The following is a 140573-nucleotide window of genomic DNA, read 5'->3' as shown; positions in this document are numbered from 1 at the left end:
TCAGAGAGGCTGTTCCCCAGCATTCCTTCAGAGTGATAGTAAAGCTGAATCAGCTGTGTTTGTAGCAATCACTATTAGCTTCCTAACAGCCCTCCCATTCCTTTTACAGGCCACTCAGAACAATCTTCTCCTCCTTTTTTTTTTTTTTTTTTTTTTTTTTTTTTTTTTTTTTTAGCTGCAGTGGAAGAGTAATTAGTACCTGAAACTGTTCAGCTTGTGTGCTGAACACTATGGCTGAGAGAGCTGTGCGCCCATCAGCTCCTGTTTCGCATGACCTACCCAAAAAAATGAAATAGTTCTCACTACACGTTCATGTATCGTTCTCTGTTAGTTTGATTTCCATTGGTTATTTGCAGAGAACAGCCTGTGCTTCTTGACCGATAATGGGGCCAGAATGGAAAGATACTGATGTAGAACAACCATTGCATCCGTCTTTTGTGTTGCACTGTCCTTGTTTTCTGCAGAGGCTTTGCTTTTGGATTAAATACTGTCTTCCTTTTAATATTGCTCAGCTGGAGCTCTGTATGAAATGATTACTGCCTTAAAAATAATTTTACAAAAAGTAGCAGCAGCTAATGCTAATACTCACCATTCACCTCTATCCCCAGCCACTCCACTGCTATCAAAGCTTTCTCATCAGACCCTTGCCTTTGAATACTTCAGGCTCACAAACAATGAGCATCCTTTGTTGTTCCAACCCCAGAATACCAGGACATAAAGGACAAACCACAGCACTGACGCAAGTATTGAATTAACAACAAACAGGAGCAAAACCCTTCATATAGGAGTACACATAATAGAGATAGGAAAAATGGTGTAAAAATCTCTCATTTCTACAAAAAAAAAAAAAATTAAAAAACCCCACCTGTTAAAAGAACATTATTAGAATATTATTTGTGATAGCTTAGCATCCGTTACTTTTCAAGTAGGAGAGTTTGAAAAAGATTGTCAGTCCACAGTTACCCTTTATTAAAATCCTGCAGGTCAATATGGGAATAACTACCCTTTATTGAATAGGTAAATTATACATACCAATAGAAATTAATCATAAACGAAAAGTCGGGGGCTTTTTTCTCTCCAGCTCTCACAATATCTTTTAGCATACTGTATAATACACAGTATGTGTGGCTTCCATTATTGAAAAAATGGTTTGTTGCCTGTGACAGACTGTAATATAAAGCAGGGCCAGTGTACAGCTCTGTGTTCATACCCTGTGTGTAACAATGGGATCGCGTTCCTGGCTGCCTGTTCCTTGTGCCCGCCCTAATAACCATCCTTAACAACACGAGTGGGTAAAAGCTATTTTTCTTTGTGTATACTATACAAAGTCAACCTACAGGTTCCATAAAAAGAAAGTGATATTACTCTGACCGTACCAAACACGAATGGAGCAGAAAAATTAGTTTCTCTCCAAGGCTGAGTTTGATCAGTAAGTTCCAAAAACATCACAGATGATTCAGTCTGAATAAATACCAGACCTGTGTGCAAATCAAATTAGTTTTGAAGATGCTCCATCATGAGGCTTTTAGTTCTTTCAGCTCCCAGGTAAAACACTTTTTTTCCAGGGTTCAGAGTTAAACACAGTTCCATAAGTTAGTTCAGCTTGCAAAAACGCAAGTTCATTTTTATCTAACCCAGACTGGTTTCTACTTTAATGCTGAACTGGCTCCAACTCCCTGAAAGTGGTGAGGATACAACCACCTACCCTGTCTGAGGGAGGCCAGGGACACTTCTAGATGGTGGAGGTCACAAGAGTTTGTTACTGAAATGATCTGAAGGACAGAGTAGTATAGCAGGTACAATGGGGGAAAACAAACAAACAAGATACTGTGTATGAGTAGAAAAAGAGACGGTATTGGATCACAGGAGAGCAAAACCCAAAGATGAGTAGACTCATGAAAGATCTTGAAATCGAAAAGAAGCGTGACGTTGGACATGCAGGAATTCAAAGAGAGGAGAAATTACAAGGTCACACTGGAGAAACCTCAGCTGCATATTCTCTGGATTGAAGGGAGATTTGGGGCATATGAGGATGTTAGAGGGAAGGAGGATGCAGCAGCTGGCATAGGTGTTAAAAAAGACCTTGAGGTGGAAGGAGGGACAGCAAACATGAGTGCAATAGGTGTTATCTGAGTGGAGGAAAGGGCTCTGCTGGACTTGTGGCAATGCCAGCACTAGTCACAGAGCCACGTGTCACCAGGGTGAGAGCTCTGGAAGGTCACTTCCCATCTCTGGCTTTCTTTGCTTCCCTCCCTGAGCAGCTCCCGTTAAGATGCTGTGATAAAGCAGGTTCCTCATTTGCATTTTCCAAAACAGGCCAACAGTTTGTTTGCTTTTTTAAAAATTCCTTCCTATGACCTTGACTGTAGAAAGCCCACAAATTCCTTCTGCCGTTTGACTTGACAGCTCAACAGAAGCAGAGAGAGGAATGTTCCAGCCGTTCTCAGCCCATGCACATCAGTGGCAGCTGCCCAGTGTCTCCTCGGTTTCAGCTCTGAGAACTAAGCCTTCCAAGCAAGCCAGTTGGATATTAAAAACCACAGTATAGATAGGAATTAGAATATTGCACATGTCTAATTATTGCTCCTCTGGTGCCCTTACAATTAGGAGCAATACTAAAGGATCTATGGGCTGCCATCCTCACACCCCGACTGGGTATGTTCCGAAGGGTTCCGTTCACGCTCAGAGGGACACATGGCACACAAGAAAACAGAGACTCCTATTTTTTCCAAGGCAGTGACTGCTTGTGAAGGTCCTTGCATCAGTTTGTTACAGCCTGTGTCACTGAAAATGCTGCCAAACATTCAAAAGAGACGAGGGAAGATCTGAAAGATCTGCAGAAAGTGAAGCCAATCACCAGGGCCGGGATGTTCCGAGGGAAATTAAGTGGGACAGCCTCACTGAAGAGTGGACCCGAAATACCGTGAATATTGCTGTCTTGCTGTGACCAAATTAACTTTTACGTGACTTGGAATAGACCTGACAACTCCATATGCGATCCAAAATAGCTTCATGCAATGCAAGACACTCACTCTCTCCCATTAAAATAAGGTTTCCTGCCTTACGCAGCCTAACTGCAGGCGAGGCACAATGCTAATTAGAGAGGGTCTTAGAGAAGGGCCGAGGCTCCCAAGCAAAGATGTGAGATGAAGAAGCAAAGCTGGGTGTCACGGGTGCAGTGCACCGGAGGAGGATGTACTAGTTCTATTTTCTATTGAAAAACCTACCCCTCTTTGTTCGAGGAAACCCAAGTGGTTTCATTTCTCTGCTGCAAACAATTCACTTCCTTCTGCTTCTAGCAGAAGTGGGGATTTTAGGCAGGAGGGGAACATGAACCCCAGCGAGAGGCCACCTCTGAAACACACCTACATACACCAGTCACGGTTGCCTCAGCAATGCTGGTTTGCTGCTTGACCTATTTCTGGCTCCGACAAAGGAGAAAAACAACCCACCATTGATTTTGCAAGCAGTTGTTCTGCAGAATATAGCAGACCAAACCCTGTGTTTATTTTGCTTCCTGGGGATCTGTCAGGGAGACCACTGGAGAAGTTACAAAGATGTAGAACAGGAGATAAAGAGAACATGTTTTCAGTTCAAGAGGCTGATACTTGCTAAAGCTAACCCACCTGCCCTACATTTATTTTCCTACTAAACTCTTGTAGGAAGGGAAATCTTACAAGGGCCAAACCCTGTGAATTATGAAGCAGCCTTGATTCCCCAAGGAAGGGGTTTAGAGCAAGCTCGTAAAGGCAGATGATAGATGATCTGTGCAGGCTCCCAGTGTGAAACATGGCCAGGAGCATCCTTGCTCAACAACACTCTCTCACTCCTTCCGCAGCCCCTTCCCATGCCTTTGTGGCCACCTCGGCTCAGCAAGCCGTCATTTCTGCTGACCCTTGCAGACGAGCCTTCCCTGAGCCCATGCTAGAGCAGCTGAGGATGTCTTCTGCTGGAAAGCTGCTCTTTGCTCACTCTTTAGAGAAAAGCTGCTCCAGAGCCCCTGGATAGGTGACTGAGCTGAAATCTCCTTTGGCAGCATCGTTTTTGCCAAGCTGGAGGCTCTGCAGAGGTAGAGCCACTGGGCTGGAAGCAGGTGGGTACATCTGAGTTCTGCAGAGCTTTGGTCTGGACTAGCGCTGGCCACAGGTCTCCAGGGAAGCACTGGCAGGCAAAGGGGAGCAGACACCATTTCTGGCAGGTGTCAGTCAAAGGTTCTGACCTTAAATACTTGTTACTATGAAGGGTAAAGGCAGAAAAGCAGAGGCTGGCTGTGAAATGTGATTTCCCAGGCAGGTGCAGCACTGCTGGGGATTGCATTTGTATCAGGTGTAAGTCATTAGGCTTTGCAAATGGAAACGTTTTGGGTCTTGTGCATTAACCAAGAGTCACCAACTGCAGTCACATTTGAAAGAAGAAAACAAGTGACACCTGCCCACACAGAGCAAAAGGAAATGGGAAGCAGGAGGCATCACCACCTAGCAGCTGAGTTTTAAAGTATTTTATAATAATAATTATTTATTTCTGTTTTTCAGGATGAGATGAATGCAAGAGAAGCCAGGCTGGGTGAGAGGAGAGGTCTTGGCAGTGCTGTTCCCTGTCCCTGCCAGTAGCCACCCATACCTCCTGTTCCCACACCTAGCTCGGGAAGCCCAGCCCAGCCAGCCATTGGGATCTCTCTCTGTTTAACTCAAGAAAGCTTGAACAGAGCACATAAAGGATGATGAATTTGTGATGAAAGGCACTATAAATTGTGCATGCAAGGAAAATGATGACAGGGCAATCAGATGGTGTTAATGAAGCCCTGGATAAAAGAGAAGAAGAAGCAGAACCACAGTGCACTCTCACCTGGCTCCTGCAATTATGCACCCAGAAGCATTAAGCATAATTAGACAGAGCCACCTGGTTTTGGAGTGAGAAAAACACAGCAAGAATGCCTAAAAAACCAGATCTGCCTGAAAGAGAGGAGGGAGAAGGGCTACAGAGAGCAACTGCCCTGCCTGGAAAGCACTAGCAGTGCCTCCAACCGCAGGGAGGACACCTGGCATCTGGTGTCACAGCAACCCAGGGAGAATAAGCAGGCTTTGCCAGCAGAATAATTAGAAATTTCGTAATCCAGGGACTGTTTCCATGCCTGAGGCTAAAATTCCTGCTCAGCACCTTGCAATCAAGGCTGATGTTTGGTACTCTGAGAGGTGGGAGGTGGATAGAGAGAAGTTTCTCCATCCAAGCTGAAAACAAAGGCAGCTGGGTGAGAAATTCCCCTTCATTAAAGAGCATTTTCCTAGTAGAAAAAGGAGACACAAGAACCAAGTCCTCATCTCCTCCTAAAGAGACTTTTTAATTTTTTCAGCAATTTTGACCCAGACACTCCCTCAAACAGTCTGCCTCAGAAACTGGAGCTATAAAATCTGCACCAGGTGCCTCCCCGTTGTAAAGCTGCTCGCATAGGTGAATAAGTGCTTATTTCTTAAATAAGATATATACCTCACTGTGCACACACACAGTGTTGCTTGTATATTAAAAAAAAAAAAGAAGGAGGCAGAAAGGCATGAACCCATTTCCAGTACACACTACTCGCTGCCCTTCAGGGGCTTTCTCAGCTGATGTCAAACCAATGTCATATATATATATATATATATATATATATATATACACACACACACACATCACACGGGAAAATAATCTGTGACCTCCAGATCTGCTGGAGTCCTGGACACCTGTGCCTGGCTCAGCCCTGCACCACGGAAAAGTGTGGTGTCACAGTCACAACTAATGGACCAGAAGTATGAGATGTCCGAGATGTGGTACAATTCACTTCACACTTAGGTGGGTGAAATGAAACACAGAGTTGCCTGGGGACCCTTCATGCTGTGGGTGGAAGTCACCCCACGTACCACCCCTTTCAAATCCTGGGCCCTTCTCACCCCCCCATTCCTATGTCCTTGTGCCTCCCTACAACCTCATCAGTCAGCCAAGTCCTACACAGTGACTAAGGCGACCAGTTTCTTAAACTGTGCCAGGATTGTTGCGAACGCTCCTGTGTTGTGCACAAGGGCCCTAGAAGCTCTTTCATGTCTGCATCCAATAGCAGAAACCTATCTGGGAAGTGATAAGACGAGAAAGTTTTTATCAGTTGTTTCTGTGTCTGCAGATAGCGCCTGCCCAGTGCCGGGGTTGCTTTTCCTCTAGAGCTCAAAGGCTCTAAGGCTATTTTTTCCTTTGGGAATGAAAATAAATCACTCCAGTCAGCTGCTTTTCTTGAGGTGCTACAAAACAAACTACAGTGGAAACGTTATCACGGGTAACAGCTTTAGTCCACAGGACCATGTGTTCGTTTAAATTTTAACATTTAAAAATACTTTCCAGTGGCACCATGTAAATACAAGGTATGGCCAGCACAAGCAGCTACAAATTGAGCAAAGTTATATTGCTTGAAGTTATTTATTTCTGCATTTGACAGCTCCTGATTAAACCCTGCCTCAATACTCTTCTGTGCCCTTATGTGTTCAGGACACCAGAGTGACTCTGGGAGAAGGAAGAGCACGCAGGAGACTTTACTATCTGCATGAACACACCTACCTGCCACCCAAATATCATAGAATCACAGAATCATTTTGTTGGAAGACACCCTCAAGATCGAGTCCAACCATAACCTGACACTGTCACTAAACCACGTCCCTGAGAACTTCATCTCCACATCTTTAAAACACCTACAGGGATAGTGACTCCACCACTGCCCTGGTCAGCCTGTTCCAGCGCTTCATATCTGCAAGGAACAAAACATTTACTATCTTGACGAATTAATTGTGCCTGGTTTACACCACTGCCAGAAATTATAGCTCTCCTGAAGAGCCCAGAGATGCCATCATTGCACTTCTGCTTACCACACTACCATTTGATGGGACAACAAAATAGATTTTGAACCCATTATCTTCTCATAAATAAATGAAAATTAGTTGTTTTCTCTGGAAGCTGTGAGCTGGAAGGGGGAACCTTTATCAAATAACAGGTTTCTCTTCTTCCTCCCTTGTCCACAGAAGTGATACTTCCCTGAAATATGGATCCTTTCCTAAAACACTCAGCTTTACTCCTGTCTGGCACAAACCAGCTTGGGCCCCATGGTTAAATCTTGTCAAACTTACAACAAACTGAGAGCAGGATTCAGTAAGCAGCAATCAAACAAGTTGCCCCCTTAAAACAGAGCCACTAAATAGAAAAAAAAGAGTAGCTGATGCCTTTGTATAGGCTGAGGATGAGCGAGAACTGACGAAAGAAAGACAGCACAGGAGAGATGCTGCGTCCTACTTGCTGGGAGCTAAGAAAGCCAAGCAGGAAGTTGGAGAGGCCAAGAGTTGTCTTTGCAAAGAAAAAGGCTTCAGCACACAATGCAAGATGCGCTCAGAGATACAGGGATTTCTGCCCGCTCCCAGCTCCACAACAGGGTGCCTGATCAGTGAAAACAGATCTATCCTAGCATTTCCCAACTGCACCTCATTCCTCACATCGTGGTATTTTTGCCCATGCTCTGTCTTCCCAACTGATCGTGCTGCCTGGTATTGCTGGGTGACGTCTGAGGGCTGCTGCCTTGCAACAGTGTCATTATTGTCATTATCATTAGGAAGATAACAACCCAGGAAGAGGGAAGTGGAGAAGCAGCAACATGAAAGACTGACTGTCAGAGCCCAGAACAAGTTTTCAGGCCCTGCTTTTAAGAAAACTCTTACTTCAGATGTGAAGCAAACTAGATCTAGAAATAGCAAAAGAAAATATATAGCAGCCCTCATCATCCATCTTGGAGGGTGGCTTTTCAGAGCTTTTAGGAACATGGACTCATCTGCCACGTGGTGCATCTTTTTTAACTGTATCCTTCCCACACATGCACTTTTAGTAGATTTTGTTCAAATAAAAAAAAAAAATTAACCCCCCAAAACAAACCAATCAACAAAACCCACCAAACCCAATGCCAACCCACAAAACCTCACACAGAGGCTCACAGGTGTACATGCAAGAAAAATTGCCACAAGTCGTAAAGACATGTCACTGTGTATCTTCCTTAAAATAGAGGTTCTTTCCTAATTCCACCAGTCCCACTCCCCTCCTCTGTGCCTGCAGTTGGCCAGGAATCACTGGAGTTACTCGTGTCCTTATTTAACACTTCAGCCATTCTTCACACCCCTTTTTCAGGAGATGCCAGGGCTTTGAGACAGCTCTACCAGCAGGTGCACCGGCACTCAAGCATGCAGTGAAGGAATACAAACACCGACTAATTAAATCTATCATTAAAACAATTTGTTTCTTGCTGGGACTATGTCACCTGAAAAGGTTTAAACACAAGAGGTTTCATTTCTGAGGGCAGGCTGCCATCTTCACTTCTGATATTTTAGATTCAAAGTACGAATCAGCTGCAAAGAAAGGATTTATACTGAAATAGTAATAAAAATTGAAGGCCTAAACTCTGAACTCTCCCTTAGAGCAGCGTTTGTTGAGAAAACCCATAATTTCGCTAGCTCCTAGAATAAATGAGAGTGGGGAGCGATGAGCTCTGCGGAGCACGAATCATAAAAGTGTATTTCCAAGGAACACCTGCCCCCAAGAGGGCACTGTGATATTAGATATAATGCATGTCTCCCAAGCACCCACGGCCTGAGAAGAGGGGTGCAGGCCTGCCTGTCCCTCCGTCCCAGCCCCGCTGGGTGCCTGCCCTCCACGTCTGCAGTAAAATCAAGGGGAATGTCTGGTTTCAATAGGTTTATTTCCCTTTTAGGAAAATGCACAAACAGGAAAGCAACAAAAAGCTTAGTTTCCTGGAAAGCAAAGCAACAAATGTGATGTAAGGTCTTGGGCTACCCGTGTGAGCAGATACATGTTTGCCACCCACCCAATCTGCCCGTCCTTTTGTTTCTGCACACTAGATGAACCTTGAATGTCCCTTCCAAGCCATTCTGTGATTCTATACCCACACCAACTATCTGGTCCAAGATTATCTCTTTCTGCTACCTAGGCTTAGTCTTTGCTGATCTTCCAAGCCTCAGCCTAAGCTTTCTCAACAGTCTTGACAGCTCTGAAGCTTTCTGGTTTGCATCTCTAGCCCCTTCTCTCCTCTAACTCCAGCCCTGACAGACTCCTGTATAGAACTGGCTTAGCCAGGACTGACCAGATCTGTGGGAGAAACCATGTCCGTGCTTATCTGAGCACCTTCACGAAGTGTTTTAGCACCTGACTTCAGAGAAACTAATGAATTCAGCCCCCGACAACTTCCATTTAAAAGCATTTAAACATCTCCTCCATAGCCACAACACTTTGCCATTAACATTCCAACTTTGTGTACTGTAGGCTGTCGTATCCTAATTACAGACCAAATTCTGCAGTTCTTAATTGGCCACAAATTAATTACAATAGGTGCCAGACAACTGTATCTTTTTCTGAATGCATAATGCCCTGCAATGAGCCAGAGGAGTACATCAACATAAGGAAGAAATTTGAGTATGGTTCTATTGGGATAGTTAAACTTACCTGCATTTCTAACTCAATTATACCTGGCTTTAACTGTCATAATTTGACATGGTAAGAGAAGCTTCTAATTTCACAACTTTTTATAGAATCATAGAATACCCTGAGCTGGAAGGGACCCATAAGGATCATCATGTCCAACTCCTGTCCCTGTACAGGACAACTTCAAAATTCATATAATTCTTTTGACCCTCATCACCACCCAATTCCAATACAATTTCCTCTAACTCAGGAGGCACTTGCTGTGGCTCTTCAAGTCTCTGCCTTGCTTAAAGCTCAACCCAAAGCCCTCTCCCTCCTATTGAACAGCCAGACATTGCCAGCTCTGCCTGGGGACAGAGACAGCAAGTCAACAGCCGTGGTAGGTGTTTAATCTTTCAGCTGTGAAAAGAGATTATTGAAGATGAAGCAACAAGAAGAACAGAGAAATGTCCCCTGGTCTCAAAAGATATGCAGCACCAGCCCCACTTCCTACCTGTACATTTTTACTGGTTGCCCAGTGCCAAGGGGCTATCTCAGCAGGCTTGCTGGTCTCTTTCCCTGGCCTCAGGGAGAGGAAGGAAGCACAAGCTTGGACACTTCTTTCCACCCAGCAGCCTGTCAACACTGCACGGCCCTTCCCTTTGGCTCATGAGGAAGTTTGGAGCATCTCCCTGGTAAGTGCACAGAAATCAGCCACTTGAAGGCCAAGCCAAGTGTCTGCAGCACAGGCCAAGGGAGAAAAAGCTTCCCAGCTTTTGGAATAGAGGTGGTGGGAAGGAGCCATCATAACAAAGCGAGATCAACATCTCCAGCCAGGAAGGGGGTGTGATGAGCTCCTGAGGCCAAGTTCTCCCTCCACTCCCAGCTCTCACCCCAACTCAGCAGACATTCATTCCAGCACCAAAAATAAAAAGCTTCCCTACACTACTGGTTTTCCTTAGCTCTGATGAGCCAGGCATGACTTTCCACTTACCGCAAGGATGGGGGCACAACATCTCATTCTTCTTCCTCTTTCCAAAAGGGTTTTAATGCAAAGCCTCTACATGGCAGACCTGCCAGAGGAATCCTCCTGCTCCCTGAGCAACCAGCCTGCCAAAGCCTCCTTAGAGCATTTTGTCTCCCCCTCCGCTCTAATTTTTTGCCTTCGGGTTTGAGATTCTTGGCAGGTGCAGCCACTTGGTGCCAGCTGCAAAATCATGTTTGCAGACCAGCCCGTTGTTAGCCCTTTCTATTCTTTATCTCCTTTGGCACCGACCAAGGCACTCACAACTGCCCAAGAGGTGGTGGTATGGCCTGTTGCCATATATCCATTCCCTCTGATGGCTTACAAGCCCATTTTCTGTCCCTCACACTGTTTAAATTCTCATTTACATGAAGAGATGCTTCTGGCACACAAGGCATGCCAGGCCCAGGCTTCTCTTTGGCTAATCAAAAGGACATCCATGGAGTTTTCTGTTCGGTGTTCATCTTATCCTGACAGATTTCTAGGAGACCTCTTACTAGTCCCACAACAAGCCTCACTACTTTTTTTCTGTTTGAACTAAGGGCAAGATCTGATGGCACACAGCTGTGGGAATCACAGCTGCTCCTGGACACCAGGAATGCGAGGTCCCAGCTCTCCATATCTGCCAAAGGGATAAAAACCCCCACATCACTGGGGGGGAGGGGAAGGGAGAGGAAAATAAGAAGCATATTACCAAGCACAGTTTGCTGATTACCTGCAACTTTGGTTTTCTCCATTGCTGCCAGTACCATGAGAACATGGCCAAATTCAGGCTGCCTCCATCAAACATTCAGAGACAAGGCTTTACAATTAGTTTAGTACCTTCAACTTTCCAGGTCTGCTTAATACCAGTGCCTAAAAAAAACCCCAAAGATGGCTTGATTTTACAGGAAAGGAGCTAGGGCAACAACAGCAACTCATCTCCTGAGGCAGCTGGGATTCAATACTCTTTTCATGGGATCTGCCCTATTTTTCCAGCTGCTCAGACATCACACAGGCCAGTGATCAGTTACCTTTAAACAGCTCATTGAATAGTACTTGGTGAGTAAGGGGCAAATAACATTCCTAGAAAAATGAGAATGCATGCCAATAGCATAATTTTCTTCACTGGCTATGCCCTGTTTAATGAGCATCCAATTACAAATTAGCCACACTGTGGCTTGTTCCCTTTGGTACTAATACCCAGAGAGTGTAGTGTAGCTCTGCAGGACAACAGAAGAATTCTATGATTCTTGCCTGCAAAATTTTCACCAGCGTTCAGCACCTGCATGAACTTTCTGCAAATCCACATGGATAGAAAACAGTGCTACAAGCAGTGGGTTTCTTTTTCAGTCCACTGTTCTCTTTAAAACAAATATATATATATATATAAATCAAATACAGAGTAAACCATCAAATGTTATGATTAAAGAGCTATTTTTAGCCATTGTTCACAAGAAAACCCTTCAATATCACCTGGGAAAAATTGAAAGGTGTTTCATTGGTCAAGGGTCCTGTCTGTCGACCAAGGGGGGGGTGTGTGAGACCATGGTGGTCCATCAGTCTAGAAGCTTCTGGGGCTTTTGGTGTTGGGGTCCATCTGCCACATGGTCACTCTGAACGTATGTGGCTGCTCAGCTCATGCCCCATGCTTAATTCAACTGTCACCTTATGGCAACTAAAACTGATTGAAGGCATTTAAAATCTAGACTACAGAAGCTCTCCGAAAGATCTCTGGTCTCACTTTTTCTCCATGGCCTCCATAGAGGCGGTGGATTTCAGGGTAGTAAAATTTTCAACAAGGCTCAACTCTCCTCTTCATACTCACCTTCCAACCAGCCTGTCAGCCTCATCTCTCTCCAAAGCCACCACCTTCCTTTGGGAGAGCTCCCCAGGCCATATCCCAGGATATCCAGGCACCTTCTCATCCCCATCCCTTGCTTATCTCTCCACAACCTGGGATGCAGAAACCTGGTTCCAGACCTGGTGCTACTGTACTGCCGTCTCCTTTTGCTTTCTTTTCATTTTCTTTCGTTAGAGACAAAAGCTGCTATAAAATGAGTTGTTCTCCTATTAGTCAGCACCACATTCTCCTGAACAATTGCATCTGTTGAGGACGTGAGTTGGGACAGATGACTAATGTTTTGCGAGGATGTACCCCCTTGAGTGGTTTGGGAAAGCAGCTGGGGTTCAAGTGAAAAGTGGTTTGAATGAGCCTGAGAACATTTCCTCCTCAGTAGGGTAGAAGTGCATTTGAACCTTCCTGGGAGGTGCACAGTTGACAGAAGTGCCCTTTCCCTGACTTCTGGCAGATGAGCCCCACTATCCTGCCATCAATCATGGCACCCTGCGTTTATGGGAGAGCCCTTGAACTTTGAACAAGCACCCACGGGACACATAACTGGCTCTGCTGGGTTATCAATATCTCCATCAGTCCCGCCGGAGTCATTCTACAATGTGACTCTGTCCTCCTCGGGCTGTTTGTGACAGGCTGGTGTGGCACAATCTGGAAACAAAGGGTCCTGTCTCACATCAGCAGCAAATAAATAACTTTCTATGGGGGGAAATGATCACCGTGCAAGATGCACAATGAAGATACTTTATTTAATCCTTCTCCAAGGACAAGGAGGGACACATTCAGGGACCGTATAGCACAATCCTGCAGTATGTCACCATTTTGCTCCTGTTGGCTTACTGCATGGCCAGAGCATTGCCCCATCTGTAGCCCTGTTGTCAGCTGCTGTCACGCCCTGTTTCACCCCACATGCTCCCTCTGTCTTTCAGATTTTTAAACTCATGTCTTGAAATAAATTAGAGGGACTCTCAAAATGATATGCAGCAGAATAGAGCACTTAGTATTTTCTTGAGATATTTTCTAAGCATCTTGAAGCAATTTTACCCCATTTAATCTGAGCATTAATCATTTCAAAGACATCTCCCAGAACTTTAGTATACCTTTCCTCCCACTGCTCCTTTGTCCAAATTCAGAATCACCTTGCCTGAAATACAGTTTTTATTTCAGGCAAATGAAAGGAAGGGAGATAATTCCCTGCACGTTGACATTAAAGCTCCCTTTTCAGCTAAGCAAAATTTGCTTTCAAGATTTCAGGTCATAGCTGATGTGTCTGATAGGCTTTAGGATTCAGCTATTTAAAAGTCTCCATGTTCCAGCACTCTGGAGGATAAGTATATTAATGAATTGTGGGAAAACACTGCTGGGCAATCAAACACCTCAGGTATTTCTGCATTAACTCTGGAGCTGGCTCTCTCAGGCTGTACGTTCCTGCCTCCAGCAACGCTGGGCTGCCCAGCCTCCACCTAATGACCTGTTTAATTACCCTTGGCCGGGCCAGTGCAGGCAGGTTGGGCCAGAGACATACCTGAGTGACCCTGCCTCATTGGGGAAGCAAAGCTTTCAACAGGCAGTTTAGCAAATAAATATACCTCACTCTGCTTGAATGCATTAACCTTCCCATAATTGCAGTCTTTAGCGCTAGCAGCCTTTTATCCAGCTGCCTGGCACCCTCCTTGCTCTGTTCAAACCCCACGCTGCACCAAGCTGTGGGTCTCCATGCTCTTGTGTGCAACTTAATCCTTCTTCAGTTTAACAACTCCTCCTCTTTTCATGGTCCATTACTTTGGATATGAGGAAAAATTTCTTCCCAGAAAGGGTTGTCGGGCATTGGAACAGGCTGCACAGGGAAGTTGTGGAGTCGCCATCCTTGGAAGGGCTTAACAGGCATTTAGACGAGGTTCTTAGGGACATGGGTTAGTGCTGGAGTTAGGTTATGGTTGGACTTGATGATCTTAAAGGTCTTTTCCAACCAAAATGATTCTATGACTCTATTGCTCTGTGGATCTCTACACTTGTCTGTTGGAAGAGAGAGGGCAAACATTTTCCTCTCTTGAGCGATATAATTACGTTAAGCATAATTAAAAAACAAAACAAAACAAACTTAACAAGAGGTTCTTGCCAGAAGACAGGATCCAGAGGCTCTTTGTGCACATATTTTTCCTTGCAGACAAGAAGCTTTCTGTGAATAATATTGTCATTTTCACAGCACCTAGCAAACATTAATCCTTGCACTAGCACCAAGCGGTAAATATTATTCTCCATGTGTAATAGTTAGCAGACTGAGTGGCTTACCACAAGACAATTTCATTTTACATTACAGTTCAAAACTTCCCTGGCCTCCAGTCTTCTGGTCAGATCATAACTCTGCCTTGAAACGATAATAAATTCAACAATATTTGATAGCCTGAAAAGACATTTGAATTCCCTCTCCCTAAATTGCTTCCAAATCCATCTTATTTTATCTCCTAAATGAATGAAAGGGAATACACTACAAAAGCAGAAGGCTACAGCTTCTTTTCCGTGCTCTGAATAAGGGATCCAAATTTCCTAACTGCATTTAACACTCATTTTTGACAGCCGAGGCAGCACCCACGCCATGGGATGTCACGTGAGCCCAGCTTGCCCAGAGAAGTTGCACCATCTCCATCCTTGGGGGTTTTCAAGTCCTGAGCAGCCTGATCTGATCTCAGAGATGACACTGCCTTGAGTGGGATGTTGGGCTGGAGACCTCTAGGGTCTCCTCTTACCTGAGTGGCCCCGTGATCCCAGAATTCTGCTCTGTCAGCTGTCCTTTCTCTCACAGGTACGCAGACTTCTCCGTGATTTTTGACAGCAAAGGTAATAAATAACTCTATTTTCTAGAAAATGTGGGACAGCAAGAAACACCTGGATCTGCTGATTACATTTTGGCTATTGTTGACTTCTCTTATAGGTGTCAACATGACATAAGCATCTAAAAAGACAAAGCATAGGGGTGAGCATGGTTGTTAGATGTTTCTCTTTGAAGTTAAAGATCTGTACAAGGGTGGGCGGGGTGTCTGTTCTCCTTCCTTCTCACGTTATTATCAGCCACTGCAGCAACCAACCAATTCCTTGAAAGATGTGGTGTTATTTCTTTCTCTCAGCTGACTGATGTTCATTATATTCAGGTAGCACCTAAAATCCCAGAACAGCTGTTGGGAAGAGGTCCTGCGTACAGATTTTGTTAGTGATCATCCCTGCTTCAGAAGGTCTCACCTCTTGACCGAGAGGCACCATGGCCAAGGAAGAAAACCTTCTCCTGGACTGTGCAATCTGTAGGTGGCATCACAGACAACAGTCGGTAGGACACCATGGTCCTCTGTTTGCCTCATGCATTACAGAGCATCAGAAAAGCATTTCTGGGCAGCATGGCTCACAATGTGCTTTACGATATGAGTGATTCCTGCTAACAAGTAGGAAAACAATTAAATGCTTCTTCGCAAACCAGTTTAATGCCAATAAAGACATAAGGTAGATAGGAGCAGCATCAGAGTCAGCATGGTAGCTTACAGGTTCAGAGCTCACCTTGCAACCTCGTAGGAGCATATTTACAAAGGGGCCAGATCCCACCAGATGCCAAGAGCTCTCCAGTCCTACTAAATGGTTGTAAAGTAAATAGTAGCTGAGGGAACTGAGCACCACCAGATGAGCCCTTAAGAAATCCCTGACCACTCCTCCTCCATATGGTCACTCTGCTTATTGTCCGTGTACTGTATTGACCTACTGGAAGTGTAACTGGCAACCTATTTTTTTTCATAATACTTTGCACAGCACTGTCATATCAGTATGTTCTCCAGAGAGGAACAAAAGCGTCATTTCCATTAAAACGCTAATTAAAAATACAGCTTGAGCATTGACTGCAGCTGACTTGGCTTTAGCTTTAACACAGAAATTGGCATCTACAGCCAAACGGTTCATGCCTGAAGGCTGGTAAGATGTTGGAGTTCCACCACGAGTACAAGGTAGGGCTGGGCAAGTAGAAGCAAAAGGGAGTTTTCAAAACAGGAGAGGCAAGATTTACACAGCTCACTGGCTGCTACGTCCTCCGAGCAGCACAGCAAAGAAACAGCCTCACCCCAGGGACACCAAACCAACCAGACAAATTCTCATTAATTACAAGCAAAAAAACAAAACATGCATTATTGTCTCAAATACAGTGATAGTCCTTGGCTCCTCATTTGCATGTTCATTAGCTTGTTAATAGGATACCTGTCATGAACCACTTAAAACACACAATCATGTACAAATGCACCCAGTAATTTATTATAACAATAGCTTCCTCTCTTTCTATTTGACGTATTTCTCCCGTCCAGAAAATGGTTCAAACTGTGCCATCCAGGGCAAACTATAATTGATGAATACATCTCAGAGAAAGCAATTTTGCTTTCTGTGCATTACACAGCCAATTATCTTTTCTGATACCAAGAGCTGTGTGCATCTGCTAGCGATGGATCCAGGGAACTGCTGGAGGAAGGACCCACGGCAGGGCTGGACCTACCAGCAGCCTTCCAATAAATCCACACAGTGGAGAAAACTACTACTGGTGAAGGAAGAACCTGCTGTACAGGGCGTGGATGGGCACAGACCAGGACAGATGTTCCGAGAAGGGAGGATAAGGAACAATGTGCCGAAGGAAGCAGTGGGCAGGAGAGTGGCAGTGCCAGTGGTGGAGCTGGGGACAGGGAGGCACAGCACAGCAAGGATAAGCAGGACAGCTGCTTGTGTAACATCTTGAGCCAAACATGCAATAGTTTCTGATTCAGTGGCACGGATAACTAAGAGGATGTGAGTGAGAGACACTACTCAGGGCAGAAAAACATCCAGGACAGTCCCTGGAAGAAATTCATGGTAGCACACCACCTTACGTCTCAGAGGGATGCTTCAGTTCCTCAAGTCCTTGCATCTTTGGTCTCACTTCTCTATAGCCTCCAAAAGACAACTCTGATAAAAATAAAAGGAGAGCAATTCCCATTTCAAGAAACTGAAAAGGTGTTTCTGCTGAAAGACACATTTCAAGTTCCCCATCCACACCACACAAAGTCAGAAGGCCTACCAAGAAAAATAGGTCCCTGCACCACTGTCATAGAAAACTGAGGATTTACAGACAGCCAAGGAGATTTGTGGTTAGGGACAGTAGAAAAGACCTCTTTGTGCCACTCTACGTAGTTCTGATTTTAATAGAATACCCTGCAGAAAATGGGTCCAGGTCCCCAAATGGATTCCTCCTCCAAGAAAGCAGATGATTCACCACCAGAAGAGCCCTATTTTGAAAACCCAAGTGAAGAGGGAAAAAAAATGTAAATACTCTAAACTATCTACCCATGGGAGTCCTTGCCCTGCGTAGGCGTGGCCAGGGACACCCGTGAGCCAGGGAGATCCACAAGACACCCTTGTCATCTGTCGTGGGGGAGTAACTTAGGGTTCTGCTCACTGCAGAACAATGTTGGGATTTCTCAAAGAGAAGTGCGACTTAAAAGAGTTTGGTGGTGGGTTCACTCTAGTATTTACTGCATGGGGGCAATATCACAAGCTGAACGCTGCTTACCTTCTCTCCAGAGCCTGTACCCATTCACAAAGCAAACTTTCAGGCGTGTTCCCTTCCTGACAACTGCCACTCTGGAGTCTATATTTTAGAACTCCAGAGGCAAACTTGCAGGCAAGGCCTGATAATGGTATGCAGAGCAGACTTTCAGGGAACAAATTATCAGAAAAAAAAAAAGGGAGTAGAATAGCAGGAGGGATGGCTCAAGCTGGGTGCCTTTGTGGAGGTTCCACCTGAGCATAGCAAACCATAGACTTTTCTATCTCTATAGACCATTCATGCCATGATTCAGTCCAATAGCAATATTTCACTTTGGGGTCTTCTTACTTCTCATTTGATCCTTTTCATTGATCTCATATGTGCCTTTGTTTAGCTGTAGACATTGTTTAGAGTCCAGAAGCCTTGTAGGTGCCGTTTTGTCTGAATAAATAATTTTCTTCTCAGCAAAGTGCAAACTGGACCTTATGTTGCAAGTGTTCACTGTAGTTTGTAGTTGCTTCTGGTAAATATGAGAACTTTACAGCTTAAGATTTCAGCAAATCCAGCTTACTAAGTAACATGAAGCAGAGAGTACATTAAAAATCACACAACTTTGTACTTCTGGATGATTCATTATATTCAGTATGCGTTTACTTAAGCTAAATGATTAATGTGAAACTTAAATTGGGCTCATCCACTGTCCTGTGAGTAGTAAAACCACTGCCATACAGCCGGTTTATTTAGCAGGGAGAGCTCAAAGCAGGCTAATCAAGACTGTCATATTTATAGAATAAAGTGGTTGACTCATAGTGAAGTTGCATACAGTGGGAAATGTTTGCACAAGGGTCCCTGTGCCCACAACTTATAGGTGTTCAGTTGCCGTTCTGCTTCCTTGTGGGTCTCCTGGAAGGAGTTCTTGGCCTGGCTGCAGCTCAGGCCCTTCCCTCCTCTAGAGCCTGGACCAAACTGCTGCTGGTTTGGCTGCGGGGGGCCGAGTGCATCTGCCACATCATGTCACAAAGGCACTGCCACACAACACTCCGCCCCATCACAACACCTGGGTGAGCTCTGGAGCCCACATGGACACTCGTGGGACCATGGGGGAGAGCAAAGGCCAACAGCTGCCACACACCATCCATTAAACCTTTCAAATCCTGGAGAAAATCCCCAGCCTCACTTAAGCCTGTTGGGATCACACATCATGCCAAGAAGCAGCGCAGGAGACAAGCTCCTCCGTGAGCTGGGCTACAGGCTGGGTCACACATTAGGGGAGGGCAGCTTCTCCAAGGTGAAAGCGGCCACCTCCAACAAGTACAAGGGCCCCTTGGCCATCAAGGTGGTGGACCGGCGACGGCTCCCCTCAACCGTCATGTACAAGTTTCTACCCCGGGAGCTCTCCATCATGCGCAAGATCCGGCACCCCAACATCGTGCACATCTTCGAGGTCATCGAGCTCTGCAATGGGAAGCTCTACGTGGTGATGGAGGCAGCAGCCACAGACCTGCTGAAGCTGGTGCAGCAGCTGGGGAAGCTGCCCTGTGTTCCCAAGGCCCGGGATATCTTTGCGCAGGTGGTGGGGGCCGTGTCCTACCTGCACGACCATGACTTGGTGCACCGGGACCTCAAGTGCGAGAACGTGCTGCTCAGCGCCGATGGCTGCCGGGCCAAGATCAGTGACTTCGGGTTTAGCAAGGAGGTCAACGGCCACCCAGACCTGAGCACCACGTTCTGTGGGTCATCAGCCTACGCGTCCCCGGAGGTGCTGATGGGCATCCCCTACGATGCCAAGAAGTATGACGTGTGGAGCCTGGGGGTGATACTCTACGTGATGGTGACCGGTTGCCTGCCCTTTGATGACACCTACATCTGCAGGTTTCTCTGGTGGCAGAAGAAAGGGGTGGTGTACCCCGAGGGGCTGCCCCCGCCACCGCAGCCCTGCCAAGCCCTCATCGCCCAACTGCTGCAGTTCTGCCCGGCCTCCCGGCCCGGCGTGGTGCAGGTGGCCAAGAACCGCTGGCTGAGGGGCACATCTGAGTGAGAAGCCGCCACCAGAGATGCCAGGAGAGCAGGAACACTCTACTGCAGCCAATGCTGTGTGCTGGCAGGAACCACATTATACTCAACAACATTTGCTCGCATGAGAAATCCCTGTCCCAGAGGTGCCCGTCTGTCATCAGAACCATGACCAGCTCTCGTGGAACACCTTATGTTCAACTACATCTTTCAGATATCGATTCTTACCAACATTTGAAGTCTCTGCCAGAGACGGCTGATGAGAAAGAAATGCCACTGGCTGTGGAGAACCTGAAATGGCAATGAAATAGAGAGATAAAGGAGACTGCTTTGATAACACACGCTGTCAAGCTTCAACATAGAAAACTACCAATTACTCTGAATGCAACACCCAAAATCTACTACAGGTTCCTACTGGTAAGTCTCGTTGTCAAGGGTTAATTAAAGCGAGGAGCTGGCATCTGAAACGTGCTTTCACGAGACTTTTTGAATCCTCTTTAAACAATCTCCACTCTAGCTTCCACCAAAAACTGAAGCCAAACAGAAGATTTCCAGTGGGTGGTCTCTGGTCTTCATGTTGCTGGTGCCACATGAGGTCCCACAGCCAGGTCACGTCTTAGATGAACAAACTAGTGCACATGGTTCTGCTGGAAGAGAAGGAAACATCCTTGGTAAAGCAAACATTTCGGGTCTATTAAAAGCAGCAGTTTAAGTAGAACAAGATGTGGCAGCAGAGCCAGCCCAAGGCTTTTCAGCACATGGGCTACAGAGATTTTGCCACTCCCAGAAGGAAAATTTATGTTTTTCTCCTCCTTGCAGCTGCAAAATAAAACTCCATAGCAGCAGCAAGCCCAAATTAGACAGAGTAAGGGATAAGAAGGGTGTCTTGGGGCCATCCATGGCTGGGGAAACAGGCTTGGGAAGGATCAGGATGGGGAGGAAAAAGAAGAAGAAAAGTTGTAAGGATGTGGGAAGTGAGGAGATGGATTTGCCTCATGCCTCAGATTTTTACATGGGCAAGGAACAGCTGCAGCTCAGATGCTTCACTAGCAAAACTCCATGGTCAGGGAGGACACAGAAAGGGGCATCAGCTGGTGACCCACCCAACAGCAGGGGAGCAACAGAGGGTTTGGTACCTGTGTTGGTGGGCGTGTGGAATTTGCCATTGAGCAAAAAGTGTCAGAGGAGACTTCGGCGTGCAGGACTAAGACTTTAACTGAGTGCATACATCAAATACCTCAATCATTAACTCTGCTGAAAGTTTAAATATTGCTAGTCTCCAGAATGAATGGTCAGATAAAAGAAACTGCTAAGATTCAGTTATGGTTGAAATAATCACCCACAAAAAGACCATCGCAATGCATCGCTTAAGTCGAGCTCATGTTTCCACAGTCTTCCCCTAAATTTATTGTCAAGAAAATTCTAAATAAGTATACATGCCTGCAGAGCATGCCAGAACAGGACAGAATCTGTAGCTAATTTCAGTATCAGAGAAATACAAAAAAAAAAAAATCACACAGAAGGGGCAAGTTTTTGTAATGGTGACATTTTTTCCAGTAGCAAAGAAACTCAGGTCACTGGTACATATTTAGCCTCTGTCAAATGATAAGGGCAGTTACCAGCCAGCAGAGCACACACCATCTCACTGTACCAAACCCTTCCTTGGTGGTTGCCCCTCATTTGCTCATGCATGGAGGAAGGATGGTGAGTACCATGGCCTTGCAGTGCCACAAGAAGACAACGTTGGGAAGAAATAAACGGTGGCATAGGTTAGACATGGTCAGTAGAGGACTGCTGCTCTCAAGGATGGCCTATTGTGGTAAAGATCTCCTCGTGTTATCACTACATGTCTTTGAGCTAGCTTTCCCCACAGTTTTATATGCAGAAAACAAGGACACTGGGGACAAAGGATGTGGTTCAAGCAGTGTGGGAGCCTGTTTTTCACGTCCGTCGCCAGTGGCGAGTTCAGCTGCTGCTGGAGACACTGAAAATGGGGTTGCTCGGAACTAGTAGGAGGAGGAAGGGTCGTAAGAAAAAAACCCTAGAGACCCACAGAAGGTTGAAGAACACACACACACACACACACATACACAAAAGAGCACAATGTGTCCAAAGAAAGTTCAACAATTTTCCCAGCTCATTGGATTGTGGGAACTTTGCTTTTCCAGGGAATAACTCTGCTATTTTTAGCATTTTTATTATATGATTTGTCACGAGCTGTCTCAGGAGACTATCAACAATCAGCTTCAAGCAGCATCAGACCACAAACACTTCTCCACATGTGATTTAGAACATCTGGAGCAAAGGAGTCGGCTTTCAAAGCATGCCAGCACCACACTGCCTTCCCCACATTTCTTCTTCCTCCTTCCATCTTCACATCCATTCTCAGACTGTGCGTAGAAAACAGGCTTGAGAAGCCAAGTTCAGAGGTATGGACAATCTGCCCATGCTCTGTATTTGCTGTAAACGTGCGGAAAGAGCAGCCACCGCCTGCTTTGAAGAGGAGGACGGCTGGGGATCGTTGGTGGCACATTCCCCGCATCGCTGAGCCGCAGTGATTTATACGTCCTGTCCCCCAAGGATGGGAGATGCGATTCTCAGCCTGGAGATGGGCCAGTGTGAGGAATCATGCCAAAGTGTGTCCACTGCATATTGCATCCACAGAGCCAAAAAGGAGGCTTTGCTACAGTCCCACTGTAGGCAGAAATTCTGTATTCGGTGCACAGGTGGTGAGACCCTGGCCCAGGTTGCCCAAAGAGGTGGTGGATGCCCCATCCCTGCAGACATCCCAGGCCAGGCTGGACGGGGCTCTGAGCAACCTGAGCTGGGTGAAGATGTCCCTGCTCATGGCAGGGGTGGCACTGGTTGAGCTTGGAAGGTCCATTCAACCCAAACTATTCTGTGGTTTCTCCAGAAATTCTGGATAAACCAGAGAGCTCCAGTAGGTAAAGTGTGAATTCACAACGCATTTCTTCAGCAAATTTGAGGAGGGAACGGGAAGATATGAAAAAGGAATCTGAGTGAAAAGCAGAGGAAATGACATGATGGTCCCAGTTGGGAGCTCTGTAATGATCTGCTTGGTGTTTGCACAGAACCTGCATGAGAACAGGGAGAGGTCCGGGCCCCCGCTGAGCCGATGAGAATTTTATCATTGGCTGGGGGCGGGGCGGAGGGTGAAGGTTTCACACAGTTGTTAAATTTTGTGTTCATCTTTAATTTCTCTGACTAATCCACATGTACGTGATGCAATCATACAGGGGTCTGCACTCACACCACCACCTCTGGCTTCCCTACATGGCTTCCAAAGGCTGAGCTCATTAGGACACAGGTTGTGATGCTACCATGCAAATCCCATACAAATCCTGTTTTTTAACAATAAACTCATCCCAGGGAGAGAGAAATCTGCAATTGCGCTTTGTAAAGTGCCGGTAACATGGCAGCAGCATCTGCATCTAATTCTCCTTTATATGTTTTCAAGGAATAAGTGGCAAAATTCAGGGATGTTTGTCTCTCTTAAAGGTAGAAAACCTGGGATTTTGGCTGTTCTTGTGGGGCAACTTCTCTGTCCTTCCAGCACGTGGCCCCAGCTGCCCACAGGGTCGGGTTGGCACGGCCAGAGGCACAGGCAGGAGGGACTGGGCCACGCTGCTAGGGTGGGTGGAAACGCACTGGTTCAGCCTCAGGTTCACTTTTCCAGCCAATTTTAGGAAAGGAATGGCTATAAATACAGCTCTCTTGTAGTTGCTAGGATTTTTTTTTTTAATACTGAGAACTGTTTTCAACTCCATTAGTAGCCAGTTCACTCTCAAAAAAAAATAATATTCCTCTGTGTTGAATTACATTTTTTTTTTAATGAGGAAAAAGATGTATCTTTAAAGCCATGGCAACTGTTATGTCACATTGCAAGTGCAAGAATCAAAAAAAAAGGGAAAAAAACCCAGACAACAATGATAACAAAACATCTCCGGCACAAGGGCCTGTAGGACACACTGGGGCAACATGAGAGCAAGGACCATCTGGCAGCACAAAAACGAGCGCGGGGAAAAGCCACACCAAGGGAAGCCCTTAAATAACATCACGGGCCAGGATTAGCACAGTGGAAACCCAAAAATAGACCAAACCTATGAGAGGTTTTGCTCCACCCTGGCTGGAGGAAGATGCACGCCCCCACCCGTGACATCCCAGAGGAGATGCTCTCTGCATTGGTTTAAAATAAATGCCTTTTTACTATATCAGAAACAGCTGAATTTTTTTTTTTTTTTTTTTTTTTTTTGCATTATCCCCAGAACAGCTCATGAAAACTCATGAACCTGCCATCACAAGGCCACAGTCACCATATAACATTAAGAAGTTTGGGTTGCAATCGACATTTAGGATCCTCCGCTGCAAACTTCTTTTTGGACTTCATTATTGAAAAATTCAATGTTAATCAATAGCTTATGGTGATTGTGATCAGACAGCATTGCTTTGAACACCTGCAGTTTGAGTCTTCGTGGTTAAAGTTAAGCCAAGGTCCCTTTTCAAACACATGTAAGTGTATTTGCAGCTATTTAATGCTCCCTTGCATCTGAATATATATGAGTTCACTCCTTTTGGCACCACAGTTAGAAACCACCTGTTTCACATTCTGATGGATTCCTTTTTTCAGGCTACAAGAAGCATGTCCAGCCACCTTGAAGGCCACGTGCTGTGAATCCAGCCAGCAAGGACTCCATCACAATGTCATTTTGAGTGGATTCCTCTGATAACAGGAAGAGATAGAGCACACAGCAACAGCAGATTTTCATGTTTCAGGCTTCCGTTTTGCTTTTTGTCAGAGTTTTGGAAAGATACTGGTGGGGAATGGATTGGTAACATCCAGAACAGATACTGCCAGGGCAGCAAAAATCAGAATTCATTGTGAGAAAATGCATCATCTCCCATTTTCAGAGAACAGCCCAAAAGGCATTTGATGTTTTGGATGGTGAAGGTGAGACTGGGCAATCCCAGGGGTCTGGGCAAGGACTCCTGCAGACCTGCAGCACTTTGCCATGTTTCCAGGGAAAATGATTCCCTGGCCAGAGGAACATTTGGGTGTTTTCTTAAATAAGTAAAGACCATCAACGGTGGAAAGTTATACAGCAAAAAGATCCTTACCTTGGGTTACTTGCAGCCTTGGAAATAATTTGAACTATTGAGAAGAGATATTCAGAGTCTTCAGATTTTATTTCTATTAATGTATAAACCCTTTTGTGCTTCCTACCTCAAAATTTTGCCTAGTCAGTTCACAATCAGTTGTCAACATCTTCAAAGTTAAGGATGAAGGAGAGAGAGAATCTGTTTCTAAAAATCTTTTAGGACTCTGTTTCTCAAAATGATCATGATCAAAATTATCTGCAATGCCCTCAAACTGTCCCAACTCTCATTTTAAGTTAAATCCTGAATACCCAACTCATCCATATGGGTAAGGGAGCAGGAGCAGAACTGGTTTTAGCTGATAACCCATTGGGATTAAGTTTGGTATTCCTCTCAAAGTCCCAATACTATAAATAGCCCCAGCTTACAAATACAGCCAGACATAAAAAAGTGATGTATTTCCTTAAAAACAACAAATTTGTAGAAGCATTTCTTTGCATTGCAGTTAATTTTTTGAGACTGGCCAAATGAACTCTTCCCAAATTTATGTAAATACATTTTTAAAATAATTACTAACAACAACTGTAAATTCACCTCCATCCTCCATACACTCCAAGTCAAAAGTGCAGAACAGGGAGATTCGGTGCTGCTGAATGAGTGGGTTCTGCTGCCAGTGTTATCCTGCAAGAAAGAAATGGCTTTTCCCTGCAGTGTCTGTCTCTCTCTCTACATATATATGGTGTGTGCGCTTAAAGCAGTGACTGCTCGTCCGTGTGTTGCTTCAGTAGAAGGAAGTGCTGTTCTGCCAACAAACTCCAGCAAAGTTGGTTTTTTTCATACATTAAACCTCTCTTTACCTACATCTCTAGGAGGAAACACTCCCGTTAATCATAAAATGGAAAGTCTTGCTGTAACTGGGACTGACAGGCGAAGGTTGTTCTCCTTGAGGCAGGATGCCACTGCCTGAATTAAGTCTCCTGAAATTACTTAACAGCTCATACAGCTTCAGACAGACAGGCCTGTAGTGCGAATTCGGAAATACTGTGGTGGAACGGCTACAAGATCCCACTACATGCCAGCAACCTTGAGTGAACACTTACCTGGGAGGTCATAGAAGGGACCTTCCAAGGACTGGAAAGACCTTCCAAGCTCATCCAGTGCCACCCCTGCCATGAGCAGGGACATCTTCACCCAGACCAGGTTGCTCAGAGCCCCGTCCAGCCTGGCCTGGGATGTCTCCAGGGATGGGGCATCCGCCACATCTCTGGGCAGCCTGGGCCAGGCTCTCACCACCCTCAATGTAAAACATTTCTTCCTCTTGTGACAAAATACCCCAGTAAGGATGGAAGCTAAAGAGGAGGAAAGCCAGAACTTATCTGTTAGTGATGCTGGAGATAATTAAAATTCACACTTGCCTGTACTGCTCTACGTTTTAATTTCTTTATTCCATAATTTGTATGATGAACAACGGCAACAAAACCTTAAATTGGGATGAAATTGTTAAGGAATAAAAGAAAAAAGAGATAATAAGACAAACCACATAGAATATAATAGGCTTTGGACTCAAGTAAGTTCTTTGAAAGTCAAGTTAATCTGGTTATTAATGCTGTTCTTAGGGACTCTATCGAAATCCTAACATCAGGAAAGTTGAGTTTGCAGACTTTTCAGAGAAAATAATATCAAGGAAAGGATTTGTGCTGAAGAATTGAACTGTAAAGGGTTATTGTGAATCACTGAGAACAACAGGCTGCCTCTTAAGGAAACACATGCAAAATAAAAATTTCTTGTCTCTCCAAATCATATACCAATATTGTGTATATTTAACCTAAGAACCAGTTTTCTGCACTTTTTAGATTTGATGGCAGTAAGGAAGATACAGATATAGAGAAAGTATAGGTCTAGGAAAAGAATTTTATTTGATTCTGGAAAGCATCATGCAACAATTTTTTTTTCTTTTTATGATCCTTGCCCAGCTTTCTGATGACAAATTAGAACTTACGAGTAAAAGTATGTGTAAGGTTAGCACCACAGGAAGAATAGTCTTTTCTTTACAGCTCCATTTGATAAAAGGTTATAAAAGAAAACAGAAGAAAAGGAAAAAATAACTAGCTGACCTTGCATTTTTATTTTCAACATCCTGGAGACTTAAATCTAAACATCAAGATATCACGACTCATCCACCATCTCTAAATAATTTTAACATTCAGCAAAACTTGCTCTGTACATGAATAAATATGAGAGTGTCAAATGGCCGCTATCACAAAGTACCAGCTAATATGCAAGGTAAAAAATGTAAAGGCCCAGAAAACGAAATGAAACAAAGTCAGGAATTTGCCTCTCTCCCAGTCTTACACTACTGTAGCTATCGTGACTTGCTGTGAAGATCAAAAAAATAAGAGATGTGTACTGGGTGTGCCCAGGATGGGTCAAATATCCTAATATTAGCCTGTAATGCCCTAATTTAATGGGCCAGATATCCAGAGGCACGTAATCTAAACTCTCCCATTTCCTACCTGAAATCCTACAGGATTACATCAGACTTCAAATGTTTATTTTTCCTTTTGCATGCATTTTAAAAATTTGCCCCTTGTAGATTTTACCATAAGGTTTTCAAGATCCTGACCAGCTTTCCAAACCCTCCAGTCTTTACCAAGCAACAATTCTAATACTGGATTTAGGAGTTTTAAATACCATGTGCTGTCTTTTTAAGGCAATTATCCTAATTTTGCGTTATAAACTGATGCTACAATTTCCTTTGTAAGTATTTCTAATTACAATACATGCAAAATGATTTAAATTTTACAAAACTACTAACCTGACTCAATTATTAAAAGATCATAAGGAAGAGGCAATTTTTGGTCATAGTTGGGAAAATACACCTTGGATGACTCCCACCTTTCAAGGTCACGTGTGTGGATTTTTCATAGCAACATCAGGCAATCAGTTAAAATGACGATTATGCATCCAGATCACAGCAAAATCATTTACTTTAATCCCAAAGCAAAACGTGGGATAACCCAAACCAGCTCTTTTTTTCCAACCGATAACAATTAGCCTAGAACGACTATTGCAGTAAGTGCTGTTTTAACCCAGAGAGCCAATGTTAACATTGAACTACCCAAAGATTTCATGGCCATGAACGCTCTGTAACGTTACCACCGGGAGAGTAACGAGACTCTGAACTTTTCTTTATCTTTCCTTTATTTATGCTTGGACTTCCAGCACTGCACATCAGATACCCAGGGTCTTAATCTGTCCTATATTAGGCTGCACAAATACAATGCTTTCTCCGCTATCCTCGCATCAACGAATCAAACAGGCACATCCAACAAACCCATCACTTGAGCGGTTACTGCTATCTAAAAAAAATACATTTCTCCTCCTCAGGATTTCAACTCGTGCTTCTGGCTTATAAAAGATTAAGAGCAATCAGTTACACTGAGAGTTGATAATGCAGCTCTTGATTGTATTTTCTGCGCACGCATTTACATCGGGTGCACACACGTTATATAAAATAGTCTGGAGTACAAAAATATGGTTATAACATAGGAGTACCAAACAGCACAGAATTACAACGGTTTTATTACCGTAACACCAATGTATATACAGACCCCAAATGAAGGATTTTTTAATTCTGAGTATTCTTCTCAAATTGGCAAATGCAGTGTACACTCTAAAAAACTGCAAATTAACATCACAAATCTATTTTAACCCCTACACTTCCTATGCAGTCTGCACCAATCCTCTCTCTTGCACACAAAAATGTATTATAAATAATTTTTCACAAAATGTCATGTATATTTTATTGCACATTGTACATGCCAATATCTAAAAGAAAGGCTCAAACCCTTCACTTGATAACTAATCATTTAAATACTTAGCAGTAACTTGTGTTACGAATACTATTGCATTTTCCAGGCTCTAATCTTAACTGATAATCTAAAAGAAAGAAAAAAAAAGAACAGGAATTATGCCTTGAACTGTATAGCTTTTGTGAAATAAACAAGCTTCTTTAATTTTACTGATTTCTACTGTATAAAGTCATTAAAAACATCTGACCTAATTAAAAATCCTGCTTCAGAATTTCTGCCTTTTTTTTTTTACTACAAAATTACACATATAGCTGCTTGTATAATCATATATTCCTTCTGTTTTGTGGAATTAGATGTCTGCGTGCTGTACTGGCTAGAAAACCAAGTTACGCAGGTTCTAGTGTTAACTATGGGAATTAGTGTGTCCGTCTCCATTCTGCCGCTCTCCCCAGCACTGCCAAGCAAGGAGCCCATCAGAACACCCAATAACGTCGATATAAAATGACACTGGGCACAAGTGGCCATCAAGGCCACGTACAGTTCCGGTCAAGTGGATCTCTAGACTAAGGAATATGAGTAATTTATCATTAATATGTAGGTTTATGGTATGCTGCGCTAAAATATGGCTGCTAAACAAACAGAATGATTTCATGGATGACAGATAGATGCCAGCTGGAAAAAATGCCTCACTGGGTAAGATACTCTGCGTTTTGAGGGTTAAAACTCTGGCGTGAACAAAAAGATTAAAAAGTGGATTGATCGAAACATTTTGCCTAGGGTTTCTAAAGCTATTGGCCATCAACAGCTCCAGAAAGGGATAAAACCAGCCAAACCAAGCAACTAAAATTGCACTATTACAAAGAAACAAGTCCGTGAAAGGGGGAGTCACCAGCCGCAGTTAAGGGACGGCCACTTCAAGGAGCCGATTGTTTTTTCGCTTGCAAGTTGGGATGTTGCCGTTTTTCTGGCTGCCTTGTATGAACTTCACGCACACTTTGTCTTGCCTGAACTGGACCAGAAACCTAAGAGAGGGAATAAGATACATTTTAGTCAAAGGTGGAAAAAAAACACATGAAGAGTTGAAGTCTTTTCCCGTTTGTTCTGAGCATCGCTCCAAAAAATGTCACTTTCAGGTCTATATTAATAATAAGAGCTGCAGAATAAAAAAAAAAAGCCACAGGGCTTGAATCTCCTTCAGGTAGTATCTCTTAATTATTGCCTTTTGCCTGTAACTCTGGACCTTTTATATTAATTAGTTTGCTAATCCTTTAGAAAGAGGGCAGTTTAAAACAGAATTTCTAATGTACCACAAAGAGTATTTCCAGCTGCCTCACCATTGTCCAAAGGGATTTTTCTGTTTTCATGGAAGGAAGCTAAATGCTTCTATGGCAACACGGGGAGTGCTGGTCTTCTGGTTTATGGTTAATTTCATATATCTGGTTTCGTAGCAGCTCTCATATTTCTAATCCTTTGTCAGCTTTTACAGCCCCCTGCTCGGCAATTGGGAAAATTCACTTCCTTCCCAGCAGTCTCCAAATTTAGATATTTCCTACAGTCCAGGATAAATTAATCTGGGTTTGCCTCTTCACTTTTACTGGAAGAGAAATTTTGTTGAATGTGAAGAACTGCTTTAAAAACCAAAATAAAACAAAAACCAACCAACCAAACGACACAACACAAAAAAAAAAACAACCAACCAACCAACCAAACAAAAAGACAGGCTCCTGTGGAGCCTCAAACTTCTCGGTGATCTGGACAGTGAAATTAAAAGCAATAAACGGGACAGCGCTGCCTCTTGGCTGACACGTGGCTGGTCGCCAGCCTAAAAAGTCCTTTGCAATACGGCAGAATTTTCCCTTTTACCATCCTTAAAGAGTCCTCAGCGGGGGCCAAAAACTTCAAAGAATTTGTTCTGCAGCCGGAAAGCACAAATCAAGCTGACGGCAGAGCTCAGGGGAGGAAGTGGCCTCTCCTGCACCCTTCGGTCCCGCGTTCCTGCTGCACAGCGCTGATGCTCAAAAATTAACTTGTTTGGCGTTCCCAGCCATGCAAACATCAGAAAAACGCCAGTAGGTCCGATAGCCATCATCTCTTGTCACCAGTGCTGCGTTTTCCTGGGCACACTATTCCAATATTATACATACAAATGGTATGTCTCTTACTAGACATACCCCTGAATCGACAGCATTTTTGCCAGTATCAGCTCTCTTTCCAAAAAGCAGTGTACGGTAGTCAAAATAAAGCCACATTTTCTTCTCAGTGCCTACTTGTATCTAAACTCTGGGAGAGAGAAGATAGTACTGCTTCACCATCAACAGAGATGGAACTGCTAACAATTTAAAAGTTATTTAGTCTGGAGAAACTCAATAGCAATTCACTCTTGAATGTTTTTAATCTGAAAGACAAGAAACAAAACCACATCCCAAAAGGCAAGACTCCCCAAAATCAGAGTGTTTTCCAGACCTAAGGCAGGCAGTCCAGACTAGTGTAATTCATGCTTTAACTTGGGTTTAGTAGTTTATTCCTTTGTAGCCACCATTAAACTAGAAACTTACTGGGGACAGCCACACTCCTTTAGAGGCTAAAACCACACACATCCTTGACCAAATTAAATCACATCTGGTTACAGAACAAAGGAAAATGGTAGATGTCATCTTCAAGGAAAGAGTAAAATTAGGCTTTAAATAAACCCTCAAATGTGAACAGATAAAAACTGTACTCGCCATTGTGACTCTAGAATACAAAGAGTGCTGTGCAGCCAGGTAAAAAGTTCCGTTTTTGCCCACAGAAATTTTATTTCACTATTGTTAAAGGGTTCCAAATTTTCTTCTTTATTCACAATTAATAAGCTCACCAAATCAACACTCCTGAAATCAGGGGGCACTTCACACAACAGACTGAGCACGTAACGATGCTGGACTGAAGGGACTCTGACTCAGGAGGCGTTTTTATATCATGGCTATAAACACTGCAAGTGCAGACCTTACTTAAGGCCAAATGCAAAACTGTACCAAGCAGAAATAAATACTAATTTGAGATAGAAGCTTTTTATCAATCAAAGCTTTTTAACAACCAAAAAACCCCAAACAACATTAGGTGCCTGAAACACCATCAGCAGGAATTTTAAGAATACATTTTTCACCTTCACAAAAAAGAAGGTAGAGCTTTATAGACCTGCATCACTAGCGTCATCGTTCCATGTGTTTGGGGAAGACCTTTTCATTCTGTTTTGGTTGTTTTTGCTAGAACTTGGCACCTAGTGTCCACCCTAATCAATAAACATCTCATAAGAATATGTGAACTTTTCAATCACACACAAAAAGACTCTCTCCAATGTGATATCTTTTAATTATTTCTGCAGCAACAATTCTGCTTCACAGCCCTATTTGAAGCTACCTTAGGCACATTTTCTCTAATGACCTTCAAGGAAATAAGAGCCAAAATGAGTACTAGAAATGAGCATACATTGAAAATCGGATCCTTACTTACAGTACTCTGTCAAGAGAAAAGAATGATTAGCTACAAAAATGTGTTTTGTTTTTCTAACATTAGAAGAGAACACAGAAGGGAATGCAATTTTAAGCAAATTAGACACATACTCATCAGATATCTCAATGTTGAGCTTCTGTTTGGTTTGGCTGAGAGTCGTGCGGTAAAGTTTAGTGGCCATTTCAATCAGGTGGTCGCTGCTGAGCAAGAAATCTCCTTTACCAGCTGCTCCTGAACCCTGAAACAGAAAGCAGTTAGGACTACTAGAATATGAAAAATATTAAATGCCAGCCAAGCAGGAGGTTTGACGAGGCATCTTCTCTTCCCCCTGCAATGAAATGACAGTCTTTTGTAATGTAAATTAAATAGGGATGCAGTGCAGTGCATAGGATCAAAATGCAATGCACTTCCAAATAAACTACCTCTTGAGAAAATTAAAAAACCCAAATCTGCTGTGCTATAACGTGCATTTCTTGGCATCCCATAAAGAAGAGAGAAATATTCTGCCAGTGTGTCAGGAAGAAGTATATGAGAAGCTAAAAGGAAAATACAGCCAGAAGGTATCTGAACCAGATTGAAGGCCCATTTTACAAATGGAAAACTCAGTCCTGGAGAGGCTATAGTGAAATGTGAAACATGATTTTCACAAGGAAATGATTGTTCATAATGTCATAACTGTTCTCATTTGGCTTCAGTAGTTTTAAATTTTTGCAGATGTGGCAAAGTTCAATAAACTTCTAAACCTACAGGCTAACCACTATGATTTAATGCTGAAAAGTAACTAATAAACAATGTTCATATCGCTGCATGTAAACCAGCCATATTATTGCATTATAAAGTTGTAACCAACCTCCTTGAGGTGCACTGCAAAGAATCCGTCATTCTGGGAGCTCATAGACACTTTGGTAACATCTCCCAGTGGAACCTCTGACTTGATATTCCCAGATTTTTGATCCGCAAGAAGCACGTTGTTTTTGGTTAATAAGAAAATCCTGGATGTAGCCTTTGAAAATATCAGAAATGCAAACCATTACCTATACAAATTGGGAACTGGTCTTCATTGAGCACCTAACTAAGACTATGAGCACTTCACAGAGTTAATAGGCTTGGCCTATATTAGTAAACATGTACATCTGATGTTCAGGAAAAGCTGCAGATCAGTTAAAATCAGGTCAAATTTATTTATGTATTCTAATCATAGATTGAGAAGCTTAGCTCATTTTGGCACATATGCTTAGATATAAACAGTTCCTTTAATCACTAGCTTAGAGTTCTAAAATTCAGAAATGGAAACTCAGAAACTATGCAAATCAGGATAACCTTATTTCTCATGCTCTGTCAGTCCCCAGGAAAACCAACGTACCTTTTCAGTGACAGCTAATCAGGATTAAGCCTCACCATTTACTGTTATTCACACCAAAACTGTGTTGCAGAACACAAATCATCACATAGGTATTTTCAACATTATGTTCTCCTCCCTTTATCTATTGGAATTTCTCTTTAAGAAGATACACATTAATATTTTAAATCAACAAATATTTTTAAAGCATGAATGTGTTACTGAATTCATCTTAGAAAATAATACGAGAAACGAGAACTTAATTTACATATCGCTTTTTCTCCTGTAAAACTTTAAATAACAAAATCCTAACTTTTATAATTAAGAAGCAGCTTTCTCAAGCACATGGAACCATATATCTTTTTGCATTATTATTTTTTATTTTCTCAAAAATTTTTAGAGCTGTAGCCTATGCAAGTACAGAAAAGATATTGTCTTCATTTAATTAGTTTCTTCTGAACTATAAAATTAACTTGGCATCAGCAACAGGCAACCTAATTTCACTCCCACGAATCCATAAATGACATTGACATCTGAGAAGCTGAGATCTACTACTTCTAGTATTTAGACAGACATGGCAAAAACAATTACATTTACTACAGGAGGATAATGCTTCCTGTTTAAATAAGTACAATTTAAATGCAAAACAAGTTCTTTGTTGGCAGAATAAAGAAGTACCCAGCATATTTAACAGCTTTATTCAAATGACACAAGAAACCTGCCTCTTCATTCCAAAAAACCTTTGATATCAATCAGAAGACAGGCAAAGTTAGCAGAATATGCCACTCACAATTTGAAAACATAATAAAATGTGATAATGAGGAGCTTAAACAACAGTGTGAACCTTGAAAGTTTATGTTTTCTAAACACTCGAACAGGAACAACATTCTCTAAAACTTTGTTTTCTTCAGTTGGCAAGTAGAAGATTTAAGTTTGGTGCAGAGACTACATTTAGTTGTGAATCGGTACAACTTGTTACCAGTTGATGAGATGCCATTTTTACTTGGAAAATTCACTGAAAACTATAAACCCAAATAAGATCTTAGTAATCTTTATATAAATGTAAAATGGGTGCTTAAAATCACCGGTTTCTATAAATCCAACATTCCCAGTCTTGACCTTAAAAAAAGGCATTTATAAAAATCCTCAGACTATTACGTGACAGAAACCAAGTCTCTCTCTCTGTTTATTTAGAGCAAAAATTATCTTTGCTTCTGGATAAACCAATGCCATCCCATTACCTTCCCGTTAGCTCTATTGATCTTATTGACAACTTCCGCAATGATGATCTTTTCATCCACAGCATCTTTCAGTTTTTTGTACTTGGGGTTCTTGCTGATTTCCAAATACGCCCCTTGGAATGGCTGCCCGACGCTGCCCAGTAAAAAGATGAGAGAAACACGAATTAAATAAAAAATCACAGGGAAAAAGTAAACCTGCTGAGACTGTCACGTTCTACTCAGGCTTTGTGGAGCCAGGGAAAGGGTTACTGGTATTTTAGTGCTCACCAGAAGTCTCTCTCTGTCCTTAAATAATTATATTATACACAGAAAATTAGCCACATCCTATGAGTCATTATCATACTAACTGATCAGAAACTTTAAACAAGTAATTTCCTCCACCCTTAAGGCCAATTAAAAAAAAAAAAAGCAAGAGGAGCTGATCAGCTCTGAGTAAAGGACAAAACCAGATGGAAATGTTTCGAAATGAGAGCATGGTGGGTAATGTTCTACCATGTTGGAGCTTTGGGCTTTGTTTTTTGTTGGTGGTGGGTTTTTGGTTGGTTGGTTTGGTTTTTATGTGTTTGTTGTTGTTGTTTTTTTTTTGTTGTTATTGATTTTCCTTGTTTTGTTTTTATTAATTAGCATTATGAAACCATAGTCACTAAAACCATAGATTCCCTGTCGACTTCATCCCTAATCAAACGATAATGACTTACAAGCCAAAACTGAAAGGAGTCCACAGTTACTCTCTGTCACACATACCACTTAAAAATGTCTTGGATAAAAGTAACTCAGATATATATAGTTTGCTGTACGGTATTTCATTGTTCAGTCTTAGTGTTAAAGTACGCAACCAGGGATATAAATAAAATTCCTTCCTTCCCAAAGAGCTCTATGCTGATCAGCTGTATACTGACCCAAAGAAAATAACCTCCTTGCTCCTAGAAAAGTTCAAAAGCAGCAGCTTTCTCTTCTTCCAGAAGCACAAAAAGACATCCCAAAGCAAACAGGGAAAAAACCACAAGCTAACATATACAACCATTAAATAAGTAATCTACTAAAGGGAAGAAAAAGAAACATATACTGAGCCCATTACAGGAAATAAGGAAATGTCTCAAAAAAAAAAAAAAGAAAAAAAAAAGAAAAGAAAAAAATGAAGTAAAACACACAAACAACCAAGCAGAGCTTGAACATGTGCGGAACTGCCCTCAGCAGCTCCTGCAGATTCCTTTTCTGAACCCTGAACTTGCTCTACAGCACCTTGTTCCTGCTCCATGCAAACTATGGCCTCTAAAAGTAAACTCTCCTGAGATGGACAAGACCTTTGTTTTCAAGAAAAACACAATTTCTAAGCTCATATTCACTTCAATTCAAGTTCTTTCAAGGACATCAGATCTCTGACAGTTTTATGGCATGCGATGAAAAAAAAAAGTCCATTCCTTAAGTAAAATCAGATTCTACTGCGCTTTCTTGAGTAACGGTAGCTCCACAGATAGCAATGACAAGAATTTATCAGTTTTTAAGTACTCAATGTGAGAAACCAAAAAACATATTTGCAGAAATTTCATATTTTAAAAAATTCTGCAATTAAAAATAAATAAATAAAATGGAAGTGAGCACTTCTGGGGTTTTTTTTAAGTATTCTTCGGAAAATATATATACCGACGTATCTAACTCTTAAATTACCCAGTCTTCACATAAGAACATGAGGCTGGACGTACTAAGGTTGAACACATGAGAGCTCCCTGGCACGTGTCATCAGAGAGTGACATTGTCACTTAATTGGTTGCAGGAACCAGCATGATGGAAACTAGGGGAAAGGGTGAGAGTCATTCCCTTCTATGAGTTCTCCAAACTTTTATGATGTGAACAGGTCATTGGGGGTTAGGACAACAAAACATCACGGCTTCTGGACAGAACTGCTCAGTATCAAGGGATTCGTGCTGCACCATCTTAAATTAGAAGCAAACTGAGGTCAATTGCCAGGGTTGTAAAGAAAAATAATGGAGTGACATTGTCAAACAATGAAAACGCACTTTCCCACTTAATGTAAAAAGCAAAATCTTGCTTAGTTTCCTAAATCTACGTAAGGATGCTGAATGTATTGTATGCCAAAAGCAGTAGAATAAGTAATTACCTGGCTGGATATAAAGCCTTCTTATCCTTGAAAAGTTCACTTGCTTCCAGTTTTTCCTCATAGATAAGCTTCTGCTGATCTGTGAACTGGTCTCTGTACTTTTTACACTACAAAACATGACAAATTACACAAACAAAAAATTATCCTTCCACATCTGATATGAAGCAGCACAACTTAATGTTTGCCTATTGCTCAAGATGCACATTCTTCATATACTTCTGATGTGACTCAGCTCCATCCTACATGCCGCTGTAGCACAGTAACAAACAGCGGAGGGGTTTTTCTACTCACTCCTTCTAGATACTTCTGAATTACACCACAACCAGTATCTAAAACATCTTATTTAAGCATGTTGCATTTGAACATGAGCTTAATCTATCAATACCAGTCACTGGAAGATTGTGCTAAAACGCTTCACATATACATATACAGTTTCATGATTGTGGAAGTTTATGTAAGCAGAAAGAAAGAAAAAAACATAGCTGAGAGGATGAATTTTGCAGGCTCAGAAAGAAGAACCGTTCCTTGACGATTCACAGAAAACATAGCCCCCAAGATCAGTAAAACGTCCCATCAGCACTTATATGGATTCTTGCCGTTCTTTCCATCCAAAGATCCAAACCAAACCTCAGCTGACCACAGTTTCTAAGCAAAAAATGCCACCAGGTACTTCCAATATCAGTCCAAGCACTAGTCCCATTCCTGGCCATGGACACAAGTATTACGAGCTACCAGCTAACAGGGAACAGGCACATAAACTGCTTTACTATTAGGTGACAAGCTGACGGCAGGATGCAATCCTCTCCCTAGGCCCAGAAAGGAGTAGGCAGATAGAGATACGCCTTGCAGGCCAAGGACAGTGATCAAAAGACACACTTATTCCGAAGAAATAAAATCATCCTGGCTGGAACAGGAAGAAATACATCTTAAAAACAGGCTCCTCGTGAACAAAACTGTCAAGAATCATGGGATGAAGTTCTATAAAGACTGGGCCAGAATGTGTCCTACCCTCCACAAATGGAAAATCCTCTTTAGTTCCTTGTGAGTGGAATCCAAGAAAAGGTAAGGTCTTGCTGGCCAGTTTTTATCTATTGGTGATAAAGAAGGCATCTTTTTCTTCATTTCCAGGAAGTATTTTTGCATCTGTGATAAAATTGAAGCAAGATGTTTAATTAATGTTCAAATACCAGAGTTATTGAGATAAGCAAGGAAAAGCAGATGCTCTGTGATTAAAAGCATGGTCACTAAACAGCAACTCTCAGTTTTAATAAAACTGAATATGGCTTTAAAAAGCCAGGTATACTGAGATATGCAGATTTAGACATCATGTAAGCATGGCAAATGCTTAGTCAGTGCCATTCCCACACCTTCAAAACACTATCTTCACAACATCAGAGTACTTCAGTTGTCAATTTTCCATATGCTGACCTTGGATATTTCCTTACAAAGACTATTAAGGCCACAATACAGCTGCTACTTTTGCTAGAAAACAAAACACTGAAACACAGAAAATGTACATGTGCTTTGTATGGATATATACATACAAGTCTCTGAAGGGTAAATTCATAAATTTTTCTTCCAGCATTGGCTCTGAAGAATTTCCTGTACTCTCTACGGACCTGAAAAGTTAAACAAACCCTCCAAGTGAATATAAGAACAAATTTGTTTCCACAGGTACTCTATTTTATAAAGCTCTATGACAGAAAATACTTCAAAAGCATACAAGCATGCAAAGTGTCCCCTGAAAGAGGAACATTACCTGGGTACACTTAAAATACATGAACCAAGAGGTCAGAGAGTTACCTCAGATGACCTGAGTAATTTCCAAATTTAACAGAGAATTTGAAATACTTTTCTCTGAAAAGGCAAAATATTCAAATATTCTTGATTTCACAGCATGAATCCATTTTCATGGTTTTTTTGCATAAAACTGATCTGGAAGAAGTGAGGTATCATCAGTAATACGTATTTCATTGTGTCTGAAATCACACTGAACTAATGGTAATTATATAGTTAACTCATGAACTGTTTTTCATTTTTCTCCTTTAAGATTCTTAATACAGAGTTTACTGTAATATAAAGGGATTTTTTTTTTCCAGAGCAGACTTATGCACTGAACAATTCTTCATATAAACAGTCTTAACTCGAAAAGGAAAAGAAGTTTTTGCATTTGATAAAAGCACAGGTTGCTTAATGTCAGCAAGCTTGATTCTTGCTACTAAAACCTATTTTTTAAAAAAATTAAAAAGTGATCATTGAGAACCATTTTTCGAGGTGATACTGATTTTAGCACAGTATTTGAGTTCTTCCCTTTGGGAAACCCATCTGAGAGAGACCACAACCAGTTTGCAGTTTTATGTGAAGCCCTGGCTCACATCAAGTTAGCTGAAACATCCCCCGATTTTAATTTTTATTATTTTTAACTTTGGCACATCTTGCAACACACCTGTTAAAAATTTTGAGCAAAAACCAGAGAAAACATGGTGGCTTTGCATAATTTACCCCAGAGCAAATGTAGTGGTTTTAGCTAACTTGCTGTGTGTTGCTGCGTTCACTGTAACCAGAAAATCAACCCACAGAGGAAAAACCCACATCAATTTATAAGAAAAAGCTAATTTGCCTTATCCTGGAACACCTTCTGCCCCAACCTGAGTGTCGTGCATTTTAAGAAAAGCCAGTATTTTGAAAGCAAAAATCTGGGATTAAAAAAACCCAGATACAAACAGGCTTTGCTTAACTACACATTAAGATGCATCAACAGAATGTACAGCAGTCAGCTGTCTTCATTCTATGCAAATACAGCACATATTTTTTTTTCCTCCTCATTTTGTAAGAAAAATTATTAGAGTTCTTATTCACTGATTTTCTGTAAGGTTTAGTGCTCTGTAATTAGTGCACATCCTTTATTTATTATTCAAGGATGGAAATTAAGACACTCAAAGCCACTCCAACCACAATCATCCCAAATCTCACCATGTTCTCACAGACTCTCTTTAATGATGTTGCTTTATATTAATTCTTCGTGAGCTGCAAGGTGCAAATTAATTTGGAACAAAGGGACTAATATACACCCACACATCCTATCGGCGCTGCAGGGAAGCTGCAAAGCAAGCACTGAGAAATGCAAGCCATTCCAGAAAAGCTGAAATCTGGATAATACTAAAAATGCTATTAAAATCCACTTATACGATCAAAAAAAAAACCAAAACAAACCCCAAACCACAACCTCAAGAATTAATGGTGTAATCTTAATCATTTATATCAATTTAAATCTTCACCTCCACCTGTCATGGGTGAAAATATTTTGCCACCAAAGGAGAACTGCCCATGGTAACAGTGATATATTGGAATTACAGATTATGTTCTTATTCAGAAAAATCTGCGTGTTTCAGGTAAGACAGAAGTGCTGCTTACATTATTAAAAAAGATAAACTGAAAAACCACACCGCAGACAGGCAGAAACATATTTCTGCTGTACGGTGTCTTAAAGGTTTGGGATTAATCAGTTTTCATTTAAATGCTGCTGTTTGATATAAAACAGCCTCTGAGTTCTCAGGAGGGACATATTCTTGTTTCAAAATCATAAAAACAGACCCACGTTGGCAGTAGTACATAAAGTGTGATTCTGATCTGCAGAATGACTTCTTAAAATGGCTCCTTTGTATTTCCAGCTCTGGTTTCCAGTGAGGTATTGTAATTTTTAGATACATAATAGACATAGATATACATAATAGACATAGATTATATATAATTGTATGTTTTGTAACTATTTTTCCCATTTCATCATTGTTAGAATTAAGGATGAAAATAGGAGAGCTGAGCTTAACTCTGCATTATCAAGCAAATTGTTCCCTTTCATACTTCTGCAATACCTCTATTAGCAAAAGTGACACCCAGCCGAACAAAAACGATTCAGATTTCCACAGCTCTTCAGGACTGCAGCTGTAAAAGTGTTTGGAAACGGTGTTATGCAAATCATCTGGGCACAGACCTGAAACATCTCAAGATGCCATTTTTCACAGTCTGTTTACAGAGCAGAACTACATTTTTCCAGATTACAAATGTGTTTTCTTTTGCTGACCAGTCGTTGAAAGAAAGGGACAGAGAACAAAGGACTCCCGTATATCTCAGTTTTTCTGGGAATTCGTGGTGGCCACCAGCCATAGGTAACAATGTCATGACCTACAAAGGTTTGCTGGAAGCGACAGGATATTATAGAATCATTCTGTTTGGAAGAGACCCCAAGACCAATTATTGTTATCAAATATCATTAACTTTACCCTGTGCCCTCGATACAGGGGTCTCCACCCTACTGCCCACTCAAACAAGCACAGGTCATGATAAGAAAATACATCCTTGTAATCTTTCTGAACAGGATCTTTGCCAACGTGGGTCAGGTTTTAAAGTCAACCACCATAATACGGTCCCTTTAATTTGTCATTTGTCTTCTGGTTGAAAACTGAAATTCCTGATATGACAAAAAACCATCGATACCTAAATACTGCTGTAAACGAGGCTTAGGATTTTTTCAGTAAAGTCCATGACAAAATTAAGCAAAGTAATTCTGTGTAAAAAAAAAATCACCCCTACTAGTGAGCCCGCATAACTGCTCGTTCATTAAGTGTTAGTAAGATGCCACACTTTATTGAGTTCACGTTGAGAAAGTACCTTCAGTCCAAGCCAGTAAGCCCAAATGACTGCCACAGCATGCTTACGCCTAGCCTCCTCCTTCAAGCGTCTCAACTCCCTCCGAGCCTAAAAGGGTTAGATAGTGAACAAAAGAGACAGCCCGATGCAGACAGCACAACCACTGGGAAAAGGCTTCTCCCCAAACAGAACAGCCAACTTCAAATCGAGATACAGAGAGATGGAAGAACAGCGATTAACCTTCAAACCCCAATGTGTTGGTGCGAATTGATGTGAAGCCACGTCGGAGGTTCAAAAAGCCTCTGAAGTGGCATGTACAGATAAGAATTTTGTCAGCCCTGTGAGTTGCTATCAGTGTTTTCCATCTTCTTGTCTGTGGTATCTCGTAACTGGATTCTAATGGAGAACTTTGCTGGCAGTTGCATGATGAAAATGATGCATGTGAAAATCCAGGTTTACTAAAGATCTCACTGTCTGGTCCCTTCTTCCACTGGCAGAACAGAACCAACACTGACACTGCACACGTAACGATGAATTACCAGCACTGTATTGAGGGTTTTTATTCTGGAGCTCATTTTTTATTTTGATCTTTATGTACTTTAATTCTTCAGCCTAGTAAATTATGTCTGTATTTAAGGACTGAAGGGGTAAACCCCCCAAACCTCACGCCTTCCTCACATACAAAGAGCTAGGCACCTACTGACATTTAACCAATCCATCCCATTTTAGGAAAGCCATTTGCAAAGTAAGTATTCTAAACACAAAGGTGTGTGTGGGCAACTTAACAGAATCTCACATTTTAGGAGATAATGGGTATGTTTGTTATTCAGTAATCTGATGATAAAATCAAGCAAAATGAAGAGTTCCAGTATTACAGGATGAGTCACAGAGGCTCTAGTTGCTGAGTTACCCTGTTTCCCCAAAAATAAGACAGGGTCTTATTTAATTTTTACTCCAAAAGATGCGTTAGGTCTCACTTTCAGGGGATGTCTTATTTTTCCATGAACAGCAATCTATGTTTATTCTTGAACAAGAAAATCAACATTTATTCAAATACAGTCATGTCATCACATTCTGTTACATCTGTCCTGCTGCATTCTGTTGCCAATTAACTTTACTTTTTTATATGTATTGCTGTCTGGACACTATTTAAATTGATTTTTTTAATTAACTGTAACTGGGGCTTATATTTGGAGTATGGTTTATATTTCGAGCATCCTCAAAAACCCTGAAAAATCATGCTAGGGCTTATTTTTGGGGTAGATCTTATTTTCAGGGAAACAGGGTATATGCAGAAGCACTTCCAGCCTGTGCCACTGACATGTTTCTGATGTAACTAGAAAGGTTAATTTGTGTTAGATATCGGCTCTCATCAAGAATATTTGTCACTAATCTGCTTGGAACAAAACCTCCTACTATACAGGAAAAACAAGAGATCTGCAGAATATTTGTCTCTTGTGAAAAGGAAGGAAATAGAGTACTTGAGGTCTATAGTTATCTGAAGAGAACTTTCAGAAATTTAGTTTTAAATATTCTCCTTGGAAAAGATAAAACATCACACAAGTTAAAACAAGTTTTATCTTTTATCAGATACTGTAATTCTTTTTCTAATCTTAATTCAATGTAGATTATCTTTAAACATATATGTAATTTATATTGGCTCCTGTGAGCCAATTGATAAAAATAACTACTAAAACATGTTAAGAATTATCCAAATCTGCTAAATAATTAATCATAGAATCATTTCAGTTGGAAGAGACCCTCAGGATCATCGAGTTCAACCACAACCTTACCTAACCCTAGCAGTAAATTAAATTAAATGAGGAGCTGTAACACAGTTAATGCTCTTTGCATTGCTTTCTGGATGCGTCCTCCTTAATTCTGAAGAACGTCTTAAAACTGGGAAAGTAAATATCACTTCCACAGTACTGAGCAATTTTTTGGTGAATTGAACTCTGATTAAAAAGAAAAGAAATTATCAATATATTGCATTTAAACAAATGCAGAGGAAGCAGCGTGTTGGTCAAATTTCATAGAAACCTAAGTATCAAGCTAGAACTGAAAAGATGCAAAGTCTCTCTAGTATCAGGAAAATTCTGTATGTGTGTTTGGATTCTTCAGAAATCTAATACAAATCTAATACATCTATATCAAAATAGCAAGGGTCAAATTAAGCATTATACCACAGATGTAATTTGAGCACATTTCTCCATCTAGTTGGCCAGGTGTTCTGACAACAACCCTGCCACCCCTCCAACCTAAATAATAACTGGAAGATGTTTTATATGTAAAGTATTTACTGAATATAGTTTTCAACTACATTACAAATTTATTGATTTTAAACCAAGAAAATTTTGACCTCTAGCAAACAGCATTTCAAATGTTCACATAACCCACAACTGCAGGCTGGGGATTAACAAGAATCTTTCAGTGGGACTTTGCTTCTGAAAACAAACAGCTGATGCTGGAATTCCTGGGATTTTTCTAGGGCTGTAAGTTTAGAATTGCAAACTAACATCATTTTCTGCTCAAAGATCAGGTCATAAAATTGTGCTTGTACTTACTGAAATTTTCTTACTGGTTCAAATCACAGCCAGAGAATCAATTAAACCAATTAAAACTAAAATTTAGTAAAACTTAATAGCGTTGGTTTGAACTTGTAAGTGAAGACTGTCCAGGGTGCAGAATATACAGCCTGGTGAAAATCTCAATTAAATCGCTAATACAGTATCACTGAAAGCACTTGTTGGGGGGGAAAAAACACACTAAAAAAATCCCCAACCTTCTCTCCCCCCGCAAACCATGCTTTGCAAATTTACATGGAGTTAAATGCATTTCTGAAGTTGAGAATACCATAGTCTAGTCATTTTTAATCTAGTCTAATGGCTTGTTAGTGCAAATCACTACTTGGCTGCCATGCAAAGAATTTCCTACTCTACAAAAAACTGACAGGCAGAATGTTGTCAGGTTTATTAAGTGTGGCATGAATGGAAATGGAAGGAATCAATGATCATGCTCTATTATTCTAAAGTAAATTGTATTAGTTATTAATTATCACTATTTACTACTGATGAAATGTTGATATTGTTGGGTAATGAAGGGAGACATGTGATATGTGCATGAAGTACCTTATATCCAAGCCAGAAAGCCCAAATAACAGCAATAGCATGTTTATTTCTAGCCTCCTCCTTCAGCCGTCTCAGTTCCCTTCGCGCCTGTGATGCATTTGGAAACGGGATATAGAAAGGCTTAGGAAAGAAAAGGTTACTGCAAAGTTCCCAGTGGTGCCAGAAAGAAAGAAAGAAACCAGTCACTACAAACAGCAAATATTAAAGCGCGTCCCAGCTTCACGCATTGCACCAGCTAAAACATGTTAGCTGCAAAGAGAAACATAAAAATTGGTAGTTTAAGCTGCTGAAAATATTCCCAGGTAACTTTATCCTGAAGGGCCTTCTTCACTCTATGCACAGACAATTATGTGCACAATTTGTTGTCGCTTTCTTACCTGGGTACCATGCCAGTAAGCGGCAATTATTGTGGCAGCCTCGTTACAACGCTTCTGATGCTTAAGTTCCCGAAGAAGCTTCCGAGCCTATAAAGAATTTAACACATTATTTTATTCAAATAAATAACTATAATTTCTTAATGATTTTCAACTGAGGCACTGCAACCTGTAAAATCTAGGCGAAACCAAAATATAATGCCTCCAAATCCCCAGGAAAATAAATTAATTAATGCTCTGCAGCCTAATATTCGCTGTTCCAGGGAAGATTCTGTGCACAAGCAAGAGCTCAGGACTGGCAGTTCAGGGAGTCTTAGTTCAACATTTAGTTTTCTCCCATATTTACTGCATCATCTGAGATATTGATATGTCTGTCTGCCCAAAAGCAACAATACTCTTCCTCTACACAGTATATGTCTTACCCATTTAGACTGCAATAAAGAATAAATCACAAATAAAGTGCCTGGCTCTCAGTCACACTTTAGGCTGCTGTCAAACCAAGGTTTTATCCATGGCAGTGCTACCTCAAAAGAGCATGTTCTTCAATGACAAACAGAAAGCCATAACTCCAGATGAGATGATGCTTTTACCCAGTTTTCTTCAAATAATGCTCATGGGAAAAGACAGCACATCAACAGTAACACTGAAAGGTTATTTTTAACTCATTTACACAAAATAACAACATGTAAAAATCAAGAAAAAAAGTAAAATTAAATTACAATAGCAAATTAAAGCCTTCTGGGCAGGAGAGGGCTGTTTACATCTATAGCAAGTAACTGCATCCCCTTCCTTTCCCGACTGACAGGAGAGGAACGGACTCCAGATTTTAAGGCAGCTCCTCTTCCCTAAATAGAGGAGAAAGCCACACTTCATGGGGCGGAGAAATGTTAGTAAGAAAACAGAAGAGCCCAGGGACAATTTTTCTGAAGCTGGACAGCAGTAGTTGCTTTAAGCACCGTGGCTGCTTTCATGTGAGCTGTTAACCTCATTTTTACCTGGTTTTACAGCATCACTCCTTCAGTCTCTGCTATGACTGCAGGATTATCCCTTCACAAAGCTCAGAACTCTCAGAGAAGCAGCAAAGTTGTAGCAAATTAAGGCAGAGGGCACGCAAACAGCGATAATGTACTTGCTCAACACAAGTTGAGTACAACACACTGAGCAGCAAGAGGATTGAGAACTGGTAACCCAAATGCTTTATTTTAAGCCTGCTTTCAATTTTGTTCATTCTGTTAACTGTAAAATAACTGCCAACCATGACTTATTTCTTCCAAATCAGTCCAAAGCTAGTTTTCATAAGGCCAGTGGCAGAGCCCTGGACCATCCCTCTCTGGCCTCCCTGATTAGTGCGTATCTGGGTTTGCTCTGAACACCAGACCCACTCATTCACACTCCAGCCCATGGAAAGAGGGCACCTCTCTCCAAATACTCTGTCAGAAGATGCCCCAAGGATAACCCAGTAGTTTAGTGTGGTGCCAGTCTGCACTGTTTGCAGGGATTTTGATCCCAGGCTACCAGCAGATATCCCAAACTCACCTCTTCTATGGCAAACACAAGTGTTTAACAGCTACGGCACAGCCACAGCTCAATGGACAGAAGGTACGAAAGTCGGAAGGCTCACTGCACTTGAAGTGTTGTTTTCGGACCTGCTGCTCACCTTACATTTTTACACGGAGGGTGATGAGACCCTGTCCCAGGTTGCCCAGAGAGGTGGTGGATGCCCCATCCCTGGAGACATCCCAGGCCAGGCTGGACGGGGCTCTGAGCAACCTGGTCTGGGTGAAGATGTCCCTGCTCATGGCAGGGATTGAACTGGATGAGCTTGGAAGGTCCGTTCAACCCAAACCATTCTGTGTTTCTCACTGTGCAGACCCAGCTGCAGTAACAGGAGACTCACCTTCCATCCTCTGATGTAAGACTGCACTATAATAGCCGAACTCTTGATCTTCTGGTACTTTTTTTGTTGCTGTATTGGAAACAAATATGCACTGCTTAGAACAGAATATTGCAACTGTAAAATATTGTATAATAAAACTTTCATTACTAACATTTGGGAAAATAAGATTAAGGATACAAGCACTAAATACAAAAAGTGAATACATTTTGACCAAGCAGATCAAAGTGTAGATTCTGTGCTCAACTCTAGGGGAAACAAAGCACATCAACAATGCTGGATGGACAATGTCACTCTGTGTTTACAGAAACACTAAGTTCATGGTCAGCAGCACAAAAGTGACATGGATTAAATACAAACAGTGACAGCTTTGTCTTTCTTGCCAACAGAGTAGTACACAAACCATCACAAACACTCAGGTTTGTTGGCTAAGCTTTTTACCATCTTTTCATAGGACTTGTGCTGTTCCTATTACCCACAGTCCCTTTGTAATACTAAATGCTGATGATAACATAGCAACTGGAAAAAAACCCCAATGACATGCTGGAGTATTATCCAAGTATGCCAGTTTGAACAATTAACTTCCTGGACAGCTGAGTGTTTTCCTTCCTTTTTAGAAGTTCTCCACCAGACTAGTGGTTAATGTAAGACTAACTATAAGCCTAAGTGGACAATAGTTGAAAGACTTGGTAACAAGTTAAGAAATAAAAATCATGTGTACTTTGTCATGTATTTGTTTTCTTTATATTAACAGTTGTACCAATCTAGCTGAGGCAACTCCATTTTTTATTCATCTAGAACGTATGAGATCATAATGAAGCCATATGGGCACAATGCAACTCTGTAATGATGCTGTTCATAGAAACGGTGCGTTCAATCCTAAAAGTTCAGAGAGGAGAGGTTTTACAGTGAAAAAGCATTTATTCCTACTTTTTTGAAATTATCCAAGATAACTGAACCAAACACTACTGGCTTTCAAGATGATAAACAGAAGTGCTCAAGTGAAAAACTGCGATTGTCAATTCTGCAGCTTCTTCCTTTCCATATCATATATTTTATCAAGCTTCCTCATAAGCACACAATAGCAAAATGCAGCTAAGATGTTTAAGAATTGTTTTAAAACTTAAAAAGAATACTTTTTTTTGTCATATAAGTCAATGTTATTTACTAACTGATGAAAAGACAAGAAAGAGTCATAAAGCAGCACCACTCAGTTCATGACACAGAATAACCAGTCTACAAAGAGATTTGAAACTGTTTTAGAACTGTATCAATAACAACTAGTGAACTATGAGTCTTACGAGCTATAATTAAAATAAATCCCTGGGATCCTCCCAAGCAGCATTCTTGAGCCTCAAATGCAAAGGTTCCAAATAAGGCAAAAATACAAAAAGCCTTAGGAATGACTGAATTCCACAGAACTGCACATGTATATTACCGAACATTTTTTACCCATTAACCATATGTTTTGAGAGCACTCTAAGTGCCAGGCAGCAAAGCATTTCAGCTGAACGAAAAAGGCTCTTCCCAGCTGCGCCACAAAATCCCACTCTCCCAGACCTAACGGGCTCTGGTGAGCTTTTTAATTATTTAAGCACAAAGTAAATACTTAATAGTGGTCTCTAGAAACTCAGTTTCCTTTTATTCACATTTGGTGCTTAAATACTATCAAAAATTGAATTCTTTCAAAACTTCTTCATACATATCAAGGAAAAATATCATATGCGGGTTATATGAAATATCATATCAGGTTTTTAGGAAAAAACATATTAAACAACAAAAAGGCGCCCCCCCACCATTTAGTAAGGATGTTATCTTACTGCGTATCTCCTGTACCAAGAAGCAACCACAATCTGGCTCTTTTTCATTAACAAGAAGCGTGTGCGGCACTTCCAACCTCTATAAATCTTCGCAATTAGAGTAGCCAAGTCCTCTAGCCGCTGCTTTCTCAGATCTTCCAGTTTGAAGAGCTGGGTGTGGAGATTTTTAGGATTTTGTTTGATGTAGGAAGAAAAACAGTAGGAGAGAAAAGACCAAAGAACTCATAAGCACAATTATTTTAAGAGAAATCTGTCCTTTACTCAAGTCTCCCTCCAGACACCTTTTGCTTTATTCATCTTCAGAGCTGCAGGCATGTACATCAACAGGGTTAGTGGCAGATACGTTGCCACAAGTTAGTGCAAAAAAGCTACATTAAATTCAGGCTGACAGCTACGACAGTCTTGATTCACACCAATTTTAATGGGTCTAACATTAAAAAGTTCTTTATTTAATGCCATATTCCACAACAGTACATCAAAGCACAGTATCTAGAAAACTCTGCAGCGACCAGGCAGTAAACGATGCTGTTGATAACAAGGCGTCCTCGTGAAAAGTGGCTCGATTTTGCAGGGGAAGGTATTTTTCACTTACCGTCCTTGGGTTGCGGATGAATATCTTTGATCTACCAAACGAAAATTCTTCTTCAGGGATTTCCAATTCACTAAACAGCACCTCTACTCCAGCCCTAATAAGAAGCAAATAAGCTTAATAAACATGACCTCCAGCTCTAACTCCTTAGTTTACATATTCACAGATTAATTTATGGAAAGCATATGAAAGTGTATTTTAAATTCTTACATAGCACTTGACATAAGAAGATTGGAAACCTAACCCATTTACTCACTGGTTATTTAGCTAAAGGCAAGAATAATCACTGTAAAGGTTCAGAATAATTTGATTTTAAAAAGACCTATTTTTGTATCATCAGCAATAGCCTGCTTTCCTTTTATATGTATGATTTTACTATTAAAAAAATAAATGAAAAGAAAAAAAGGAAGGACTCTCATAATAAATCAAAACGTGAAACAAAGACTGACAAGTTTGACAAATGTGAATGTTCCACACTCCATCAACTGGATTTTATAAATGTTATCGAAAATGAGAAGAATTGCACAGAACTTTGTGTGCTATTGTTATCAATAGTGCACTTCCACCATTATCTAGGTAACCTAAAGATTTCAATTGTAGCTAAAGTTATTAATCTGTTATGAAAGGAATTTACATCATGTTATTGGTGGCCACATGTAAAAATAATTAAGAAAAGCTCATCATATCCAGGACATCATCTGTAAAATACATGCAGATACTATGCAATTTAAAATTACATCTTTAATACAACCGATGTGCAAGAGGTATTATCTCATAGATGTTGATAAATAATTATGTATTTTTTTTCTTGAAAGGACAGAAGCTATTATGACTGTCTTTGAATAAATGGGTGTTCCTACACTTTGAACGTTATTAAAGACAAGTGTCATTTTGATCATTACAGACATAGTCATTTTGACTAATCTCTCTCTCTCTTTCAGGCCCAAATCAGTAAAAGCTGCAATATATTCTAAAAACAACATGTTGTCCTTGCTCACATGCAAAATCTTTTCCATTACTAGGTTAGTTCATCACTAAAATCATCTCCTTTGCCAAGGAACTGTAATGTTGACCCTACTGAAAAGTATGGGTTTCCTGGTGAATGAACTCTAAAATCTCTTCTCCCAAGTAAAAAGTGATAGATCAAGAGGAAAGGGCATAATCTTGAGCCAGAGGAGGTTTATATTGGATATTAAGAAAAATATTTTGATTGAAAGGGTTGTCAGGCATTGGAACAGTCTGCCCAGGGCAGTGGTGGAGTCACCATCCCTGGAGGGTTTTAAAAGACATGGAGATGAGGTTCTTAGGAACATGGTTTAGAGGTGGACTTGGCTGTGTTGGATTAACAGTTGGACTCGATGATCCTAAAGGTCTTTTCCAACCTTAAATGTTCTATGACTATGAAAACCTGGAACCAGATGCTAAGGAACAACAGACAAGTAAAACACTTGAGCCAAAATGGCTTAGTTTTTAAACTTACTTTTATGATATTTGAAAGTTCATTAAATTAAAAAAAAAAAAAACAACCAAACAGGGCAGATAAGAACACTGCTGATTTCCTACCTGGCTGGCCCTCTCCAGTGGGGCCACGTCTGCTTGCACAGCATTTTGTACCGTTCCAGGCAGGGCTCGTACGCTTGCCTGAAGGCATAACCTGCCCTCCTGACCCGCACGTTCTCCAGCAGACCGAGGTAGCGGATCTGGTGACACACCAGGGCGTCATTGAAAATGTGCGCAGCCTTTTTGTCATTGGGTTTGATGCACCTGAAAAGGAAAACAAACGGAGTTTACAGCACTGTACGTGTCAACAACTGTTATTGTGAGTTTAAACCATATATTTCAACAGTTTACCCTCGGAAATCAAGATTTTGTTTTGTTTTTTTAATTTCCCTAGACATAAATTCAGCAAAGCCTTGCCACAGGGTAATTTACCTAATGTAGTTTGGATTTTTGGTCTGAAGATTTTTCATCAGGGTAGCGACCGAAGCCTTGAACTGTGAACCTGCCGTCGGTGGTCTCTTCAGGTTGATCTTCGCAGGGTTACCTTCTGGGAACAAGGCTTTGATAAGAGAGTGACTGGCCTTCCACATGGCCTGGGAGAGGTCACGATACAGAAGATCATTATTTTTGTCAACAAATCCTTCTACCTGGTACATAACCTGAAAAACACAGAAGAGTCACATCAGAGCATGTTTAGAATTATAACATAGATCTGTTCAAAACTGAACCAAGAAGTTAATTTCTTCTTCTTTCTCCCTATCCAAAACAAAGGACATTTCAGCTTTCATTTTAAATTTGACATTTGGAAGACTTTTTGGTGGATAAAATGTCTGTGAACACACTTCCCGAGAAAGATGCATTTCTCACACTGCTAACAGCTGATCAGTTCTGGTTTCTGAAATAGGAAAAAAAAATCTTCTGTGATAACTCGGATACATCACTACTTGCCAACTCTCCAAACTGATCTTTTTTTTGGCTGACAAAAGGGTTTTCCCTCTGTTTTGAATCACAACAGCAAAAATACCCTTTCTCCTTTCAAAGTACCAATGCTTACATTATTTGCCTAACTAAAATGAGATATGAAATATCACCTCTTGATGTTGCAGCAGCAAGCAGCTACCCATGCAGTTCTCAGGGGACTGATATTTTAAAGATCTTTCACCAGAAAAACAGTCCAATGACAACAAGCATGAAAGCAACGCTCTGACCTGCAGCTGGGGACCCAGGAGGCGTCTAGGGGAACTTCCTGCAGATCTCGGATTGCTACTGGCTTTTTAAATTTAATTTATTTTTATTTTAGTTTGATTAATTGCAACAAGTCACCCAGCTGGTAATACAGATCCTTCAGCTTCATGATTTCTCAGTTCTACATAGATATGTACTACGTACATAGAATACTGAATAAAATATTTCACACAACAGCAAGACACTGGAGACTCAGGCAGCATTTTTCTTTGGAGCACATGATTCTGACAGGTGTGGTCATTGCCACTACTGAAAAAAAACCACAACCTATTCATATGAACTTGCTTATACTTCATGAAAGGAGAATCAGACTTTTGTTGTCCAGTGACTGGGTCAAAACGTTCTCAGCTGAGGATGGAAAAACACAATATTCTTCCCAAAACAGGCGGAATTCACTGACTGCTTTACTGGGTAAGTGAATGCCAATAACGATCGAAGAACCCCAGTGCCTGCTAAGAACTAGCCTGTTTGATGGATTATATGCAATTATGAAATATTCTTAGCAAATACATAACATAAAGGTAATGAATGGGTATATTAAGACTGTAGTAACTGTAACTACTCGTACATTTGTACAGTCCTAAAATTACATTTGGCCCCTTGAAAGCAGGTGTGAGGCTGATGTGGCCCCCAGTGAAAATGAGTTTGACACCCCTGGACTAGATGATCTCCAAAGGTCACTTCCAATCTCAACCATCCATCCCGTGACTTCAGCTAGTTCACGGACAAAGAACATGTTTTCCAAAATATCTTGCCTTTAGACATGTGTGAATTTTTGTCATTCTAAACAACATCTTTATTTCCAGAGATCCAGCAGCACAAGCAGTTCACCACCAAAGCATATGGGACATCTTTCCCCTCTGCTGTAAGGAATACTGCCCTTGAGTTCAACCAGAGCAGCACCATCTCAGAAAAACTTTCAGCCCAAATCACAAATCTTAGGTTTAAAATGGAAAATATTAAGACAGGTCTGTTTTTTTTCATAGAACCATAGAATAGTTTGGGTTGAAGGGAGCTTCCAAGCTCATGCAGTCCAACCACTGCAATAAGCAGGGACATCTTCACCCAGATCAGGTTGCTCAGAGCCCCGTCCAGCCTGGCCTGGGATGTCACCAGGGATGGGGCATCCACCACCTCTCTGGACAACCTGGGCCAGGCTCTCACCACTCTCATTGTGATTTTTGATCAACTATTGACTCAAGCAATTTTCCTTCATTACTGTAATATCATTTAATGGGTAAAGAGCCTTCCTTTTGTACCAAACCTTGGCTTCCCACAGGTACAACACCCTAAACCACTGCATACCCTCCGTTTTACCAGGTACCTTGCCAGCATAATGCTGGATCCTGAAGCAGCTGTGAGGCAAGGAGGTGTCATTGAGGAACCGCGAGCACTTGCTCATCCTGCTCTCGAAATGCTGGTGAGTGGCACAGACTTGGTTCAGCTTTTCTAAGAAGGTGTCATCAGTAACAGTTCCTGGTCTCAGGCATTCTTCATCTAGCATGGCCAGGATTCCAGTTTGGTTCTGAAGTTTCAAGACAAGAGCTTTAGTGTTTGTCTCCATCACGTTTCCCTCAAGGCATAAAAAGGAGACTGCTCTCTCTCATTTGACTTCTGCAACCCAGAAAAATGTTCTTCAAGCCATCTCAAAGCTTCGTTTTTTTCCTTATCCCCATTTCCAAGTACCTCCATTTTTGAAAGACTGCTTTTGAGATCTAAATCTTGAACTTCATACTGGAGTTTCGTGTCATTTACTCGGACTGTAGAAACTCCAACTTAAATGAAAGTAGCCATGTTAGGAGTAAAACCAGCATACCTTCTATGTTAATTGTTAAAACCTATTCTTTTCCGATTATTGAGGAATTTTATCCTTCTTGCTGCACTAAGTCCTTGGAAGTCCTCTTATTAGATACAAGTACTTTCTGTATCTAAAACACTCAATAACAAGTCTTTGATTTTTCTAGTTTCCATGTGAAAAGAAATATAACTTATAACACATCGTGTGATATCTGCTAGTGAAAACAGCGTTCAACGGAAACATTTAAAGGTTGGTTTGTTGGTTTTTTGTGGATTTTTTGTGGTTTTTTTTGTTTGTGGATTTTTTTTTTTTTGGCATAGATGCTGCTGAACATTTCTAACAAAGTAACACGTAGTCTCATTAAAAAATAGCAAAATAACTTTTACCATACAAAATAAAATGAGTTATACAATGAGTTGCTTCTTGTATAAAATCAAAGTGTGTAAAGATGTGTACAGACTTCACAGCTAAATTCAGTTCATGCATTAAAAAATTATTCAGAGAGATTATTGAATATAACTTACATTTTCTATTAGGTCACAAATTATAGCATTGTTGAAATACTCAATATGAGTCCATTCAATCCCCTATTGGAAAAAAAAATATGTATGAATAGGAAAACAATTGAGGAATATTTCCTCTAGGCAATTTAAGTTATATTCCAGTTAATTTCAAATTTAATTCTATGTACTTACAAACCTTTTATTTATTAAAAAAAGAAATGCAATCATCTACTGCTAACATTTATCTACGCAAAAGGACTGTCCTTGAGCAGCTGCCAAACCCGCTCTCCATTCCTTTCCCCCACCCGTGTCAGCTTCCCATGCACTCCCTGGCCCCCCGCCAGCTGCTCCCACTGCCCACTGGACACAAGGAAACAAACCCGTTTCCCCGCAAGCATCCCAGATCAACATTTCTAAGCTCTTCTTTGGTTGTTTTTTTTTTTTTTTTAACAGGAGGAAGAAAGAGGGCTAAATTTAGATAAGGCTATCTGAAAAATCTAAAGTCTGGCAGATATTGCTAATATCCTATTTTTTTCAAATATCAGCAATATGATTTCTAAGATGAGATGCTAATGCATCAGGAGGTAACACTGGTAGCGCAAAAGACTGAAAAAATAAAATATGAGCTTCATTTTCAATTTGCATTCTGTGGTACATCTTACAGTTTATTTTTTCCAGAGTATTTGAAAGATCATTCAAGAAGCAAATTACAGTAATGGTGTTTCAAGAGTTTCACCACTGAATGCAAAAATAAAAAAGAAGACTCACCACAACTTCACGTTATCCTCAGGATTATAAAGCAGGATCTTTATTTAATTTTTTAAAGTGTTTACCCAGCAAAACGGTATCATCCAATTTGCATAGGGACAGCGTATGCCAGTTTCTACAGCTGCAAGCTGGTATTTTGTCTGTGTATCATGGGGAGTGCTGTTAAAACCTATTAAAACTTTAACTTGACATTCACTCACAGAATCCCATCAATCACCAGAGTACGGGCTCCAAAGCACATCTTAAATTTAAAGCTCACACAGCTCCCTTCAGTAATTAACATAAAGAAAACAAGAACCAAAATCTACTTGTAGGGTTTTTTTCAGCTCGTATGCTCTTGTTTCACCCATCCAATTCTCTTTTGAAATGGGATTAGCTGTGGCCGCTGTCAGGGTGTATCCCAGATGAGACTTCATAATCAAAAGCACAGCGTAATTAGCACTAATAGCAGAACGCAATATTAGTCTTCTAATAATTAGCCCTTGCTCGGAACTGCCAGTCAGTGTAGCTGATGAATGAGAATTGGGTTTTGTTTATACCTGGAGAACTTGTAATGTGAAACAAACCCAACTTTTTTTGCTTAATAGTCTGCCACAATAGTCTGCCACGTGGTCCAACGCAAACATGCTCCATGCCAGGCCTGTGGTCAAAAAGTGACTGTTCCCTAAAAAGAGGTTTCAGTGCACTTTCCTGAGTATCTTCATTACAGGGGCAAGGGGAAGAGGGCAAGGAAAGATCCATTAAGGGTTACCTCTCGGATGTACTCCTCCTGCTCCTCTTTGAGGGTAAGTTCAATGAAGATCTGCTGCAGCTTCTCATTGCAGTAGTTGATAATGAATTGCTCAAAGCTGTTGTCCTGTCAGATAAAACATGTTTGTGTTTGCTCTCGTGTAAACACTCTGGAACTCAGCTGGAGTCACTTGCAGCAGCTGCAAGTCAACAAGCTGCTTTATTAACTGCTCCCTCCAGCTTTTGTGATGCGATAGTTTGAGTAATACTCTATTGAGAATGGGATTAATTTGGAAATTTTAGACCAAATCCTTTCCTGAGGCTTCCTCCATCAGGAGGGACAAAAACTCTGTAGCTTTATATTCATGATGCCTCAGTGTTGATTCCTTGGCACAAGTGCTGTCAGGGAATGAGCAACAATAGTTTTACCTGCACTGATCTGTGTAAAATGTAGTCTCCTGCAGGTTCTGGTAAATAAAATTATGATGGTAGCATTAGCTCTTTTCCAACCAGGACCACTCATCAGCAAATAAATATCGTACTTCACCGCAGACCAAGCCCTAAACTGCTCTCCTGGTTGCAGCTGAGCCTGGGTTAAGAGATTATCAGCTCCAGAGGTCAACCCACCACCTCCCTGCCAACAAACTGCTCAGGGAACTGCCCCAGGAAATGCTGGGAATTAAACGAACTTTATCAGTCAAAAAAATCCTTTAAAAGGCTAATTCATATAACAGTGGGTTGGGGCAAGCACGCATGTGACCCTCTGCAGAAGGGACCGGGGCACAGAGCAGACCCTGGAAGGAGTTCTGTCTTAATTATTAGTTGTCAAAAAAAAATTTGGTTATTTAGGCGGCCTGAAAAGCAGAATAAACCACTATGCTTTTTTAATGCTATCAAGTAAATCTGCTATACAACACCTGTGAAGCTTAAGTTATGGTGATATAAGTTTTATGACTCAGGGCAACTACAATCATTTAAATGTTTTAAATTCAGGATCTGGTTGCTAACATGAGATTAAGAACACACAAGCAGATTAGAAAATATTGAGGTAGCACAGATTACTTTTATCATTTTAGTTTTAAGTAAAGCAAGATCATAGTTGATCACCAAACTTTCTCAGCCACATCAAACTCTGCCCCTCACACCAATTGCAATTATCAATCAGACACTGCAAAACTTGCACAGCTCTAAATGAGAAAGTTAAAATTTGGCATGCATCAAAAATCAGCACTGCAAACAAGTCATACTTACTGCATTCTGTTGGAAAAAGAAATTACATAAACTGCAGTCAGTACTTATACTACTTCCAGAAAAACACAGAATATAATATATCCATTAGCATTTCTTTGGCACACCAAGTAGATCAGACTTTTTAACAGACTCATATTTGTATGTCACTGAAAATGTGAAGTATTGCATAAATGTTACTATTACTGCTTTGGACATGAGTGTATCTGTGGGTTCTATCCAAAGATTATGAAGGGACTGAGGCACATCAAAGGCTATCAGAGAAGAGCATTCTCACATCCTCACATCTCTAAATCACCACCTATCTTTTGTCTCAAAAAGCCAAACATACAGCCTTTGGCAGACACATCTCAGCAGAGGGAGGGAACAACATGGGAAGGAAGAGAGAATACAAAGTTACTCCAGTTACAAGGACTGCAGGACATTTCACTCACATATTATAGACAGTCCTCATCTTCAAAAGAGCATGAAAGCTGAAATGCAAATCCAGCTAAACCATCTAACCAAAAGGCCATTAGCAATATATTAAAGTGATTGCTAGATGCTTTCCTAATTTGCTATGTACCTGTGACACTTATGGTTTGCAAAAGAAAGGCAAACCAAAACCCACAGAGTTCTTCACAAATCACTCACTTTAAGCTATGAAATTCCACTGGACATTGCCAAGCCACCGAAAATTGCTATTCCAGGAAAAAAAAGTCATTGAAGAGCAGAGGCAATTTTTTAATTTATGTATGATACAGTGCAAAAGGCCAATGGTTAATTACAGCAAAGAAAATTAGGAAAAATGTTCAGAATTACTGAAATTCTCAAAACACTTAACTCCAAACAGACCAGAAGACATTTGTTAATTAAATACACTTCAGAAAGCGGCATTTTCTTTTACAGGTTTTAAGAAATGGTATATGAAAAAAATCAGTTAGTGTGTTTATCTTTGAGTAAATCTAAGTCAGGCAACAGAGATTGTGAATTTATTCTCCCTTACTGAGTATTTTTAATTTTTAATTATGTGAGAGCTTCAGAAGGCATTGGGGAATGTTCACAAATGAACTGTCCCCCAATATTTCTAATGAAGGCTCTTAGAAGTCAATATGCAGAACTAGAAGGGATCTGAAGGACTTCTGACATTGTTTTTCAGGAGACAATAGAGAATGATTAATGTCAGCAATAGCACATCACTAAATCCATCCAGGAGGAATGGGCTGGAAGGACCCAGCCATCAGAGACTGTATTTGCTCCTTATGTTGACCAAGGGTGTTAAGCAACAGAAAAGGTTTTGACCAACACAGAAACAGCACAGTCAGACCCAAAGCAAGGAAAAGTTGGTAAATTCAAATATTCTTAGGATTAAAAAAAATTGAGACCAGCGCATCTCAAGTTGTCAGATTCTCTTCCAGGCTGTAATTCTGCTACTTTAATGTTGAGAGCACCACTTCAATCTCTGCATTTTTATAGCAGCATTTTAAACTATCCCTTTGAAATCACTGTGGAATACAAAATATAACCTTCAGGGAAGAAAAAAAATACCCAACCTCTCAAATTAAATTAAAGATGCTGGGAAACAGAATGTCAGCTGAGATAGGCTTAAAGTCATGTCAAATTTATAGATAACAGATCAACCAACCACCCTCAGCTTATCCTCCCCATCTTTTACCAGGTGCAACAATAAATTCAGACAAGTAGAAAAAGTCACTGACAAAAATCAAAGCCTACTTCACCATGTTTTTCACTTCACAAATAACAGTGTCTTGCTCATGCAGCTTTATTCTTTATCAGCCTTCAAACTACTGGGCATCAGGGTGGCATTTCACGAATAGCAAGTCTACAAAACTCTGTCCATGTATAAACATAGTGCTCATACACACAAAGAGATCACGATGTTGTACTCTCTCAGGTTGTTAGGGTCAAACATGAAAGGTTAGAAAGTTCTAGTTTTGAACCACTGCTATTGCATGAATTACATACAGGTGCTTGAAACCCCAAGGAAAATATTTTTTGTTCCTCAATATGTTACTTAATTTCTTTTTTAGACCACTCCAGCCATGTGTATCATAGAATCATGTGAAAAAACATATACTGGTGTTCCTAACCTTATGCATTGTTATACCAGTAAAATATCAATAGCAAACAGACAAAAATATTTTTGTCCTTTAAAAAAAGGCTAAAAGCCTCTTACTGGTCTCAGGCAGAAATGTCTCCATACACTGAGTCTAATTTCTTGCCTTAGATTTACAAACACAAAATATCTAAACCAGGGTATTTTCCTTTGAAAACCAGCCACATTCTAACCTCCTCTCCCCACAAAGAACTCTAATTCACTTGTGAGTACCCAGATTCCACTGATTGTCAGGACACTGAGGCAACTAAGACACCTACTTAAAGCTGAAAAGTGGGTACTTTTCCATACTAGTAGGTAGGAGTAAATTATTATCTTCCATCTGCATAATAAAGTCCTAGTTAAAGTGTTCCATTTTCTTGTGTCCTCTCCACTGTTTTCCCCAAATCAAGCATATGTTGTTGATCCAAATCTACAGACTATACCATCAGGCTATACCATCAGTATCACACCTGTACAAGGTGTTTCTCAATATTTCCTCTTCCTTCTTCATCTTCCATCACACTAGTTCTTGTTGAGAGCCAATTCAAAAATCTACATATTGCTCAGGCCAACCACACTGACAAAAAGCTGTTCAGCAACACCTTTTCTAATACCTTATTTCAACAAATACAACTAAAAAAAAATATACGTGAGAAGTAATTAAAGGAAAAGCATAATTTAAAACATAAATGTTTCAAGTCTTGGGACTGTTGAATTTGACAGAACTAATGTCAGTAAAATGAACTTTTTGATCATAGTGGGGGGAGGGAAAGACATACAGGCTGATGCTTTTGCTCTAACTCATACAGCTCCAGAAAGTAACTTCTTTTAACATCAATGCAGCTCCTAACACAGACTGGTGACCCCAGGTAGCTCCATCAGGCCCCCAAACTCCTATTGAGGCTTCTACAGAAAAAGCCAGATGGCAAAAGTAATGATGATTACAGACCAACATACTTGCTTCACTGAGATGAAGGGTGGAATGAATGGTAAAACCAACAAATTCAATTTTTATCCTCCTGTGGTGTCTGGGGATTTTTATGAATGACCACAGAAGCATAAAAGTTTATGAGATGAAACTAAGAAATATAAATGCTAGAAAATGAAAATCAGTAAAATGGGGAAAGTGCATTTGAAGAAAATAAAAAGGCACTATTGTATATAGAAAGCAATGAGCTGCGTGTGACCCAGTTATAACATTTTTTTTAATTATTTGCAAATTTAGTGAAGATATGTTATCAATATTTATCCTGTGCTTTGCTGTTTACATATACGAACATCCATGTAATCAAACTTAACTGAAAAATATCTCATGTAAACTAGAATAATCTCTGTGCTTCCCTGTAAATATCTCTATAAGCAAAGAACCAGAACTGTAAATATTCCACATATATGTAATCACACTATGTTCCAGTGTATCTGAGCAACAAGAGTTACAAATAGGCAAGAACCTACTATATAATCATATCCATTCCTTTGCTAAGGCAGAATAGCTGCTGTAGGGCAAAACGTTATTCTCACAACCTGAAGCGCAGCATTTGTGTATATTTGCTCGAAGCATTTCAAATAGTTCCTCTGTTGAAAACGGTCAGCCAATGCAATTTCATAAACCTGTGTTTTGCAAAATAAGCCTTTCTAAATACTTACATTATAATGTGATTAATTAAATGGTGATTAACTTCCCAGGATGCACCTCTGCTTCTGAAATTCAGTTTTAACTGCATTTTAAAATAATCTCCATAGCACCTAGGAGTCCAAACAAGGGTCCCTTCTGTGTAAAGCTCCCCGCTTTGATAACACTTCTTCTCTGGTCAATGAGGGCTGAATGGAACCAGTCCCTCCCTTTCTGCAGCCTTTAGTTTTGCAGCTCTATCCTCGGCACATCCCCACTTCCGATTATGTTAAAATACATGGAACAAACTGCTCCGCCAAGGGATGGAGCAGAAAGCATTCCTGCTCTCAAACTGTCCTCTCAGCGCCTGGCAAATTTCAAGAATAAGCCTTGTTTGGCAGCCTTAACTTTTGTAAAACTGCACTCCAAACCATTAGCTTCGTCATATGGACCAGCTACACAGTGGTGCCTGAAAATTCAGAATAAAGCCTTTAAGGCAACTTGCACAGACAGACATTTTTATCTTTGAAGGCTAGGGCAGGATGAAATATTCATACTTGCTCCATGACATTCATTTTTACATACCCTAAGCCCTCATCTGCACAGGAAATGTACACAACAGAAAATTGAACGTGCAAAGCAAACAGAATGAGCGTTCTGCTCATCTCTGTTGAAACCTGCCAGGCCCTCAGTCATCTGCCTTCTATAGCCTTCATTTCACAGAATCACTGCACAGAATCACCGTCAGGATCATTGAGTCCAACTGTTAATCTAACACTGGCACTAAACCATGTCAAACCATTTATTTTTCATCAACCCCACCCCTTCCATGACTCTACCCAACATTTTCCCCCAAAATACAGAATCAAATGTGGAACAAAACAGGATCAGCGCTAAACTTATCCCAAGAAGTCTTCAATCAAACTGGTTCTGAAATTACCATTGCCACCCATCCCTGCCCCATCTCAAATCACAGTCCAGACTGCAGACCGACTATGCACGCAGACACTCAAAATGTGCATAAACTTAACTGGAACAATTAGTGTCAGGCTTCAACCCACTGCTCAAGTTCCAGCAGCATTACACAGCAACCTGGTTCTCAAACCTGTGTTTTCACGCTAATCCTGGTCCCTAAATCCTTGCCCAGAGACATCGCACACAGAGGCACCCAAGTTTCAGCATTTCACTTTCAAAATACCACAAAGGGCACAGCAGCATTCAAAAATAAACACAGCTTTACAGCACCTATTTTGTGGATATTTTAGCCAAGCTTGCTGTTGACATCTGCCAAACCCACAGAGGCGGAGGATTATCGATAGATTTGAATTCCCTAATCTGTATTTTTGGACAGCCAAGTCCTTAAAGCTGCTTTCTTGGATGGATTCTGGGTTTGTCTGAAAAATGGCTTTTGTGCTTGACAAAAATACTAGCAGAAACTAAAGCCCAAAGAGTATATGCCAGCATTATCAATACTCCTGTATCTTTCCTTTGGTAAATTTCATGAAACCTCCAGTTACTTTCTAAATTAACTTCATCTTAATTACAGGAAATTGTAGAAGTTACAGTGGGCAGTAAATAAATCTTTCAAAAAGAGATGAAAAAAATATTTTTGATAAGCTTCAATTTGCATATAATAGAACAAGACTGCTATTGTCATCAGGAGGTGAAGTGTACAATCTTTCAGAATCATAAACCTGGATTTCTTTATTCTTCTTACAGGAGGAATCGTAGGATGTTTTAAGGAATCATCCTAAAAAGGAATAAGGCCCAAGAAACATTGCCTGCACAATACAGATTTACAGATACAGCAGTCTTTCAAATACATTTTTGCCAAAAAGCATTCTTTGTTAGAGACAATGTTAGTTCTAAACTTCAAGAAGAGACATGAAAATCAAAATCTGACTTAACAATTAGGTTCAAAAGGAAACTGCATATTTTTAGTCAGAGGCTTTAAGTAATTTACAATCAGATGGATATAGTTACTGCCAGTAGCTGCACCTCAGCTAATCTTAATATTTTGAATGTTTAGCCATCAAGTTTACAGGTGTACCACACAGCAAACCACTCCAAATTCCACTATACTTTTTAGGCTATACATTTTAAGACGCTATTGAATTTTCCTTGAGTTATGGTATTGTACAGTGCTAACATTTTGTTAATTTATTGTTGTTTTAACATAATTAACTTTAAACAATATCCTTTTTGTGAAGTGGTTACTCAAATTCTCAACAATAATTAGTTTTTGTAAGCATTTTCTCAAGATCTTTAAAAACTTCTATGAGATTCAACTATTTGTTGCAAAACTTAGCATAAAAATATTTCAAAGGCACCCTCTTAATTGACCTTACTATGTAACATTAATTGAAGTGACACAAGATGAGTTACACTTTGCCTACAGAGTGTTCATTACAGAATTATTTTATTCAATTTAAGGATTATGACATAACATCTTTTGTTCCAACTAGAGCTGCAGAGAAAATTAGTTTTGCTTTCCCTAGAAAGAATGTATTTGCTTTTGATTCAACTGAGAATAAGCCAGCAGTATCTGATTATAAAATTAACCTGTCTGGAAATGCAGGGATGGCTAAATGGGCGGTACTGGAAATACAGCTGGGTCAGGATTTTTTAAAGGATTGTTTTTCTATTCACCCTTCAAACTAGAGCATTGCCAGTCACAATACCAGTAACTGTATCAGTTACCTCTACAAACCTCAACCCATCACATTTCTTTTCCAAACGTCTTTAGATTAAAATATGGTACAGTATGGTCATGTATGTTTCTGGTATACTACCCGATTTTCAGAAATAATTCCATTGTTCCTGTGATGCTGAACCAAGCTGCTTGGCTGTCACCATGGGTCTTAACTCACCAGAGGAAGCATCCTGTCTTGTATGAATGTACCCACCAAGTTGATCCTCAAGTCACAAGGTAAACCTTTCCCACCTTCTCCAGTAGAACCAACGCTCGGCATTTAATGGAGCGAACAATAACCACCTATGCTACTTTAAAGCTTTTGAATTTTTATGAATTGGGAAAGCTACATTGTTATTCAGTATGAAAGAAAAGTGAAAAGAGCCTTGTATTTTTTTTTCATTTTTCTTCTGCAAAACTACGTCTCCTGTACTCAACTCCCTACTTCTGACCTTCTAAGACACTGACCTTCTAAGATGGTCTGAAGATGCCAGTGGCTTCCTGAAGGTCCACCAAGGACCACTCCGAAGAGATCTGGCCCTCAGATCTCCATCCATCCACCTGACCACTTGCAATATATTTCCACAAACATGCTTTTATGTTTAATGCAAACAACACAACCTGGCTTGGGAAACCCTAGAAGCAAGAATCAGCTTCTGTTTCCTCTTCATAGAGGTATTTTGAATTGCACTCACTTTGATGTTACGCTTCCAAAATAAAATTTACACCACCCTCCCAGGTAGAAATACTCTTTTCTGGATTATTTCCGTCTTCTATACAATTAAAATGTCCTGCCTGGACTTTCAAGAAGGATGTAGTGAAGCGGATAATGATTGCATATTTTCTACTGATTTTTCTCTCCGAGTTTCTAGTTTAAACACTATACAGATTCCAACCAAGATGTATAAATCTCTTAAAATAAACTGTCAGAATAAGATTTATGAAAACTCCCTCTCCCTGGTGTTCTCTAACACAATTAAAAACTCCTCCTTTAATGTTTTTTTTCAAAATACCATTGATCTAAAAATACTATCATACACAAACACCAATGAGCCACACATAGTTAGCTAAGAATCAGCAGAGAATATTTATCTAAGTGAATCGAGATGGAACAGAATATAACTCCTTGTTTAATTTTGACAGGAAAAAAAATGCATAGTTTTTGTTGTGGTGTTTTTTGTGTTTTTTTTTTAAAGGATACAAAGCTTGTTCAAAGACATCCACAAAACGCCTCAGGGCAGAAATGACACTGCCAGAGTTTCTCTTATGATCAGAATGTATGTCACAACAAAATATATTTAATTTACCCACCATAAATATTTATCTATGGTCTAAAAACACAAGTTTGGCTTTCATAAATTTTCATTTCAATTGCCAGACACACTAAGCCATCTCTCTTTGGCTTACTTTTCTAGTATTTTTCTGTTAGGAATAACACACTTGATTCAAATTACATGTATTCCAATTACAAATTCATCAACTACTCTATTAAGCTTTCATAACAGCTCTCGCACTAAATTTTTGACATTATAAAGGTCTTACCTCAAAAATTTCAAAGCCATAGATGTCCAGCACCCCCATTACCTTTTTTCTCACTTTTGTTTGTGCCTTAAAAAAAAATTAAATGCTGAGTCAGTTATCTGCACACTTTGCACTCGCAAATCAAAAAAATGAATGTCTCTCGTAAGCAGGCTGTGCAATTATGTAAACTAAAATGTTAAGTATGGTTTCCCAAAATACACTTAACATGAATATTTTCATAACTTTCATAATTTTTCAAAATATTTTCATAACAGAGCTGACAGCAACTTGTTCAGCTGTGATACAGTTATTTGCTTGTACCATGTGTAACGTCGTGCAATCAGGAAAAAATGAAATTGCCGAACACAGTTTTACTGTCCACTTTAATTCAAAGGATTTCTATTGATTTTTTTCTTTACAGGCACAAAACAACAATACCTTAATGCTTTCATTGATTCTGGTAACAAGCCAAGAGAACAGCCGACTGTATAAATTCTTAGCCAGAGCATCACGGGCGTAATAAGCCTAAACAGAAGAAAAAAGAAACATGTTATAAACGCTGGGTTAATCCCAAATGTTTTGTATTCTTGCCCACAATCCAGGCACTTCCACTCCCTTCCTGCCCATCTGAATTTCCTCAGAAGACTTGCAAACCCCCTCCTAATCCCAAGCAAAGGGACATGAGCAGCTGTGGCTGGGGCAGGGACATTCCTGCTGGCCGGAGCGGATGGGACACGGGTGACAGTTGTGCTGGCTCTGCAGCATTACAAAGATAAATTCACGCTGGCAGCAAAAGTTTTCCAGCAGCACGGGGTGTAGAGCTCACGTGAAACTACACCAGTTCCGCTAAATGAAAACAGTTGCCACAATACTTTTGACGTGTGTTTTGTGTGGAGCTGTTAAATTTTTTTGTTTTCTGCAACATTTTACTATCCCTCTTCTTTTTGAGGTAATTCACACTTAACATCTGCTGTGTTTGAACACTTAGAAACTGCTGAAGGAAAACCACACTTATTCTAGTGGTATGTTTTATTCACTCCAGACTAATTGTTACAGTTTTCATGTGGGCAGTTAAGGTTCGGTAATGGAGAATAAATCACCATTTAAAACAATTATTTCCTTAAAAATCAGGACCTCTTTTTTTACCTGAGCCACGTTCAGTGTTGTCGAAACTTTCTCTTGCTTGGCTTCAACTGTCCGGAAGCTGAAAGCTCTTTCCAACACAGACTGGTCTATACCCGTCAACTCGCAGATTTCCTTGAGTTCTAGCATGAAAAAGGAGAGTGTAAATCAAATTAATCCTTTCGTATCATTGCTTTTTTCCCCCCCAAACTCCCAGCTTTTAAGTAGTTCAGTATTTTCGCAAAACAGGTTTTCTTCAACAGAAGTGTCCCCATCCACACTCACTCCCCACTACCCTGCCAAGTAACTTTTTTAAAATACATGCACAGCAAGAGGAAACAAGAGTTATTGGTTTTGAAAGCACTTTCTATCTGGTTAATTTTGTGAGGAAACTTTTCTTCCATTTAGCACAGGCTACTTTTCATGATGAAAAACTTCGAAATGAAAATAAATGAACTTTCAAAATCTATCAACTACAAAAACAGAGCCAAATGAATCTGACACTACAGGCAGAGCTACCCTACTACAAAATAACAAAAACTCTCCACTGCAGAATAACCAGTAACAGAAATGCACAGCACCGTTCAGCTTTTCTGAAGAAAGTGTTAATAAAGTGGGAAAAAAAGAAAATAATCATTTTTGGATTTTCAAGAGAGTGATTGAAATTGTACAGAATTCAACTCATATTTGCCTGTGGGTGAGTTCTGGAAACAATCTGATTTAATTCACCTGTAAGGATATTTTAACCACAGAATCATAGAATTAATAATTACTTCAGGCAAATTAGTTGTTTTGCTCCCATCACTAATCTCATCTTACCGTTTTTATCTTTGATTTTACTTTCATCTAGGCCATTCACACGAGATTCGGGCTTAAATTCAATATTTCCCAATTTCAGAACGGCTGCTACCACTTCAAAAACAGACTGTGTTTCATGATCCATAAAACCAACAATCTGCATTGCATTCTGGAAAGAGGGCAGATAAAATTATGAGATAAAAGAATCTACATTTAAACAGATCAGCCTTGCAAAATTCACAATTTGTCTGTATTAGCATAAATCAGAAATGTTTTATGATCGCTTTTGCTGCAAAAAGAACATGATATGATTACTATACTTAGATAAGTTTTTTTAATATTAAAGACAGGTTAAAGAAGACCTGGTAATCGAGCTGGCATGTCAGGCCAGTCCACTTCTAGGATTCATTCAGCTTATGGGTTTCTAAAATGCGTAATATTTTTTTAGCCATGTAATTTAGTTTGTAGCCCAACCTAATTTTTCAGTCAAATGAACAGATACTGTTGTCTCCTCAGTCCAGTCTGTTGTTCTAAAATCCATTAACTTTTAGAATCTACATTTGCAAACACTGGGTAACAGGCTCCTGTATTCTTCTTGCTCCTGAGTACAACCAAGCGAAAACCCAACCCGTTAATTCTTACCCGAACTGTTCTGAAGTTTGCAGCATCATCCACCCCATTCACTTTGGCAGAATCCAGGCCCAGGTAGTTGTACCTACTGAAGTCTCGCTCCAGTTTGAGTTTGCCTAATAAATCAAATAAAAATCTCATTATTAACAGCATTCTTGTTAGCAGCTCTTTTATTGTCAAGAACTGTTAGTAGCAGGATTAAGTTTTCTTTAAGCATCTTTTAATGATAAGCCTCGTGAATAAGGACAGGCTTTCTTCTTCGTTTATAGTATCTTGCAAAGCCAGTTCTAATTCAGATATCTGGATAATACCAAACCACGTATTTACTCCAGGTATTGCTACTGCCACTACCACCAAGAACTTGAAAAACTAATCAATATCACACTTCCCACAAAACAAGATGTGCATGGAACAGCACCTTAAATATAAAGACTAACATCTGAAAAGAACAGAAGGGTAACACTTACAGAGCAAGTCTTCTGAGGCACCCGACAGTATCTGATAGAAAATGTGGAAATTTCTTTCACCTCTTGGCTGCTTAACAACACGAGACTTCTCCAGCAGATCTAGAGAAACAAAATCACACAGGTCAGGGAAAGATTGTTGGAGCAAAATCCTTTAATACGAATATAAACCCCCAATGTTTTCTACTTTGTTGCTTTATATCATTGCAAATTAGAAGATGAAAAATATTAGGCACAAACCTTATCACAATGTATCAAATTAGTACATATTTCTCAAATAAGTTATTGAGGAAGCCTAGTACACTTCTAAATGCTGCAGTGTATGAGCTGCAAAGAAAACTCAGGTTAGAGAAGCAACGTGATTAGAAGACGTCAACTGATTGACAGGATCACCACAAAATTATGATTTGGTGAAAATGATTGTATGGGTGAAGTTTTGAAAAGAAGTGTTAAAAACTAAGCACATGAAAGATGGGTAAATGAAAAGGGGAAGCCAAGTAAAGAGGTTAAACTGAAAAACCATGTGGCACTTTGTGATCCTCAGGTGCACAAGACTACGAAATAATCCCTCATGGGACTGACAGCGGCTCCATCGCAAGATGTTTAAAGTGAAATGGCAAAGCTTTGAAAAGCATCACTGCACTGACTGAGCAGTGTGATGAGAAGATCACTTCACCCACCGCTGTTAGCGACAGCCACAAGTCTAAGCTTTAACAAAAAGTGTTGGAATCAAGGCAGAGAGCAGAGCGGACAGTGGCAAGCAAGGCTTCCACGCCAGCCAGCAAACCGCCATTTCCAGGATGCTCTTAAGCTGCATTTATTCAGTTACACAGGGACATTTCAGGTGCAGAGCAAAGGAGCTCCCATGTCCATACCACTACCAGCTCGCCCTGATCGAGGTTAACCTGTGCCCATGCAAGAAGAAAGCCCCGCAGGGGAACTGACCGCAGCTTGGATGTCACGCTTTGAAGAGCCGTCATAAAGCTGAGATCAAGCTTTCAGAAAGGTAAAACACAGGGGTGGCTGCTAAACACTTCCCCTGACTGGCTGCTATAGTATCTGATGTGTATTAAACTATGTGTTTCCTCAAGTTTCCATTTCTGCTGAAACTCAGCCTGTTTAGTCGCAGTTAGAGGAGGTGCTCAACAACTGCCCCGTGGTTTGCTCCGCGAGCAGAGGAACAAGCAGGGAAGCAACAGAGTGTATTCTTATTTTCGCTAGCAACAGGCAGCATGTTGTGCCTATGCTGCCCACTGGAATTACCCAAATTTACACCCCTTCTCGTGGAACAGGAACTAAAGCCCAGACTTCAACCCACAAAGTTATATGAGCCTTAGGAGGCCCTCCTCCAAATAAAATACAGAAAGCTGGGTGCAAAAATTAATTTCTTCCCCAATAATTAGCTAGTGACAGCAACAACTACATCACAACTGTAGCCTTGTTCGAGTAGACATTTGTGGTTTTATAACTCAATAACCCTACAGTCTCTCCCCCTGTTTCAGCATCTGGACGTTTTTGCACATCCTGATGACAAAGCAATCCAAGATACACTCAGACAAGTGGCTGTCACATACCCTGTTTCCCCAAAAATAAGACCTACCTCAAAAACAAGCCCTGGCATAATTTTTCAGGATTTTTGAGGATGCTTGAAATATAAGCCCTACTCAAAAAATAAGAGCCAGTTACAATTCATTTGAAAAGTCAATTTAAGTAGTGTCCAGGCAGCTATACATGTAAAAAAGTAAGCATCTTTTGGGGCAAAAATTGTATAAGACCCTGTCTTATTTTGTGGCTTTGCCAGCAGCTCATCTTTACATTAGGATGGGGCAGGTTACAGATTTCCACTTCTGCTTTTTCCATTTTATTGGCTTTTTAAAATTTATTTTTTTATTTTTAAATTACAGGCAGTTGAGGGTCACGCTGGCTACTAGAGACGCTCACGCAAAGTGTTCGAATGGACTTGCAGCCAAATTTTAGTCTCAAAGAAATAAACAACTTCAGCTCCCGCGGTGGTTATGAACACTTCAGGAAACAGCTGCATTTGCAAAGGATGCTGAATCAACGACGTTCGTGAAGCAGTTTGCCCTTAAAAATATTATATGTATAAATTTACTCAAACGCTGCCATAAAAGCTTATCTACATATCCTGGCAAAATATTATATGTAAGACTTCTAATTACATGCATGCCTTCCGCAGATTTAACAGTTTCTTGAGTAGATGTCAAATGAGTTATGGTAGGACGACAACTGCCTTGGATTTTTCACCACCATTTATCTTATTTACATGTTTTTAGAAGCAAGGAGGTTAACTAATTAATAGTCAGCTTTCCAAAGTGCCAATATTCCATACTGTTATCTTCATAAGTGAGGAAAAAAGCTCCAGAAATCAGTTACTGACAGAAAATCAGGTATTTACCTTAACAAAGCAGCTGCTACCAATTCTCGTTAAATCTGTGTTATTAATAATTTTCTGCCTTTTTTTTTTTGTCCCTTTTCTTCATGTCCACATGCAGATTGAAATCAGACAGGTAAAAAAGATCCAGACCATTTGCCCTACCCTCAAGACGACTTCTTCCCTTTGCTTGCCCTAATTAACATTTTAATAAATCAGTCAAATCTATTTTCCTTAAATGAACTACTGCACAACCAGTAACTTCTGTGGTAACTCTCACATGATTATAAATTCTTTGGACCAAACAGATAGACACAAAGATGTTCACCAGATTTCTGCATGCACCCACTCAGTAATTCTCTTTACCAGGGCACGTGCAGACGGATGGTGCTTATCTATATGAAAATACACACAAACAAAAACCCAAAGCTATACATATTACACTTTGTTATTTATTATGTATAGCAACTATACAGAATTACCTAAAGAGAACATACAGAACAACATATGGTATATTTATGGATTAGTTTATTTTTTATTTTCTGCATTATCTAACGATGCTTCTGCTTGAAGTGAAACCTTTAACGTGTGTGAATCAAAGCAACTGTAAAAATTCAGTTGCTTTGGAAAGGTCCACCCTGGAAACACTTATTAAATCATATTTTTTGAATACCCATCAATTCAGATGACTCAAAATCCAACTACATCCCTCAGGTTCTGAAGACTCTCTGTTATTCCTGTAAAGCACTGGTTTAAATGCAAGAGATCTGTGTAAGCATCCTGCTAAACCAGACAACTGAACTCAACATAAATAAAAATAAATTATTTTTTTTTTAAATTGATGCTGAATACTTCTGCAAACTCTAACATACAAATTTACATTATTTACATTACATTACCCCACCAGGTGGGTGAGCGATTGGCTGTGTGGGGCTTGGTTGCTGGCTGAGGTAAAATCACAACAATGAACAAACAAGTTGTAAAGTAGAACAGGTTGTAGAGTTATCACTGTCACTTTGATAACTTGAAAAAAGTTGTTGCTTTAGAGAAACATTATAGGTTTCTTTCATCTTGTTTTTGAAAAAGATGGTAAAACAGGGCCCTTTTTTAATCGCTTGTTATTTGGGCTTTAAGTACACTGCGCTCGTTAAAAATAGCTTTTCAAAAGCAGGCCTTACATATACTGTACTTCACCTGCACTATCGCTGCCATGTAGTTAATCATTAAATCACTGACAGGCTTAGGCAGATTAGGAAAGATCACCTAAAGCTAAAAATCTAATATCTTTCAGCAGGAAATCCCGGGTGAAACGTGAAAATCAAATATCCTGGGAAAGATAATGTAATATTCCCTACTTTTGAAAAGGTCTAAACAACAAAAGTATGAAGCGTTTTGGACTGTAACATGCAAAACTATTTCAACCATAAAAATTTAGCATATACAAAACCAGTCACAAAACTAACGAACCAAGTGCGCGTACAAACACTGCCTGGAGAACAGCACAGACATCTGTGGACAGAGAGTCATGTTTTAGAGCTGTACAAGCTATTGCAATTAGCACCTATTAGTCTGAAAACAAACAAACCCATTTTTACAGAAAAAAGATATTATTCTGTAATTACAGAAGAAGAGTAGTTTCTTTTCTACCTTTCTGCTGCTCCCATCCCCACTACACTGTGGTAGTTATCGTAAGTGGCAAACTAAGAATAACATTGATGGTTTCTGTAAACTATTTCCACAATATCACACTCAGGTGAAAGCAAGTTAATTACCCAACACTCCAAATGTCTTACCTCACAAGTTCTCTGGGGAAAAATATACCACCCTGCATAAGCACTGACAAAAGTGTTCACTGCAACAGCAGCAACCGCAAATGCCCCGCGGGAGGACGGAAAAAGCAGAAACACCTTATACACTCCATTCAGGGAGAGAAAATATACATTTACCTGTTTGTAAATGCATTTTAAAGCAGGTGGTGGAACAGGTCAGAGGATGGGCTGGCAGTTGGCTGCACCAGGGCTATGTGCTTCACCTTGCACAGATCCCAGCATCTCTTAAACATTAGGAAAACAAGCCAGGACCTCCACAGAAAACTCACAAAGAAAGGGAGGACTAGAATGACTCAGGCTTACTCCACACCTCAGCTTACTCACCTTTCTTCACCCTCCTGCTCGCCCCCACACCACAGTGGCTGCCGACGTAGGGTCAAACAACCTGAAATCATTTTTATTTTGCAGTCTAAGGGGGGAAAAAGTCCTAACTGAAGTAATATACTTAAAGATTGCACAGAATCATGCCCATCTCTGACTTTTCACTCTCAGTTTCTTTTTTATGACTGTACATTATGATATAGCAGTACATCAAATACCTCAGAAATCAGTGTACTCTGAGTAGCCATGTAATGTAATGAGTCTACACATATTTTGTGCTGTTCAAACATAAAATGATCTTAATAGAATCATATAATCATTTTGGTTGGAAGAGACCATTAAGATCAAGTTCAACCATAATCTAACTGGAGCACTAAACCATGTCCCTAAGAACCTCGTCTAAATGCCTTTTAAACCCCTCCAGGGATGGTGATTCCACCACTGCTCCGGGCAGCCTGTGCCAATACCTGACAACTCTTTCTGGGAATAAATGTTTCCTCATATCCCATCTGAACCTTCCCTGGTGCAACTTGAGGCCGTTTCCTCTTGTCCTGTCACTTGTTACTTGGGAGAAGAGACCAACACCCTCCATGCTACAGCCTCCTTTCAGGCAGTTGCAGAGAGTGAGAAGCTTCAGTTTGGGAACATACCGGTTCTGACATCACAAACCTATTACGATTCCTTCCATTTTATTATTCCCATTCTAATTGTACTCAGAAAATTGATCCTTCCATTTACGGCACATTAAACATTTCGTGTCTATTGGCTCCTGCCCAAGCCAATGGACATTCCCATTCACTGAAAACAGCACAGACACGCACTACACATTGTCATGATAATTTTACCCTCTAGCTCCATCCCATCAAAGGTTTACTTGTAGGTGAAGCCCTCTCATTAAGAAGTCAGAGCTGATTGAAGGGCACCAGGAGAATGGCCCAAGGGAAGGTCACAAGAGCACCAGCCCCTCCATGAAGGGTCTTGAGCGATGGATTTTTCTTTTACTTGTTGACCTTCGGGGAGGGACCAGCCTTTCACCACATTTCAAAGCAGAACAGAACAGGTTATTTCAAACAAGACCTTTTAGTCTAATGGGTCTCTGCTTATCTGTACCAGGCTGATAAAACTAGTAGCTTATCTTCATTACCCCTCTTACCACCAAAATAAACCAGATGTTCCCTGTGTCTGCTTCCAGGCGCCCACAGGGTCAAATCGCCCACTAGTTTCATTGATGTTTGGAAATCAAGCTTGTCAGATAGAACTATTGAAGTTTAATCAAAATATTATGCTATCATCTTTGCATCATGTTAACACCAAGCCAATAGATGGCCAGAAAGTAAAGAATATTTATGAACAGACTAATCATACTTCCCCTTTTAAGGACAGGAAACTTCAACACTACTTGATTTCCTACTTGATTAATTGAGAAGACAAATCCTAAATTTGACTAAAATCAGAGTAAATTCTAAGCAACGTAAAAGATCTTAAGCCCCAATACATCCAGAGTAGTGATACCTCACAAGAGAAATATTTCTCTTGGAATGCAATGCTGCAGATGTGTGGGAAAGATCTAAGGTGGGACAACAAACTTGCTTTAAAACTGCACAGAATTCAAACTCTGTTTTAAAGAGAGATGGATGGACTATCATATTTTGAGAACATTAAATGAAAGATTAGATAATATATTAACACACAGCTACAGGAACTCAGTACTTATCTGTGACATACCCTGTCAAGTATGGGGTGTTTCAACTAGTAACATCTTTTCCACAAGAGGGCTTACATACAAGGTCTTTATTTTTAAATTTAAATTCATCTTCTTGTTATTAGATATTTATTAAATGTGAGAAGACAGGGAGAATGCCTAAAATAGACAACTTTTAGGAAGGTCTAAAAATATGCCTGCCCTTCATTACATATGTCATCACATCATTATAATTACATGTAATGTTACAATTACAACATGCAAAGATTTATAGGGCAGATAAACTATAGAGTAATTATTTGGATCGCCTTTTGATATGACACAATATTTTAATTAGATGGCTCAGCACAGTACTTTCAAAGACAAACTGCTGAATATTCATTCTACAAAGGATGTTTCATTTTTATGTATCTGTTTTGAATGTGAAACAAAAAGAAACAAACAACACAGCTAGCCTGCTAGAACCTTTTTGTTCCCATTTAATTATTGATGAATAGACTGAGTACGTTCAGCCTCTAATTTTGTCGATTGTCAAATGTCAAAGTTAATAGATAGCTGTAAACACTTAAATGGTGACTGCTTTGAGTTTCAAGATCTCCTCTTTCACAAAAATCATGCTCTTTTGGTCATAGTTCCAAAAGGTGACCTGGCGCAGGAAAAAATGTTTGTCCTAAGGAAAAAACAAAACAAAACAGAAAAACAAAACAAAGCAAAGCAAAGCAAAAAAACACCACGCAAAAAAACCCAACCTATATTTCTGAGTAAAAGTCTTCACAAGGATTTGAAATGTCCATACTATATACGGAGAGTTCAGTTCACCTTGGATGGTTCTCGTTATTTCACAACCAGTAAAATGCCAACGGTGTCAAAAATCAGTCTTTAGAAAGAGGAACGAATTGGGTTGAGAGGAAAGAAAGGGCAAGGCTGGGTCAGTGACACCTTGTGTAGTCACTTGCTGCCCTCCTCCATCCCTCCTTAAAAATAAGAAAAACAAACACACACAGCTTTATATAGCATAAAAGAGCAATTTCTTTTTAAAAGCTGCTTTTAAACGCTCAACAGGAAAGCTAGTCAAAGCATCCTGGGCTGGCATTCAGTTCCCAGCCTCTTCCTTCTCAACAGAGAGCTGGTTAAAATTGCTGAATTGCTACAGATTTCACAGCAGGATCCTCACGTCAAGAACCTCTGAGGCCACTTTTTCCTCCTGAATTCAACCACTGTCCATCCTCACTCATGAGAAGCCTTTTCCTGCACTGTGAGCTGTGTTAAAATTAGTATAGAACACTTTGATTCCAAATAAACATCACAGTGTTCTCCAGCAGACTTTGTATCCCTCTTTCAAATTACAACACATATCATCTACCGTAAATACCCATCAAATGACGTAATACAACTGATTCAGGGATTCAAGTATGAAATGAACCCAGCCACATACTCAGTACCTTTTAAACAATGCAATACATTCATTATTCACGTTTACTTCTTCAAGTCTGTTCTCACTTACATTAAGGCACACCAAAACAGCAATAAAATTAAAAAGCAGAATTTACCACATAACAGAGAGAGATGTGACTAAACGAACGCAGCTGATCTTTTCACTAATTCAACCATCTTCTTTTTAGAACAAAACATTTTAAGCTGTTAATGTGCTGAGACCAAGAGTAATACTCACAGTTGCTTATAACTCCTCCAAGTGGGTCCCCCTTGAAATCAAACTCAATGTCCATGTATTTTCCCTGTGAAGGCATTATGGTTTATTAGTTCTGTTTAATAAAGACTGTTCAAGACATTTTTTAAGAAGTTAGTTGATCATTTTTACAGGTTAATAGAGCAATCTGGAAACACCCTGTAAACTCCGTCAAATTCTGAAAGACAGAAGATGATTCAAAGCTTCTAAGATGATTGCATTATCACAGCCAGATGTTCATGAGAATAGCTTTAAATCAAGTTTGTAATGCAAGCCAGTAATTTGTTCAGTTTCTAAGCTTATGTGAAGAGAAAACACGTTACACAAACTTTCACCAGAGCACCAAGAACACCAAAAAATACCTGTGGCAATGTAGGTATTACCGCGCTTATGGACAGAAAAACGTCCTCAGAAATCATCTTCCACCCAGACTTATTTTCTCAGTGCACCAATCTTTTTGGAGCACCAACTGAGGCAGCTGAAAGGCAGCCACCCATTTTGGCTGGAAGGGTGGGCTGGCACCGATCCCTGTTGGTAACTGGGGGGGTGTCTGTCCCCAGGCGTGTGCCCACCTTGGAAAAGTGATGGATTTTCCCCACCAAACACTTTCCCCCATAACTCGGGAGACCAGAGGCAATAATTAACAGACTTGTCACCGCAAAAGCCATTTCATTTTCAGCTGCACCCGCACCGCATGTTTTCTTGACTTCTCTTTGACTTCTCCACATCACAGAAGACCGCTCTGGTCTTTGCTTCATTTAATTTATGTGACAAATGTTTAATGTAGTAACAGCTACAAAATGGACAGACCCAGACTGTGTAGAAAAGGCAAAAAAAAGAAAAAAGGCAGCGTAGCTCAGCTCACATTGGCAAGGAAGTGTAGAAAGATAAAAAACTGCGGGTAGTAATTCAGGCAAATTCCACAAGCCACACACAGAAATGATCTCACCACCCTCTGGTGCTTACTTAGAGGACAAAAACAACTTATTGAAATGTCTGGTGCTTGTACTTCCTTATTCACTGCATTTAGGGTTTTCTTTTTTTCTTTCTCTTTTGATTTTAATTACAGAATGTATAAAACAAGCACTTTACATCAACTCCCTTGAAGACATTTTCTAATTTACTGGGTATTTTGGCAAGATTGGCTTGACTCTACTTAAACTCTATTCTTCTCCTCCTGGCAGCTGAGGCAGGCTAGACAGGACAGTACTTGTGCTTTCTTGTTGGAAGTTAATTCTGAGCAGATTCAAATTTCTGAGATAAAGAATTAAATCAGATAATTAAATTTTAATTTCCCAAGGACTGGGCCAGCTGGACATTTCCAAAAGTATTTTTAGCTTTGTGTTTATAAACAAGGACTTGAAAGGCAAAATACTAGTTGGTTGCACTTTGTCCTGGAAAGATTTCTGTTTGCAAATGGCATCTCTTCTCCTCTGCGTTGTCTCCTCCTCCTTTTATCCATGTGCTTTTACTCACAACACACCATTTTTCCAGTGTATTAATTCTCCTGTTGTCTACTTAACATGTCTCATATTACTCTTCTGCACACAAATGAGCAAATTACAAAGTTGCATTCAGTCTTCTGATTTTGGCAGGAGAAACTATGATTTACACATTTCAGAATTTCCCAATTCTAGCTTCGACTTTTTTTTTTTTTGGCCCATGGTCAATTAGAATAATTCCACACTCAGTTTCCTGCTAAAAACCCGAGTTCAACCAGTCGATTATAAAGAATATAAGAAAAAAAAAAGTAATATTAAAAAAGTTTATGTTAAAATTAAAGCTGTAAACACAGTTTGAAACATCACAGGAAGAAAATGAGAATCCAAAATAAAAATTTTAACAAAAAAAAATGTATGTGTATGGATGGAAAATGAGATCACGCAGAAAGATCAACTTGCTAAGCAGACAGATTTCTGGGCACAGGATCACTGACATTAAAGCCACCACTACCAGAAAATTAAAGAATTCAGCAGCGCTGTAATTATGTTTTCATTTGGTCACAGACTGTCACATCCTAATTTATTTTTTTTAAGCCTCTACTCTGATTCTCAATAGAACTCAATGCCCACATCATAAACCATCAAGACTTCTGATAAGGAGGTGAAACACCTTCTAAAAATGCGTGTGACTGCTAATAATGCACTACTAACATAAAGGGGAAGAAGAACATGCCTGAATGTACAAAATGAAATATTGTTTGCTATTGATGGTGTTTGCCTTCACACCATGGCCCTCAAACAACTACAAGAATGTTCTCTCTCCAAATCGTTCCTTCCCTCCTCATAGGTGCCTGATACAAGGTGTAAAAGAAACAGCCAACAATGTCACATGTTCCCCTAAATGAAATTCAAATTTGGTCTTGAAGAAAATACTTACAAATCTAGAGGAGTTGTCATTCCTCACAGTTTTGGCATTTCCAAAAGCTGGAGAAAAACAAATCAATCAGTCAAAGAATATTTAAATGCTAAAATATCTATTACTTTATATATATTTAAAAGAATAAAGGGCTTTGGACAAAAAAATGTACAGGTATCAGTCACTGGGGATTGACAGAGTGTGACAGACTAGATTACAAATAGGAAACCACCTATGGAAGTCCAAAGAAGTTTTGTCTCAACATCTTATTTAAAAAAGTGAAAGAAAAACATATAAGAGGAAATGGTTCCAAGACAAAACTGCACGTGGACTGAGCACATATCCTTAGGGTTTGAATCACCATATTTAAAATTTTATTACACAAATAACTTTAAACATAGGAAATACTTCTTTCTCTTCAGAGAAGAAATGAACCTTATTTCCCAGAAGCAAAGATGGTAAAAGATGGGAGGTTGGAACTGAGGAAATTACAGATTGACACTTTAAAATTGTTTGCATGCAACAGTTTAATCAATGCTTTGAAACTGAACTATTTATGCTATTCCAATATATTTATGCTAGCTTAAGTTGAATATTAATCAGCTTAAATAAGTCTGTTTACAACAAGAGTTTAACACACTCTCTTCAGCGTGACCTAAACTCACTTTTTGAACAGATTTGTTTCAATTTCCTTAGCTCAAGTTTTCTGACGGCGAAAACTCTCCGAGAAAGGCCATCCCAGGACTACGTTAGATGGGCGGCCACCAGCTGAGAGCATCAGCAGGACAAGAACTCAGACTGGAGGAAAATTCAACATTCATCACACATTGTCAAAGGACACTGAGTCAAACAGGACTCTTCACTACATTATTAAGAATAGGGCTCCAATAAGAGACTTTATTTATCCCAGTATTTATTTATATAGCATATCTGTTTTCAAAGATCGAGTCAATGTTTTTTGAACAGAAATAAATACATGCTTTTAGCCTTCAACAAACTTGCATGAGTAGACTGAAGAACCGAAGCCAAAAGGAGAAGTTTGTTGCTCCTGAAGGCCAAGAAAAAGTGAAAGAATTGTTTTAAAAATCTTTATGCCCTGCAATAAATCATCTTTTCAACAACCAAATCTCTGAGCTGCCTTTTCCTAAACACAGTGCTGAACAGTAGAGTCATTTATAACCGCACAGAATCAAGCACAAACGTTCCATTATAAAGCACGAGACACATTCCTCAGTTTTCCCTTAAGTTCATTGTTTCTGAGAGTTAATTTATAGTAGCAACTATAGTTAAAAAAAAAAAAAATCCCATAAGATAAATTATATGCATGTAACATTTATATCATTTTCTTGCACTGCAGCTTGACTGAAAACAGAACTACATAACCAAAGAAAAATAAATCTAACCACAAATGCTTAATTTCTGTCTAAAATGTATATAAGCAGCCAGGCTTGCTCAGCAGCCTTGTAGAATAATCCTGTGTCCAACCTTCCAAAAAGCACCAAGTACAACAAGTAATACCTTAAAACGATAAGGCAGCTTTCCGCAAACTTGTTTTATTCTTTATGCATTAAAATAAAGATTCACAGACCAACAAGATATCCAATATATTTGGCAGTCCTTGGAGAAAAAAAATCCACCTTTGGCAAGAAAAGCCTCTACACTTCCCATATGATTTCTGTCTCCATCTGAAATCTGCCTTCCAGAAAAGTGACAAAAGCAACACCCCCCTTCTCTGAGAATCCAAAGCAATGCGAGATTGCAGTTCCACTATTCAGCTGTAAGTGGAACATATCCGATCATCAAAGAAAGGCTTATCCGGCATTTTTATCATTCTTATATTTTAACATTTCATCCTTTATATACCAGTGTTTGCTTACAGTTTTGTTTTGTGTACAGTCAATGGCTGCATTTTACCCATCCAGTTCACCACTGCTCTCAGATCACTTTTGCATTCCTTCCCTTTTTTTTTATTGCCCCTCCTGTTCTCACCTGTAAAGTGCTTGCTTCCTATAGACTCCAAATCATCAGGTATATGTACAGATAGCTAAGCAACAGGCAAAATACTGACATTCAACAGTCTTAAAAGCACGCATATCATCTGGCCACCATGCAAAATTATTGTACAGCAGTCCTGAGGATCTGTCTTAGCACCACAACAGTTCAGAAAACTGTGGGAAAGGCTGAGCCAGGGATCAACACAATAAACCTAAATAAGTCAGTGCTGACCAAGGCACATCTGAAGGCAGTTACTGGACAACAGGACAAAACTGCAAGCTTTGAGGATCGTATATCCTATCTCCAGGAAAAATGAAGATCCTGTTTCTGGCAGTCATGTCTTTAAATTAAAATGGCTAATTAAAAGATCAAAAGTCTTTCATGGGAGAGCAGGAAAGGCTGTTGTCAGGAAGACAAGCTGACAGAGCCAGCAGGCCCAGGGAACAATAAGTCTCAGGGAACAATAAGTCTCAGGGAACAACAGCTATGCATATGGATTGTCTTAGTTTTGTTCCGAGATCCATTTCTTCATCCTTTTTTTTTTCCTAAAAGAAAAATAACACTTTACAGAGCTTGTTTGTTTACTAGAGACTCTAATAATATAATGTGGAAGGAAATGAATCAGAGGGACAGAAGTTAAGCCTTTTGATACAGCCAAGCATCATCAAGGGAAGGTTCAGAAAGGGTTCACCCTCAGAGCAGCAGGAGGGAAACAGTTTTCTGCTCAAGAAAACCTCTTTGTAACAGAATAAAATCTTGTAGCTGTCTTCACAGAAAGCACCTCCTATGGTTTTGGACGCCAAATAAGAATGAAACAACAGATACAATTTTCCAAACCAGTTCAGCAAGAAAGCTGGTACACAGAGGTAATACACGCGTATCTGCTCTATGAGGTTCTTACCTTCAAGAACGGGATTTGACTGCAAAAGCTGTTCTTTTACTTGATTAACCTCTTCCCCTTTTCCACACACAGCAGCCACATATGACATGACAAGTTTGCTCGCTTCTGTGGGGTGGGAGAACAAAATAAAACAGTGAGAATATGGGCAAACAGGCCACAAAATTATTTGCAGACCTGATCTCCACCATGTTTCCACCATGCCAGGCAGGAACTGTAAGGACATTTCATTTCAGTTTTCTTCTGCATTGTTGCGCCACCTGGAAATGAGGAAGCAGCTCATCCTATGAGATCTGTGACATTGCAGCAGCAGCCCTATTAATTATGATACCTAGAGCCCCCCAAAGCTAAAGAAGCCACCTGTGGATATGGTACATTACCCGCTACTTTTTCATTTAGCCTTCATTTAGGACTGAGTCAGGGAAGAACTTTATCCCTAGTTAAAACTTTGGAAATGTTTTAATCTAGCGTGAAAAAATAGGCCCAGGCAGTTTCCAGACTCAAAATTACATCAGTTTCTATCAGCAGACACACAATAACATAAGTGTAAACATACAACACTATGCACATGCAATTACAGTTCTAAAGTCCATCAAAAGTAAATGAATAACTGCAATTCAACTTCTCATAACATAGAGCAGTCTGTTTCACGGTATAACAAACGTAAAAAGTGAAGCATTCATTTAAGTAACGACACAAATTTGAAGGTACAAACTTTTAACAAAGCCTGGAAGAATTTTTGGGCTCTCAAGGCTGGGTTCATGTGGGTGTCAATCACCCATTCACTGATAGAAATGAAAATTAAATAATCCATCCAACTCTTATGTTTTTGCTGATAAGGACAAAGAGCATCTGAGAAAGGATTTTGTTTATAAACTGAGTCTGTGATGTTTAGTGTGATGCAAGACAGTGAAACTTGAGGCAATGTCAGCTGATACACAATGTAATTACTAACAGCTGGAATCCCTATTAACACAGTAGTCACAAAAAAACCATTAGTTGTTCTTCAGAGATCTGTCACAAATTTAAGAGTGAAGCTATCCCTTGGATTCTGATTCTTTCCTATTTAATCAATTTCGTTTGCTATTATTAAATTACTATCCTGTATTGTAGAGAAAACTGAGCAAACCTGCCGCCCAGGAAGCAAGAACTATCGGTGTGTCCGTAAGGTCTCTCGTCTCCTTTCATAGCACCTTGAACACAGCTCTCATTTTTAAAAATCCGTTCCCTTCAGAGCTTAGATCTACAAAATACTTTGATTTATTTCCTAAAACAATCAATGTATTGAAGTAGAGAGCTACTTGATCACTGATAGAAGAAAGCACTAAAGCAGCAATTAAGGTTACTATAAACTAATATGCATTAAGACACAATGACTTCAAGATAGACTTTGAATATCACCGAAAGAAGATATAGACTCTTTATTAGAAACTCTGGTCCAATAAAGACACCAGGAAGGGAATCATCACCTTAACATCTAAAAACATTTAAATACACCACTTACTCTGGTAATGTACTGTGTTTTCTTGCATGGTGTTGCTATCAATTACCAATAAACACATGCAGTGCCAAAAGAACAAAATTTGAAGGAAAAAAAAGCCCAACTCATGACAGTTCAGTTTCAATTCTTGCGGTCCTAACATGACAAATGTTCTGGCTACTAGAAATCTAAAATAGAATTACACAGGATCAGTACTCACAAGTTTGTTTCCTCAACACTTCCCTCTCCATACCGTTTTTGGGTTTTTTTTTTTGGTAACAGAAACTTGACTTCTCGGCTAACAGCCCCATTTCAGCAACAGCAGTGACATCACATTTTAGAGAGCGAACAGCACAGATTCCATCATTGACTTGAATTTCAAACCCTATTTTATTCTGTACTTTCCTTTATAAAGAAGGAATAATTCATATTATATCCAGGACACTCAAAATCTCTACACAAATCTGAACCTACCAGAATATTCTCTACAAATAGAGACGTTCAGAAACTCAACCACTGTTGCACCTTTCAACTAAGTAACTAAATAAATGAATAAAAGGTGGACTTCAGTTGTATGAGGTGCTTGATAATTCACTCCTTTTTAAAGACCAAACTCCTACACCGAAACCCTGACAACCATATCAGTAAGAACTTGATTATTTTGATACACACTTTCACTGAAAACACATGCATTTTCGTGTTACTGAAACATGTATGTGTTCTTACCTGCAGTTTCTTTTGCAAGTCACCTCAGTTTTAGGTAGTTATTTCAGAAAATAACTGTCATCTTTCTTTTTCAAGGTCAACTTAAGATGTTTTGCAGTTATGAAATCCTCGCTTGATTTCTACCATTCTGGTTTAAAAATCAGCATTTTCAAGGCAATTCCAGCTTTGTCTGAGCAACACAGTATTCTGGTACCCAAGCCAATCTTAGAATTGCAGCTGAGCACAGCACACAAAAAACCTGATAAAATTTCCAAAGTAATCAGCTACTATTATTTACTTTCCTTGGATAAATGTCACGATCCAGTTTAAATGTACATATTTATTAAAAGACATGCAAAAGCATCAAAGGATTGTCTTCCATAGAAGACTAAGAACATTCCATTTTTTCGACCTTAATGTTTCCTACAGGGAGAGCCTAAAAGTCTTCTGGTCCTTACAATATTCTCTCACAGACCAGCATTATTTTACTCTCACAGACTCTAGCAGCACTTTGCAAGACTCTCAATAACTCTGTTTTTGAATATGATCAAAACTGCTTATTACCTGTTTTTCCAGCTCCACTCTCTCCTGTAATAAGGATACACTGGTCTTTGTCCTGGTCCCTTAAAGATCTATACGCTTCATCTGACAGAGCGAAGCTGCAAAGCAAGAAAGAGTCAAGTGAGAACTAGACAAACAATACTACAGTCTGGCCTTCATGTCCAGGCAGAGGGAGAAAATTTAAAAAAAATAAACGAAACAAAACAAACAAACAAACAAACAAACAAAAAACCCACACACACCACAACCAAACCCAAACCCAAACAAAGAACCCCAAGTCCTCATGTTCAGTAAGTGGTGAAGCGTTCACTTTTCACAATATAAAGACCCATAGTAATAAAATAGATACTTTTTCTCACTGGTTCATTTAGACTTCCTCCAGGAACAAGGAAGCATCATCTCTCAGGTTTTCTAAAGATTGCAAGCTCAAAGCATATTCACAAAATTTCAGGGAAATTTAGGCAGTGCTCTTCATTGAACAAAAAGTCATATTCTTCACTGGACAAAATGTCAGTGCATCAACAGGAAGCACTCTGAAGACATTTAAGAAAAAGGAAACAGGAGATTCCTGAGCACTAACAACACCATAAGATGCAATTTATACTCTGAAAAGTATGAAGAAATCTCGGAACCTGATGAAATACCGAGCATTTTAAGGATTTGGGAATTGCCAGACTTTTGCATAAATATGCAGAAGCGTTTCCCCATAAGCATGTTCTTAACTCAGTAAAGGTGACATCGTAGTGAAATTAAATAATATATTAAGAATCAACAGCTTTCCTGTACCAAAAATGTCCTTCCACGGAGCTTAGAACATCATGTCCTGAAACCACTGGGCTGCATTTTGAATCCAGATGCACTTTATTGCCATGTGGCAACATATATCTTGGAGACATGCAGATGTGTTACTTATATGTAGTTCTCTTTAGTAGTAACTTTGATGCAGACAAAGAGTAATATTGATTTTGTTTCAACTGCATTTTTTACTTCAGGGGATAAAGGACTCTGGAAAAGGAGCATTAGAACCCCTCTGGAAAAACTTAAGCAAGTAGTATCTGAAAAAGGACATAAAAGTAAAATCCAAATAAAAAGGCACACTTGCACTACACAAGTTAGAGAAACTGATAGCCAAACACAGTGTGTTTTTACACTAAATAAATATCCATTCAGCAGACCAAGAGCTTTGTCAGATTACTGCAGCTAGTAAAATATTTAATGTTAGCATGTACCTAAGAGTGGATATTATTTACAGTAAACAAACCAGGCATGAAAAAGAGAAAGAACTCTTAGCTCAACACAAAACACATAATTGTTGCAGATTCAGTGCACCTTTTAGAAACTCGATTCTTTACTCCAGGACAGTTCAGGAGCTTTGCATTCAGCTGATAATGACAAACAGTATTTATTTTGAATAATGTAGACATATAGTGCTTTCACATGCAAGCACAGCCCCTTAACAGATGAGCAAGCTTTTTGTAACCAAACTAGTTAGGGGAAGCAGGACAACACCCAGTACTGAGAGCCACACAGAGCCTTTTCCACCAGCTCTTATCGCTGCAGCTTGAAAATGTCAAATATTAAACCTACATATACACAAATCAGTCCATATTTATTTTTTGCTACTACTGTCCCTTGGTTTAGGCAGTTCTTCCTTCTGGCTTCTATCCCCAAAAAAGTTCATGGAGAGAATGTCATATTGCCCCCGATTTATCACTCCATGCATATGTGACACCATTTATACTTCTCCATCCCTCAGGAGTATAGACTCATATCTGCTTATTTGGGTTTGGGGTTTTTTTTGTTGGGATTTTTTATGGTTGTATTGTGTTATCAGATCAGCCAACCTGCAAAAGCCCACTGTAAGAAGTAAGCAGCACTTCGAAAAGGCTGGAGAACAGGTAAATGAAATACCTTACGGCTTCTTTACTAAGTAATTCCACCTTCCTCTCCCTCTCTAGTTCCTGCCCATGATGCTCATGTTGATTCCCCCATTTTTGTGTCTCTCCTGCAGCACATGGTCTATTTGCACAACCAACCCAGGGCTCCCTCTCTCATTGCTTTTCTCCCCGGTTTATACCATGTAAGGCAATAAATTACAATTTTTCCCTCTGCACAGATGGCTGGGCCATCCACTTCACCACCATAATCAAAGGTCATTAGCTCCTTTTGATACATACACCCTTGAACCCGAATGAAGCCAGATCTCTCAAAACTTCATACCACCTTGATGATCCAAGCATCTGAACTCAGTAGTTCATCTGGAGGTGAAAATGTGTTTACGAGAAAGCAGTAGGCTGTAATGTTTTTAGCATTACAACAAAGTCAGTTTGTGATGTGGCCAACATGCTGGAGATCTAGCAAAAAAATAAAAAAAGAAATCATTCTGGTGCTGCTGCTGAGAGACCATGACACAATTTCTGGCATCCACTTCACTGTCTGGAATCCAAACTACAGTAGCAATAACACTTTACCAGACTCTCTTACAGGACATATTTAGGAAATGAATAATATTTGTTGAATGCTGCTGCAGATGTACTTGTAAGCCGAAGAGTACAATGTGCGGCGCTCAGAAGAGCTTATTCCAGCACCCATTACATTCCTTTTTGCAAGGAAAAAAAAAATGAAAAGCAGTAGGATGCAGAGGAAAGAAATAAAGTTGCACGGAGCATTCACTTGAGAGAAGGTTAATATTAATGCTGTGGTGTCCATGGATTTGACTGAGCAAACTGGCTTTCAGCACGAAGGTGAGACTGCGAGATGCTTTTGAACCTACAGACCACATGGCTCACTCTGTGCCTGCTGCCCTTCAAATAATCTCAGTCGTCAACTGCTATTTCACTGTTGAAATAACTTTCTTGGCAGTGGTTTCACGCAAGAAAATTAAGTCGGCATATTGTTGATATACTGAGTTTTGAGTTAACCAGCTTAGTAACCATTCGTCTTTTCTAACACACTGAATTTTCATTTCCCAACAGGCCCTGTCAAAATATATTTTACCATGTGATGTATTTATTAATTCTGCCTGCACTGCATAGTTAAAAACACCAAATCATGCTTTTCTTCCTCACTCAGCAGAGAAACTGAGGGTCTAAGACAGCAAGGAGACCTCTCAAGTTGGAGAAGAGAGTGGGATTTCATTCAGTTCTGCTTTTATCCAATCTGGTCAGAGACGCTTGGCATACCATCATCTTTTCCTCCGATCTTCTATACAACCCATCAAAGCCTAATACTTCACCAGTCTATCAATTATTATCTACTACTGACAAAAGAAAAAATAAGCTAATTAATTTCAAATGAACTTTTGCACATGTACTTATGAAAAGTTAACTAGTAGAAGTGTTCTAAAATTTACCTCTGACATTTCAGCCACCGCTCCTACAATTCAATCGGAGGAGGCATAACCAAGAGTATATTTAAGTAACTAATATTTCTTTGTCTTTCTGGCATTAGACACATTTATGTCAGAGGCTGAACAAAGATCTTTATCTCAAAGAAAAAGATAGATCTATTCATTTATCATGTTGACTTTTATGGCACACCATTACGCCTCACAGTCCTTCCTATCTATTAGGGCCTTTTATCTTTGACATATATAAAAGAAAAAAGACACAAACTTTGAGTCTTTTGTTCAAACCATTTGTTCAAAAAAATATAATTTCATGCTATTCCCTATTTGTTACAAACATATAAAATAATTCCACTTAAGGTCAGTTTAATGATCCATAGACCACGAAAAATCCTTCTTTCCCTTTTGGCAACATTAAGAAACACGGCTCTGTAAAGTCAGCATTTGCAATGATAGGTTTAAACCACATACCCCTTTTTGAGCCACCTCACAATTACAGAGCCTAAAGAAAATTTTAGAATAGTTTGTAGTTTAAAAAGCCGTTATAAACCATGTGTTTTGAATTAACTGGTGAGTGTGTCAGCAGTGTCGTTTACCGTACCTTATAATAAGCTCTCCTTTGATTTTTAGGTTTTCATGAAAGAAGACGACATTTTCCTACCACAACAAACACAGAAATACTTATTGGAGTTCTCTTTTAGCTAAGAGTTAAGTATAGAAGCAATTTGAAATCAAAACGCCGCCCACACCTCACTCAGGAAGAAGCCTCCTCTTTTTTTATAGCACAGCTCTTTCAGCCGCGTTGCTCCAGATGGCCAGATCTGTCACCAAGTCCCAAACCCAAAAATTCCGACAAAGGGAAACAGCAAACAGGGCTCCAAGGGGGATTTCCAAAGAGCTCTGGCGATTTTCAGCAGTACGATGGCATCTTTGTGCTCGAACAAAATAGGGGGGTCGGGAAGAGACAGGAGCAAGTTTCCCGCTCGCCCCAAAACGAGCATCACCTGCTAGCTCTTCATTTGAACACTCGTGACCACACCCACGATTAAACCAGCATAAAAACCTCACTCTTCTTGTCCTAAATTCATCTCACGGGAGCAGCTTTTCTATCTTCCTTTTCATTTAAGTCAAAAATCACGAGGATCAGTCTTTGTCAGCTCTTGGTACTTCTTTCCACTATCATTTTCCATTCTTGCTCTCATTTCCCTTAGCATTCTCCACTAACAGTAATTAGTTAACACTATCTTAAACTCCTTCCAATTGCTTTTGTCAGGCACTAATAGAGTCAATTCCCTGCATCACATCTTCACCAGCTGCGGCTTTGATTCTGAGAGTTTCAGTTCCCATTTTAAAACACCTATTGCTTATTCTTGGCTTGCAACTGCCAACTCATTTACTGCTTTCAAAGGAAATCAAGAAAAATCTCTCCTTGACCGTTCCAATTCCTCAGGAAGCAGAGCCCTGGTACCACTTCATTTCTGCTCGATTGTGTCTAAATACACTGGGCGGGATACTAGAATTCAGTGCTTATCAAAGACCATGCTGGACTCAAAAGAACAGCAGTAAAATGTAAACTGTACATACATTTTTAACGCAAATTTTACACAAAATGTAACATATATTCATTCTTTTGAGTTTAATTAAGAGCATCATTGAAGTTCCTTCTGTTTCTTTCTGAATGCATAGAAGTGCTCTGTAACAGGGCAAGAGCTAACAAATTATTTCCTCCTCTCACAGCATGCAGAGGGAAAATGTCAGAACCCTAATCCAGGAACAGTGGAAGCACATTTTATAAAGTGCTTTGAGGTTTTACATTGTAAATCATCACTATTTGCTATATATGCTCTCCCCCGCCTCTACCCCCCATTGAAGCTCAGTGGAAAATTCACCATTCAGGAAAAACAACCGTAAGAGATTATTTATAGCATTAGCTCTTAGTGCAGAATCATTTCATTTAATTGCCCTAAGGATAAGAAGTGTACTCCCATTTTCCACAATTACAAACTGTCTCGTGTTCGGCATTTTGACACGTCGGAAAACAAAAGGTTGATTACCCTGCCATTAAATAAAGTAACAGCCATGCTGGTGGAGCATCGGCTGGGGTAGACCTTCACCGGCGAGCAGCTGCTCTTTGAGAAGTGCCAATCAGGAAAAAAAAAAATAAAATAAAACCAGTTTAAACACCAGGATAAAGAGGTGTGCTAAGACAGATGGAAAGCCTTTTCTCCTATTCATATTCTCCAATTTTATCTCCCTGGTGAGCACAGAAATCTGTTTTGTCAACAGTACTATGTGGTTAACATACACAGCAGAAAGGTTCCTCCTGCTTCCCCACTTTGTTATTCACATTAGCAACTGTGCCATTATTAGATGCACAATAAAGATGCCTAATAAAGCCCAAAGCTATGTAAAGTAGCCCATTTGATTTGTGAGAAGCAGCCGTAATTTATGGAAGGAGAGAAGAGAGAGGAAGGGGAAGAGGACAGACAAAGCCACTCTTGATTTTCAAGAGTGCAACACTTTAAAACACAAGCTAATAGTGAGCCAGAGAGATTTATTTTCTGTTCTAGTAGACTGAGAATATAATACACCCTCTAATACTCATATACACACTACAGGTTTAGCAGAAGAGTTGGTTCAGGCCAATATTTTGAGGTCTGGATCACAAAAGATGAAAATATTCATTGTGCTAATCTTGTCTTTCTGAGGATGAAGCAGGTTTCGGATGTGTCCGATGGACTTTGCCTCAAAACTGGTCTGTCCCCAATGCTCTTACTTACATGTTTCCCCTCCAAGCAAGCGGGAGCCTTTATCAGTTTTGACCATTTCCTTTTTGCTGATTGACAGTTTAAGAAAATGCATTTTTTTTTTCTAAACCAACAGGTTTTTTTCCTCAGCACTGTACACAAAACTCAAAAACCCAGCCTATTATATTTCCTGCCACACAACCATCACCTCCTCACCCATACTGATACTTAGCCCATGGGCCTGGCTTGAACAAATAACTCCCATTTCCAAGGCGCAGTATGACCCAGATGGGTTTGTAAACCCAAATAATCCCTCACCCCACACACCGGGCTGTGTTACCCTGGGTGGACACAGCCAGGCCCCTGACAGACCTACAGCAAATCCGTCTGCTGCAATGTGCACTGCAAAGGGTTTAAGTCTCTTGGGAGAAAAGGCATTTCTGTTTACAAAAATAATAATTTTACTGGGCTGCGATATCCTTTGAAGGGAAGTACAGGAAGTGTTTCCTATTTTTTTTATCAAAAATCCATATTTAATTAGATGTAGTTTATTTCCTAAGATAAATCAGTACTTGCATGCTTGATTTAATGATTGCCTAAAACAGCCAACCCTTTACACTTGGTGGTTTTATTGCAAAAGTATCCGCTGAACCCTTTTAGAAGCCATATTTTGTGTCACAAGCTCTGTATTTTTGCTAGAATTGCACCAAACCTGCAAGGGGAGCAGCTTCATGGCACACCAGAAATGCCAGTGGCGAGAGACTGGTTTCTCCATGGACCTTCTGGAGCTCTGCAGCTTTCTGAGGTTGGGCTTGTAAAAAATTAGGATTTATTCCATTAACAAATGCAGTCTCTCGTTCAAATGGAGTAGCGAGGGGCTGGAGAGCTGAATGGGACCATAAGGAAAGAGAAGTGCAAACTGGTTTTCCTTGCTTGGCTTCTGTGGTTTCAACTAGAGAACACAAAATTTTTTTAAAAATCCCAGTTTACTATTTCATCTCCACACTAACAGATTTGAATCACACCTCTGAGCTCTTGCGTATAGGTAGAAATGAAGGGTTTCTGCGACAGGGACCTAAAGGGGAAGTAAAGGAAAGCATTCCCTTTCTGCCCTGAAATAGCGAGACTCTCAATATTTTACAGAAAATTGAATTAGTTTCTCTACCTAATACATCATGTGTCTGAAAATTATGGAAGTTTAGTGCTCAAACACACATGTTCAAATTCATGTCAGCTTCAACCAAATTTTACATAAAATAAATCTTTTTCTGCGGAACAAGACATGCTTTGAGCGCATGCTTTGAGCTGCTGCGCTGTGTGAATGGCACACGAAAAGTGAACTCCCTCGATAAAACCATAATTCATCCTGACTTCGGTGGCGAAGCATAATCCATCAACATAGAACACTGAGAAACAATTGTTCCTCATTTTCAAAACACTGATCACGGCTAAACACAAGTCCTCACAATTCTCCAGAAAAATTATTCAGGAAAAAACAGGCCCATAGTACAGATTAAGTGAAATACTTAAAAGACCAAACCCTATAATTGTATAAAGGGAACAGTTATAATGATGGATTGGCTCTTTCTGTACAGATGGAAATATACTATTAATCATTTTTTTCCTTTTGTTTTGGGTTTTTTGTGGTTTGTTTGTTGGTTTGGTTGGGGGGGGGGGGTTGTTTGTTTTTTTGTTGTTGTTTTTGTTTTTTGTTTTGTTTTGTTTTTAATAGGATGTATCTTTGGGCCTAGCAGTTTGAACATAAGGAAGTCAAGCATTGGCTCCCACACATCCTCATGCTGAGACTTCTCTTGCTGCAAATAATTTTATCACAGATGTATCAATACTCTCAGATGAGCTTGCTCTACCCCACTAACTGGAAATAAAAAATTTATTCCTTTATTCTGAAGAATTTCAACATGTCATAGTACTCAGGGGAAGAAAAACAGTGATGTGAGGTGCACAGTTTCACATATTCACTTCATAGAACAGGACAAGCTTTCAAAGGACTCATCTCACAGGACAATACTATACATAATAGCATACAAAACTACAATAATAGCATACTATAGCACAACTACACTCCAGGATGTTGAACATACCCAAGAACTAGAGCATCTTACACTAAAAGGTGCATCTTGGAGTGACTGCACAGCTCTGCATGGTCAGACGGTGAAGAAATATCAGATGTGCAATGAAAGTCAACAGTTTGCCATCAGAAAAACTGCTGAGCACTCCACCAAATTCACATCACCATACTGGAGAATTCGGAGTGTTATCACATCCTCACAGCTATTGATAACCTAAAGTAAGTTGCTAATCATCAGATTTGAAGTCTAGGCTTTGTAACAGAAAGGCCAGCATGCAGCTGGCCACAAGTTTATCAGAGACAACAGTGACAAAACTGCAAATAAACATCATTCACTTATCTGGAAAACATATGATGGGCAAAGTCAACACTATATAATTACATAGCGGTCTTGCTACTTTACTGGTAGAGTTCCTGAATTTTTTAATTTTGCGAGTAACTCTTAAGTCCTCTCAACAAACCCAGCAGCTTGTAATGAAGTTAAGAAGCCTTATGCAACCTATTTTTTGCCTCCCAGTTCTCTTTTCCAAATAAAGTACCTCATGAACCTCTGGACAAAGGAGGCACAACAGCTTATCTCAGCTTCTAAGAGCTTGTTAGCTCAGGTACAGCATCTATTCAATCTATAAAATGGCTTTTCCTGAAGTTTGTGCTTGAGATTTGTGGATATATACCCAAAATCTTCTCTCCGTGAACAGTCAAAGAAATTAAAAGCCTTCTTCAGGTTGCTCAAACACGAGGCTTCAGTTCAACCCACGTGGATTATTTCCAGGGACAATATACTTGACCTGTGTCCTTGGTTGCTCTGCTGATGCTCCAGAAGGATGTCAACACTGATATCTTTTTTTGTCTGTAAGTAGATCCTCAGTAAGAATTGTCCTGGAGTCATTATGATCGATTTGCAGTTTGAACTCCACAAGGTTTAGAAACTAAAAATCCTTTCTGTAGCATATAAAAGGAAACTGTGCATACAAGAAAAATGCAGATTTGAACTAATTTACTGAAATAACCACAATTAAACTTTGTACTTCAGACCCTTGTTTGTAAACCCCAGTCCCAGCTCTCTTATCTATTCAAAACGTAACTCAAAGATTATGCAGTGTGTTAGACAGTAAATATTAAGACTGTGCACTTCCTGATTCATAACATGAAAAAGTTTATCTTTAATAATCCAAATTACATTCACCATGATCTACACAGAGCTGAAGAAATCAGAGCATAAAGTTGCCAATAAAAAGAGACTGAATGGAAAACATTCTGCCTCTTGAGGCGGTACAGGAACAAGAATTTACTGAAGTTTCTTTAAGGCTTTAAACGTGACCCTTGTTTACGCTGTATCTAAAATCCTGACAGAGGCTTCTAGCACAGCAGATGGGCATTTCCTGGCGTGTTATAAATTGCTAAGAAAAGAAAAAAATAGACAACCATTAAACACAAAGAGACACTTCCAATGAAAGGATGACAGCTGTTCTTAATTGCAATTTGAAATCTCAGTTCTTAAGAGAGTAAACGTGCTGCCCATTCAGGAAAGGCCTAATAAAAATTCTGGCCTGTGTACCCACAATGTGTTCAATGGGATTGCTGTCATTTCTGACAGGGTCTTTACCTGCCCTCACTTCTCAGTCTGCATTTAGGAAGGAAAACAGAGGTGCCTTCTTTTTATGTACCTTCTAGTGTGCGAAAAGTCCCAAAATTCTGATGAAAATAAAAATGAAGCTATTGGATCCTCCATTTAAAAAACTCAAGTTATATTTAAAGCCACATCAAGTGTTTAAAAACGTTTTTATTTCCAAGTCCCCTGAGAACATCAGTAAATTTTCTGATCAGAAGAACCTCATTTTCTTAAGCAGCACAAAAGAGGCTAGTCTTATTTCTAGCCCAGATGTACAAATGAAGAGCTGGAAGAACTATTTAAAATGTTGAGAAGAGAGAAAAAACAGTTATGTATCAACAAATTTGGAGAACTGCATTACAAAACCGAATAGTTACTAAAGGTCCTTTATTTAATGAAGTGCTTACTTCATTCACAAAATTCAGTCAGACATAGTGAATGGATTCCCAAGCCTTTTGTGTGAATTACAGGGTTCCTACTTCATGTGACAATGTGAATTAATAAAAAAAAAGCCTCCACATTTTATGTCCTAAAAATATCAATGGCATAATATGAACACTAGCCAGAATGTTCCAGTTCCAGGAAAATGAGAGAAATTGGATCTGGCAAAAAAGTTCCCATTAGTTTAGACTACTGGAGCATTAACACACATCTCCAACTATCCAATATATATTAAGGTTTTGGTTCCCTTTTTTATTATTTTTGCTCTAACAATCTAGCCAAACCCTGAATGTTTTTAGGCTTACAAATAAACACAGACTCTAACAAATATGCTCACATGCAAAAGAAAAAAAAGAGAGATCATCACAGATAACATTTGACTCTCAACCCTCAATACGACTGAAGTCAAATGTGCAAGTACGCTGTGCACAGAGGTTCCAGTAAATATTCAAAAGCAGTCCTGAAAACAAAGTCATTTTGTTGAGGCTCTAAGCCAGTAGTTAATTCATGAAGGACGCCCCAAGATTATTTTGCTCCGTGCACCATGACAACAATTCTAGAGTTACAGCAGCATCTGGAATAGATCTCGAGTTAAGTGTCCCTTGCAAACTCACTGTGTTTTAAAGGTCCCAAAGTCTTCCAAGTTTCTTCAAAAAGTCCACTTGACATGTGAATTTCAGGGTTTGGTTTTTGTTTTTGTTTGTTTGTTTGTTTGTTTGTTTTTATTTTGGGCAGGGGGGAGGCTGTTGTTTTTTTGGTTGGTTGGTTTTGTTTGGTTTGGGCTTTGTTGTGTTTTTTGGTTTGGTTAGTTGAGGGTGGGCTCTTTGGGTTTGGGGTTTTTTTTACTTTGGTTTTGTTTTTTTTAATTTGTGTGCGGGTTTTTTTTGTTGTTTGTGGAAGTTTTTTAGTTGGTTGGTTGGTTGTTTTGTTCTTTAAATTGGCTAGGACCACCAAAGCCAGGTGGGTCCTGCCCAGAGAAGGGACCTCCAGCAGCAGGACTTCAGGAGCCGTGACTGACAGTGCTGCCAAATGAGATGGCCGTGGAGACCAAAATAATCTGTGAGCCAGTGGACTTGGTGCTTTTGAATAATTTTTGCCACCTCAATATACACTGCTGTAGCTTTTGAGAGACAGAGGGATGCTGGAGGGCAAGACCAGAGGCAGAGTCCACTCCACTTCCTGGAGTATTTTGGGAGATGCATTTCCCTTGATGCTTTTTATATCCCCTGTAGTCTATATATGCTCCTCCCTAGCCTAGGAAGTGTTTAAATGCCAAAACAGCACAAAAATCCACCTGGTTCCACACCACTAGAGCATTTGGGTGAACCTGTGCTGCGGCTCCGCAGCTGCACAGCATCTGACATTTTCCTGTCGAAAATCCCATTTCCCAAACACTTGCAGGAGAATGACAGCACCAGTGCCAAACATAAAGAATTTAAAGGACCTTTCCATTTCTTAATTTAGGCAGTGCTACTTAGAGGACTGACAGAAAGGCTCGTTCCAGTGGACTTTGGAATCCAGTCTAAACGTCACTCCAGACCACTTTCAAAACTAAAATAAAGCACACAACTCATCTATACGCTGCTTTTCCAGGCTGTTTATATTTCTTGGGTGTTGGGTGCATTTTTTGAGCCTCCTTACAATGGCATGTCCTGCTATAAATCAGTTCCTGCATTATTATGCCTTGGTACAAAATTTCACGCAATCTAATACCGGCAGCAAACAAGCAACTACTGTTCTTGTCAATAAGACTATATTCACCTCTGAAGCACTGGGGTGAGGTGGCTGCATTATGTGTAATCCAAACCAACTCAAATAGCTCTGCTCATATTTCAGGAAAATCTTAAATTTATTGTTGTATGCGAGAGAAAACCTTGCTTTATACCCTAAGCCTTCAAAGCTCACAAAACACCCTTCAGAGAGTCCGACAGGCATTTCCATGCAGCCACATCAGAACTGCCTTCCTCAAAACTCTCTTTTCTCAGAAGGACTTCTGAGGTCTCCTACCAAGTGTAAAATTTGGGGAACCATGCACGACATCGGTGGTGCCAGCAGCCTGCAAGAGAAGAGGCTCTTCTCAGGCACCAGAGTCCTTCTGACTCTTGAAGCAAGTGATGTTTCATCCCTTTTTCATCAATAAACTTGACGGATTTACATTCATGGATGCATCACATCCAGCACTGCCTCACCTTAGGGGTTAAAAGAGTAATAAGCCTGACCCCTTCCAAAATAAGACTTCAATATTCTCTATAGTTTTTTTTTTCTCCCTCTTCTTCATTCATCTCATTCCTAGCATGGATTTAGCAATTACATACTGACAGTCCTCCCTAATTGCTATTTATGATTTCTGTCAGCCATGGATGTTCCCTCCCTGCCCGGCAGTTAATTTTGCCAACTAACCTCTGAAGAGTTCATCTTCCCTCGACTGTAAATCTCTTCTGAAAGAGGCACTTCACTGAGCCACAAGAGTAAGTCCAAAGACAGAGTCTCTGAAGAAGTCAGGAATTATTAGGAGTAGAACAAAAGGTCTGTAAAAAGGGGATAACTGGCAAGGTGAACAAAACCGTAGCGTGGAATTAAAAAAAACCCAAAACAAACAACAAAAAACATACCACACAACCCCCAAAACTAAAGCAAATGAGAATTAGGAAAGGACAAATTGAAAAGGAAATGTTAAAATAAACATATTGGGGCAATGAAGGACACTGAACTACAGCACAGGATCTCACCCCACCACCCCCTTCTTAGACAAATAAAGCAAGCTACTGTGTGCCTTAAAACTCTGCTACTGATACGGAAAAGCTTAGTTTTACATCTAGGCAAAACCCATCATTCACAGTTGGGGCTTTATCACACCATTCAGACAAAACAGAGAAAAAGAGTTACTGTAACCTTCGTGTTACTGAAGACAGGCCATCCTGGGATACGAGCAGAAAAAGCCAGAAATAAAAATATAATTTCTATATTCACTGCTGACATTGGCTAAAACTTGAAAAGGAAACTGCAAATTGTATTTATTGTCAGAGTAATTGCAGATATCTGCAGGATAAATATTTGGTCCAATTATTATGAATATGATCATTGAAATAGGGAACATTGCTCATTCTTGGATTTTAACAAGCATCAGGTTGATATATTTGTGCTTGTGTCCTATATAAAGGGAAGCTGGTTTTCAGGAGTTGCATGCACAAGTTTGTCTTCAGATTTGAAAGATTTTAAAGGCAAAACTACTGTCTCTTCAGAAATATTTGACTTAAAATAATAAAAAGTAAATAAAATGTACAGCAAAATTGCCTATGTGAAATGCAACAGATGTCTGAAAACAGCCTTCTCCAGATATTTTCCTGCTGTCCCAGTTACCTCAAATACTTCAGTACACAGCTAAAAGAAATGCATGGTGACTCTGAACTCTTATTTACTTGTCATTAGCAATACTGCTGCCATTTTCTGTTTTGTCCCTCAAAATAATCCATGATTCTTGTAAAGCGAGCAGGTGTTTCGGAACGCGAAAGGGAGCAAAATGCCACATTCCACCCCACCTCCCAGGGACGGAGAGCTGCCAGGAGCTGGTATTAAAATAGGAAGTGTAAGAAAGCACCTACTCTGCAATCCCTTACAGCTAACCTGCTATTGGTAGGAAAGCAATACGGCATGGTGGTTACAAATAAATGGTACAAAAAGCTATTTATTTCCTATCACCTTTGGTTTAAAGATGCCAGCGGCTGCCTTTGTCACTGGTAGAAGTCAAGGTAATTTAGCAGGATAGACAGCTTGGTCCTCTCTCATGTCTAGCTGAGCCACAAGGTAAGCAAAACAGTAATCACGTCAACTGAAAGAGTAATTACATCAACTGAATGAGCAGAACAGAAGCATAAGGACTGCACAAATCAAGCACTGAACGCTGAAATGTCATAGTCTGCCCTGCCAGGTCAGAGACAAGTTCGATCTTGCCTTGCAGATAAAGACAAAACTGATTAACAAAACACTGGGGAAAAAAAAAAAAATAAATAAAAAGCTTGATAAATTTCCTATTACAGCTATGCAAGAAGCCACAGACTATGAAAAACAAGCATTGCAGGAGATCTAGAGTAGTAACACTTTATTGCATGGTGCCACAACAACAGTGATGTATTAAGACAGGAACAAACCATTCAAATAAAATCTCTTTGATCAAATTTCATCAGGTATAACGCTATCCAAAAATCATCTGACCAGAAGCTCTCTGTCAGAAATTCAGTTTGGCTGCCCATTCAAAATGTGTCCATGGCTTTACTCCAGTTTCCAAAGATCATATAAGAAAAAAAAAGAAAAAAAAAGTGCCCCTGCCCAAACCCTACAATTAAGTATTAACTAGCGTCACCGCAAGCATCAGTCACCCTGGCAAACGCTCCCAAGGACACGCAGGTGACTGGGCGTTCACTCCCCTCCTCTGTCCGACCAGGGCTAAGAAAACACGTGAAGAGATTTTTCACTCCCATATCTTCCCTTCAATGGCCCTATATGGAAAAAATTATCTAGGTATGGATTTCCTGCATGTCATTATATAATTCTCTCTCTTTTTCCTTCTTTTTTCATGTGCTCACCAAGGCTGCTCTTTTACTGGTACAGTTGGCATTCTCAAGCACATCCTCCCCACACCAAAATCAATCCCACTAAAGCACTTGCACGTACCTCAAGCACAAACAGAAGGTTGTACAAAACTACTGGAAAATAACCGAAATGTGATTTAGATTCCTCATTTCCCAGGAGCTCCCACACACAGCCAGAGCCCTGGGAACACCCCACAGTAGTTGCTTGAGAGCCCCTATTGGGGTCCGGTGTAGCTTTTATCCCCCCTTTTCTTTCACCTTCCTAAGGTCCACCTTGGATTGTGTTTTTTTCCAACCCATCAGTATTTTGGCCCAGCCTTTCACAAACCTTTCCAAGTTGGGAGTGAGTGGGTAACCCATCCATCACCTCCCAAGAGATCCACTTTAAAATACCCTTCTTCCAGAGGGTATAATGTTCCTCACTTGGGGCCTGGGGATTCCCAAATTTCAGGTGCCCCCTACTGTTGTTATTCCATAGGAGTTTTGTTTTAAAAGGGGGGTGCCACTCGGTTCATCTGATAGCTTTAGAGTCACCTTCAACAGAGGGCACTGGACGATACTTTCGGCCATAATTAACTAACTCCTGGGACACCTCTCCCAAAGTCCAAACGTACTTTTCAGGGGATCTGTGATTGGGGTCACTATTCCCTCTAAAGCAGCAACAGCCCTTTTGCTCTGGGACATCACCTGTATTGTTCCTTGCAGCTGAATGCCAAAAGCTTTTAGGGAGTTCAGGAGGCTCCACATGAGGGGTGTCATTCGTTCTGGGTCAAGTGGCATCATCACTGGGCATTCTTGTTTAAACTTAAGCTCCTGGTCGCACATCATTTGCAGACAAGCTGCCTCCTGTACGTCCTCCACTAATTGGTTGACCATCCCCACAATGGCAAGGGGATCCCCCCCTTTTCAAAGGGTTGAGGCCTCCAGCCCCATAGGCCACTCTTTGTGTTAGGGACCAGGGCACGCGATGGTCAGCGGTGGTCAGGAACCCTCCTGGTCCCCAGGAGCCCTCGGCTTCCTGTTCACTTGATAATATCTGATCCCCCCAAACAACGACACCCTCCAAATGCATTCCATCTCAGACTCTTTTGGTGAATGACTAAAATCCTTTTTTAGTTTGACTAATTCAGTTGCAGAGTATGGAACCTCCTTGGTGATAATTTGAGAAGATTCGTATTCACCATGCTCATGTTGGTACTCAGTTTTGACCAGTGAACGGACAGAGGGAGGAGGCATTTCCATCCTCCATCTTGCCTCATCCACCTCTTTGGAGGGATATATAGGCTCCCTACCAGCAGGCAAAGAGCCCCTGCAGCTTGTGCCTATAAATTGGTCTTTAAGAGCTGATTGTAAATGGCTTGCTTGGGTTTTTTCTGTTCTAATTGTCTTTTCAAGTCCCCTGCTTGCCCCTGCAAAGACTGGATGAGGGCTTGCAAAGATTGTATGGTATGGGCTCTGGTGCTGTGTTGCTGGTCTCTGGCTTCGACTCGTGCCCCAGACGACACATATAATGGCTTTTCCTCTCCCCGACCGAAGCCCAGCATTTTTGTGCAGGACACTGCTTCAGTTGGTGACACTCTGCAGGTTATGCCAATTATTTTGTGCCCAATTTATGCCCAATGCTGATGGTTGTGCTTTTTATTTGTTTAAATAATCAAAGAGCGCATCCCTGCCTACAGGGAGGGTGCTGCCTTCACACATGCTTAATTTTGAAAAATCTCTCTTCACAGAGGCTTTAAGCATTATGTTTTAGAAGAGTAAATTTGGCAGAGACTAAACCCCCTTTTTTGCATTTTCCTAGCTAGCACTAGCAACAAAATTAGACTGATTATTCGCACAAAGGAGATGCTGAAATAAGAAACACACTGTATATAATTGTATTTCTAGACACACAATGTAGGTCATATGCATTAGTGTGCTTATAAACAGTCAAGTTTTGCTTTACTCAGGATTACGCAATAGGAACCAACCCCCTTTTCCCAAAGCACACTCAAATGGTACAGTGGGCTTACCCACAATCAATTCCTCCCCAGAGGCCGTGACTCAATGGAGATTTACACATCAAAGAAAAATAAGTATGAACATCTCCACAAATCAACGTGGTGGTTTTTTTTACCCCCGTGTCAGAAGCAATACCACTAATTGCAATTTGCCTCACAACATCTCTTCATTAAAGTTCCTGCGCAGCTAAAAAAATAAAATTTAAAAAACCCCAAACCTTGATTGCAAGGTGTATCTCTCTGCCCAGATACATCTGAACCCTGTGTTTAACAGCAGCCTCCCAACATAGGTCAAGCCTAGAATCAGCCGCAAGCTCCAAGGCCGGATGACGCCAGCTCTGACCCAAACCCAGTTCTTGGCTTGTATTTTAGACACCTACAATATTTCAAAAGCATTTTTTTAAAGATGGTGAGAAGTTCATCAATTTTAGCAGAGACAAAAGTGACTCTCTTGATTCTGCAGTTCTCAAAGGCATCTACAGACAGGTGGGAAGGGAAGCAAGGTCACCACAAATAAGATCATTTTGTATTTCTACAGTTTGAAAACACCGTATCCGTAAAAGAAACTATAACAGAGATTATTTCATAGTCCTGTATTTTTAAAGATATTTTGTCTACTTAGCAGCTGTCAGACAACAAAATTTTCATGCAGAAACAATACCAAATAAAGAAAATTCATGGAGAGATCATATCTATCCAAGACAAATTAGTCTTACACTTTTCAAGACTTGGCACTCTATCCAAACTTGCCAGGAACATCTATTACCATCACGCAATCGAGATCTCCTGACATAAATTAAAATTCAACATTTTCTCAAACTACTGCTCTTAAAGTGAATTTCTAGTGTTTGGACTCCAAAAGTTCTCACTCTGAGATGCACCCTGACTACACAATGATTGTCTTTAGTGATCAGTGATGTTTATGAAACATTTTTCTGCCAAGTTAAGACTCTTGTAATACATACCAGACTGATTGTTGAGCATTTCAGTCCTGGAAAACCACCTTGTACTTGATTCAACTTGATTCAACATGCAGCCAAGTACATAGGACTGACTTCCATAACACAAAACGAATTGTAACTCTCAGATTTTACTTTTAAAAATCCCCCATTGTATGACAACAGTAAGTTTTATGCAGCTGCACAAAGTTAGCAGAGCAGAGAGTCCTTTTAGCAACTTTGTTAATTTAGCAAGCAACTGTGCTTGCTAAACAAAACTGTGCAGAAGGAAAACCTGGACATAGCCAGAGTTCAGCCCCAAGAGAGCCAAGAACAACCAGAAGCTTATTCGATCTGATTAATCAGCTGTCTGCATTTCAGCCAATGCATCTGCAAAAATTACTGATGAAGAGTGAAGGCGAAAAAATGAATCACAACAAAATAACTTCCAGAACTGTTTCCAAATATTATTTTCTTTTAACCTAAAAGTTTAAATAAATAAATAAATACACCACTGAAATTTAGACTTGAAATTTACATCATATGCAAATAATACTTTGCAATATTATATGTCTGTGTATATGCTACATATTTTAGCTTTAAAATTTGCATTATGTATTTATGGCACTCTGACTGCCCTCTTAGAATGGGCTCATTGCCACCAGCACAGACGAGAGGAGACCAAGCTTTTTTTTCCTTGCAGATACCATTCAGACACATCCAATATATTTCTGCATTCATCGTGAGGGTTTTTTTCGTTTTTGGCATTGTGCAAAGAGAAATTAAGAGCTTCCTATGTAACACTACATGACTCAAACATTTTGAACAGCTAGAGGCTTTCACAAGGCAATCTGGACTCTGAAAGAAACACATTTCCGCTAAAACAGACTACTTACTTCACAATGCAGCAATAAAGGCTACTGCTAACAATTACAGGAAAATATTCTGAAATGCACATATCGGGATCTAAATACATGAAAGAGTGACTCATCTTGACTTCTCTTTAAAATAAGGATGAACTAATAAAAATTCATTTTGGGAAGTAGCAGTGTGATTTTTGTTTGCTTTAACCAGCACAGACTTTTTGATGACAGAGACAGCTGGCACCATCTGTTTTGGGACAGGATGAAAACTAAAACTTCTCCAGTGTACTTACATGTGAGGACTGAGTTCATAAAAGTTTCGGTTTCTGTATTCTTCCACTTTCTCTGGAGTATAAATGGGTAGAGGTCTGTAGGGGTTTAGTGATATCACCACACTGCCAATGTATGTCTGTCAAAGAAAAACAAAATAATCATTAGATTTTTCTTTTTAACGGACTTTTGCCTCTTATATATCATTCTCCCATTTAATACCTACACAAAAACAAACAAAAAGTCTAATTGTAGTGATGAATAGATAAGTACCCAGACTCTGAAACAGCTTTTAGCGCTCTCTCAACAATCACTGTTGGGTACCAAGTAACAATTTCTGCCTAACCAAAAGCCTCTTACGAACCTTTTTTTAAAAGAAAGCCCAATGGTACAACATTTCTGTAACTCATTCAGGTGGGGAAGGGAAAGAGACAAGGACACACATCACGAAGAATCGACTCCATCTGTGTGGCAAACGTCACATGTGCTTTGCTGCAGCCCTTGGGCACTTGCACAAAACCACGCAAAGGCAAAGCTGAAGCTGCAGGAGTTTCGTGCCGCCTCTACAGAGCCTTGGGCGCTGAAGATAATTTTACTTCCAGATTCTACACATACTCACCATTACCCCTGGAAAGCAGGAGTAATGTATTGTTTTACTCCATTAGCTCCCGTTCACTCCCGAGCTGAATAAAGACCGATACCATACACCATGATTAATTATCACATTGGCACACAACACAATTAATCCACCTTCGTTAAGCCCCACAGCTCTCTGTGCCTCCCTCCAGCTGCCAGGGCTGCATTCAAACACACCCCAGCAGCAAAAAATGCCAAAACCCCATTCCACCCTACCTGCAAGATACTCATCAAAGCCTAATTAATCCCCAAGTGTTTGGTATCTCTTTCCACAACCGTGAAATAAATAAATAACACCTGGTGAAACACCATTTTCCAATAAGCAGGCACTTCCTAGGAGGTGTAAAGGCAGTACACAAAAGCCGCAGGTTCCTATATTATTTGGATTACATTTGATAGTAACTACAGAGAAGGCGGGGGGGGGAGGAACCCAAAACCCACAATGGTTTTTAACATAAATCTATGGTTTTAAGCAGCTTCTTTGCAGAGATACCTTAGCACCTTGCAATCGCTATTTGGATTTCTCCACAGCTTTTATCACAGGGCAGCACTGTAATACACATTTTTAACTGGGAACAGAGGCACCAGGAGCCCAAGTTTCCCTCCAAGAAGAGCACTGAATTACCTCCAGAGCTGCTGCTACTAATTAAAAATATTAATTGCTGCAACCCTTCCCTATCTAACTTTCATGTCTAAAGCAATTTTCTGCTAAATGCTAACAAATTTGCTCTTAAAGAGCACCACTTCCCATTTTCCACAGCACACACACGCACAGTTAAGCCATGAATTCGCACAGCATCATCTGTCCCATTTAGAACTGAGTTGAACTAAACTGCAGTGATAAAACAAGTAGCATGAGACTTCCAGAGCCCCTCACAGTTCATCCTTGTAGCGTTTACCACCCATCCGATGAAATAGGAACAGCCACTGCTGACAATTCATCATACAGTAACTGCTGCGATGAAATGTGACACTTGACTAATTGGCCTCAAGACTCACCATTTCTAAACAACGCATACTCTCTCCTCTCCTTCAGAACTGGCCAGAAACCTTCTGCAAAACTTTTCCCCTACCCCCCATATATCCAAAATAATTAAGATTTTTGCTTCTTATAAACACACACCACAGTGTGTGCGCTTATAAATATTTTCTTCAAATAATAATAATTGAAAAATTGCTCTAGTTTTGTGGCCATCCTCCCCCAAAGGAGGAAAGCGTTTTCCATCTATGTCTAATCTCTTTGGCTGAACAAGAAGAAAATGCAAAAATTGCCTTTCTACAGTGTTTACTTTGCTCTCTCAGTGCATGCGGCTTTGGCAATTTGCAAGCCTACAGATTCTTGGCAAGAATAAAAGATACCCAAGAGTAGAAAGCTTTATAGTCTTCTACAAGTGCACAGATACCCCAGTTAGGACTCTTTCCTAATGAAGCATTAACATGTTAACTCGTTTCCTCCTACATCTTAAGAATTTGTGAATTCAGGCTGTTGTGAAATCAGTGCTGAAAAGCATCAGCAGAAGAGAGATGAGGGTCAGATCTTGAAGATTTTATGTTGAAACAGGAATTCTTTGGAACTCAAAGGCTTGCCCTTTTCAGCTATTCTGTTTATCGTAACAGCATACAATTGCTAAATTCCTTGAAGTATCCTGAAATGCAAGGCAAAGACAAGTGAAAGTGAAAACCTTAATCTTTAATTTTGAACACAAGCATTCAAATGAGATTTATTTAGAACCATCTCCCTGTAGCTAAGTATTGGTTAGATGATGTATTCTGGGAATTCAAGTCAGCTGTTTATTGTCAAACATGAACAAATACAGACTGTTTCCTAAAATATCAATATTTCAAAAGGTCAACTGCCTATATAAAAACAAAGACATACTCATGTCCACTTTAAACACTAAGCCAAGGCATGCCAAGAAATCACTGGTTTTGCTGCAAAGCTGCTTATAAGAACTAAGATATTTCCTCTTCTAAAAATGCCAGTATCTCAACACCGATGCCTAATAGCTACTTGCTACTGGTGGTCTGTGAGATTCCACATAACGGGGATAAACAAATCCAGAAAATAGCTTTCCCACATAACATCTGCCTTCCCACCAGAACTCTATTATAAACAAACAAAATAAATGGCTTAAATCCTTGAGCATGCAAGAAGCACAGAAACATTCCAGTGCTGAAAGCAGAACGCCAAAGAGTAGTGGGAGACTCTACTGTAGCACCCCAGGGACTACAGAGACCCTTCATTTTCCCTGTTTTAGAGAAAAGAAATGAAACCCCAGAGGAACAGCCTCATGAAGATGAACACATAGGAGGCAGTCAGGAGATCCGATTTCTTTCTTGGCTTTGACACGAATTTGTTCCACAAGTTTGGACAAGATCTGCTGTCTCCTTGAGTTTCACTAACTAGAGACTCTTGATAATGCTCCTTTCTCTGAATTTCCACTTTATTGCAATAGCTCACAAAGACAAATTCTGCCTCTGTGGCATGTTTGTCCAGAACCCAAACCAAAAGGACTCTCAACTCACCGTTTACTGGTGCATCTGTCACATACCATGACGACACTGCAATGGGCTAGCATTTCACCTGTATTCAAATTTCTATCACGTCAAACACCACATTCTGCATGCTCCACCAAAACAATGCAGACAACTCATTCTTGTCCAGTAAAGGGTTTAAGACTCTGAGCAGGAAGAAAATTCTAAATACCAACTCAATTGGAAAAGCTCCAAGTACTGGTAAGAGATGCAACATCCAAGAGACCTTGATGCCTCATTTTCTCCCCCTAGGGCTGAAAGCCAACATAACTGCTTGGGGCAAGACATTACTGCTACTGTGAGGGCTTCTGTGCCTTTCTAACCTTAAGACTGCCTTAAGAAGAGGCCCAAAATACCAAGACAACACAAGGCTCCCATTGCTCAGGAGAAGCCTAGAGGCGGCCAAGGGCTGAGGAAAAGCTATTGCTAAAAACTGGCAAACTGCCTGAAAGGCCTGGGGACCTTTTCAAGCTGAAAGGCTGCAAAAACCTTACAGAGAGCCCAGCGAAAGGTCCCCAGACACCTCTGCACCCAGGAGGCACAGGCACTATGGTGAAAGCATCCTCTGCAAAACAACCTTCTGTCGAGTCTAAAATTATTAAGGCTCTACAAAGATTTGCTGCAAGAGTACATCACTTTCAGCAGCTCTTTTGAAAACAAACTCACGGCTTCTTACCCATGGCAGCGTGTAACAGGCCAGAAAAATTGCTGCTGCACACACATCAGTCCAGCAGTAAAACACCCAACTGCAAGTGTGCTAAATGGCAGGGCTCAGTAAGGGTCCTCAATTGACTTATTCTTTAAATGTTGGAGCACAGAAATAGGAAACAAAGAAATTCTAGTAAAATACGATTGCTAGTGTGGATACTGTTTCTTCCATTTATTCAGACCAATGTTAATACTCCAGATGTGCATAAAGCACGTGTCTTTAGTACAGATTATACTTTAATGCACTGGGTTCCTATGACTTGGAAGAGTTTAAGATCACACCACTATCACAATTGATTGAAATGAGAGACACTGACGTAAGATCAAAGAGAAGCATGACTAGATTTTATTGGAACAAATCCAGAACCAAGGATCATCTGGCAGCACTTTTTTCTTCAGAGCCGGGGCGGGTGGGAGGTGCAGCTCTTTGGTTTTGTGGGGATTTTTGTGTTGTTTTTGTTTCTATGTGACATATGCAAAATTATATTTCTAATACAATACTCACTTTCATTTGTATTTGCCTGAACCACTGCGGTTCTGGATCTTGCCAGCTCTTAAGCACATGTGCCCCTGCATGCTCAGAACAGCCGAGGCCAAGGAGACAGCAGATGCAGAGGAAGCCTGTACTTACATGTTTTGTTTTCTGAACTGTCTTAAACTCAAAGACATTGAGTTTAGCACTGCCACGTTCCTCCACAATAAAGTTTCTTATTTTAACAAACATGAGCAACGAGACCAGTGCCTTACTAAAATATTGCCTATTACTTGAACAAGCGTGCTGTTTGCTTAAATTTGCTTTTCATTGTGGTTGGCCACAATAAAATAGCTAAATGCACCCTCCTTCTGGTCCATTGTGTTTTTTCAGGTTGAAAACACAAAGTTGCAAGACGCTCTGTTTGAAAAGAATAAGGAAAAGAGCTACATCAAGATCAAAAGCAAACCCATCTTGGATTGTGATTATTTCTGGGCCCTTGATTTACCTTATTATTGTGTGTAGCAATGTAGGTGTTCATGTTGTTTGGTGGGAAGGGATAGGCTGGGCACTTGAAAAACACAAAACAAACAAACTAGGATTTCATCCTGGGGTTTGTGGGTGCTGTTTCATGACAGAACGTACAAAATAAATTCTACCTGCGATCCAAGCCATGCAGCTGCACTTTGCATTGAGCCAATGCTGGGCTCCAGAGAGCTGGGAGCATGAGCAGAACCTCCGGGTACCACCTGCAAACAACGATGCTGGCACAACACAACCCCAAAAGAGTGATGATCAAGTGGGAAGAATGGGAACTAACAAAGTTTCCTCAAACAGGACCTTCCACGTGAATATTCCTATACTCAGTAAGGGCTGGACTTGCACAGCATCCCATGGCACTAATCTTTAATGAGCTTTGGCTCCTCTCATTAGTATTTCCCAGCAAATACAGCATCTCTACAAAGTTCCTGATGAGCTCTAAAGAGGTTGGAACAATCTGTGAGTTGCTGCAGATAAGAAAGCCTGTTTCTACCCCTTGCCCTCACTGGAAGGGAAACTGCTGCTAAAATTTACTTTTCCAAAAGCTAGTCTGCAGTGAACTGAAAATACAAACCAGTCTCTCACACATAGTCTTTCTCTCCTTGATACTGTTTTTCCTTGTAGTTTGGATGGAGGTCTTTCTAATCATGTTTGTATGAGGGAAGACATATAATACTGGATTTCTGAATAAACATAGCCTATTCCCCAAGATGATTAAAATACTCTTGCTCAAGACCACCATCCCAAACACAGCGTCTGAGCCCCAGAAATGTAGTGGACAAGGTCTGTATGTTGTAACAGAAAACAAACAATTCTGGTAAGCTGTTCTATGTGCTTAATGCAGTTACTGATCACGATAGGCAGCCTTGTAAAACCTGGATGGGACAGGAAAGACTGGAAAGGAAACCACATAGAAGGGCAGTGGATGAGTTCCTGGAATTGAGAAGGAGGAAATAGAAATAAATAAAAGGAATCAGGATCAAGCCCTTAATCGTAGCACAACCACAATCTAAACCAAGATCCGAGCCCCTAAAATCTCTCCGATGCTCAGCAAATATTGCTGCTAACCTCGCGATCATTATGACAGACTCTAACGTTGTTATTAACAAAGCAGATTAATCATCTCGGCCATCCGCCTCTCTGATTACACTGGGGTGTTTTTATACAAACAAACAGAATTCCTACACAGGACGCAATTATAGACAAAACCTGTAAAGTAAGCAATGAGGAACTCAACCCAAAACAGACACTAAAAATTTTAAAGACAGCATTTAAATACCCCAGAATGTCAGTGCTTGCTCACTTTTCAGAAGATAAAGACTTGTTTTCGTAAGCAAACTGTAGCTGGAGGCTGGACAGTGTCTGCGCCAAGAAACCATTGGTGAAAACATTAGCGAGAGCACTCAGTCCACAATGTTTCATTATTTCTGTATGAATAAAACGTGGTGAGAGGATGGTCCCTGCCACTCTGCAGCCAAGGCTAACCTATGTTCCTCACAGTGAAAACCAGGTTTTTACAGTATTTGGATGCTTTTGATTCTATTTCTGCTATTCGCCAACCTTTCATTAATCTTCCTTTTGGTGTTTTATTTCATATAACGTGCACTGAAACCACTAGAAAATGCCCAAAATGTCATTATCACCTTAGGGAAGAAATATATAGCATTTGGGGGCAAAGTCAACACTGCCACAGTCCCTGGGGCCCTATGGGAGGCATTTCCTACATCACCTTCTCTCTTTGCTCAAAACCTCACATCAGGCAAAAAAGAAAGAGTGCATAGGGAAGGAGAAGACCCCTACACACAGCTCACAATACACATATAATTTTCTGTGATCCTTATTAATGTTTTCTTACTCCTTTTATGCAGATATTGCATACAGGCCTACAACCAAGCGCCTCAAAAAAAGCCGTACAAAAAGGAAAAGTCAGAAAGCACTGCCTTGAGATAAGTAACTCTCCTCCCACAAAACACTTTAAGGTAAAAAGCAAACAGCCTGCTAGCTGCAAAAATCTTCAGCCCTGACTCTGGGCAAGATATAAAGTTTGTTTTACCAGAGCGGGCTGATGCAAAGGACCACAGGACCAACAGGATCTCTATCTAGATAATAAGCAAAACAAGATTTAGAGGGAGGCAGAATGATGCTACTTGGATGACAAGCTATCACGGGAAAAGATGTGCCTTGGGCAGACACAAGCCCTTCTTCATATCTGCCAGAGAAGCAGAAGGCTCCAAGGTCCCAGCCTGCGGCAGCTGCAACAATATTATTACTACAACTCAGTCGCTTCCCTCAAAGAGGAAAACTGTTGAGGCACTGCTGGGAAAAATCACTCAAACCAACACAGGCATCTCCCAAGGGAGGAAGAGGAGGAGATCAGAGGGAACTCGTGTCCCCTGGGGTCCCACCATGGGCGGACGGGTGGCCGCTCGGCTCAGGCTCTCAAACCATCCTGCCCTTCAGAAAGGGCTTGGCCACCGCAACCTGCCGCTCCGCCAGCTCCACAAGGAAAGCCCAGGCTGGACTGGCTGGATGAACACCAGCAAACACTGCTGCCATCAGAGGGTAATGAAACTGAGGATAAAACTAAACTTCATCAATCACTCAATCATATTACAACAAAGATTTTCCCAGCAAGCTGCATTTACATTTCCCAATACCAAAAAAAAAAATTGGTTCAGATTGGATATTAGGAAAACTTTCTTTCCAGAAAGGGTTGTCAGGCATTGAAACAGGCTGCCCAGGGAAGTGGTGGAGTCACCATCCCTGGAGGGGTGTAAAAGTTAGACAGACAAGGTTCCTAAGGACATGGTTTAGTGCTGCAGTTAGGTTATGGTTGGACTCTATGATCTTGAGGGCCTTTTCCAACCTAAATGATTCTATGAAAATTCTGTTCTTCAGAACAGCAACAGAATGACCTGGAGGGATGGTCACACAAGGCCAATACAGACCATGACAATAGGTCTCATTCACATAATTCTGTCCTCCACCCTCTCCTTCCAAACATAGCACCTGGAATAGTAGGTACAAGCATGGCAGGAACAAAGCCGCTACGCTTCATGGCGATTCAGTAAACTCCTAAATACTGTAAGGTAGCTGAAAAAGGGGTGAATCAATTATACAGGCAGACATATCGCAGTTAAGTCAAGTTTTAGGCTACGCCGAAAATATTAAAACAATAGAGACGCAGAGGAAGCAGCTCTGTCTGTGAAATGAGCACACCACAACAGCCACAAGGATGTTACCTCAAACAGCTAACAGCGAGTTATTACACTGGAATGCCAAATATTTCATGTTTCAGTGATAAAACAACATGTGTTCAGTACCATAAGGCTGCTCCTGCCCAAAGCAGCCCACAAACTCCACGCGCAGAAAATACAAATTAAACGCTGACATCAGAAAGATTCTGTTTTGTTGTAAAGAACAAAAAGCAAAGAAGCATTTTTGTTGTGAGGAACAAAACACTGACCTCTGCAAATTTGGGAAGACTTCAAGAAACAGCATAACTGCAGGGAAAAATGTGCAGGGCAGCAGAATAAAGCTGGATCTTGCTTCTAAAGGCCTCCACAGCACCGCTCCCCTCCAGACTCCTCACAAAACAACAAGCCCAGCCCCAAAATAATTTTCAGACTGATATATATGCTACAATTTAGCCCGAATCTCTACCATTTGTGAGTCACTGTAAGCGCATGTATAGACAGATGCCCCCCTCCCATTTGCCATCATCCCAAAAATACAAAGGAAAAATAATTGCTGAGTTGGATGGGCTGAGCAAGTTTCAGCCAACTTAAAAAATAAAATCAAAACAAAAAGTTCAGCGAGAGAGTTCAACAGAATGAGTCAAAATTCATCAGTGACATACAACCCGAATTTTATGAATGCGTTTGAAGTTTTCCATGCGGTCTCTGGGTCACACATTTCAACCGCACAAACTGCTCCCTGGAACCTTCAAATAATCAACATTGTATTTTTTTTTTCTACTTGCTAACTACATTGCCCATGAACCACATTTTACTTTGTAAAGTTGAAGAAAACCTCTCACAGGCTTTTGTTACTGATATTTACACAAAACAACTTTTGCAAAAAAGCAATGAAAATTCTGTCAATGAAAAGTTTAAGCGTTGCAAAAAAAAAGAAAAAAAGAGAATGTAATAAACAATTACAGCTTTTTAGTGAGGTTTTTCTTGGTCAGACATACCCCAGACATTTCCAGACATGACTTAACTCCAAGATTCCCATTTCCAATTAACACATACGTGTTACCCAACAAGCCCTTCCACCCAAAGCCACTCAGCACGAGATTACTGCAGAATCTGATGGACTTCAGTAGAATATTTGGCCAAACTCCAGCTCCACCAGCCTTCTCACTTCTTTTTATGGCACTGCCTCCAGTTTTGCACTCTGGTATGCAACCTAACACCCAAGTCCATTAAACTTTCCCTCAAATACACATAAAATTGAACAACAGGTAATCAAGCTGTAGCCTGTTCTCTGGCTCTTAGAAGTGTTCTTATTGCCATGTTTGTGCCACAGTATGAAATTTATATAATTTTCTTGAAGGGCTTAAAGTGACCATACCCAGGATGGTCCAAGAGAACCATCAGGGGATCCACTTCTAAATGGTCTTGGCAAGGAGAGCCCTTATCATAGGATCACAGAATGTCCTGAGTTGGAAAGGACCCACAAGAGTTATCGAGTCCAACTCCTGTTCCTGCATAGGACAATGCCAAAATTCGCACCCTGTCTCTTACAGACCAGATCTGGAATTTCAAAGGGATACCATGGAGCTGTCACTAGGATCTCCAATATCAAACATTCAGCATCAAATGTTAACTAGTGGCAAAAAGACTACAAAAGAAAAAAAATTGTGTTATCTTCCAGTAGAATGAGCCCATTTATTTGGTCACATTTGGCTACGGGGACAGATGTGGCACCAGGCACCGATGGCTTGACCTGACTTTCACGCTTACCAATCAAGACCGGCTCACCATTCTGCAACATCTGGCCAACTTCACAGCATTTTCAAAGCTATTCATGTTACAGGTCTCATAACAAACCCTTTTGAAGGTTGTAACTGTAACTGTTTTAAAATGAACATACGTAGCATAGACACAGCTGTCGGTCTACAGAAAACTGCTTAGAAGCTGATTCTGAGTAAGCCCTGGTTTACTGCTGTAGAAACATTTCAATCCCTTCATATAGCTTCAGTTCTACTTAGTTTTGTTTTTTGTTAAACATGGGCACCACTTTTTAGTAATGCCCACAATGAAGCACTGACATGAGGGGTGACCTTAACCCCACAACTGAGCCACAAAACAACAAATCCATTCCTGTCGCCTGTGAAAGGATCCCGAGAGCTCAACTTGTTAGAGCTGAAGAAATCCCGAGTCTTTGTTAAGCACCAACAGCAGTTCTTTAATAGCCCAAATTTGGCTTCCCCAGGACAGCATGCAAACTACAGATTTTACGTGGTAAAACACACATTACTTCCAGATGTAACAAAGGCTTCATTGTGCCCATTGGAGTCTAAAAACAGAAATGCAAAGTGGAGTTTTCATGAGTGAGGTTTGGGGAGAAGAGACTGGGTGGCAAGAAGAAGAAGGGAGAGAAGAATTTTCACTTGAAAATTAACGTGTGGTTGTTACCATGAGCACCGTTCCAACTGTTACTGTTTGAAAAGTTTTCTAAAATACATAACAGTGGCATGAAATTTGCGGAGCAGCAGAACTCAACCGAGAAAGCAGATAATATTCCTCAAGTGATTTGGTAAATAAAACCATGCAGCACCACAAAGTAACTCGTATACTTGGTAGCAGCACGTGGCACAGGTAGAAACATCTATTCTTTTCACCATGGATATAGTGAATGTTTTGATACTTGCAAAGATCTCCAACATTTTGCCTTCACAGTGTATATTCACAAACAGTACTTGTGAGGCCTTAAAAAATAAAATAAAATAAATAAGTAAAATAAACACATGATCAAACAAACCTGGAGATAAAAAGGGTAACTGATAGTACAACAAACTACAAAGGAATGATTCGGGGAAAAAATACCAAAACACATACACACCAAAAACACACCAACAAAAATATCTTTTGGTTTTGGCAACAGTTCACACTTCTCAACAGAGCATGTTTAAGTATGAGGGTTTCCCACCTGCAAGGCAAAGGATCCTACAATGCCAGAGAAAAGCGACACCTTGTATTACCTGCCAAAGCACATAATACTGTTAATTACCTTGCACATCAGTGCCAGGTCCAGACAAATCAGAAACAGGGAAATACATGTTTCTCTGTCACCATCTCAAAGAACCATGTGTTTGAACACACTTGTCAGTTAGCGTGTAATGGCAGATAAGAATAAAACAGATTGCCCATTTGCCATTCAAACCGATTCCTTTCAAGCAAAAGCTCTCCAGTCTAAATGAAATAGAAACACGTAATTAAATACTTTGCAATCCATAGTAGTTTACAAGGAAAAAAAAAAAAAATCCTGACAAATCCACTCCCATATGACTTTTGGAAATCCTTCTTAAGAAACTCCATAGTCCAGGGTACCCCCACAGAACAGGTTTCTATCCTTAATGCTTTAAATAAAACTTTCAAATATGACCCAATACTAGGCAAGGCAGTACCAGTTTCTTCAGGCTCTAGGCAAGCAGTTCCCTTTTCTTCTCCTTCATATTTTTATGAGCTAAAATGTAATGAGATTATTCGGTATCACCTGCTTTTACTGTAGGTATTAGGAATACTGAGTTAACCCCAAAACTGATGTGAACCACGTTCATTATACAAGCCTCTGACTGAAAAAAAACATATCTCTGAATCCCACCAGAAGCAGCCATGGCAGCTGTTGGGAATGAGGGACTTGCCAGAGCTGGATGAAGAGCAGCAAAGAGGAGCCTGGTCTCTACCTGCTTGTATCAACGTCCAAGGGTTATCAAGAGGGAGCATTCTACATCTTCACAAAACAAGGAAAATTTAAGACACAAATTTTTGGCAATGTAACTCTCGACGGTATCAGGAAGATTTTTCTTTTGAGCATTGTGGAAGAAGTCTTTCTACAAATATATATCATTTTGGTTTCTTCTCCAACATGGTTTTAATGGATACAGAGAATCTTCACCTTACTTTAATTTTCTGATTAATTTAAATTGTCAATCCAGACTTCAGAAGCAAGCAGGTAAAGGTGATCTAATAGCACATAGGTCCAACACTGGATTGCCAAGCTAATGCCTACAGAAAAGGGAACAGGCATACTTGAGTAGGAAAACGACTCCAGGAAAAAGATGCAGTAGGCAAAGGACAGCAGAGGTACAAAAGCAACAGACTATAACTAAAGGACAGAAGAAGCAAATAAAAATAACACAGATCCTCCCATATGGGAGGATGGGAAGGAAAAAGCATAATGAAACCATGAAGGTTCAAATGCTTAGCAAGAAGGAAAAATATAGTCACACTAAAAATTAAAAGCCGGGGGGGGGAGCCAAGTTATAATTAAGTACAGAACACATTATTTGATTTGTAATAAGCTGCAGACACAATTGCTTGCAGATTGTAGCTATGCTTTGGCTTCAATATTTCAGCTTTGCTCTTAAAAGACTTATATCTTTCACCAGCAGCCTTGGAAAGTCCCTACAAATCACAAAGTTCACACAGCCCCAGAAGTACAGCAGATAAAATACTCTGCACATCTTAACAAAAATGGACTAAAGAGGGATGAAGTAGGAAATGAAAAGCTTCACTGTAATCTCCATCTGCCTCTTCATTCCCATCCTGTTTCAAATATCAGCCCACAACACCTCTCCTATCGATCCTCATTCAGAAATGAATATGCTTGAATATTTTGATCACTTCCACATATATCCAAGCTCACTGTTTCTAGTTTAAAACCCAACCGTTCTAATAAACTTAACTTTTTTTTGCAAATCAAAGACAGCAGGCAACATTGAAACTAGCACAAGCATATCACAAGCATAAACTTTCTACATCCACCTGCTCTAATGTCCTGGAAGTGCCTTCCCTGGGAGTGTATCGAAGTCACTGTCCTCATCAATTCTGGAACTGTTTTTTATGAAAATCAGAAGTCCACCACATTGTGCAATGACATAAAAGTAAAAACATTCTAGATGGAAAAGATCAAATGCAAACAGTGCAGTACAGGCAAGACCACAGCACAAGTAAGGTTTTAAATATCCCTAATACAATACATTATGTTCATGCATTGAGTCTATGTGCATACTTATAAACAAACACATACTTCAAGAATGACAACACAGGTCCTCATAGAAAATTATTTGTTAACATATACTCACATATACTTCATCGTGATCAAAGCGCTTTTTCAGGTTATTGATGAACGAATCTTCATCAAGTGGCTCTAAAAGAACCATATCTCCCACCCCTATCATGTTGTCTAAAAGTGACGTCTTCACCTCCATTTTTGCCATTTTGTCCTGCAAAGAAAGGAGGAGAAAAAAAAACAAAACAGAAAAGTTAGCTCAAAATTATTCTAATTATTCCCAGGCATTATCCAGTAACACTATTTAAAGAATACAAGTTACAAACCCATCAAACAGCATTAAAATATTTTTCCAAATAATACTATCAAATTAATTCTGTCCACTCAGGTAGTCCAGACAATTTAAAAAAAATTAATTTCTAACAGTCAATAATGCCTTCTGGCCCACTACACATTAAATCTGAAACTGCAGGAAACAGGAATGAAGATGCCAGTGAGCACCACATCCAGATTTTTTGGATGACTTTAACACCATGTTCAAGTGTACACAAACCCAAGTTTCAGCAAAAGCTTCACCATCAAATCAAATCTGGGTTTAAATTTGTCAGTTACCTAATCTGAATTTCTTTTTCACTCTTATTTGCATTTCCCCAACCACGTCAAAAATTAAATGGAAACAAGTTAAATGAACCCATGCAGAGACAAAACCCATACTATTTTATCTTAATTCATAAACTCCGTATTCTGCAGCACCTATATTCCAGTATAGAACTGCTCTTGGTTACACGTGGCTACCAAATTACTTCATTTCCTAACCAAACCTATTTGGATTTGTTCATTTTTTATTGCTTAAGAGAGTATTTTCTTTGGGCAGCAACAATCCAGCTGACAAGTGGAGACTCTGCACATATATAGATATACAGATATATATGGCATGGCAAAAGGTAGAAGCTGGGCTTAAACTGGGGACCACGTTCAAACAAAGAAATCAGCTCTGATAAACAAAGTAATTCAGACAAAGAAGTCAAGCTCAGGCCAAAACTCAGTACCTGTTTCATCGTCTCAATCTTTTATCCTTCCAATCCAACCTACTACCTCATACAATCATCATTAACTTGCCATAGTGATCTCATTAATGTCTACAGATATATAAAGGGTGAGTGTCACGAGGACAGAGCCAGGCTCTTCTCGGTGACAACCAATGGTAGGACAAGGGGTAATGGGTTCAAACTGGAACACAAGAGGTTCCACTTAAATTTGAGAAGAAACTTCTCAGGAACGGTGACAGACACGGGAACAGGCTGCCCAGGGAGGTTGTGGAGTCTCCTTCTCTGGAGACATTCAAACCTGCCTGGACACCTTCCTGTGTAACCTCATCTGGGTGTTCCTGCTCCGGCAGGGGGATTGGACTGGATGATCTCTTGAGGTCCCTTCCAATCCCTGACATTCTGTGATTATGTGATAGTACCCTGTTTCCCTGAAAATAAGCCCTAACCCAAAAATAAGCCCTAGCATGATTTTTCAGGATTTTTGAGGATGTTCAAAATATAAGCCCTACTTCAAAAATAAACCCTAGTTACAGTTCATCAAAAAAAGTCAATTTAAATAGTGTCCAGGCATTTACACATGTAAAAAAAGTAAGCATCTTTGGGAGTAAAAATTAATACTGACCCGGCCTAATTTTTGGGGAAACAGGGTAGCTACTCATCAAGTAACTAGTTTAAAACAAGCAAAGCCTTTTACCTCTTGCTTCTATCCACAGCCACTGCATTACTACATGTTATCTAATATTTTTTTTCTTAGCAGTGAGTGACATTTGAGGGATATCAGATCAAGACTTCAGTCACGTTTGATGTTTTTCCAAATTCAGCGAAGAGAAGCGCGGCTCCACAGGCAGCTAACACAAGGGATACAACAAGATCCCCAAAACCCAAACCAAGCCTGGGAATGACTAAAAATTCACATGAAAATGCAAAAACAGTGCTGAACTATGATAACCAACCAAAGCTGAGTCAACTCTGCTAAACAAACAACAGAGCATTTATTTTAAACAAAAACACTGGACAAATATTTTTGTAAAGAAAGATACTCTCTTTTCTTAAAAGTTCACCTCTCTGAAGCACCAAAAAAATTTTAAACATTCCCAAAATCTTTTCAGAGGTATCACTTGAACTTCTGTATCCTATTAAGACGAATTCTTTAAACTACCAGTCTTGTTTCAATGACCTAATTACTTCCCATACATCGGCTAACACTCAAATCATTTTTGAAGGCTGGAAAAAAAAAAAGTCCTTCTTAAGCATGGAACTTATTATACATTTGGTTTGGAGTAAAAAAAATATAAAAAATCCTAATATGGGCAATTTCAACCCTAAAATTTAAGTTTTAAGTGGTATACCTCATCTACCATTGTGAAATCACATACCACCTACCACACTTCATGCGTCACTACTCGCGAATTTCAAGACCAAGAGCAGCCAAACCCATCGAGAACATTCTGTTATCCCAAGCTCAGAGGCAGGGTTTGCAGAAGAGGTGCACCAACACTGTATCTACTACTAAAAGCTGGATCAGAAAGTTGTATACAAATACTAATTTATTGATATATTTGAAAAGTTCAATTTTATGGTCAAAGGTTAATTTTCAGCTTGTGTTTTTTCCACACTAATTTAACATCATTCTATGGTTAAAATATTTCCATTTACTTGAGAGCCAGAAAGTATTAGAAACACAGGTGATGAAAAAATTGGGAAAAAAGCTTAGACATCTTGTTTACCGCTGAATTCTCAAAATCTTTGCAAAATCTTCCTTGAAGATTACTGCATCCACTGATGTATGATTCATGAGTATTCTGATGCATCGATGTTTTTAGCCCCCACTTTGGTGGAATTCTTTCAGAATCCCTGCTCTGGTTTAGCTAACAGTAAAGGAAAATCTGGCAAGCTTGTGGGATAATTTGGTTGAGGTAATGAGTGGGGAAAAAAAAGCACTGTTGAGAAAAAACACTTAAACATACATTAAACAATCAGATTAGATTTAATCAAGAACTGAGTTTAAGTCAGTAGAAGAATTTAACAGAAGATCAATACATACAGTGCTTTCAAAATAATAAATACTCATTTTAAATGTTAATAAATAAATAAATAAATTCAAAGCACACTACACAGAAGATAATAAAAATAATCAAACCCTTGCTATATTGTGAGCCAAGACTTTTAGTAACAGGTCACTAAGCTCAGAAATTAAATCCAAATCCATTTCCAAGTATTTGCCATATATTCAAAGGTGTCTTGCAGCTGGAAAGCTTTTCCCATCAGTGCTGGTGACAGCATGCTCACCACATTTTGGAGAACAACGCATAGGAGTCAGCAGCTTCTTCCCATGTATGTGTTTAAAAAGGTGAAGGTTTCTCAAGAATCATTTTCAAGAACCATAACTATGAGAGGGACAGGACCAAAACACGCCTGTGGTGTCAGAGAGACCAGAAATGGTTGAAACCAGAGCTGTGCTGGGGAGAAAACACTAAATAGGAAATCAGGTTAGAAAAAATATAACAAGAAGGGGTTGTATCCTTTAAAATAAGGACAACTTATTTATTTTCTAATGAAGATTGCTGGATGGGGGAAGGTGGATGGAGGTGCTGCTGTCAGGCTCTATTTGGAATTGTGCTGCAATTTCATTCTGACAATTCAATTAAAATTAACCTAAAAATATAACTGATGCTCTGTCAATTTACCTAATACATTGCTTTTCTGACTGCAACATCTCACTCTGATGAAGAAAACCAGTGTTGTATAAAGATTACAGCTGCAAAATATTAATATAGCAACAAATTAGCTCAGAAAAAAAATCCCAAATTCTTCCAACACTTGCAGTCTGCAAATCAGATTCTTCCTCAAACATTCCCTGATCTCTCCCACACCCACTTACCACTTGAGTTTTCACCCAAATTTACTTTTCTCATCCCCAAAGCAAACCTCAGCAGCATTTCACAACACCTCCCTTTAGTCACTTGTCAAATCTGTTCTTCCTCACTTTGGTCTCCCATCTAGGCCTTCATTCAACAGAGTGAGAATGCTTTCAACGTGTTCCCATTCCCAGGAAAAAAAAAAAAATTATTCAGTAACCCTTCTCAGTTTGATCTATGTTGGACAACGTGCTCGAGAGGAGAACGGCTGAGCATGCTAGGATTTAAAATGCTTTTATCCACCCGCTCTCACGTTACACGTAGCATTTTAAAACACAGGCTGTTGTAGCTTAGACTGGCAATTCCCACCCAGCTGGGCCAGTGGAATCTTTAACATTCTCATCCCTCTTGGCCCCAAGAATGGCAAATTAAAAATTAGGCTATACAGCCACAGCAGTCCTGTACCAGGCAATCTGAAACGAGAGCTAATGAAAAATATAAATGGAAGATGCTACAGGGAGCAGGCAAAACCCTCAAAGCCTCATACAATTAAGTTCATGCATCCTCCAAGGGGAAATGAGGTAATGCCCCATTATTAGCATAAAGAATTGTCCAGGGTCTTCCGCATCACCTTCCGACAGTAAAACAGCGACAATTCTCAGCAGGTTCCAACAGACGTGCGGCCCTCAGCGCACGTTTGCATCTGCTGCACTGCGGAGGTGGCTTGGTTTCCGTCTTTTCTGCCGTTGTAGCAAAAGGACGATTTTCCCTACCACCAAAATTGTCACAATAGAGGTACTCACATATGCTTCAAGCTCTATTAAAAAAAAAAAAAAAAAAAGCCTTTGATTGCACTACCACCAACTCACAGTAGAAAATAACCACCTTATTCTTTTTTATAAAAGTTAATGGGAATAATCTGCAACCAGTAATTCAACAGCAGAGCTCCAACTGATTTCATGTTCCAGGGCTGACCCTGGGCTCCCGTCGGGCTGTAATCACACTTGCCCCCTCGTTGCCTTTTTTCTCTGCCAGGGAGCAATCAGCCCAAGCGGAGCAGGGACATCGACAAGCCACCGTTGCACAAACCGCTGGGGACACGGTGTCATTACCTGAACAAAACCATACCAAGAGCAACTACAGCCACCTTGCACTGCTCATGACAAGCAGAAATATCAATTTAGGGAGGAACAGGATTTATATTCATCCTGTCCTGCCGCCCAACAAAGCCCACATATCTCTGACCTGCAGCTGATGCCCAGGAGCTGCAAGTTCCTTGGTAACGCCTCGTGCTGGCTTACCAGGTAAACTGAGGCAGGCTCTTCCAGATCAACTCTTCCAGTGTCCTTTTCCCTCAAAGTGAGATTGCCTGACATCAGCACATAGGGGAAACATTGATATCATCCCAAATATTTGCTTTGCCTCCAGATCCTCTAACTTTTTAGACTGTGGACACCGGAGGAGCTCAGTGCACACAGAATCTGCCGGTGTCCCCCCTGCCCAACTACAGATGTGGCTCTGGCTCCATCAACACGCTGAAGAAAAGAGCCTGCAGGAAGCAGCAACAATGTTCCCAGCCACCATTTCTTCCTGCAGAAAAAGGAACTGGAGAAACCTGACAGGCAGATTGGAGGCAGGAATGCTGATAGATATCGCAAGAACAGCAAAACCACTCTCAAAAAAACACCAAAACGCTTCCTCTGACTTCCCAGCTTTGCTTTTGGTTTGGCCAATTTCTGAATATCTCCTGAATTCCTTTTCCTCCCACAATCCTACTGAACAAATCAGCTCTTTCCAAACTGAAAAAAAACTTATAATTTGAGGCTTTTGATTTAGCTAATGTTTCTCACATCCTACCTACCAAGCAAAAGCTATTATTTGAAAGCCTCATGCAACTTCTCTTTAATTTCTGCAGGCACTGAACACCACTCGTGTGTATCAGATTCCTCAAGTATGTAACAACAAACAGCTCCAGCAAATTACAAAAGTAAAATGTGACATTACTGAGTATATTTGTATTAAGACTACAGGAATGTTCGCATTCAGCATCAGCTAAATGGGAACGGCTCTTTAGCAACATCAGATCAGCACAGTGTTGCGCGCCAGTGACCGCAATTTAGATGACAGATTTGCCCAGCAGAATTCCATAGGAGGGATGAATGCTCCGCTGGCTCCTGCTACCAAACGCCACGCATTTAGCTAAAGATTGGGCAATTTTCAAGAAAGAAACAGGCCACTTAAAGTACTGCTGAACAAACAGCTGCAGCCACGTGAACCAATATAATTTTTTAGCCGTTTAACAACAGAGGCTTAACTGCAGTTTAGAAAAACTGACAGCATGATAACGAGAGTTCATTAGGAAGTGTACAAAACGTTCGCTGGGACATCATCTCCTACCAACATAAAGAGCGGCTGAAACTTTCTGCACTAACAGGACTCAGGTTCTTTATAAATGCAGAGGGGAAAGGTTTGGTTGTTGGAGTCTTTTGGTATTTGTTGTGGGGGTATTGTTGGGGTTTTTTGTTTTGCTGGGGGATTTAGGTGGTTCTTTTATTTTTACATTGGCTTGATTACAATCTACATTATGCACTAATTACTTGTTATCAATCCCCCAAAAGCAAGAGAGATGCCTCTTTCATGCCTCTGTTCATACCCTTTGTCACACTCGCATCACATAAAAGATGCACATCACCTCACCACAAAAAAAACCCTGAAAATAACCTGAGTCATGTATGCAGAAGACCGAGCTTTGCCTTCCTTCTCTTCCCCATTAAAAGACTAATCCATAAGCCCAGAGGAAGGAGTGAGGGGCTGCATTTGCATTTCTCTAAGGCTGCTTTTTGTTATTATGCTTTTGCACACTAGTTTGAATAGCACTAACACAGGTATTACCTGCTGTAAGAGACCGTGGGGTATATCTGTTCTGCTATTTCGCCTTTACGCTCCCAGCAGTACAGGTTTTCAAATTACTTCTAATAATTATTTTGCAACCACAACACAATAACTGCCACCAGTAATGGCACTCAGGAGTTTACCTATTTCCTGAATCAACTTGCAGCCTCACTTAAACTCACCCGGGTCCATCGTACAGTCGCACCAAGTTTGGGGAAAAATATTTGGTCCTACAACATTGCTAAGGCACTCTGCTGTAACACCTGATATAATACAGGCTTAAAATAATCAAAGCATGCTTGGTGCTCCATTTTTACTCTGCAAATGTCCTTTATATTTGGGATTATACTGACAGGTTTCAAAGATTATAGGTGTGGAGTAGCCTTTTTCATATTATTCTGCAGCCTGACTTCTCTATTTTTACTTTTTATTAATGACTTGTGTTTGACAGAGAGAACACCTTGAGCATTTTCAATGTCTAATGCATCTGGAAATAGGTCTTCACTAACAAGGCTGTTTGCAGTCCAAAATTCTGGTCAAATTCCCACTGACTTCAGCAGAAACAAGATCCACGGTGGTTTCTGACGTTTGGGCTTTTCTTAGTCATTGTCTAACCACGGAGTTTTATAATCATTCCAGGTCCACATCTACAGAAAAGGATAAAATATTCAGGAATAGGGGTGGTCTCTTTTTGGCACATGCCTTGTTAAGATTCTCTTGAATCTTTCTCAAAATAAGGAGCAGAATGTGACTGCAAAACTAAAAGTTGTCAGAGGTCTTCTTGCCCTAAACCAAAGACTAGATTTCAGATTAACGGTGTTATTCAGATGTGATTTTTTTTAAGTTGTCAGAACAGTACAGAACATAAACACGAAGAAAACACCCTCATTCTTTCAAAAAAGAGAAAATTCATAAAAATTAGCTTTTAGTAGTGGATATCTGAACTCCACTAAGCAGGGGGTGCCCTTTTAAACTGATCATCTTTCAAGTTGCCGCTTAAAGTTTCCTGCCAGATTTTCAGGATCCTGCCCAATCCAAAGGTTATGTTTGCATAGCTGTTGCAGAACAGGGGCATGAAAACCAAGGTAGCACTTATTTATTTTGGGGGAATCTTCTTTGTTTGTTGTATGTGACACACCAGCAGCTTGCTACCACACCAGTGCTCGCCTTCCAAAGATTTTTCAGTAGCAGATCTCCACAAAACACCACTTAAAAACAACCAGTCCTCACAAATCAAAACATTTCTTTCAAGTGAGGTTTTGCTCCTTTGGGAGCAATGCAGCAATCAACTGTAATCTGTATTTTTCATTTATACTTTTATTATAATTGGGTCTTTACTTTCACACATACCTGATAGAGGCAAAAGAAATCTACCCATGGTTGGGCAACTGGAGTGAATACAAATGATGTCATGTCACTAAGGTGGATATTAAGAGATGTCTTAATACTAGAGGGTTAAAATACCAGAGCACCTGCTAATCTTCTCCTCAAACGTTTGTGTGCATTCCCTGTCCATGATAAGCCTTGAAGATATGCGGAATATGAAATAACAGAGCAGGTAACACGGCAGCTTCGCTCAGCTGGCATGAGCAGAAGGAAGAGCAGCCACAGAACCAAAGTTGTCACAGCGGTCACTGAACCAGACTTAGAACTGGGCACAGACAAACACAAAGCTCATCAGGAGCTTCAGGAAACGCAGATCCCAGAAGCAGCATTGGTGCCTCTGTCTACTCACCACCAAACTACCCGTGACAACCAAGCGTACCCGTTAACTCCTCGAGCAGCTGGGAGACACCGTCACACTCAGAGAGTTACCCACAGAGCAGGGTCCAAGTTTCCACACACCCATATTCTCTTCCAAGCACTACAAGTCTGAGTAAAGCTCAGATTTACATGGCTGAAAGCACCGTGTATTTCCACACCATTCACTTTCCTTTTCCATTTAAAACAGAAGGAAAAGAAGTCACTCGAACACCACTCCAGAGATCTCATCCTTGCTCGCTGCAATTTTCCCCTCCTGGAAATCACAGCCAGCAGGCTCCTTGTGACATCTATAAATAATATTTGTCTTATTTTAACCTAGTATTTTATAAAAATAAATAAGACAAATGATGCTAGCTGTACAGGTCTTGGCCTATGTGTCTACTCTGTCATACATACCTAATGCTGAAATTCATTCAAAGGAGAGAGGAGTAAAGGAGAACAGAATAGCTGATTTTCTACACATTTGTAAAATCAAGCATGGAAGGAGGTTCGAGCATCTGCATCCCATCAGAGATGTGGGCTGCCAGGAGAACAAACACCTTGTTAAGTACCACTGAGCAACTGCAGAAGCATTTCACAAGATTCCCGAGTTGCAGAAAAGCTTTGAATGGAAATTTTTGCTTCTTTGCAAGTCAAGCCATGCAAGAGAAAAACCTGTGGGAAGTCAGACTTGATTAGTCCCATTTCTCCCAGGACCAGCTGCCAAGGTAACAGAATGGTGCGGTGTCTCACCCTACAAGTTGCCGTCACTGTCTATTCTGCACATTGGTTTCTCTCCAGTAAAACAATGCTATTTTTAATGAAAAGCAGGGGAGAATAATTTTTTCTCTTTTTTTTTTTTTAAAAAGGATGCAAGTGATACAGGAAGAGGAAGTAATATTTGCCTAAGTCCATGCTAAAAAAAAGATCTATTTAAGGGCAGAGGAAGCTCAGACACATTACATGTACTGTTAGACGTGTTTGCGTGTCTCAGGTGTTAAATGATATCCGGAGTTTTGTCATTTCCATTCTCAACAGTCATTTTCAGTAAGACACCTGAAATCACAGGATCAAAGTAATCAGTTTTTAAACCAAGGTCTCTCCAGCTATCCCTGGGTATCTCTTATCAAGAGACACCTCAAACAACAGGGGCACTTCAAGAAGCAGCATTTCAACACACAGTAATCATATCGCTCTTGTCCAGACAGCTCTGAAGTTACAAGCCAGTACACAAGTGTTTAGATTAACATCTTGCATGATAAATAAAGGCATTCACAAATGAAATGTAACACTTCGCTGATTTAGAGAGGGACACCTTCCTATAACATCACCAGAAAGCACCTCCCTTCCCCAGAATAAAAACAGTCAGTCTCACAGCAGAGAAACTCAAAATCTACCCAGATGTACTGAGTTTTTCCTCACTTTGTTGCAGCAAGAGTTATCATCTGGCAGTTTTAGGAAGCAAAAAGGTCTATTGACATGGGATACACACAAGCTTCCCTGTGGCAGAAACCTGGTACGAGGAGCTCCAGCTCTGCCTTTGCTTGCCAAAAGATTTTCCAGGTTTTCTCCCAGAGTGAACTTTGTTTTACCGCAGCCTTGCGCTCCTTGATCAGCGAAGGAAAATCTCCGGAGCCCTTTTAACTCCCGCAGCCCGACGGTCTCTGAAGAGAACAATGGTAATAGCAGCTATAACTGTCCTGCGTGTTTGAGGCCAGTGCCAAAACCACTGTATCATACAGTCATGAGTACTACACTGCATTACTCCAGAGCTGATGTTTCATGAGATGTAGTTCCTAAATGTATTCATGGTCAGCTAATATCCACTTCTTCTTGCTTGGGCTAATGCTATAGGGCGCTTTTTTTTGTTTGTTTTGGTTTTAAATTTAAATGTGTTTTCTTGCCTCACAGGAAAATCTTTAGAGATTCACTCTGAATAAAGCATAGCCAGGATGGTTCGTTTTCCTTTCAGCAGCGTCTCCATTTCCCCGACCATCCCAGTAGCTCTCTTCTGCTTCCACTCCTATTTGAGCCCATTTTTGCTGAGCAGGGTTCGCCAAGGCTGTACAGAGAATTCCTGGGATGCTGTGGCAGCGATATTTCCTCATGACAACTGTGACTATTCCTTTCAAGAGAGGGGGATGAACTTTCACCCTCTTCACTGCTCTTCTTTCTATCTCCAAAGTTTCACCTGGTAACAGCACTTCCCTAGCTTAACCCGTGTGACTAAGCTCAGCTGCTCCATCCGTCACAGACCAGTTTTCACAGGTAAAAACTAGGAAGGGTCTCCAGACACCAGCAACCAACTGGTTAGTGGTTTAGCTGTAAGGCTGAACTAATTTAGCTTCTAGTTTTCCCAGAAATGTTCTGCCTCTCAACCCCTACCATCTTCCTTCTGACCCTTCTCCAAGCCTCTCCTGATGAGAAGGGAAGCACCTGGTACTCCCAGATAATTCTTCCTCCATATTGCAGCATGAGCCCCACTAGAAAAAGCTTCTTCCTCTGCCCTCCAACAAGAACCTCCAGTAAAACTACTTGGCAGATGGTTAACTGGCCCCTGGAGTCCCAGAAAAAAAGGCATTTCTTCAGCCTTCAGTACAGGAAAGACATGGAGCTGTTGAAGCAGGTCCAGAGGAGGCCATCAAGACGATCAGGGGGCTGGAGCATCTCCTGTATGAGCACAGGCTGAGTTGGGGTTGTTCAGCCTGGAGAAGAGAAGGCTCCAGAGAGACCTTATTGTGGCCTTTCCGTACTTAAAAAGGGCCGATAACAATGGGGACAGATTTTTTAGCAGGGCCTGTTGTGATAGGACAAGGGATGATGGTTTTAAACTAAATGAGGGGAGATTCAGGCTGGACAGGAGGAAGAAATTTTTTACTCCGAGGGTGGTGAGAGCCTGTCCCAGGTTGCCCAGAGAGGTGGTGGATGCCCCATCCCTGGAGACATCCCAGGCCAGGCTGGACGGGGCTCCGAGCAACCTGGTCTGGGTGAAGATGTCCCTGCTCATGGCAGGGGTGGCACTGCATGAGCTCTAAAGGTTCCTTCCAAAACAAACTATTCTATGATCTCCCAGCCAGCATCACCAACACCTCTCTGTTAATCTTTTTATTTGCTTCCGCAGAGGAGCGGAGAGGATTAATACCAACTTCACTCCCTTCAGAAGGTCTCCTAAAACCAGAACTAATTTCTCATTACAGTGCCATCCAAAAAGTCCTTACGCAATAAGGACTTTCAAGATACCTCTTTGACCTAAAAAGACCCCATTAACAGTCCTACAAATTGTTTTAACACAAAGGCATTAAAATACAGGGAGTAGGTGCAACTTCCTTTGCCCACACTTTCCCAAGATATAGAATTCAACACGGAGTAGTTTCCTTGTTTCATTTCTGAGGCACAGCTTTTTCAAAGGTCAGTGGAAAAGTTATAGCACAGTATCAGGACATTACATATGCTCTACTGTGCACAAAAAAAAATGGTTACCTTAAGGTCAAGCCTTTACAAGGACATTCAAACACCAGTGTGCTCTTTCAGACACCAGAACAGACTCCATAAAGACAAATAAAAGGGTAGGAATGTTTCAGGATGTGACTGCTCTGTACCTGTGTTTATCCCCATTGTGGTAAGCCCTGCAGTTTAAATTATTCTTACTTCTAATTCAAAGTGCCCGCAGTAGCACTTTAGAGCATACAAACTATGAAAATCACAGAAAATTACAGAAAAAAAGAGCAGAGAGAGAAAAGCAAGAGAACACACAGGGCATATTTGTGAGCCCAGGAAACTTGTACCAATGCTGACCAGGCTGTGGTCTCAAACTTTTAAAAACTGCTTTCTGCTGACAGTAGGGAAAAATGAGTCTCTCTTTGTTACTGTATTTAGAAAATAAAGAAATCTACAGCAAGCAATTCTGATAGCAAAGGACCCACCAATCCTCCTGTTAGTCAGCACCTATTCCTCACAATTATCTCCTCTTCTTCTCCTTCCTATATGCTTTTCATTTCTTCTGCTAGCTTTGCTTTTTGTGGTCCTAATGCCCAGCACCATAATGATTTCTGCTAACATAAGGCCCTTGTAAGGGAGAACAAGGCAGAGTTTATTAAGATAATTAGTACATCCACACCCCACAGCAATTCAGAGGCAACACTACATAAAGTCAGGGACAAGGCAATCAGCAAGATACACCAAACTCCCCACCCCTGCAAAGGAGAAAAATCTTTGTGGCAGCCACAACTGTCACAACTGAAGGTTTCTCACCTTCAGTTCCTTGGGACTCTGGATATTCATATTCCTTACTTTGGGCCCTCAGTGTGTTTGCTGAAATGTTAAGTCTGACTGCTCAGGCTACAGGCCACCTCTGGATTGCATTCATCCCAAGGCTCAGGCACTAGTGTGCGTGTACACACATGTGCACGTTTTCCGCTGAAGAGCAAGGATGCTGCTCCTGCCTCTGGGGTCCGTCGCTTCTGCTACGCTGTCTGCACAGCATGATGCTCCAACCACTCTGCAGCTGAAATATGGAATTCTTATATCTACTTAATCTCTGAAACCTTATTTTGAAAGTTACATCCCTCTCATTGAAACAATTTCATCACCACAGCGACTTTGCCAGTGGAATTAAAATGTAGCACGAAACACACACAAGTTTACTTGCTGATGCCATACGAGAAATTTCCCAGTAACAAGGAGTTGGGAGGGACAGAAAGTTCAAGCGTCTGCAAAGCTTTCTCCAAAAGGCATGCCACTAGCTTTTCACATGCAAAAAGACAATCTGGATGGTTCTAGCCCTGCGGCTGGATGATATATCAGTCTAAAACATCCCGTGTGCAGGCAGCTCCAAAGACTCTACAGTTACTTAAACAAAGATAAGCAAAAGGTGAGGCCAAACTGCTTGGACTTACAAGTTTCTTCAAAGATGGAGCAAAGGATCAAAAATGGCAGGAGCCACTGAAAATGGCCATGCATACCACAAAGCACACTTCTGCTCTGCTGAGTTACAGAGAGGTTTCCTTTATTTGCTCTGTGAGCAGAAGTACTTCTCCTATTGAAAGGGAAAACAACTTAATATACTACTTTCATACATTTTTATATATGTGAAAGCACATGGGAAGGTTCTGAGAACCTCACCCTTCTCTTCTCACATCACTCTCCCCCAAGATGGGGCTAAAGTCCAACAGCAAAAAAGAGGTGATCTGGGTCTCCACACTTGATCCAGACACCAAAATCTGGAGTCATAAAAAACAAAAGAGCAAAGCTGCCACAGTCTACTAAGCCAAGTGGGACTAATGGTCAAACTCACCAGGAAAGATTAATCAAAACACCCTTTTTGCAGTTCAAATATTCTGTTTAACAGCTATTTCACAGCATACAACAGAGAATTGCAACCCTTTTCACTATCACATCAGCACAAATGAAAAATCTTTACTTTTACTCTTTTTTTTCATTCTGCAAAACAAAAGAAAATTCATGTTATTCTTTACTGCTTCTTTATGACAAAGCATGCCTTGATGTTAGTTTATACACCAGAAATCAAGCTCCGGTTTCCTTCTTTTTGGAGGATGTGAATGGAGAGGTTCCATAAGGGTGTAATAGGAGCTGTTACTTCCTTTCCCAGTTGAAGACAAAAAGCTGCGGATCAGGTTACAGACTCGAGGGCTGGTCGCCATTACTGCAGCCTTCCTCCATTTTTTGGTCTCAACAAACAGGATAGATACTTAGATACCTTTTATTTCCAAGTAAGAAGGCTCTGAGAATTTAAAAGACTACGTACATAGCGGGGTGGGGGGGAAGCCTTTATTTCTTTCATTCATCAAATTCAGGAAATTCCCTAAGCTTGACGCATGTAATCACTCAAGTCACCATTTTCCATTTCAGTTTGTTCTTCGTTAGCACAATAAAAAGGATGAATGAAGTATAAGACTTTTAGGATGGTCTGACACGTGAGCTGCACTAAGTAAGCTCAGCATACCAAGCGAGCACTTAACTTTGGGTGTCAAAAGCGTTTATCCCAGCTCTGACCACACAGGACAAGCAAAAGGAGGAATCTCAGGGTGTCCAGACTGGCCTGCACGAGCACTGAGCTGTTCTCCAAATCGTCCCTTCTCCACCTTCTTCCCCAATTCCCAAGCCACTGCTGTTGCTGCTGCGGAAGGGAGATGAGATCACACTCCAACCAGGAGGAATTTCTGTTCCCACAGAGAAACCGGATGATCTCAGAGGATCATGTGAAGCAAGTCCATGACACTTCCATGAGGCAGAGCATCACCATGACACTGCCAGCAGTTTCTCCAGAGTGCACAGTGGGAAAAATTAATGGCTTTGCTTGTGTTTCCAATTTTTCTCTCCCACTTCCTCCTCTCATTTGCCAGACTTTTAGTTTCCCTTCCCCCAGAAGCACTAGTAGGCTTGCAATGTGCATTTGCCCTTCTGCAGGGAATTACATCAAGTCTTGCACAACATTTGAAAGGGCTAACACACACAGCTAAATCAAACTACCTGGCATCCTTTCCTCATGGAGTTCCTCCCCACAGATGTGATTTAACAAGGTCTCTCACAGAAAAAAAAAAAAAAAAAGTCAAGTTTCTGTGATCCAAGACAATTTTACAAGTTCTTCCACCTTTGCCTTGCAGAGTACTCAATCTGTTTGTGGTGCCCATACAGAGCCAGAAGCTGTTAGGATGTCTACCAAATACACCACCAAACACCACAAAGGTGTTTCCAGAAACATCTTCTTTCCCAAGGACTGGGGGAAGCTTGTGGTAACCAACACATCAGTAGTCGTTACTAGAAGATAAACCCTGACATGAGTGGTGACCACTGGATGCTACTACAGGGGTAACGGGAACGCTACAACTATGACACAAGCCAGAGGCAGCACATTGCATGAAGCACTAAATTAAAGACATTCTGAAACTCAAGCCTGGGACAACTGGAAATAAAAACACGTGAAGAGAAGGACATTGTTACCTTTAATATGTTTTAAAGCAGCCAAGTGCTGAACTCTACTTTAACAGATGGGTTGGACTATTTTTATTCCCTAACACTGCACGCTTTTGGGGAAAGCCTTGTTTTTGACACAGGGCTTGACAAAGTGATGATTCATCCAGGGAAGGATGGGCAGCTTGTTGCCAGCCTTAATTCACAATTAACAATAGGACCAGCCGGATATGGGAAACTCATGATTCAACACAAAAATTGCAGAGTCAGCCATTTTACCTGACTTTTACATCTTCCAGCGGTAATTCCTAATGTAGATGTATCTTAAACAGTTTCTGCAACAAACATTTCAAGAGCAGCTAGCTTTTGTTTCATATTGTTATGATTGTCCTTTCGGATGGCAGTCATGATTACATATACAGCAATTGACTTAACCACATCATCTGAAATTGCAAAGGTTTAAATTACTCAAAAAAGCACACACTGTGCATTGTGGATGGACAGACACTCACATAGGTACCATGGGCAAGACAAGTGAGCGCTACACCTACATTGTGATCAGTCCTGTGGGCCCTGCCAGGGTGGCCCTTGTTTTGTGTGGGGGAGTCCAAACACTCCAAGGAACAAAAGGATGTCCTTCCCAAAACACAGCGGCAGCAGATGTCTTACCCCGAAATCCGACAGCCTCAGCCCCCTTAGGCACAGACAGATGGTCTTACTCGGGAGGCTGTACCAAGGCAAGCTCTTTTGGACAACAACCCTGCCCTGGAAAGCACTTCCCCTAAGAGTCTTCTCCAAAAGTTCCCCGACGGCTGAATTTATCATCCTGTTCCAAGTTACGGACGCTCTTCCCACGGTCCTTCCCTCTTCCCCGAGCCCGCTCTTTTGAACTGAGCGAAGACATGCACACACGGTAATTATTTTAGACAAGAAGAAACAGATGCCACGGTCTCTTTCCAGAAAAAGCACACACACACACACATTCTTATTTTAAAGGGTAAAATCCGGACCATCCCTGCGTGTGTGCACACCAGCGTTCGTGCCTAAATTTAAGCTGCCTCAAACCCACAGCCATTCACCACACGCTAACGAAAGCCAAAACTCCCGTAAACCGCCCCAAAGCCGCAGGTTTTGCCCCGGGACGAGCCGCCCAGGAGGCGCCGGGATTCCCGCGCTCGGCACCCGGACCCCGGCACCGTCGCTCCCCTCTCCCAAAGGACCCGGCGCCGAAACCCCCCATCCCAAACCTCTGCAGCACCGGCCCCCTCCACCCCATCCCATCCCGGGATCCGCGCCTCGCGGCCCTCAACAAAGGAGGCCGGGGCCGGCCGTGCGGGCAGGGGGGCCCCGGGAGAGCCGTACCTCTGCAGCCCAGGGCGCTGCCCGCCGTCCCGCAGCTGCCCGACGCCTCCCGCCCGGAGAAGCCGCGGCAGAGCGGAGCGGGCGCAGCCCCGGCCCCTCCCCGCCCGCCTGCGAGGGGCGGAGGCGCCACGGCCCCCCGGCCCCGGCCCCGCAGCGCCGCCCGGCGGGAACGCTCCGGAGCGAGTCGAACCGCCCCGGGGCCGCGGACGGGCTGCACCCACCCTCAGCCAAATCCACCCCAGCCTCGCCCTGTGCCGTGGCGGCGCCCCCGGGTGGCCCCGCACGGGCTGAGCCACGGCAGGTGCCCCCGAGCTGGAGTCATAGAATCACAGAACAGTTTGGGTTGAAGGGACCTTCAGAGCTCATCCAGTGCCACCCCTGCAATGAGCAGGGACATCTTCACCCAGACCAGGTTGCTCAGAGCCCCGTCCAGCCTGGCCTGGGATGTCTCCAGGGACGGGGCATCCGCCACCTCTCTGGGCAACCTGGGACAGGCTCTCACCATCCTCAGTGTAAAAAATTTCTTCCTCATGTCTAGCCTAAATCTCCAATCTCCCCTCATTTAGTTTAAAACCATCACCCCTTGTCCTATCATAGAAGCATTTCAGTTGGAAGAAACCCTCGGGATCATCAAGTCCAATTGTAACCTAACCAAACACTAGCACTAAACCGTGTCCCTAAGAACCTCGTCTAAACGCCTTTTAAAGCCCTCCAGGGATGGCGACTCCACCACTGCCCTGGGCAGCCTGTGCCAATGCCTGATAACCCCTTCTGTGAAGAATTTTTTCCTAATATCCAGTCTAAACCTCCCCTGGCACAACTTGAGGCCATTTATTCTTGTCCTATTGCTACAGGTCCTGCTAAAAGTCTGTCCCCATCTTTCTTATTGGCCCCTTTTAAGTATGGAAAGGCCACAATAAGGTCTCCCCAGCATTTTCTCTTCTCCAGGCTGAAAAACCCCAGCTCTCAGCCTTTCCCCATAGCTGAGCTGTTCCAGACCTCTGACCATTTTTCTGGCCTCCTCTGGACCCACCCTAACAGGTCCTCCCCACATCTGCCCCATGTGCTGCAAGGAAGGGGGTGCACACCCATCCCATTTGCTGTACGACTCACACCTGTAAACATCTGAAGTTCCCCAGCTCTACCCTGGCACTAATTGGGGGTTTTTGTGTGCTGTTCACCTTCAGCCTCCAAAAACTAAACAAAAAGACTGACCTATGTTAGTGTGAAATGCAACATTCCCAACTACATTTCTGCAATAATGTTTTCAGCACCTTCTCAAAACATGCCAGCATTTTAAATGTAAGTACCCGAAAGTATTTACAGCAAGCTTTGACATATCTTATCTGCCCAACCCTGCCCCTGATAAGCACCATCAGCCATCAGTGATGTAGGGTGACTCCCCCATTCTGTGAAAAGAGGAGGAAAAAAAAAAAGAAAAAGGAAAAAACCCTAAAAGCCCTGAAAGTGGGTCTGAGGGAAAATAAGCAGACATCTCTCCACACCCCCACAAAAATTCCCCAAGGCACAGATGAGACAGGGCAGTATTTAGGTCTGTATATTACACTCACACACTTCCTGGCAAAATACCCCACGTGAAAAATTTCACCACATGTACTTTTTCCTAAGAAAGCAATTACCACATGATCTTTTTGTTATTTTTTTCATGAGTGTGAGTAGGCTTTTTAAACTGACCAAATTACATACAAAAAGAACTACTGTATTAAAAAAAAAAAAAAAAAACCTCTGCAAGTTTGCAGTAATGCTCTGATGTAAAAGGAGTGAAAGGTAAATCTGGCTTTTTCTCTGTTCTTTATACCTACACACTCCACTTGCTCCGGAGAGAGATGAAAAGGGCTGAACTGTTGCCCTGTTTCTGAGCTGGCTCATTTTTAAAGAGCAATAAGCTTCAGTTCAGCTACAAGCAAACCCTGTGTTTGACAGATAACAGTGAAGAGGACCTGAATTCCAGGCACACAAGCAAAACTCTTCATATAGGGTAGAAATCCAGCTTACAGCACCAGATTCAGAATTATCAGAACCATACAGTAAAGGTGCAAAATGCATTTTAAAAGCCTTTCTCATTAAAACACTCCCATTATTTCAAAGTCAATACTGTATTTTCAGTTACGTATACTATTCCTTACTAACCCTTCTGCATATAGAAAGATACTGCACTCTTCCACAAATTTGCAAATCTGTAACTATATAAATGTTAGAGACAGCTTTTGATGAATTCTAGGAAATAGAGCTCTACAGCCCTACTAATGCATAGACTCATCGTTGTTTTATTATCTGGAGATACTCTGAGCAGATGCTTGGCTCCTAAGATTTATTTTGCCCTTAAGTATTTATATATCAGTAAAAACAATGTCTGCTTTCATCAGAAGTGGTCAAAACTGTTTCAACAAAATATCTTTCCCACTGAAAAGCTGCAGGCTTGGTCTAAGCTCGGTCGTACAGAAGCAGCGCCAGTTCCGACACAGGTGTTCTCAGGAAGAGAATTCGGGTTTGGGGTGATCTGGAAGAACCATTCCTGAGCGGCACCGTGACTCCCTCCCTCCTTTCGCCCCGTTCTCCATTCGGCTGAGTGCTTTGCTCATGACTCAGCTTGCTGCTCCAGGACATCGTTATTGCATTCTTTCTCAATTAATGAAGAAAAAAAAAAGTAATTTCCTTTTACTCCAAATCTAAATAAAAAGTAAATTGAAGTTTTCATAAGGAAAGGAGTTACCATCAAGCCAACACTATTTATCAACAACGCACCCAGAACAGAAAGTTGCATGACAGTACAATGACTGCAAACATTTAATGAAGTATCCATTTCAACTTTGCGCATTAAAATTATTGTAAGTCAGCGCATTGGCATGAAAATACGAAATTTTCTACCTCAGAGTTTAATATTCTGCATTCATCCAAAGAGAATTTTCAACACAGGAAAATAAACAGTGTAGCTTTGCTTCCAATACCCTACCGCTGCGCTTCAGAAGGGCTGATGGTTCCTGCTTCTCAGACGCGCTCTTCATACCCATTGGATGCTTAGATTCCTGCAAAAAAGAGAACATCCATCTGTAACAGCTGGTGATACTTGGTAGCACTTACATACACAGATAATATTAAGCGTCCTCGTGAGGCTGCCTTGTCCTCTATAAGAAACGAGCCACAAATATCCAGAGTTTTCCCCTGGCCTTCCAGCACTCCATTCCCCCTTGTTTCAGATCTGTGCAAAAGAAAATCTCTCATTATCCATCCTTAGTCTGGGGCAGTTTTCTATTCTCACGCTTCATAAAATGTAAATTAGCAGCCTATTGCTATATTTTACACTCTTTGCTTTATCCTGGCTTAATAAGAAACATGGGTCCTGAAACCTGTGTTGTGTCCCTAACACACGTTAGTACGAAGGCTATCATAACTCCAGTTAGATTTTTTTTTTCTTTTTACTACTGCTGAACTATTGTAATTAACACTGACACAATCTGCAGTAAATGAAATAAAACCACCTGAAATAAGCTAAAAGACGTGTCTGGTCACAGATGCTAAGGCAGGTACTCAGAATTCTTTAAGAAATGGCTCGTTTCTAAAGCCAAATGCTATATCCTGGACCTATGCTGTATCCTGGGATAATCAGTATCCAGCACACATTCTCTTTTGAACATTAGATATAACCCAGAGGATTTTTAAGGGGATTTTCTAGATACTGAATAATTAAATATGGTTTCTCCAGGCCACTCTGAAAGGGCAGAGGCTTCATTTGGCAACAGCATTTTCAGAGAGAAAAGGGGAATGTGGCTGCACCCCTGTTTTGCAGCTCCCGAATCACAGACTCAGCAGAAGCTGTGGCAGACATCCGTGTACACCGAGCAGTTCAGGAGACGCTTATTTACAGATTACCCTTTTTTTTAAACTTTTCTCTTTTTGGACCTTTCCACAGGGCAGATAGTCCCTTGATTACAGCCTTAAAGCCTACAAGCCGAACAAGCAAACTGACTGTAAAACTAGCTGTTGCTAAGATTGCAAGGGCAAAACTGCAGAGATTCAGGGACCCGTTTTGACAAACCACAAATCAAACACTCAAACGCCTATGACAATCCCCACCAATTAGAAGAGCACTAGTTAATGGGTAGAAGTACTTCCTAGGCAACCTTGCCGAGAAATAAAACCCAACCAAAAAAAAATACAGCAATTCCTTGACAGAGCTGAAAACACAATTTAGATGTCCATGTTTCTAATCTCACGCTTAGCCACAACACCAAGTTTAGCCATTTTTCCTGTAAGTGGTAAGAAAGCTCTGCGCCCTCATAAAACATTGCAGCTACACCTCTGTTCTAAATCAGTGGGACTGAGAGTCATGGAAATATACCCTACAGTAGTTGCAATACTTTTCCAAAAAACAAAAAATAATATTCATAAGACAATGACAGGAAATCTTGCTCTAAGACTGAGCACAGGGATTTAACAATAATAGTCTCTGGCTTCTTTGTCATGGAAAATGGCCACAGGTTTGAGCTCTGTCTGTGCACAAATAAATGATTCAACAAACAAGCTGCCAGCAGCCCTGAGAATTCCAGTTTTGTGACTGGACAACCAGAAAGCAAAACCTGAACAGGTCTCATCTTTCAACCACCTGTGGCAAATTAAATTGTGTGCAAGTTAGAGCAAACAAGTGGTAGCTCTGTACAGCCATGCGCTGGAATGCTCCTCCGCTGCTTTGGAAAGCATCAGTTAACTCAGGATGGAGGTGGATCATCCACCTTCTCCAACTGGGGATCTTTTACAGGATTTATATTCCCACCTGTCAAAACACCGTCAGTTTTCCATTTTGCCATAAAGTCTCCTGATTTTGCCAAATAAGGACTTTCCCTTTTCGTTGAGAGGCAGCAATATGCCTTCAATTAGCTCTGCATGTCTGCCCTTCACAGCGAAGACCTGCATGAGACAGCCCGAGGGTCCAGACTTGGAGTCCAAGAGAAGAGGTCACCCCCAGGGAGTTCACCCGGTGTGCTGGCATTAAGCACACAACAGGATCTGAGAAGCAGCATTCACTTTTTTCTGGCTAATTCAGGCTTGAAATCAGTCTGGTATTAATACATGACACAAGCTACCAAAGTCCCCAAACCTTACTTGTATGTATCATTCTAATGGTCTTGTGATAGCCACAGAAAATGGCACAGAAAAATGGACTCCTCAGGGAAGCAGGTCCTACATGGTCCGATGGACTCAGTAGGTGCTGGATCTTCTTTTCCAGTTTTTTAAACAAACAATATACAGCTTTCCCTGCTAAACTGCCTTGGGAGCTCTTTCCGTTACGGATTTCTCAAACTACCCAAATGTCTCCACTTTTCCGTTCAAAAGTACACACACTGAAACAAGGAAAATGCAGGAAAAAAGCTGTAAGAAAGCTATGAGAACCTTCTGAACTGTCACCCCATAACTCTGCAAATGTGAATGTTTTTCAGCAACTTAAGGAAGGGTTTGCCAGAGGTAATGCATGCAATTTCAGACTTCCTAACTAATATTCCTCCACATGCCCAGAGCACTGTACTGTTAATCTTACAGGACAGGAGAAGGTCCCATATTTCCTAGTACAAAGAATTAATCTCCCCTCTCTCTGAAAAAGAAACGTTTTGGAGGCATAGCTGCATGCACTCCTTCACAAACACGCTCCCCCAGGCAAATCATAAAAAGCATAATTAGTGGAGGTAAAGGCCCAGTGTCCTGCGAGATTCAAAGTTTCAAGTCAGATCTGTCCTCACATTAAGTGTCAAGGAAAAAATCTTCAGTTTGAAACCACATAGCACTAGCGAGAAAAGTCTCTTTGGGCACCAAAAGACAAACATCACCAGTAAAGTATTCACACTGTGATCTCCATGTATACTGGGATACACAGCTTGAAAATCTTTGCACCAGGGTAATCATGGATATTCTTTCCCCGTTTTATGGTTGGACTCGATGATCCTGAGGGTCTCTTACAACTGAAATGATTCTGTCATTCTATGATTTTAGATACTTCTCACAGATAAATCTGGGTTTGTAATGTATGCATTTTTGTGGATTCCTGAGCACAATACATGATGCATTAGGGTTGCACTTATACGGAGAACCTCCTTCCCATAGGCATATGAACGTAGCAATGATATGTTCTTGTGCTTTGTATGGTCCTCTTTTATCAAGAGCTCTGCTTGGAACAAAAACTTGTCCTTGGATTGAGGATATTGGATTATGACTGTTCTTGCTAACAAAATTACCCAACACAGAACCATTGGAATTGAACTGTAGGTATATGCAGACTTGTCTTCAGAATAAAACCAGATATATTACAATAATAAATCCTACATGCCATATATTGAGGCTTAACAAGTTGCTGCACACTGGGAATTACCATGCTTGTGTGGTGGTATGAAATGATATGAAATTTCTACAATATATTTATCAAGACTTCTAATGAGGAGTTGTGCTTTTTTTATTATTTTTCTCACTATTTAAAACTGATCTGCAGTTTCTACTAGAATTTGGAAAATGAAAGCCCACTTCTTACTGAAGTAATTGACAGAAGACAGTGTTAGAAAAGGGGTTGCACCATTTAAGCCAATGGAAGTTTAAAAGAGAACAATCTTATAAAAGGTCTCATCCTAAACAACTATGCATCCTAAAGGACTCTGCAAATTTTAGGCTGTGGAGGATTCAAAAGCTCCAAGCAAAAGTGCGGACAGATGGACAATCCAGCCAAATTATTTGCTGGCTGTGCCCCAGTCTATGAATGGTAGCAACAATGAGAGTAGTATAAATAATAAAGAAGAGTGCAGCATGGAAAAATCAATGGCTAAAGAATTCAGAAACGAGATGTTTCTGGAAGTTCCATCTTAATAATTTTGTAAGCCCGAAAGCCTTCTGCTTCCCCTGCTCGCTAAAGAAAAGAGATCAACTTACCCAGGGCACATAAGGACAATTTTTTCCTACAGCTTAATTGCAAGAAAAGTCTGGGGAAGGTAACCCAGCTGTGAAGACTGTGCCTGCACACACCAGGCAGACATCGCTAGCACCAGAGTCCTTCCTATGTTCCCCAAATGTTAACTGCTCACTGGGGATTATGCCTGTCTTATACGCATGGAAACAGCAATCTCTTTGTTCCCCAGCTTTACTACAACATAGTGAACTCTTCAGGAGTGCAAATTTTTGCCAAAGAGAAGCAAATTAATAACATGTGTATATGGTATGTTTCTGCTTCCATCATAGGTGAATGTGGTGCTTGTGAGAGATGCTGGAGATTCAAGGATCTTGAATCCAGCCCCAGCTGCTCCAGCATGAACCAGCCAGAATTCTGCTGGAAGCAGCAAGGCAACAGTGATGTAACTGAGGCCTCAGCCAAGCTTTTAACTCTGTCCAAACAGGAACAGAGCGAACACATCTATGCAACTTACCTCTATGTTGCTCTTTTATCTCCTCATCAGTGCAGTTTCTCAAGCTGTTCCGCTCCCTGTTTGAATCCAAGAAAATACTTTATTAAATGTCACCAGATTAATCACTACTCTTTCTGTCAAAATGTAACTTACATGAACGATTCCAGCATTCACTGATTGTGTATGATTTGGCTATTTTCTGTGATTA

General features: G+C 40.6%; 2 protein-coding genes and 1 pseudogene across 5 annotated transcripts; 1 reads left to right on the top strand and 2 right to left on the bottom strand.

The window, feature by feature from the left end:
* Window positions 1–19072: 19072 nt before the first annotated feature.
* TSSK6 (testis specific serine kinase 6) lies at window positions 19073–19909 on the top strand. Its single transcript, XM_065841432.1, has one exon. It carries the CDS (start codon window positions 19073–19075, stop codon window positions 19907–19909), a length of 837 nt encoding a protein of 278 aa, XP_065697504.1.
* Window positions 19910–26890: 6981 nt separating this feature from the next.
* MYO1B (myosin IB) lies at window positions 26891–135961 on the bottom strand. 4 transcript variants are annotated; one of them, XM_065840391.2, is made up of 31 exons: window positions 135943–135961; window positions 116208–116348; window positions 103026–103141; window positions 84111–84205; window positions 81365–81469; window positions 78490–78536; window positions 76096–76159; window positions 68183–68281; window positions 67728–67831; window positions 67107–67254; window positions 66312–66430; window positions 65604–65690; window positions 65187–65252; window positions 56017–56121; window positions 54519–54581; window positions 53521–53721; window positions 51384–51610; window positions 51015–51215; window positions 49455–49548; window positions 48863–49012; window positions 47046–47114; window positions 45152–45238; window positions 44775–44861; window positions 41668–41754; window positions 38544–38618; window positions 38008–38142; window positions 37000–37106; window positions 34881–35013; window positions 33151–33303; window positions 32411–32538; window positions 26891–29833 (listed from the first exon to the last, which is right to left on the bottom strand). In XM_065840391.2, the coding sequence occupies exons 2-31, from the start codon at window positions 116340–116342 to the stop codon at window positions 29710–29712; spliced, it is 3411 nt and encodes a 1136-aa protein (XP_065696463.1). In that variant the 5' UTR covers window positions 116343–116348; window positions 135943–135961; the 3' UTR covers window positions 26891–29709. The 4 variants fall into 4 exon arrangements, with proteins under 4 accessions (XP_065696463.1, XP_065696462.1, XP_071667312.1 ...); XM_065840390.2 differs by lacking the exon at window positions 135943–135961 and adding an exon at window positions 132969–133064; XM_071811211.1 differs by lacking the exons at window positions 44775–44861; window positions 135943–135961.
* Window positions 99443–100632, bottom strand: LOC139828347 (uncharacterized; annotated as a pseudogene).
* Window positions 135962–140573: the final 4612 nt, after the last annotated feature.

This window comes from Patagioenas fasciata, chromosome 7 (genome assembly GCF_037038585.1).
Source record: "Patagioenas fasciata isolate bPatFas1 chromosome 7, bPatFas1.hap1, whole genome shotgun sequence".
NCBI classification, from domain to species: domain Eukaryota; kingdom Metazoa; phylum Chordata; class Aves; order Columbiformes; family Columbidae; genus Patagioenas; species Patagioenas fasciata.
This window is presented reverse-complemented; position numbering and strand designations above follow the sequence as displayed.

Coding starts and splice junctions, on each gene's coding strand:
- TSSK6 (XM_065841432.1), top strand. CDS start 19,073: ATGCCAAGAAGCAGCGCAGGAGACAAGCTCCTCCGTGAGCTGGGCTAC.
- MYO1B (XM_065840391.2), bottom strand. CDS start 116,342: ATGGCAAAAATGGAGGTGAAGACGTCACTTTTAGACAACATGATAGGG. Junction 49,549..51,014: donor CACTGGAGAGGGCCAGCCAG/GTAGGAAATCAG, acceptor GCTTCTTATTAG/GGCTGGAGTAGAGGTGCTGT. Junction 29,834..32,410: donor AACATTGAGATATCTGATGA/GTATGTGTCTAA, acceptor TCCCTCTCTTAG/GTTTCTGGTCCAGTTCAGGC.